The 101,246-nt window shown below is 47.8% G+C and overlaps 2 pseudogenes; both read right to left on the reverse strand.

The window, feature by feature from the left end:
* Positions 1 to 24,304: 24,304 nt before the first annotated feature.
* Positions 24,305 to 63,609, reverse strand: LOC148162925 (acrosin-like; annotated as a pseudogene).
* An 11,005-nt stretch (positions 63,610 to 74,614) lies between these two features.
* Positions 74,615 to 75,912, reverse strand: LOC148162926 (histo-blood group ABO system transferase pseudogene; annotated as a pseudogene).
* Between the last annotated feature and the right edge of the window lie 25,334 nt (positions 75,913 to 101,246).

Consider the following 101,246-nt stretch of genomic DNA (forward strand, 5'->3'; position numbering starts at 1 on the left):
TTCTGGCCTGCCAGGTCTCTGTGGATAGGTCTGTTGCCAATCTAATATTTTTACCATTGTAGGTTACATATCTCTTCTCCCGAGCTGCTTTCAAGATTTTCTCTTTGTCCCTGAGACTCGTAAGTTTTACTATTAGATGTCGGGGTGTTGACCTATTATTATTGATTTTGAGAGGGGTTCTCTGTGCCTCCTGGATTTTGATGCCTGTTTCTCTCCTCACATTAGGGAAGTTCTCTGCTAGTATTTGCTCCAATATACCTTCTGCCCCTCTCTCTCTTTCTTCTTCTTCTGGGATCCCAATTATTCTAATGTTGTTTCGTCTTATCGTATCGCTTATCTCTCGAATTCTGTCCTCGTGATCCTGTAGTTGTTTCTCCCTCTTTTTCTCAGCCTCTTTATTATCCATCATTTGGTCTTTTATATCACTGATTCGCTCTTCTGCCTCATTTATCCTAGCAGTTAGTGCCCCATTTTTGATTGCACCTCATCAATAGCCTTTTTGATTTCGACTTGGTTAGATTTTAGTTCTTTTATTTCTCCCGAAAGGGTTTCTCTAATAACTTCCACGCTTTTTTCGAGCCCAGCTAGTATCTTTAAAGTCATGATTCTGAACTCTAGGTCTGACATCGTACTAATGTCTGTATTGAGTAGGTCCCTGGCTGACAGTACTACCTCTTGTTCTTTTTGCTGAGGTGATTTTTTTTTGTCTTGTCATTTTGTCCAGAGGAGAATAGATGAATGAGAGAACAAAATGCTAACAGGTTTACAACGTCCCCAGCAAATATACTGTATACAAATCAGAAAAGACCTGAAACCAGGGGAAAAGAAAGGGAAAGAAAGAAAAAAGAAAGAGAAACAAAAAGGAAAAAAAAGATAAAAACAAAAACAGAACAATACAAAAAAAGCAGAATGTGATGAAATATGATGATCAGGCTAGTGCATAGATCAGTGCCACACACTAGATTTTGGGCGTATTTTGGTCTGTTAGAAAAAAGTGCCGCCTAAAATTTTAAAGGAAGAAAGACATATATGTACAAAGTAAGGGTTGATACAATGAAGGGATAGAAGATGAATGTAAAGATGAAAATTATAAAAGATTTTATAAAAGGACTTGATAAGATAAGTTGTTTCAAAAAAGAAAGAAGATTTAAGAAAAAAAGAAAAAGGGTGAGAATGTGATCAGGCAGGAGACTAGAACAGAGCCATACACTAGTGATTTAGGATATATTTTGATCTGTTAGAAGAAACTGTATCTCAAAATTTTAAAGAGAGAACAACTTATATATATATGCCAAAAATAAGGGTAACTGCTATGAAGGGATAAAATATGACTCAAAATGAAAAATAAAAAATGTTTTTTTTTCTTAAAAAGATTGATAAGATAGTGGTTGAAAAACGGAAAAAGAAAAAAAAAACAGTTAACAAAAATTAACTTTGATGAACTAATGAATCATGGTAAAAAAAAGCCATGAAGTCTATGTGCCGTATTCCCCTAGCGCTAGAGTTCTCCCGTTCTCCTTGATTGGTAAACTTGGTCTTGGCTTGCTGCCTGTTCGTGCTGATCTTCTGGGGGAGGGGCCTGTTGCCGTGGTTTCCATATGTCTTTGCCGGAGGCTGAATTGCCCCGCCCTTGTTTGTCTGGGCTAAGCAAGCGGCTCGGGTTTGCTCTCAGGAGCTTTTGTTCCCTGCAAGCTCTCGGTACAGCTTTGGAGGACCAGGGCAAAAATGGCGGCCTCCCAATCTCCACCCGGAGGAGCTGAGAACTCGGGGCCCCGCTCCTCAGTGCGCCCCCAGAGAAAAGCAGTCACTCCCTTGTCCCCGGTCTCTGGCCGCTCTCCGTGCTCACCTGGCCTGTGACCGAGCGTTGCTATCTCTGGCACCCGACCCCGTGTGGAGTCTCCAAACCCAGCAGATCCCTGCGGTGCGTTCCCGCACCGCTCCTCCCAGGGTAGGATGGGGAGTCTCCCCAGCTCTGCCGCTTGTTGGGTCCCTGCTGCAGGAGCAGTGGCCCGACTGGCCCGCGGATCACAGTTTATGGCCACCCCGAGCTGAGAGCCCGTGCCTCAGCTCCGTCTCTGCAGCCGGCTTCCCCGCTCCAATACCTGGGAGCTCTGCCGCACTCAGGCACCCCCCCCGTCTTTCTGTGACCCCGAGGGTCCTGAGTCCCCACTGTCCCGCGAGGGTTCCACCCCCCGCTTAGCCACTGCAGCGACGTCCCTCGGCGGAGTCAACTTCTAACAGTTCTGATTTTGTGCTCCGCGGCTCTAGCACTTGCCAGCAGCGGCTGGCGGAGGCCCCTCCCCCGCCGTCTATCCTCCCGAATATCGCCTCGGATTCACTTCTCCGCACGTCCTACCTTCCAGTAAGTGGTCGCCTCTCTGTTCAGATAGTTGTTGCTACTCTCCTCTTTGATCTCCTGTTGAGTTCGTAGGTGTTCAGAATAGTTTGGTCCCTATTCAGCTGAATTCCTGAGACCAGACGAAATCTAGGTCTCCTACTCCTCCGCCATCTTGCTCCGCCCCCCTACCCTTCCATTTTTGTGATATTTTTAATTTCTAAGATTTATTTTTTAATCTCCAAATGTTTCTTTTGAATAGCAGCCACCTGTTGTTACTTTGTGGGTTACTGTCCTCTTATCTCTCAGGATTTTCTGGAAAGCCTCTTGCAGGAAGGGCCTGGGGTGTGCCTCCTGCTTGGGGGAGGCCTCTGCTCCCATTTCCTGCTCGCAGCTCACCACGCCCCCTGCAGTGGTGACCAGACGGAGGTGGGGCCTAGCAGCACCAGGTGGGTTCTCGTTAAATGAACTTCCAGTCTGTTGGGGTTTGAGGCCCAACTTCACGCCTGTTTTCAGAGGTCCCTGGAATTCTGTCTTTTTCCACACAGAGGGTTCTGAGGCAGGGATAACTAGATTCTGGGGTGGCTGGGCCAGGCAGTGGCCCTTGGCCACTGAAGACAAGTGGGGATGGTCACCATAATGGACAGCAGAGCCAAAGCCGTGATCAGAATAGTCTGACTCCGAGAGACCTCTGCTCCTGGAGGAGAAGTAGATGGGCAGTTGACCCAGTTCTTTTTTTCTTTTTAAAGATTTTATTTATTTATTTGACAGAGAAAGACATAGCAAGAGAGGGAACACGAGCAAGGAGAGGGACATGGAGCCCCATGCGGGGCTCAATCCCAGGACCCCAGGATCACCCAGGTGCCCCAGTTGACCCCGTTCATACTTTGGCCGGGTCAAGTGAGCAAGCCTCTAACTTGAATTAAAAAGGAGTCACGGCCCCTGAATCAGCTCCCAGACTTGAAGACTGAGTTTGCAGGTTCGAAACCCCTTGAATGATGGGGAAGCTGGAAGGACCCCAGTTTGCTCCTAAAAGTTTACACTTTGGGAGCCCCTGGGTGGCTCAGTTGGCTAAGCATCTGCCTTTGGCTTCGGTCATGATCCCAGGGTCCTGCGATCAAGCCCCACATCAGGCTCCTTGCTCTGTGGGGAGCCCGCTTCTCCCTCTCCTCCCCACTTGTACTCTCTCACTGTCTGTCCTTCTCACTCTCTCAAATAAATAAATGAAAGCTTTATTAATTAATTAATTAATTAAAGTTTACACCTTTGTTCTTTCTCCCAGCCTTCCCCCACGGGACTTGTGGCATTTAACCAGGGTGGCCGTGCACTGGGGAGCCAGAAGCCACCAGACATTTTGGGACCCCTGGATGCTGGAACTGACCCGATGGCAGCAGGCCAGAGTAGGGGCTTCTGGGGGTCAAGGGATCAGTGGAGCTCTAACTGAGATCTGCCTCGTAGTGTCACAGTGGGCCCAGTAGGCCCCGAACCCATCCCAGTCCTGGAGCACATCATCCAGCAGCAGGCAGAATCGCACACCGGTTCCCTGACCTGTGTAGTGAGGGCTGTTCTGGTGGCCAAGCCAAGTGGCAGCCTCTGGACTGCCTAGAATAGTAACCTCTTCTTGGAGGGATTTCTGAGATCAGTGCCCCCATCAAGGACTGGAAGGGTGCATGGATAGTGAGCCTGCATCATCTGCACTCAGCTCACTCACTCGACGGTGCAGAACAAAGATGGATTGTCTTAAACTTACCAGGTGGTACTCTTCATTGCAGTTGCTGTTCCCGATGCTTGAGCAAATGAACACATCCTCTGGAACGTGCTCTGCAGTGGTCTGTCTGGCAAATGCTCTTAGGGAGGACCACCAGATCAGCTTGCTTTCAGCCGCCAGCAGTGCATTGTATCGTCCCACCTCAGGGGTATACCAGCTCTCCAGCCCTGTGTCATGCTTTATGTCACAGGGCCCTTGACTGTCTCTCCCTTCACAGGATAGCATGCTGGCCCATTACATGGGGGATACCGTGCGGACTGGCTCAAGGAAGAAGTAGCAGCTACTCTAGATGCACTGGAAAGATGTTTGCTTGTCAGAGGTGGGAAAGAAATCTGACAGAAATTAGATACTTTCATCCTCATTGAAATTTCTAGGGATCCAGTGGAGTGGGGCTTATTGAGGTATCTTTTTATGGTGAAGGATAGATTTTGCATCTGGCTCTTCCTACAACCAAAAGGAAGACACACTTGGGGTGTCTGGGTGGCTCAGTTGGTTAAGCGTCCAACTCTTGGTTTCAGCTCAGGTCATGATCTCAGGGTCATGAGATTGAGCCCCACATCATGCTCTATACCCAGTTGGAAGTCTGCTTGAGGTTCTTTCCCTCTCCCTCCCCCCTCTCCTCTTCCCCCCCACTCACACACATGCTTGTGCATGTTCTCTCTCTCTGTCTCAAATAAATAAAATTTACAAAAGAAAAAACAAAACTAAAAGGAGACATGGCGCCTAGTGAGCCCCTTAGCATTTTGGAAGCGACATACTCTTCATTTGGGTGTGCTACTCTGGCCAGTTACCAAGTGACTTGAAAAGTTGCTAGTTTTGAGTGGGGTCTGGAATAAGAAGGCTCTGTAGCAGGTCCAGGTACCACCTGGGCCACATGATCCAGCAGATCCAGTGGCGCTCCAAGTATCTGCGGTAGACAAAGGTGTTCTTTGGAGCCTTTGCGGACCTTTATAGGGAGTCACAGTGTACGATTTCAGAACAGAGCCCTGCTACAGAAGATCAGGCCCTAGCAGGCCCTGAAAGCATAGGCTATGTCACATGGCCCCGACTCTTGCCATACCGCCTTTTCTCTCCCAGCCTGCACCGAGGGCACATTCCCTACCTGGGGAACACCCTACAGTCAGTTGACTGAGGAGGAAAATTGTGGAGCCTGGTTTACAGATGGTTTTGTGCAATATGCAGGCATGACTCAGAAATTCCCCGAGTGGGCTGAACTTCAAGCCATGCACCTGAAAATTCATTGTGTTGGAAAGGCAGTCTTGTGCATAAAGTCTTTTGACGCACTCTCAGCCTCATAAGAATGGGTTTTAGGCCTGGAACACATAGCCTGTGCCAGACTTATCCCCTAGTAGGGAAATGGCTTTCCCTGTTACAAGCTCTACCAGTGCTCTTTTGTTCTACAGAAGCATGCATGCGGGTGGCTCTCAGGCACACCCCCAGTCTTCTGTATTTCAGACTCCATAGTTGGGGGGTGGGGGGTTGGTCCTTGAGCTGAAGCGTTAGAGGGATATACATAAGCCGTTTGTCCTGCATCGGCTGCCAGGGGAACCTGATGTCTCTGAGGTACCAGTGCCTACATTGGACCTGATTTTGTTCCGTCTCTTCTCCATGTGAGTAAAGCTGGGTAAGGCATTGCTCCATCCAGTGCTTGACCATGTTGTGTTCTGTGGTAACTCCAAGATGGCTGTGGGCAGACGTGTTTGGAGGCCCCTGAGATTGGTGACCGTTGTGTGCTACTCTGCTCAACAGTTTCCTTGGAAGGAGGAACGGCTAGAGGCTCAACGGCTTACTGATTGGCTGTGGCCGGTGGTTTGGCTGGATGTTTGGGGAATGGAAGAAACATGATTGGAAACTTCATGACAGGGAGGTCTGGGGTAGAAGTATATGGATAGACTTCTCTGAGTGGGACAAAAGGCAAAGATGTGTCCCATGTGAACGCTCACCAGAGCCTCTTCAGCAGAGGAGGATTGTGATAATCAAGTGGCTAGGATGACCTTTTCTCTGGATCCCAGCCAGCCTGTTTCCCCAGCATCTCCTGCAGTTGCCCAGTAGGCCCATGAGCAAAGTGACCACGGTGACAGAGATGGAAGTCATGATGGGTCTCAGCAACATGGACTTCAACTCACCAAGGCCAGCCTGGCCACGGCCGCTGCTGCACACCCAAACTGGAGACCAACACTGAGTCTCCAGTATGGCTGTGTTGTCTAGGCTCCTCAGCCAGCTACTTGGTTGTTGGTGATTGATTACATTGGACTGCTTCTTACTGTGAATCTCTTGAATGTGGCAGGTCGCTTGTCTCTTCTTGCTTTCAAAACTCTGTTTTTGTCTTTGGGTTTCAACACTTTAACTATGATGTATCTCCGTGTGGATCTTTATAAGTTTATCCTTCTGGGGGAGTTGTTGAGCTTTGAGTCTTTTCCAAACTATTTTTGTGAACCATGTCTTTCTTGTTGTGTGTGTTCATTGAAATTTCTCTTCCCTTGTGTCTCCATTCTTAGATATCTGGCTCCCATGAAGGGAAAAGGAAATAGGGCTTGTCTCTTTGAATTCTCTAGCTGGAAAGCTGCTTCAGTTCATGGTGGTTGAAACCCCTATGCTAGCCTCTCTGCGATCAAAAGCAGCAAAAGGGCCCCATAGAACTCGAAGAAAACAAATGTGTGTGTGTGTGTGTGTGTGTGTGTGTGTGTATACTAAAAATCTGGATTATACGCTTCCTACTTCCTGGAATTCCGTATCTCTCTTTAAATGAAATGAAGACAAATTGGCAACCTGGTTTTGATACCAGGAGTTTGCTGGAATCTAGTTGTAAGTAGTTTGGTTGTATTTCCATTGGCATCTGTGAGTAAATAGTGTGGCCTTGGTGTTGACGTGTTGGAAAATGGCACTCTTGAATGACAGTTTGGCTCTTCACAGTTGAGCCCTATGTAGCTCAGGACTTTGAGGATGTTTTCCATTGTCTTCCTAGTGTATGTTATTGCTAAGTTGTGTAGGATTGTGGCTACTGTTTTCCCCCTATCCTAGATATTCTGATGTTTTATTCTGAGGTGTCTTTGTAGATTTTTTTAAAACAGTCTTCTCATTTACATACCATAAAATTTACTCATTGTATGTAACAATTCAATGATTTTTGGTAGATTTACAGAGTTGTGCAGACATCACTATAGTCCAATTTTAGGTCAGTTCCGTCACTCCCAGAAGTTGCCTCAAGCCCTTTGGCAGTCACTGTGTTCTTGCCCTGCCCAGGTCACCACTGATCTACTCTTTCTGTGTAGATTTGTCTCTTCTAGAGAGGTCACATATGCATCATGTTTTTGAGGTTCATCCTGGTTGTAGGATAGATCAGTACTTTTTTACTACTTATTTGTTCTTTTTTTTTTTTTTTAAAGTAGGCTCCATGCCCAACATGGGGCTTGAACTCACAACCCTCAGAGCAAGAGTCCCATGCTCTACTGACTGAGCCAGCCAGGCGCCCTGTTGCTTTATATTTCTGGCTAATATTCTGTTGTATGATCTATCATATTTTGTTTATCCCTCGACCAGTTTTGACGGGCATTTTCTTGTTTCTGCTTTGTTACTATTATGAATAGTGCTGCTTTGGACGTTTGTTTTCCTTTCTCTTGGAAGGGAAGTTGCTGGGTCTCTTTAACATTTTGAGAAACTGACCAATTGTTTTCCAAAGTGGCTGCACCATTTTACATCCCCACCAGTAATGTATGAGGGGCTCCAGTTTCTCCAAAACCTCACAACACTTGTTATCTATCTTTTTCATTATAACTCTCCTAGTGGGTGTGAGGTGGTGTCTCACTGGGTGGTTGACTTTCATTTTCCTAGTGATAATGAGCATCTTTTCATATGCTTTTTTTCCATATGTCTATTTTGTTTTCAGATTCTTTGAGCATTTTTTATGTGGTTGTGTTTTTATTATGGAGTTTATAAGAGTTCTTTATAGAAGTTGATAAGAATTCTTACAGAGTTCTGGATAGAAGTCCCTTTATCAGGTACATGATGTTAAAATATTTGCTCCTTTTCTGTGGATTGTCATTTTCTTTTCTTTTTTATAAGATTTATTTATTTATTTTAGATATTGAGTGGGGAGGGAGAGAGAGAATCTCAAGCAAACTCCGCACTGAGCACAAAGGCATGAGCCCAGGGGGCTCAATCCCACAATCCTGAGATCATGAACAAGAGCCAAAATCAAGAATTAGACGCTTAACCAACTGTGCCACCCAGGTGCCCCCATTTTACTTCTTTGAAGATATTTTTTAAAGCAGATAATTTTTTTTTCTCCAAGGAATCAAACACAATTTATTTTCGAATTAAATAAGACAGATTGAGGGGCACCTGGGTGGCTCAGTTGGCTAAGCGCTTGCCTTCGGTTCAGGTCATGGTCCCAGGGTCCTGGGATCGAGCCTGCATTGGGCTCCCTGCTTGGCGGGAAGCCTGCTTCTCCCTCTCCCACTCCCCCTGCTTGTGTTCCTGCTCTCGCTGTGTCTCTCTCTGTCAAATAAATAAATAAAATATTTTTAAAAAAAGATTGAGTAAAAGAAAGTTTTACCTCAACTTTCCCAATAGACATTTTCTCCTCAGACTGCACGTTATCAATTTTAAGTCCCATCAGTGGCCTTCATAATATTCACAAAGGATGTCCAAATTGTGTCATTTGGTTGAAGATTCAAGTTTGAAAATAACAATCTTTCCACTTTTTGTGCTTTAGAATTTTTTTTACACTAATCTCTGTGCGAAATGTAGGGTTTGAACTCATGACACCAGGATCAAGAGCCACATGCTCTATGGACTGAACCATCCAGGTGCCCCACTTTTGTGCTTTAGAACAATTCTCAAAACACATTATGATGCTCCCAGCTCATAACTGTTCAGTTATTTTTTTCTTCTCAAAATAGCTTAGAGCAAGAGATTCATTTACTTATCTAATATATATATACATATATATATATGTATATATATATTCAAAAACAGAACTTATCCAGTTTCTCCCATGTTCATGGTGGGAAAAACTAGTGCAACCCAACAGATGTAGCAAAACATCTGTGTCCTGTTTTGGCTTCTTTGTTTTAAGGGACCAGAGAAAATCCTTTGTTGTTTTCCTTGTGGTTTCAACATAACAGTACCAAATGTCCTTTTCTTCCCCCCGATCTTGATCCAGCATCCAACATTGATCTTTTATATTCAAAAAAATGAGCTTTCCAGAGCTTTGCAGTTTCCCTTCTTCAGACACTGCCAAGCAGACTTCCCTCTCTGGAGCATGTAGTCTGACCGTGGGAGACGACTATGGCACACGTGCACCCGGGCCCACTTCGTGGCCACACCCTCGACTCCTCCTCCAGATACCAGCATCCCAGGGCCTGACTGCATCTCTCATGCCTGTGGCCCAGACCTGGCTCGATGCAGGCCTAAAAGATTTAAAGTGTATCTGTTTTTCTTTCATCATTTGCCTTTGGTGTCATATCTGATTCATTGTCAAATCCAAAGTCACAGAGGTTAACTCTTTTTTAGTCTGTTTAGGTCTGTGATCCACTTGCAGTTCATGGTATGAGAAATGGGCCCAACTTCTTTTCTTTTTATGTGGGTATCCAGTGGTCTCAGCAATATTTCAATTCAGTGTTTTCCCATTGAATTGTCTTGTTGTCCTTGCTGGAGACCAGCTGACCCTGCACGTAAAGGCTTGTTTCTAGACTGAGTTCTATCATTGATCCACGTGTGGACCCTATGACAGTACCACACCATCCTCATTTCCATAGCTTTGTAGTAAGCTTTGCACTCAGGTAGTGGGAGTCAACCAAATTTATTCTTGTTTTTCAAGATTGTTGGCTAACCTGGGTCCCTTGCATTTCTATATGAATTTCAGGATTAACTGGCCGGTTTCTGCACAAGAGCCAGCTGGGATTTTGATAGAAATTGGACTGAACCTGGAGCAGTTTTGCCATCCTAGCAATGTAATTATTAGTGTGGTGTAAAAACACTTAAATCTGCTGTTTTATTTTTGTGCTACTTGTTACCTCTGTTGCTCATTTCTTTTTTCCCCCCTGCCTCCTGTAGGTTACCTGAATATTAATTCATAATTCCATTGTGACTTACCTACACTGTTGTGAATGTATGTCCTTACATATATTCTTCACCGGACACTCTAGGTATTACGTTGTATATGCATAATTGGTCACAGTGTGCTGGTGTTGACATTTTTTTAAAAGATTTTATTTGTTTATTTGACAGAGAGACACAGCGAGAGAGGGAACACAAGCAGGGGAGTGGGGGAGGGAAAAGCAGGCTTCTCACAGAGCAGGGAGCCCGATACGGGGCTTGATCCCAGGACCCTGGGATCATGACCTGAGCCAAAGGCAGCCGCTTAATGACTGAGCCACCCAGGCACCCCTGGTGTTGACATTTTACCCAATTGACCGGTGTGTAGAAACCTAACCACTGTCTTTATGTCTGTTTACCCTACCAGATTCATATAAATCCTCTGTAAGTTAATTATCTTAACTTCATTTTCCTATTTGAGAACCACAGCAATTTTGTAATTTTTACTTCAAGTGCCATACATATTTTAGCCAGCTCAAAAGAAAAAAGCAAGTGCATTTTATTTCCCTATATTTGTACTCTTTCTGTTTCTCTACCCTCCTTCCTCATGTTCTAGGATTCCTGCCCTTATCAGTTCCTTTCTGATCCATCGACTTCTTCAAGACATTCTTTTAGGGCAGCAATTTCTTTGTGGGTTTACTTCTTCTGAGAATAACTCAATTTCTTCTTTATTCCTGAAGAAAAGTTTCACTCATTGTGGAATTTTGAACCGACAGTCCTTTTCTTTGAGCACTGAAAACCATTGCGCCACTTCTTTCTGGCTCCATGCTTTCTGACGAGAAGTGCGCTGCCATTCAAATTGATTTTCTCCTGTAGGTGAGGTCTCTCGTGCCACTGCCAAGATCTTTTCTTTGTTTAACATAACTTCACGGTAATTTCTTTGGTTTTATGCTGTGCGGGTCTGATTAGTTTGTTTGTTTGTTTTTTTTTTTAACTCTATGGGCTTATTTATGTCTTTTTGCCTAAATTGGGAAATGTTCGGCCATTATTTGTTTGCGTCCTTTTCCAGCCCCACGCTCTTTCTCTTCTCCTGCTGGAGTGGTGGTGATGAGTGTTCAGTCTTTTGTTTTGGACCCTTGGGTTTGTTGTCATTGTTGTTTTTAGTATTTTCTCTCTGTTGTTCAGATTGGGTAATTTCTGTTATTTGATCTTTAATTTCACAGATTCTTTTATCTGTCATCTCAGGCTGCAGTCTACATCTACCCATTTTTTTTTATCGTATATTGTATTTCTAAGTTCAAAAATTTCCGGATACTTTATTGTGTCTTCTGTTTCTCTGCTAAGACTTTGTGGTTTTTAATTTATTTCCAGCATGTCCATAATTGCTTGTGGAAATACTTTTATGATGGTGCTTTAGAATTCTTGTCCAGTAATTCCATCAGTTTCATCCTGGTTTTGGCATTTGCTTCTATTTTTTATTTAAGAAGAGATTTTCCTGCTTCTTGGCATGGTGATTCATTGTATCCTGGACATTTTGGGTATTAAGACTCTGAATCTTGTTTTTCTGTTTCAGCAGAGCTTTCCCCGACATGGTGCCCCAGGAGTAAGAAGCTGTTTCCTATTGGGGCGCCTGGGTGGCTCAGTGGGTTAACCATCTGACTCTTAATTCGGCTCAGGCCATGATCTCAGGGTGGTGCGATGAAGCCCCACGTTGCGCTCCATGCTGGGCGATGAGACTGCTTGAGATTCTCTCTCTCCCTCCCCCACTCTCTCTCTCTCTCTCTTAAAGGAAAGAGGGAAAGAAGGGAAGGAGAAGGGAAGCTGATTCCTCTTACTGCCGTGTGAGGATGAGAGCCCCAATTCCCCACGTGGCCCTTGTTTGTGCCTTGGGATAGGAACAGACACCTGTTGCTGCTGGCTGGGAGTGGGATTTCAAGCTTCCTCATAACTGTGCCCTAGCTGGGAGAATTGGGGGGGTCTTGTTACCATCCCCCTCCACTGAGCCAGTAAGGTTTCCCTTGTTACTGATGGCTCTTCATGTGGCCTTCGCTACCACCATCCCACTTAGGGGAAGGAGTGCTCCTGCAGCCAGGAAAGGGTGGATGTCGAGGCTCCTCACGTACTTTTTCTGACACTGCTCCAGTTGGGGAAAGCACACCACAGTATAGCCGACTGAGGGTGGACATCCATGCCACCCTTTTTTTAGTTGAAGTATAGTTTATACACAATGCTCTGTTAATTTCAGATGTACAACATAGTGATTTGACAAATTAATGATATACTCAACACAAGTGTAGCTTCCATCTGTGTTGGTATTAAAATACCGTTGACCATGTTCCCTATGCTGTACCTTTTCTCTCCATGATTTATTTGTTCCATACTGGAAGCCTGTATCACCCACTCCCCTTCATCCATTTTGCCCCTCCCCCAACCCTCTCCCCTCTGGCAGCCATCAGTTCTCTGTATTTATGGGTCTGTTTCTGCTTTTTGTTTGTTCGTTTGCTTAGTTTTTTAGGTTCTACATATAAGTGAAGTCATGTAGTGTTTGTCTTTCTCTGTCTTATTTCACTTACCATTAATACCCTCTAGCTCCATCCACATGCTTGCAAAAGGCAAGACTTCATTCTTTTTTGTGGCTGAGTAATATTCCACTGTGAGTGTGTGTGTGTGTGTGTGTGTGTGTGTGTGTGTGTGTGTGTGTCACATCTTCATTATCCATCTAGGGAGACCCTTGGGTTACCTCCGTATTTTGGATATTGTAAATAATGCTGCAGTAGAGATAGGGGTGTAGATATATTTATCACTAGTGTTTTTATTTTCTTTGGGTAAATACCCAGTAGTGGAATTACTGGATCATATGGTAATTCTGTTTTTAATTTTTGAGGAACCTCCTTACTGTTTTCCAGAGTGACTGTACCAGTTTGCATTCCCATCAGCAGTGCAAGAGGGTTCACCTTTCTCTGCATCCTCACCAACACCTGTTGTCTCCTGTGTTGTTAATTTTAGCCATTCAGACCGGTGTGAGGTGATATCTCAATGTGGTTTTCATTTGTATTTCCCTGATGATGAGTGATGTTGAGATCTTTTCATGTGTCTTTTGGCCACATGGATGTGTTCTATGGGAAAAGGCCTATTCAGATCCTCTGCCCATTTTTTAATTGGATTGTCCATTTGTTTTGGTGATGAATTGTATAAGTTCTTTATATATTTTGGATATTAACCTCTTATCAGATATATCGTTTGCCAATAACGTTTCCCATTCAGTAGATTGCCTTTTTGTTTTGTCAATGATTTCCTTTGCCGTGCAGAAGCTTTTTATTTTGATGTAGTCCCAACAGTTTGTTTTCACTTTTCTTTCCATTGCCTAAAGAGACATATCCATAAATATGTTACCAAGGCGGATGTCAAGGCGATTTTACTGTATATGTTTTCTTTTAGGAGTTTTATGGATTCAAGTCGCACATTTAATCCTTTAATCCATTTTGAGCTAATTTTTGTGTATGGTGTAAGAAAGAGTCCTATTTCATTCTTTTGCATGTGGCTGTCTAGTTTTCACACCACCATTTGTTGAAGAGACTGTCCTTTCCCTGTTGTATATTCTTGCCTCCTTCGTCATAGATTAATTGACAGTGTAAGTGTGGGTGTATTTCTGGGCTCTCTGTTGTATTCCTTTGATCGGTGTGTCTGCTTTTGTGTCAGTACTGCGTACTGTTATGATTACTACAACTTGGTAGTATATCCTGAAATCTGGGATTCTGATACCTCTACCTCCAGCTTTGTTCTTCTTTCTCAAGATCACTTTGGCTAGTTGAGGTCTTTCGTGGTTCCATACAAATTTTAGTATTATTCTAGTTCTGTGGAAAATGCTCTTGGTATTTTGATAGGGATTGCGTTAAATCGGTTGATTGCTCTGGGAATTATGGACATTTTCACAGTATAAATTATTCTGGTCCATGAGCATAGTATGTATTTCAATTTGCTTGTGTCATCTTTGTTTGTTTGTTTGTTTTTAATCAAGGTCTGATAGTTTTCAGAGTAGAAGTCTTTCATTTCCTTGGTTAAATTTATCCCTAAGGTATTTTATTATTTTTGGTACATTCGTAAATGGGATTTTCTTTTCTAAATTTCTCTTGTTGCCACTTTGTTATGGGTGTTCATATTCTTAAACTACTTCTTGCTTCAGTTTTGGAATGTTGGGTGTTTTGAGTATTTTGTCTATTTCATATAAGTTGTCCCATTTATTGGTGTAAAGTTGGGTATGATATCCCCTAGAAGGCTTTCCAGGGCTAAAAGAATCTATGGTGATGCCTCCCTTTTTATTCCTGATCTTGGTAATGTGCATTTTCTTTGCTTTATTCTTTTTTTTAAGATTTTATTTATTTATTTGACAGAGAGCGAGAGAGCACAAGCAGGGGGAGCAGCAGAGGGAGAGGGAGAAGCAGCCTCCCCACAGAGCAGGGAGCCTGATGCGGGGGATCCCAGGACCGTGGGATCATGACCTGAGCCAAAGGCAGATGCTTAACCGACTGAACCACCTAGGCAGCCCTCTTTGTTTTATTCTTGTTCATGTCTTGTAAGGGTTTAATTTTTAAAAATTACTTCAAAGAACCAACTTTTGGCTTTGTTAATATTTTCTTTTCTTCTGTTTTCAGTTTCATTGATTTCTGCTTTTCCGTTCTTCTACTCTGGGTTTAATTTATAACTTTTCACAACAGAAGCTTAAATCACTGATTATAAACCTTTCTGAGAAGTTTTCAAATACACACATTGAGAACTATAAATTTTCCTCGTGACTGCTCTATTTGCATCCTGCCATTTCCTGCATATTGTTTTGTTTCATTCACTTCCGATATTGTCCAATTCCCTTTATTTAGAATTGTACTTAATCTCCAAATATTTGAGAACTTTCTATTAGTCTTTTGTCATTAATTTCAGATTTCATTTCTTTGGGGACAGATGGTATACTTGAAATTTATTGAGACGTGTTATACTCTTTTCTTAAAGTTCTGAATATACTTTAAAAGAGTGTGTATTCAGCGGTTGGATGATGTTTCCATAAATACCAGTCAGCCAGAGTGGATTAAATAGTGTTTATATTCTTACTCATCATTTTTGTCTTCTTGCTGTGTTAATTATGGAGTGAAATTTGTTGAAATCTACAACTGTGGTTGTCTATTTCTCCTTTTAGTTTTGTTAATTTTTGCTTAATGAATTTTGAAATTGTGTTAGATATACATGTTTAGTATTAAGTCTTTTTGTCAAATTGACTCTCTTATTATTATGTATTCTCTGTCTTTATCCCTGGTAACACTCCCTGACTTAGAGTTTATTTTCGGCACAATATGTCTTTTTTCCAGTCCCTTTGCTTTTGATGTTTCTGTGTCCTTATATTTCAGTGTTTCTTATAAACAAGACATAGCTGTGTCTTGGTGGTTTTTTCTTTAATCCAGGCTGACAGTCTGCCTTTAAATTAGAGGATTTAGTCTATTTACATTTAGTATAATTACTAATATGGTTGAGTCTAACTCCACCATCTTGATATTTATTTTCTGTTGATACCATTTGATCTTTGTTCCTTTGCTTTTCTTTCCTGCTTCCTTTTTTACTTTTGCTACAAGGTCAATCTGTTTGTATTTGTGGGTATTTTACAGTGGTGCCATCCACTGTGGTAGCCACTAGCCACATGTACTTAAGTTGAAAATTCAGTCCCTCGTGATATCAGCCACACTCTGGATGCCCAGTAGCCACACATGCTTGTTACCACATTGGAAAGGAGAGATTACTGCAGAAAGTTCCAGATTGAGGTCAGGATTTATTTTGAGTCAGAATTACCCAGGGTCCAATGTGAAAAGGGCATCGTTCTAGTCAGAAGACATGTGTTCATGTTTTGTGTTTACTACTGATGGGCTTTGTGTCCGTAGGCCTACGAGATCCTGCTCTTAGCCTCAGTTTTCTTTTCTAAAACACACGGATAGTAATTCCTGCTCTTCCGCTTCACGCAGTGCTTGTGGAAAAGAACACTACAAAATGGTTAACAGTTTTCAGGAAAACATTAAAACTCAGTTGACTGTGTTTCTGTGTTTTGTTTGGTCTTTTAGGTTGCTGACAGAGCTGGAGTCCCCTTGGTGGCCCTTTAGCTCCAAGCTTTGGAAGATGCCAGCAGAAACAACGCCCAAGGGGGGCACCTCAACGGCTAGTCCCAAAGCTCTTGAAAAAGAAGGGGTAGTGGTCCAAATTCCTGCTGTTATCTCCCAGGGAACAGCATCTCATGTTAAAGCAGGAAGTCTTACCATCCTTGTGTCCGGGTTGGAAATCCATGACTCGAGTTCTTTGCTCATGCACAGATTTGAAAGAGAAGATATAGACGACATTAAGGTTCACACACCTTATGAAATTAGCATCCTCCAATGGTTCATCGGGAAGCCAGACATAGCTTATCACCTGATATCCGCCAAGATGCCCGAGGCTGTCCCCATTTTGGAGGTGCAGTTCAGCAAGAAGATGGAGTTGTTAGAAGGTGGCTTGACACCCGGAAGTGCCAGCACATCTTCCCCAGCAGAGAAGGGCTGCTATGTCTGGCAGGTGGGTGAGTGCGCGTCGGTCTTCAGGGGCACGGCCTGTGGTACACCGTTAACGTGCTGTGTCACTGAGAGCATCTGCTGGTTCTGTGCACCACTGCAGACTGTCCATTTGTTTGTAAATGAGAACACTTCAGACCGTTTTCCTCAATACCTGCAACCTCAGACTGTGTGAGTCCCGGAGCGCGGGTGTATCACACACTGGACGGCTGTGTGGGTTTCCCCTGAGCTCAGCAAGGCTCAGTGGCACTTTCAGAACAGAGGAAGGCTCCAAGGTAGGCGATTCCCCCTTTCCTCTGTGTGACTCAGGGCACCTAGCTGCCCACCCTGGTGGGTGTCCAGTCCCTCCACCCCTGACCTTGGCATCAGTCTGGGACATCCCAGCCCACCTTCCAGGGACATGTTTAGGAATCAGAATCTCTGAAAACTGCAGCATAGTTTTTGTGGGTTTGCAGGCCTCCACCGTCGGTGAGGTGTGCTGTCCTCCGAGTGTCTCTGGGGAGCACGGAGCTGGGCATGGCCAGGGGTCGCAAGGGTCCCAGGTCGCAGGCCCAGCCCCAGCCTCGCCCACAGCAGCCTGGGGTCATCTGACTTCTCAGATTTGCCGTCCTGATGGTATCCGGTGGCATCTTGCTGGTGTCTTTATTTTCATGTCTGACGTGGAGCATCTGACGCTCCTTATTGCTTTTGGGCTTCACATGTTTCTCTGTGGATTGCCTATTCTGTGGTTTTTGTTTTTTTATTCTGCTGTGCTGTTTGTTTAGTCCATGTTGTAGGTATGCATCCCTGTTGGCTTTAGAAGCTACCACCTCTGCCAGACTATCATTGTCCGTTACAGAAATCCTTAATTGGGTAAATTCCCCTTGAGTTTGTTTCTGCACCCATCTTAAGAAATCCCAAAGTCATAAAATACCTTATTTTCCCATAGGTGATCTTATGTCTGTGTTACTGTGATTTTTCTAACAGGCTAGTAGGCTTTCCTTATTGACTTTGATTGCTGGATGTCTGTTACAATAAGAGATATGTTTGCTTCTTTTTGTTCTGAAGTGATTGATTTCAGTGCTAATATGTAACCTGGTTCCCTAACACAAGAATATTTTGATGTTATTCTACATGGCTTCACGTTTCAAAAGAAATTTACCTGAAAATAGATCTGTCCCATAAGCACCAAAATTTTGGAAGTGTTAATGTAAACAGGTAATTTTTTGGCATTTCCAGATTTTTCTTTGGCCCTTCTCAAGGCAGGACTGGGAAGCCCGTAAAGGGGCCGAGAAGGGTGGGCAGTAGAAGGGAGCCCAAGACCCTGATGAGGGAGGCGTCAGGCCAGGCCGTCGGTGCCCCCACCCTGCGGTTTGCCCCTGGGGGGCTGGGGCTGGTCAGTGAGGGGACCTGGGGCTGTTAGGCCTGACACAGAACGCCTTCAGCCATTGATTCTGCTGATGGAGAACTCCCCGTGCCAGGCACAGTGCCGGGCCCCCACAGTCCCTCTTGTCATGGAGCTCCACGACATTCGTGGGTTTTCTGTGTACCTGGTGGTTTTGGAGAGAGTGTTGCGTGCCAGTTGCGGGATGCCAGCACACTCTATGCAGGGGATAAGAGGCTTGCTGGGCCTGCTCTGACCCCGAATGTCCAGGTGCAGACAGGGCTGGAGAGGAGCAGGAAGTGCGTGCCAGGGCCTCTGTGGCCGTGGTCCAGCAGCAGGAGCCTAGGTGAGTGTGGATTCCACAGGGCCCGCCATCAGGAAGGGCACAGGCCAAGGCTGTTGACCACAGGCTGCACGTCTTCCTCCTCAGGGAAGCCTCACATAAAGTCAGCTGGTGCTGGGCCTTCGCCACATCCAGAGACACGTTCTCAGCAGCACCTAGATTCAGGATGTGTGGCCTCGCCTGTCAGTCACAGACGGTGTGTGTGTGGAAGGAGTGGGACCACCTCCACGATGACAGATGGGTTTTCATCCTGGTGCTCACTTTAGCCTCTGGGGTGGAGGGGTTCCCACAGCATGTCTGCATCTGCATGGAGCAAGAGGTGCCATGCTCCCTCGGTGAGGCCACCCTGCCCCGGGAGTGGATGAGGGCGCAGGTGATGAGGAGGGGAGGCAGGGGAGAGGCCAGCACGTGGGCTTGGGAGCAGAATAGCAGGACTGCGTCTGGCTTGCTGGGGACTTCACGGGAGGCCTGGGCGGGCCCTCTCTGTCACCTCTGATGTTGTTTCCAGCACCTGTGTTTTCACTGTCCCACAGTGGAAAATGCAGAAGCGGTGGGGGTGGAAATCATGACTTGACATCTCAGAAATTTACCCCGTCCTCCCGAAGCCGTGTTGGTAGCTGTGTGGCCAGCGGGGGGCAGTGTCACCACAGGACCGGGTTTGCCTTGCGTCAGTGTGGGGAAGAACTTTCCAGAGACCTCTGCAGTCCTGTGCAGTGTAGGTGGCCCGGGCAGCGACTGGCCCCAGGGGTCTCCTGGGCTTCAGGGGCTGGGAATGACACAGGTGGCCTGCGTTCACCCTGGGGAAGAGCAGTGGAAAATGGCTGTTTTCTTGCACAGCATCTTTAGGATACCCTTTACCTCTTAGCGTGGATTCAGACTTGAGGAAGAGCTGGGAGGAGAGTCCCCCGTGGCTGCCATCCTCACTGTCACAGCTGACGAGCCTGTCTGAGCTCTGTCTAGATCCCCTCGTGCTTGCCGTTGCAGGACACCGTCTGGAGTCCCCCACGACGGGTGGTGTCTCCCTGGGCTCTCCTTACTCTGAAGGTCTCGACGGCGCGTAGGAGGCGTGCTGAGGTTTTGTACACCGTGTCGTGATTGCACTCTTGTCTCATGTTGTCTCATGGTCCTGGGTTGATGGTTTTAGGAAGAAGACTCCAGAGCATGGCCCATGCTTAGCAATTGATGGTATTTTGGGTAATTTTTGTCTTTGTTGTTTGCCAGTGGCCACGTTTGAGAGAAGCTTTCTCTGACCACCTCATTTAAGAGACAACACTCGCCCTCGGGTGCTGTTGCCCTCTGATTGGCTGCCGTGCTCTCACACTGGGACAAGTACTGCATCTGGACAGGACGCAACTTGTCTCTTGATGACCACATCTCCAGCACCCAGAACAGGCCCAGGCATCCAGGAGCACACTCATCTGCATGAAATAGTACACATCTGGGACCCAGACTTCACCGTGCCCAGGCCGCAGTCCTTGAACCTGACACTCCCCCCTGACCCACGGCCTCAACTCAGACCACTGAGGCCATTCACAGCACCAGCACATCAGGCCTGTCATGCCCCTAAGCTCTAAGCCTAACCCCAGGTTGGCTATTGAGCATCTCTTCCCAGAGCCTTGCTCCAAAGCACCAGGTATCCGGGACACCCGAGCAGTATCAAGGGATTCGGGCTGCCACCTGGAAGGAAACCGCACCAATGTGAACTCTGGAAAGCACTCAGAGCAGAACTCCGAACGCCCATCCCTGCGAAACTGCACTTTCTGTGCCGCCTGGCGGCAAACCCTGAGCCTGACTCCCAACCTGATCCCACCCTCAAGACACACTGCCCATCCCAGCTCGCCACAGTTCCCACAGACCAGGAGTGCCGTGCACCTGGGCCCTAACCCTAACCATCACGTGGCTTCTGAGAGGTCTCTCCCTAGGTCCCTGGCTCCATGCCCCAGGGATTTGGGCCACCTGAGCATTACAGGAGGACACAGACTGACACCATAAAGCAAAATGCACCATTTGACACTTCTGAAAGCATTGAGAGCAGGAGAGCTCTACCTGCCATGCCCCTAGGCCCTAACCCCAACCCTAGGTGGGCTCCTGACTGCTTTATTCCCACAAGTCTCGGTCCAGAGACTAACCCGTACCCTAACCCTAACCCATACTGTAACCCTAACCCATACCCTAACCCTAACTCGTACCCTAACGCTAACCCATACCCTAACGCTAACCCGTACCCGTCACCTAAACCCTAACCCCTAACCCGTACCCCAACCCGTACCCTAACCCGTACCTTAACCCTAACCCATACCCTAATCCTAACCCGTACACTAGCCTGTAGCCTAACCCTAACCCGTACCCTAAACCATACCCTAACCCGTACCCTAACATTAAATCCTACCCCCAAACCATAAATCCTATCCCTGATGCTATCCAAAACTGTAACCAAAACCCTGAACTTTAACCCCTTTCTTCTTTTTCCCTGGCCTGGAGTTTCCTTGTTCCCAACCATGTGCATAGTCTCCGTTCCATGGAAAGTTCATCCCCCTAAAATATTTCTGAGTCTCAGTTTTAAATCTGCACAGCTCAGTCCCATTCAGAATGGTTGCCTTAGGTTCTAGGGCTTACCTGTAATTAAAGCTCCCAGGTGTACCCATGAGGATTACTCCTGCAGCCCAAGTTGTCTCGGTCCTGGAAAGGCAGTCCACTCTCCTTCAGTCTCAAAGCACATTTTTGTTGGATAGGGTAAGTTCTTGTGGGCCCAAGAGCCCCCTCCCAAGACCCAGCCTTTCAAGATTCTTGCCCTGTTCCAGGTTCCTGCCTATCTGGACCTCCATATTTTGTGCATAAGCAGTAGGTACCTCCCCAGCCTGCCAATGTCAGCTGGGGTCTCTCAGGCCTGTGGAGGACAACCTGGTCCCAACCCATCTGCTGGTCACCTGGCTGTTGGGATCAAAGCCCCACAACTATTTCTTTGGCAGCAGTTTTAATGTGACTATCAGCCCCAGGACCGTCTGCCTGTTCGATCCCCAGCTTCGTCAGTCCTCACAGGTGTCTACTATACGGAGATAACATGTTATCTAACATTTAATCCGCTGCACCGGCCAAGGAAGCCCACTCTCCTCCAGCTCAGCCTTCAAAGGAAATAGGTACATTTGAGTTAGTACAGGCTTGGAAATGGATAGATTCCACGTACCCCCAACAGCCCGCTCCTGAAACCAGGCTTCTTCTGAACTTCTCGCTGTACAGATCCCTGGGTACATCCCTGTGTCGGACGTGTGTGTGCAGTATGCAGTGATCAACCAGTTTTGTGTGTCCAGGACCCTACAAGCCAGTGGAGTTCCGACCTCCACAACAAATTGACCTTCTGAAAGGAAGGGGCACACCCCTGAAAATCGTTGTGTGGTGGTAGATTTCCACGTTTGGACTGATTGCACACTGGGGATGCTGAGTTGCACAGCAATCAGTGCTCCCAGCTGTTTCATTGAAGGGTACCCCAGCGAGTCTGTGGAGCCCCATAATGGCAAGGATGTGCAGCTTCCTCCAGCTGGGCCTTTAGGGGGAATATGTACATTTGGACTCATCAAAATGGTGCTGCTGTAATTTCTTATCCTACTTTAGTGCTTCATATAGAGATTTTCAGACATAGACACAGTGACCCAGCCCGACAGCACGTGGTAAGAGTTACAAGGGCCTCGGCTATTTAACAAAACCGAAAGTGACAACCAAATAATGCAGCACAGGACTTGCGCGTCCTTGATGAGGACATAATCAGGAGCAAGTTATTCAACCAAACCAAATGCAAATTTGTTTTTACAATTTTCATGTGTACTTTTAGTCTTTGCTTCATACAGCCACTGATAACTGAGGAAACTTTCAAGTGCAGGATGTCTAAATATTTTTTAAAGATTTTTATGTATTTGGAATAGAGAGTGAGCAGGGGGAGGGGCGGGGGAGAGGGAGAAGCAGGCTCTCCACTGACCTGGGAGCCCGGCGGGGCTCCGGCCCTGGACCCGGAGATCCTGACCTGAGCTGAAGTCCGAGGCTTAACAGACTGAGCCACCCAGGCGCCCTGGGATTTCTAAGTATTTTACTAAAGAAGACACGAAAAGGCCACAAACTACAAATGCCTACACCAAAGAGGGAAACACGGCCCAGCTGCATTTACCCGTGTCCCCGCCCCTCAGCACCGCAGGAGGCCCGCCCGCCGCCCGCCGACCCAGCGGCCAAGCAGCCCTACCCAGGCCCGGCCATCCCGGGCACCTCCCGCCCGCCCTCCCGGCACCGCGCTAGCCAGCCCGTACCGCGGAGGGGTCCTTCAGGCCTCGGGCCGGGCAGCCCTCCTGCGGGTCCTTGTGCGGTTGCCTAGCAGCTGCGAGGACGCGAACGGAGCCGGAAGCGGAGTGCGGCGCCCAGAGAACCCGGCTGGGCGGAGGGCTCCGGGGCGGGACCGGGGCGGAGCGGGACCGGGGACCGGGGCGGGGCGGGGCGGGGGACGGGCGCCGACGGGGACATGGCTGGCCGCCGGCGGGCCCACCGGGGGAGTCCGGGGTCGTACCTCGTTTCCCTCAGGTGGCAGGCCCAGCCTTGGGATGCACCGTCCTTGGGCCCCGGGCGGGAGAAGCACGGATCGCTGGGTTCATTCCGCGGTGTGGGGGCGAGGGCAGTGCAGCCTGACGGGGAAGGTTGGTTCCCAGATGTGTCGGGTGCCCAAAAGATGTTGGTCGAATGAGAGAGGCCTTGCGAGGTGGATGGCGGAGCGCCAGCTGTTGACGGTCTTCGAGCCTGGAGTTTAGGTCTGGGTTTGGCTTTGGAGCAGGTCCCTCTGCTCCAGGGGGAGATGGAAGGGGCAGCCCCTCGCTGTGCTCACCAACCACCTACCGCTTGCCATACACGGGTCATGAGATGAGGGTACCTGGGTCAACAAGGCTCAGCCCTACCTGAGCAGCGGTACCGTCAGGGAACTCTGGGTCCTGTGGCCACATAGCTGATGAGGGTAAAGCAGGGGGTTGTTTGAACCCAGACAGACTGACGAATCCTGAAAATACTCATGCCTGCTTCATCAGCCCCTGTTGCAGCCCCAGCAGGAAAAGACAGCGTCCTTGGTCTTCCTCACCCAAAGTTCCTCCCTCATGCTCCTGTACCCTCTGCCATCTGTCTTTGCAACCAGAACACAGGACCATCTTGCACTTGAAACGTGCACACAGTGAACAGGTGAACAGGTATGAGACTGTTGCTTGTTGCAGCAACTGCCCAGCCAGGAGCCCGGGGGTTTCTTTCTGGAGCCTGCCATCTTTAATTCTCAAGTGGCTAATCCAGCATTTATGCTAGATCTGGGCCCTGACCAGAGTGGGCAGTTGACCTGAGGTCATCGAGATCTCTTTCTCAGGACATCACAGATGGACATAAGCAATTCTGGTTGAGGGCAGACTCCTGCCTGGGGTTGGCCATGTGGACTGAGCATCAGATGGCCAGGCTACAAAACTTCAGACTGGGGTCATTCTTCCAATGCACTCAGACCCATACCCCTCCTTCTGAGTCAGCTCACCTCACAGAAGTGCTCCAGGGCCCACCTGCACTGATTTAATAAGCAGAGACTCTGAGTGTGAGATCCAGACCATACCTGGCTTGTCACCCCAGATCGCCTTGTTCCAACTTCAAAAATCAAGATTTAGGAAACCACAATAGCCACTGACATACAAGCAATTCCACCTTGTTGGAGGGTGACAGAGGGAGGACAGATTTGCTGGGGGAGGGTTTGGATTGAGTTGGGGAGGGCAGGTAGGAAGAAGTCCAGAAAGAATTATATACCTATATTTATATGTATTTATTTCATCTTTGTTTTCTTGGGAGTAAAGGGCTCACTGGGTCTGTTGGGAGTGGGGTTGGATCAGGAGGCGGCAGTCAGTTCTGGGAGATCTGTGGTCTCCATTTCCTAATACCCCTTTGCATTAGAAAAGGTCTTCCCCTTCAAGATCTCTGTGAGTTGCTGTAGTCCCTTGGCAAAAGAAAGTACTTGGGGAGCTTTAGTGATAGGTGCGGGAGGGGTGGGGTTGGGGCCAGGGGTTTGGGTCGAGGTCGAGATGCAGGGGGGCTGGGAGGAGGTCAAGGAGGGCATTGGAAGTACCAAGGAGGGCGAGCAGAAGGGCGGGCAGAGGGTTGTCTAGCCGGGATTGCTTGAGAAGTTGGATGGGGAGGGGTGGGTGATTGAGCCATGTGCAAGGCATTAGAACCGATCTTGGAAGCAGTCCAGTTCAGATAGGGCCAGGTGGCCATGTAGACTCCGGGGCGCTTAGTTCGGGCACAGCCTACCCCCCAGCTTGTGACTCCCACGACTACATAGGTGTTGGCCGCGTTGTCTCTGCACATGAGAGGCCCGCCGCTGTCCCCCTGCCCAGAAGGACACAGAAGTCACTCTCTGGGCCACTTTTCCCCTGCTCAGGAGGGCCATAGGCTCTGGAAGGACAGTTTGTTCAGTCACATGTCTTCTTGCTGCCATGAACACAAGTGGTGGTGGTAAACTTTGAGTTGGTATCAACAGCTTCAGGTGGATGTGAGAAGGGGATGGATTGTCACGGGTCTCCTTGCAGTGAGGAGGGAAGATAAGTGACCCATGTGTCCATGTATGAGGCTGTATGCATGCATGGGCATGTGTGCACAAGTGGATTGAAAGGTTTTGTATTCTGGTGAGGAGAGGTAAGCATTCTCTTCAAGGGTTGTGTTCGGGTGATATGATCTCTGTGTCACGGTGGGATAAAGCTCTCTGTGTGGTGACTGGTTCTTTGTAGGGGCCCCAGGTATCACCTCCCATCCTCACTGCTACAAGATGGGACCAGGGTGGGCACCTGGGTGGCTCAGTTGGTTAAGCGACTGCCTTCGCCTCAGGTCATGATCCTGGAGTCCCGGGATCGAGTCCCACATTGGGCTCCCTGCTCAGCGGGGAGTCTGCTCACTCTGACCCTCTCCCCTCTCATGCTCTCTATCTCATTCTCTCTCTCAAATAAATAAAATCTTTAAGAAAAAAAAAAAGATGGGACCAGGGAAAGGATCACTGAAGCAAGGCCCTGGAGGGAGAGGAGTTCAGGGATTCACAAAAGAGGTGTTGGCAGGGAAAGGGGCGCCCAAGGGAAGTTACCTGGCAGGTGTCGATCTTGCCTTCAGGGTACCCTGCACACACACATTGAACGAATGCACCCGTTGTACCACTGGGTGGAGTTACATAATTTGAGGTCGATGAGGTTCACATGGGCCTCCTGCAGTGTAGGTGCGATCCTGTAGGCTACAGCCAGGCGGCTCGGTGGTCATCGATCACAGAAGACACGTTTCGGGAAAGCCCTGCCTCCTCCCTCCACGGAACCCCCATCATCCTGAAATGCTCTACTTCAACCTAAAATCCATGAAAGTCAATGCCCCTGGCCTCTCCTCAGACACATGTGAAGGATGTGGGGTGTTGGAGGCATATGCAGGTGAAGAGGAGGGGCAGTGCATGGAGGATGAACAGATGTGGCTACAGGAATGTGTGTTGATGCCAGATGATTATTCACAGCTACAGCCAGTATGTGTCACCTCATTTACACCCCACAGTGACCCCCTGTGTTAAGCGCTGTGACTCACCTTGCCTCCAATCAAGAGCCTGGAGCACCACTTGCCCAAACATGATGGTAGGGATATGGTGTGTCCTGGATTTGGACCAAGGTTTTCCTCTCTACACTCAAATCCAGGACACACATTTCATTTCCCCACAGTACGGCTCTAAGTCCCCCTCATTGTCCCCCGTTAAACCCCTCAGCTCAGTTCTGGACAGGATCTGCTGGAGTTGGGCAGATGAGTCCCTCCCCACGTGCCTCCCATCTGTTTTGAAGTTATAAAGAAGGAGGAGTCTTAACTTCATTCTTGAAGGATCATTTCCTGGATGTAGAAATCCTGGTTGACAGCTTTTTAAATGTCATCCCACTGCCTTCTGACGTTAGGGGTGTCTGATGAGAAAGTGGCTGTTTGTCTTATCAAAGATTTTATCTTTAAGTTTCACCAGTTTGCCTATAATCTGTCTCAGTGTTGACCTCTGGGTTTATCCTGCTTGGAGTTTATTAAGCTTGCTAGGTGTGTGTACTCATGCCTTGCATCAAGTTTGGGAAGTGTTTTGGGGTTTTTTTTATTTTTTTGTTTTTAAAGATTTATTTGAGAGAGCCTATGCAGACGTGTGTGTGTGTGTGCACCGGGAGAGGCACAGCAGACTCCGTGCTGAGCACAGAGTCTGATGTGGGGCTGGATCTCATAACACTGAGATCATGACCTGAGCTGAAATCAAGAGTTGGATTCCCAATCGACTGAGCCATCCAGATACCGCAGGTTTGGGAAGTTTTTAGGCATTATTTTTTCAAATCTCTCTCTTCTCTTTACGATGCATATATCGGTATGCTTTATGTTGTCCCACACGTTCCTTAGGCCCTGTTCATTTTCTTTTTTTCTTTTTTAAGTTTTTCTTTTTTTTTTAAGATTTTATTTATTTGGTTGACAGAGACACAGCCAAGGAGGGAACACAAGCAGGGGGATTGGGAGAGGGAGAAACAGGCTTCCCACGGAGGAGGGAGCCCGATGCGGGGCTCAATCCCAGGACCCTGGGATCATGACCTGAGCCGAAGGCAGATGCTTAATGACTGAACGACCCAGGTGCCCCGGCCCTGTTCATTTTCATTCTCTTTTTTTTTCCCCTCTCCAACTGGGTAATTTCAATTGCCTTATCTCAAGTTTGTTGATCCTGTCTTCCGCCTGCTTAAGTATGTTGTTGGAAACCTCTAGTGAGGTTTTTTTTTTTTTTTAACTTGCTTTTCAGCTCCAGAAGTTTTGTGGGTTCCTTTTCATAATTTCCGTCTTTTTATTAATCTCATTTTGTTCATATATCATTTCCTGATTTCCTTTAATTATTTGTCCATAAATTCCTTTAGCTCTTTGAACACATTTAAGATAATTCCAATGTCTGTATTTCTTCTGGGATTGTTTCTGTCCAATTCTTTGTTTCATGAGAATGGGCCATATCTTCTCATTTCTTTGTTTGCTTTGGCTTTTTTTTTTTTAATGAGAATTAGGCATTCTGAGTATCTTAATGTGGTAACTTTAGAAATCAGGTTCTCCCACTCCTCAGGGATTGCTGGTTTGTGCTTGTTTGGGGCTACAGTCATCTGTCTGTAACTTTTCCGAACTGTTTTTGCAAAGTGTATAACCCTTGTTGTGTGTGGTCGCTGATGTTTCTGTTCTGTTATATGTGGTCAGACCACAGTGAACTGACAGAGATTTCCTTAAGTTTCTGGCTCCAAAAATGGAAGGAAAAGCAAAGGTGTTCCTAGCTCTTGAAATCACTGACAGATGCCAGCAAGGCAACCCTGAAGCCTGAGAGAGCTGAGACCTAAATGTGCAAAATATGCAACCCAGACTTTTTGAGGGCAGTCTTTCTACCGCCACCCCTGGCCCTAGCCTGGTTCTGGAGCCCAGGTCACGAGGTCAGCACAGCGGGCCCGAGGGATGGGTGGTGGCAGCTGCTTGCCTGTGTCACTCTTCCACCTGGGACCAGCTCTCCGCTTTCACTTAGTGCTCTTCTGCTTGCTGTGTGTCCAGTCAGGTTCCAGAGTGTGGAAACAGTTGATTCTGATCAATTTTTTCTGGTTTACTGGCTATATCAGTTGGGGGTTGACCTCCAGAACTTCCTACTCCACCATTTGGTTAACGGCCTCACGGTTCATTTTTTTCCCAAGCATATTCAGTTTCTTGGACACCATTAATTGATGAAACAGTTCTCGACCCCATTGAATCATAGTGATGCCTTTGTTCTAAATGCCATGACCACACGTTGGCTGCATATATTTTAAGGGCTTATTTAGTGTCTGTCTTCATCTGCTACAATGTAAGCTCCGTGAAGATAGGGATCTTCATCTATTTAGTTCAGTGTTATGTCATGGCACCTAGCATAGTGTCTGGCACGTGGTAAGCGCTCAGTAAATTTAACTAGTTTATACTAAAATGACTTGTCTATTCTTCTGAAGAACATTTATGATGTTATTTTTATGATATTAAAAACAATGCCACAGTGAATATTTTTGTGCTTACCATGTTGGGTACACACCTAGGCCTGCGGGGAAATTGCCTAGTTTTAGGGTTAGCTCAAACTTTAAGATACCCGTATTGCTCACCAAAATAGTTATGTTACGTGTGCACTCCTGCCAGGATGGTATAAGAGTTTCTGTTGCTCCATAAAATCCCCAACGTTTGATGTCATGTGACTTTCTGAATTTTGCCAGTCTATATAGGGCTGTGAGTGCTACTTCATTCTGTTTTAATTTGTAATAAAATGATTAAATTGTTACATTAAAACATTGAGCATCTTTTTTTTTTAGATTTTTATTTATTCATGAGAGAAAGAGAGAGAGAGAGAGAGGCAGAAGTAGGCTCCCAAGGAGCAGGGAACCCAATGCGGGACTTGATCCCAGGACCCCAGGACCATGACCTGAGCCAAAGGCAGATGGCTCAACCATCTGAGCCACCCAGGCGCCCCATTGAGCATCTTTTTATATATTTGTTATCCATTCATCTGTTCATATTCTAAGTACACAGGTTGTTTGTGTGTTCTCTTCTCAGAGCCATTTATATTTTCTGTATATTAATTCTTGTCAGTTGTCCGCATTGCATATATCTTCTCCCTGTCTGTGTGGTTTTTGTTTGCTTTTTTTTTCTTAACTTTTCATTTTGAAATAATAGAGATTCACAGGATGTTGCAAATAGAGTACAGAGGGCTTGTGCACCCCTCACGAGCTGCCCCAGTGATAATATCTTAGGTAACTGTAGAACATCAAAATCAGGACATTGGCATTGGCTTAGTGCATGTATAATTCTGTCATTTTATCACATGTGCAGTTTTCTGTAACCATCGTTGGAATCAAGATACAAAACTTTGGTCATGCTACCTGCTTCTAGTCACACCCACCCCACCTCACTTCCCACCACCACTGACCCCTGTAACCACCAATCTGTTCGGCATCTCTATAATCATGTCATCTTGGCAACATTGTATAAATGGAATTATACAAAACTCCACAGAGTAATACCCTTAAGACCCATCCAGGTTGTTGCGCTATCAATACTTTGTTCCTTTTTGTTGCTGAGTAGTAGTCCATGGTGTAGACGGCCACAGTATGGTTTTCTAGACTGTTCCAGTCACCTGTTAAGTGACAGTTCGGTTGATTCTGGGTCTTGGCTATTACAAAGAAACTGCTGCGAACAGGTGTGTAGATTTTTGTATGGACATGAGTTTTCATTTCATGGCTTAGTCATACAGTGAGTTTATGTTTCATTTGTTAAGAAACTCAGATTTTTTTCCAGAATGTCTGTTTTCCCACCAGCAATGTATGAAAGGCATGGTTTTCCTACACCCCTGCCAACGTTTAGTGTTGTTGCTATTTTTTATCCTAGCCGTTGTGACAGGCGTGTAATCATAGCTCATTGTGGTCTCAGTTTCTATTTCCCTGGTGCTTGGTGGCGTGGAACACCTTCTCCTAGGCTTATTTGCCACGTGTACATTCCTCTTTGGTTAAATGTCTCTTCGTGTCTGCACATTTTCTAAATGAGCTTTTTTTTTAACTGTAGAGTATTGGTAATTGTTTACTTTCCCAGGAACTGGTCTTTGTTCGATGTGCTATTTGCAGACATGTTCTTCCCATCTAGAGTTGTCTTCCCACTGTTATAACAGGGTTTCTCATAAAGCAGAAGGTTTTACTTTCCATGAAGTCCAGTTTGCCACTTGTTTCTTTTACGGATCATGCTTTTGGTGTTAACAAAATCATGGACTCTGGTCTTCGCCAAGCCCTGGCTCCAAAGCTTCTTTTTCCTGTTTTCTTCTAAAAGTTTTACATTTTTACATTTTATACTTAAGTCTGTGATTAGTTTTGAACTAACTTTTGTTTAAGTTGTGAGGGTGTAGAGTAAAGGGTTATTTTCTTCCTTAAAGATATTCCATTGGCACCATTTGTTGAAAAGGCTGTCATTCCTCCATTGAATTGCTTTTGCACCTTTGTTAAAAATCAGTTGGCCCTACTTCTGTGAGGCTGTTTCTGGATTCTAAATTCATAAGGTGTGTGAACCGTAATGTCGTCTATATCTTCTCTTTCAAATCTGTGCATGAGTAAAGAACTCGAGTCATGGATTTCCAACCTGGACACAAGGATGGTAAGACTTCCTGCTTTAACATGAGATGCTGTTCCCTGGGAGATAACAGCAGGAATTCGGACCACTACCCCTTCTTTTCCAAGAGCTTTGGGACTAGCCGTTGAGGTGCCCCCCTTGGGCGTTGTTTCTGCTGGCATCTTCCAAAGCTTGGAGCTAAAGGGCCACCAAGAAGGGGACTCCAGCTCCGTCAGTAACCTAAAAGACCAAACAAAACACAGAAACACAGTCAACTGAGTTTTAATGTTTTCCTGAAAACTGTTAACCATTTTGTAGTGTTCTTTTCCACAAGCACTCCGTGAAGTGGAAGAGCAGGAATTACTATCCGTGTGTTTTAGAAAAGAAAACTGAGGCTAAGAGCAGCGTCTCGTAGGCCTACGGACACAAAGCCCATCAGTAGTAAACACAAAACATGAACACATGTCTCCTGACTAGAACGATGCCCTTTTCACATTGGACCCTGGGTAATTCTGACTCAAAATAAATCCTGACCTCAATCTGGAACTTTCTGCCGTAATCTCTCCTTTCCAACGTGGTAACAAGCATGTGTGGCTACTGGGCATCCAGAGTGTGGCTGATATAACGAGGGACTGAATTTTCAACTTAACTACATGTGACTAGTGGCTACCACAGTGGATGGCACCACTGTAACGTACCCATGAATACAAAGAGATCTACCTTGTAGCAAAAAAAAAAAAAAAAGGAAGCAGGAAAAGAAAAGCAAAGGAACAAAGATCAAATGCTATCAACAGAAAATAAATATCAAGGGCACCTGTGTGGCTCAGTTGGTTAAGCAACTGCCTTTGGCTCAGGTCATGATCCTGGAGTCCCGGGATTGAGTGCCATATCAGGCTTCCTGCTCAGCAGGGAGTCTGCTTCTCCCTCTGATCCTCTTCCCTCTCGTGCTTTCTATCTCTCATTCTCTCTCTCTAATAAATAAATAAAATCTCTAAAAAAAAAATATCAAGATGGTGGAGTTAGACTCAACCATATTAGTAATTATACTAAATGTAAATAGACTAAATCCTCTAATTTAAAGGCAGACTGTCAGCCTGGATTAAAGAAAAAACCACCAAGACACAGCTATGTCTTGTTTATAAGAGACCCTGAAATATAAGGACACAAACATCAAAAGCAAAGGGACTGGAAAAAAGACATATTGTGCCGAAAATAAACTCTAAGACAGGGAGTGTTACCAGGGATAAAGACAGACAATACATAATAATAAGAGAGTCAATTTGACAAAAAGACTTAATACTAAACATGTATATCTAACACAATTTCAAAATTCATTAAGCAAAATTTAACAAAACTAAAAGGAGAAATAGACAGTCACAGTTGTAGATTTCAACAAATTTCTCTCCATAATTAACACAGCAAGAAGACAAAAATGATGAGTAAGAATATAAACACTATTTAATCCACTCAACCTGACTGATATTTATGGAAACATCATCCAACCGCTGAATGCACACTCTTTTAAAGTATATTCAGGACTTTAAGAAAAGAGTATAACACGTCTCAATAAATTTCAAGTATACCATCTGTCCCCAAAGAAATGAAATCTGAAATTAATGACAAAAGACTAATAGAAAGTTCTCAAATATTTGGAGATTAAGTACAATTCTAAATAAAGGGAATTGGACAATATCGGAAGTGAATGAAACAAGACAATATGCAGGAAATGGCAGGATGCAAATAGAGCAGTCACGAGGAAAATTTATACTTCTCAAAGCATGTATTTGAAAACTTCTCAGAAAGGTTTATAATCAGTGATTTAAGCTTCTGTTGTGAAAAGTTATAAATTAAAACCAGAGTAGAAGAACGGAAAAGCAGAAATCAATGAAACTGAAAACAGAAGAAAAGAAAATATTAACAAAGCCAAACGTTGGTTCTTTGAAGTCATTTTTAAATATTAAACCCTTACAAGACATGAACGAGAATAAAAGAAAGAAGGGTGCCTGGGTGGTTCAGTCGGTTAAGCGTCTGCCTTTGGCTCAGGTCATGATCCCACGGATCCCCCGCATCAGGCTCCCTGCTCTGTGGGGAGGCTGCTTCTCCCTCTCCCTCTCCTGCTCCCCCTGCTTGTGCCCTCTCGCTCTCTGTCAAATAAATAAATAAAATCTTAAAAAAAAAAGAATAAAGCAAAGAAAATGCACATTATCAATATCAGGAATAAAAAGGGAGGCATCACCATAGATCCCCTGGAAAGCCTTTTAGGGGATATCATACCCAACTTTACACTAATAAATGGGACAACTTATATGAAATAGACAAAATACTCAAAACACCCAACCTTCCAAAACTGAAGCAAGAAGTAGTTTAAGAATATGAACACCCATAACAAAGTGGCAGCAAGAGAAATTTAGAAAAAAAATCCCATTTACGGATGTACCAAAAATAATAAAATACTTTAGGGATCAATTTAACCAAGGAAATGAAAGACTTGTACTCTGAAAACTATCAGACCTTGATTAAAACAAACAAACAAACAAACTAAAGATGACACAAGCAAATGGAAATACATACTATGCTCATGGACTGGAATAATTAATACTGTGAAAGTGTCCATAATTCCCAAAGCAGTCAACAGATCTGTACCTCTGAAACAAATAATGCAATATATGTTAAGGAAAAAAAAAAGAAGAAGATAGCAGGAGGGGAAGAATAAAGGGGAGTAAATCGGAGGGGGAGATGAACCATGAGATATGATGGACTCTCAAAAACAAACTGAGGGTTCTAGAGGGGAGGGGATATCCTGTTGATGGGTATTAAAGAGGGCACGTTCTGCGTGGAGCAGTGGGTGTTATGCACAAACAATGAATCATGGAACACTACATCCAACTAATGATGTATGGTGATTAACATAACAAAAAATTTAAATTAAAAATAATGATGTGTGGTGACTAACATAAGAATAAAAAAATTTAAAGAAGAAGAACAAAGTTGGAGGACTCACACTTCCTGATTTCAAAACCCACTACAAAACTACAGTAATTAAAACCGTGTGATTCTAGCATAAAGACAGACATACAGACCAACAAAAGGATTGAAGATCTGGAAATAAACCTCTACAACTACAGCCAATTGGCTTTCAACCTGGGTTCCAAGACTATTCAATAAGGAAAAAATGATTTTTTTCAACAAATGGTGCTGGTAAAAGTGGATATCCCCATACAAAGAAGAAAGTTGGCTCCCTATCTCATATCATACACAAAAATTAACTACAGTGGATCAATGATATGAATATAAGTACTAAAATAAAACTCTTAGAAGAAAACATAAAGGTAAACCTTCACGATCTTGCAGATGGAACAATTTCTTAGATATGATACCAAAAGCATGAACAACAAAAAATATATAAATTTAAGTTCATTAAAAATAAAAATTTTGTGCATCAAAGGACACTATCAAGAAAGCAAAAGGAACAAAATATTTGCAAATCATATATCTGAGGAGTCTAATATCCAGAATATATAAAGAACTCTTAGGACACAACAACAAAAATATAAACAGCCCAATTTAAAGATGGGCAAAGAACTTGAATAGACTTTTTTTTCCAACAAATATGCAAAAAGATACCCAGCATCAGTAGTCATTAGGGAAATGCACACCAAAACTACAATGAAATATCACTTCATACTCATTAGAATGACTACAATAATTTAAAAAAAGAAAATAACAACTGTTGGTAAGGGTGTGGAAAAATTGGAACCCTCGTACATTACCGGTGGGAATGTAAAATGGTTCAGCTACTGTGGAAAACAGTTTGGTGGCTGATTAAACAGTTAAACATAGAATTACCATATGAACCTGAAATTCTACTCTTAGGTATATACTCAAAGAAATGAAAATATTGCACACACAAAAACGTGTAAACACATGCTCATAGCAGCACTATTTGCAAAAGCCAAAAGATGGAAACAGTACAAATGTCCATCAACAGAAAAATGGATACACAAATAGTGGTATATCCATGCAATGGAATAATATTTGGCCTTAAAAAGGAAGAAATTTTTGACACATACTACAACATGGATAAAATCTTGAGGACTTTACGGTAAGTTAAATAAACCAATCCCAAAAAGACAAATACTGTGTGATTCTAACTATATGAGGCCCTTGGTGTAGTCACACCCATGAGGACAGGACGTAAAGTTGGCAGTCAGGGGCTAGGGGGAGAGTCGGAGTCACTGTGTAATAGCGACAGAGTTTCAGAGTCACAGGATGGAAGGGGCTGTAAGGATGAATGGTTTGAACGAATAAAATGTATGTTGTATGTATTTCAGCACAATAAAACAGTCACACACCGTGTGGTTCCACTTACGTGGAATATTCAGAGCACACAAATCCATAAAGACAGCAGACTGGTGGTTCCAGGGGCTGGGAGAGGGTGGAATTGGGAGAAGCTGTTACATGGGTGTGGGATTTTACTGTGGGGCACAGAGAGGTTCTGGAACTACGCAGAGCTGGTGGTTGCACAACACTGGGAATTATACTAAATGCCACTGAATTGTTTGCTCTGAAACGGTTTATTGTATGTGAATTTCACCTCAAAATATTATTTTAAAACAATTAGTTCCAGGGGCTCCTGGGTGCCTCAGTTGGCTGAGCGTCCAACTCTTGGTTTCGGCTTAGATCACGTTCTTGGGGTTGTGGGATAGAGCCAAGCCCCGTGTGGAGCTCCGTGCCCCAGGGAGGGTCTGCTGGAGATTCTCTCCCTCTGTCCCTCCCTCTGCTTGAGCTCTTACATTCTCTCTCTCTCTCAAAAGAATAACTCTTAAAAAAAATTCCAGAGCTTTTGAGAAACTCTGCTAGTATCTGTTTCCCTTGTTCGTTGCCGTAGCCCCACCCCACCAGTGCTTACTTAAACATTGTGCTTTGGGGAGAGGTTGTATTCTGCCCACATCGCTGGCCACCAAGACCCTCTGGGCCGGGGTCTCAGGAGATCGCAGTCTCTGGACGCACAAATACCAGTTTGAGAACTAAATGCTCACTCTATTACCCAGCGTGTTGCCCTAGGGGACTGAACCCCAATGACGTTTTCTGTAGTTTTTCTGAGGAACCCATAATGAAAGCTAGGGTACCCTTGAACTCAAGTTGAGTTCATGGCTTATTGACTTGGCACTTCCACAAAACATTTTTTCAAAAAAAATACACAATTATACTGTTAAAATAGTACAGAATTATAATTGTAATTTTTCTTCCTGGTGATATCTTTTGAGTGCCAAAGTACCCTGAAGATAACTTCATTGGATATTTTTCCTTAAATGATTGCAAAAAAATTAAAACTCGATCCTTTCTATCTCTTACTTGTAGGAAAATCCCTCTCTCTCTGTCATAGAATCACAGAAGAATAGCTAACATTTATTGAGCACTTACTATATACCAGATGCTGTTTTTTTTTTTAAAGACTTCATTTACTTGAGAGAGAGAGTGCAAAAATGCATGAGCGCGGGTGGGGGGAGTGGCAGAGGCAGAGGGAGAAGCAGACTCCCTGCTGAGCAGGGAGCCCGATGTGGGACTCGATCCCAGAATCCTGGGATTATGACCTGGGCCAAAGGCAGACGCTTAACCAATGGAGCCACCCATGTGTCCCTACCAGACACTGTTTAAGCACATTATAATGCTTTGATCACCCCCATTCTAAAGATGGTAAGCTTGACGGGCTTGTCTGCCCACTCACTCAGTGGGGAAACCAGGGTTAGAACTCTGGGTGCACAGCATGCATCCCCAACCACACGGTGCCTCCCTACCCTGCGTCTCATCCTAGTAAGGGACAGAGCCGAAGAGACTCTTCACTCTGCAGGCGAACGCACCTTATGGCCTGCAGCCGTGCATGGCCTGGGTCAAAGCTGTCTACCAAACCACGATTCCTCTACTTGACAGTACAGGGACGGGTCACCCTTCTTCTGACTGACCTTCCCATTCATTTAGAATTCAGGCATTTCTTCTCTTCTGCTCTGCGCACCATTGTCCCCACCCCAAAACACATACACAGAGCACATTCATTACTTCACACAGGGTCTTATCAAGTCTTTTTCTAGAGCTCTCTTGGACCTGCTTGGACTATTTCACACTGAGACAAACAAGGTTTCCCAGACTCAGCTGTAGTCCAGCTGCTGCATTCTGAGGATGTTGTTTTTATTCTTGAAAGTCACAGGCAGTGCTCTTAGCTTGGGTCAGGTGGGAAGCCATTGACAGGCATCCCACAAGGCAGATACTGCATCTGTGTGGCCCACAGAAGGCTAGGCTGGGAAGGGGAATAAAAATGTCCTTTATGAGAGGGAAGAGTGACCACCATGTGACAAATATTTGTTGAGCGCCTACTTTATGCCCTGCATTATGATGCATGGGAAAACAGGGAAATAACGCAAAGCCAGCGCTGCCTGTGGAGACAGGCAGTCAAAAAATCAGGCACAAGATGATGTTAGCTCAGACTCTCCCATGGAGGGCCTCCTAGATACCTTTTATTTCTTTTTGTTGTCTACTTGTGGGAGAGACATAGGGCAGTCAAGTCCCCAGAAAACCAGACTTGCCAGGACCAAACCCCCTCCGACCAAGCTTGGCACAAGGCAATCAAGTCATCTGCACAGAAGGGTGACCAGGAGCCTTAGGACCATGGGCCCTCCATCTCAGCTTTGTACAAGGCAAAGGAATCATCAAGACCCTGGGCCAAGTGCATGCCCACCAATGCAACAAAGAACAGTGCAATTGAATCCTCAGAAAATCAGGCCTCCTGGGAGTCTCAAGAATATGAAACCTCCAACCGAGCTCTGCACTGCCCAAATGAGGACCAGTGACACCAGGCTGAGGGAGAGTCCTCTGAAGAGGAGCCCTCCAACATATCCAAGCACTGGCCACAAGAATCGCTTGGACACCAGGCTGAACACAAGCACCCTGAGATCATGAGGACACCATCCCTGCCAAGCACAGGGTATTCAGGTCCCCAGAACACCAGGAGCACTTAGGCTAGGAGCTCTCCAACACAGTCTGGCACGGGCAAATGAATCACCTGGACTCTAGACTGCAAAGGAGCCCTCAGAAGAAAAGCTCTCCAACCCAGAAAAGCATAAGGCAATCAGGTTCTCAAACACAGGATTTTGCGGAGCCCTCTGACCAAAACCCCTCCAACCAGACCTGGAGGTGGACAAATATATTATCTGGACAGTGGACCCAGCAGGAGCCTTAAGTCCAAAAGCCCCCCTACCCAACTCAGCACCAGAGAAAGGAGCTACCTGGAACTTAGGACAAAGAAGAGGAATCTTCTACTGCTGTTGAGAAAACGGCAACGAATTCCCCAGAACACCAGGCCCAATAGATGCCCTGAGACTATGACACCACCAAGCTAGTTGTACACTGGGCAAAGGAGTGCCCTGGACACTGGGCTGAGTGGGAGTCCTCTCTCTGGCAGCTCTTCAGCCCAAGAAAGCAGAGGGCAATTGAGTCCTCACAACACTGGGCCAAACAGGAACCTTCAGACACTCCAACTCAGGTTGGCAGTGGGCAAAGGACTCACTTGAACAACAGGATGACTGGATTCCCTCCAAGTGGGGCCCTTCAACTGAGGAGACAGCTGGCAACTGAGTCGCAAGAACACCAGGCCAACTGGGAGATCTGGGTCGCCAAGCCTTCTGATTCAGCTTGACACTGTGCCGAGTCTCTCGGACATCAGCCTGAGCAGGAGACCTCTGACCCAAAACCCTCCACCCCATAGAGCACAGGACAATTGGGTCCCCAGGACAGAGGTTGGCTGGGAGCCCTGTGGTCATGACTCCTCCATCTCAGCTCTGCACTGCGCCAAGAAGTCCCTAGAACACTAAACTGACTGGAAGCCCTTTAACTAAGGCGACCCCAGGACAAGTGAGTCACCAGTTCCCTGGGATAGACTTCAGCTTAAGGTCATTGTGGCTTGTCACCTGGGTAGCCCTCATCTTTTTGGGAATATCCCTCAAGAGGAAAGGATACCAAGCCAAAAAGTGGAGTCAAACCAAAAGTTTGGAGAGTTTGAAATAGAACTCATAGCAGGAGATGAGGTGGGGGGTTGAAACAGAACTCATATCAGGAGACGAGATGGGGACTGGAGGGAATTCTAGAAGAGACCCCAGGCCCTGAATACAGAGGACACATTGGCAAAGGTCCTCCAGATGAAGGAGAGGTGCTCCATCCTGGAAGGAGTGGTGGAGACCATAGAAAAACAAATCAAGTCGTGGGGTGAGAAGCAGGCTCAGGTCTATGAGGTAGAGACATTGTTTGGGTACATCAAGGACTTGCTGGAAGCTTTTGCCTCCCAGGCAACGGCATCCAAGTGGTGATGTCCCTGCACACTCCCATCCAAGATGCCATAAATGCGGAGCTTGGAAAAGTTTGGTCATCTCCAGGAGTGAGAGTTTTAATATTTTTCAGAGGCCTAAATAACTTAAAAACATTATTTCAGGGCGCCTGGGTGGCTCAGTTGGTTAAGCGACTGCCTTCGGCTCAGGTCATGATCCTGGAGTCCCGGGATCGAGTCCCACATCGGGCTCCCTGCTCAGCAGGGAGTCTACTTCTCCCTCTGACCCTCTTCCCTCTCGTGCTCTCTATCTCTCAGTCTCTCTCAAATAAATAAATAAAATCTTTAAAAAATAATAAAAATAAAAACATTATTTCAGAATAAGTACAGGAAACAGCCCGTGTGACTGTGATGTATAGCCTGGATTATTCTCACTACTGTGCCTTTTAAGTCATCACATTCTCCAGTTGGTGAGCAGTGGCCTCCACAGCTCTGAGAAAGTGTAAGTGAATTATGCACAGCTGACCCTGAACACATCCTTCCTATCCCCATCAACACTTTTAGACATCCTGGTTTCTGGAAATCAAGGTGGAGCTCAAGGCACTCTGCTCATAGCACCAGGGCGTAAGCTGATTAGAGCCATGAAAAAGCTGTCTTTTAGGGAAGGTCAAAATGAGGGGGACTTGGGATGAGAGAGGTTAGTATCTCTAAGATGGATGGTGTCTGAACTTATAGGAGGGCTGCTGCTTTCAGGAGCCAGTGGGGAGGCTGCTGCAGTCCGGGTCACTTGGATTTGATGGGGAAGTGGATCACAGTGTGATCCCAGAGCTGCTAACCTCTAGTGGCTACCTGCTCAGACCCCACTTACCAGACACATGTTTCTGGACACAGCAGGATCTTGGAGGTGCTAGGACCCCACTTTGGGGGTTTGTAGCAGAGCAATTGACTCCTTGATCCACCATTTCTTCACCTGTAAAATGCCGGCAACGTTGGGGGGGGTGGCTGTGTGAGCAGGATGCAGGAGACGGCAGGGTTGGGGAGGGGATCTCTAGCCCCAAGGTAACATCCTACATCACTGCAGCACACTATTCGCACCAGGAAACTGACAGTGTGGTATGATGGACATGTCTAGGTCTGTCACTTTGTCATGGACATTTATATATTCAACAGCATAATCCAGATATGGAACTACTCTGTCAGCCCAAAGATCTCCTTCATGCTACCCATCCCTGCCCATGGCATTCACTCCTGTGTTTTACATTTTGGATATATTGGCATTTGGTTACATGAGGGAATTCCTACAGCTGTGACCGGTGATGTTGTTTGGTTTCATTTGGGATAATACGCCTGGAATCCATTCACGTTTGGTGTTATCCTAACTTTATGACTTTTTATCACTGCTTTGGGCTCCCTAGTTTGGAAATGCCACAGTTTGTTCATCTGCTCCCCTTTTGAGGGATATTTTTGTTTCCGGGATTTAGAGAAAGGCTTGTATTGCTATATACTTTCCTCTCAGGACTGCCTGTGCTGTATCCCAAAGATTTTGAACAGTTGTGTTTTCATTTTCATTGGTTTCCATGAATTTTTTTAATTCTTCTTTAATTTCCTGGTTGACCCATTCATTCTTTAGTAGGATGCTCTTTATCCTCCATGTATTTGAGTTCTTTCCGACTTTCCTCTTGTGATTGAATTCTAGTTTCAAAGCATTGTGGTCTGAAAATATGCAGGGAATGATCCCAGTCTTTTGGTACCGGTTGAGACCTGATTTGTGACCTAGGATGTGATCAATTCTGGAGAACATTCCATGGGCACTAGAGAAGAATGTGTATTCCGTTGCTTTGGGATGGAATGTTCTGAATATGTCTGTGAAGTCCATTTGGTCCAGTGTGTCATTTAAAGTCTTTATTTCCTTGTTGATCTTTTGCTTAGATGAGCTGTCCATTTCAGTCAGGGGGGTGTTAAAGTCCCCCACTATTATTGTATTGTTGTCAATGTGTTTCTTTGCTTTTGTTATTAATTGCCTTATATAATTGGCTGCTCCCATGTTCGGGGCATAGATATTTACAATTGTTAGATCTTTTTGTTGGATAGACTCTTTAAGTAGGATATAGTGTCCTTCCTCATCTCTTATTACAGTCTTTGTTTTAGTTTCTAAATTCCTTTAGTTTTTGTTTGTTCTGGAAGCTTTTAATCTCTCCTTCTATTTTCGATGACAGCCTAGCTGGATATAGTATTCTTGGCTGCATATTTTTCTCGTTTAGTGCTCTGAAGATATCTTGCCAGTCCTTTCCTGCCTGCCAGGTCTCTGTGGATAGGTCTGTTGCCAATGTAATGTTTCTACCATTGTAGGTTACATATCTCTTCTCCCGAGATGCTTTCAGGGTTTTCTCTTTGTCCTGAGACTCATAAGTTTTACTATTAGATGTCGGGGTGTTGACCTATTATTACTGATTTTGAGAGGGGTTCTCTGTGCCTCCTGGATTTTGATGCCTGTTTCCTTCCTCACATTAGGGAAGTTCTCTGCTATTATTTGCTCCAATATACCTTCTGCCCCCCTCTCTCTCTCTTCTTCTTCTGGGATCCCAATTATTCTAATGTTGTTTCGTCTTATCATATCACTTATCTCTCAAATTCTGCCCTCGTGATCCTGTAGTTGTTTCTCTCTCTTTTTCTCAGCCTCTTTATTGTCCATCATTTGGTCTTCTATATCACTGATTCTCTCTTCTGCCTCATTTATCATAGCATTTAGTGCCCCCATTTTTGATTGCACCTCATCAATAGCCTTTTTGATTTCGACTTGGTTAGATTTTAGTTCTTTTATTTCTCCCGAAAGGGTTTCTCTCATAACTTCCACGCTTTTTTCAAGCCCAGGTAGTATCTTTAAAGTCATGATTCTGAATTCTAGGTCTGACATCGTACTAATGTCCGTATTGAGTAGGTCCCTGGCTGACGGTACTACCTCTTGTTCATTTTGCTGAGGTGATTTTTTTCGTCTTGTCATTTTGTCCAGAGGAGACTAGATGAATGAGAGAACAAAATGCTAACAGGTTTACAACGTCCCCAGCAAATATACTGTATACAAATCAGAAAATAGCTGAAACCAGGGGAAAAGAAAGGGAAAGAAAGAAAAAAGAAAGAGAAAAAAAAAGATAAAAACAAAAAACAGAACAATACGAAAAAAGCAGAATATGATCAAATATGATCAGGCTAGTGCATAGATCAGTGCCACACACTAGATTTTGGGAGTATTTTGGTCTGTTAAAAAAAAGTGCCTCCTAAAATTTTAAAGGAAGAAAGACATATGTACAAAATAATGGTTGACACAATGAAGGGATGGAAGATGACTGTAAAGATCAAAATTATAAAAGATTTTATAAAAGGACTTGAATAGATAAGAAGTTGTTTGAAAAAAGAAAGAAGATTTAAGAAAAAAAAAAGAAAAAGGGAGAGAACGTGATCAGGCAGGAGACTAGAACAAAGCCATACACTAGTGTTTTAGGGTATATTTTGATCTGTTAGAAGAAACTGTATCTCAAAATTTTAAAGAGAGAACAACTTACATATATATGCCAAAAATAAGTGTAACTACTATGAAAGGACAAAATATGACTCTAAAAATGAAAAATAAAAAATGTTTTTTTTTTAAAAAGGGATTGATAAGATGTTGGTTGAAAAAGGGAAAAAGAAAAATAAAAAAAAAACAGTTAACAAAATTTAACTTTGATGAAATAATGAATCATGGTAAAAAATAGCTATGAATTCTACGTGCAGTATTCCCCTAGCGCTGGAGTTCTCCCGTGCTCCTTGATCGGTAAACTTGGTCTTGGCTTGCTGGCTGTTTGTGCTGGTCTTCTGGGGGAGGGGCCTGTTACTGTGGTTTCCAAATGTCTTTGCCGGAGGCTAAGTTGCCCCACCCTTTTCGGTCCGGGCTAAGGAAGCTGCTCAGGTTCGCTCTCAGGAGCTTTTGTTCCCTGCAAGCTCTCCGTACAGCCTTGGAGGACCAGGGCAAAAATGGTGGCCTCCCAATCTCCACCCGGAGGAGCTGAGAACTCGGGGCCCCGCTCCTCAGTGTGCCCTCAGAGAAAAGCAGTCACTCCCAACTCCCTGGTCTCCGGCCGCACTCCGTGCTCATCCAGCCTGTGACCGAGCGTTGCTATCTCTGGCACCCGACCCCGTGTGGAGTTTCCAAACCCAGCAGATCCCTGCGGTGCGCTCCCGCGCCGCTCCTGCCCGGGAAGGAAGGGGAGTCTCCCCAGCTCTGCCGCTTCTTGGGTCCCTGCTGGAGGAGCAGTGGCCTGACTGGGCCGCGGATCACAGTTTATGGCAACCCCGAGCTGAGAGCCCGCGCCTCAGCTCCGTCTCTGCAGCCAGCTTCTCCGCTCCGATACCTGGGAGCTCTGGCGCACTCAGGCACCCCCGGTCTTTCTCTGACCCCAAGGGTCCTGAGACCACACTGTCCCGCGAGGGTTCCACCCCCTGCTTAGCCCCTGCAGCGACGTCCCTCCGCCGAGCCAACTTCTAAAAGTTCCGATTTTGTGCTCCGCAGCTCTATCACTTGCCAGAAGCGGCCAGTGGAGGCCCCTCCCTCGCCGTCTATCCTCCTGAATATCACCTTGGATTCACTTCTCCGCAGGTCCTACCTTCCAGTAAGTAGTTGCTTCTTTGTTCAGAGAGTTGTTGCTACTCTCCTCTTCGATCTCCTGTTGAGTTCGTAGGTGTTCAGAATGGTTTGATCGTTGTTCAGCTGAATTCCTGAGACCAGACAAAATCTAGATCTCCTACTCCTCCGCCATCTTGCTCCGCCCCCCAATACCACACCACCTGGATTATCATAGCTTTATCTTAAAATCAAGTAGTGTGATTCTTCTGACTTTATTCTACTTTTTCATAGTTGTTTTAGCTATACTATTTCCTTTGCCTTTCCATAAACTTGTTGAATCAGCTAGTTTATATCCAAAAACATCCTGGTAGAATTTTGATTGGATTGTTTTGAATGTATAGATCAATTTAGTGAGAATTGACATCTTCACTATGTGAGTCTACCAGTCCATGAACACAGTATATCTCTGAACTTACTATTTAAGTCTTGATTACTTTTATCAGCATTCTGTGTTTTCAGCATACAGATCCTGTGCATATCTTATTAGATTTATACCTAAGTATTGCAATTTTGGAGCTATTGAAATTAATTATGGGAATGCAAACTGGTATAGCACTTGTGGAATAAAATTTCAGACGCATTTATGAAATGTTAAACAATTCACATCCTCTCCACTCTAACCCAATGTCTGTGTTAGTATGTGTATCTTATTAGAAAACATTCATATCTACCCAAGGATTCAGGTCAAAGATGTTGTTTTCATTTTATTAGTCATACGATAAAGGGAAAACAACTTGTTTCCACCAGGAAAAAATTGTGTATGTGATTAATTATGGTATATACAAACTTTAACATTCCAGGGAATACTTTCAAAAGTGAGGTAGGTGTATATGTGCTGTTATTGGAAGATCCTGCATCCATTTTATTAAGTGACAAAAGGTAGTGGCAGATCAATATGCACAGTATTACGGGTTAGGTTGAATAAAAACAATATATTTGTAGAGCATATCTATGAAAAAGCCATAGTCACCTTTAGAATAACACACACTAGGGGCGCCTGGGTGGCTCAGCTGGTTAAGCGTCCGACTCTTGATTTCGGTTCAAGTCATGAACTCAGTCCTGAGACCGAGCTCCGAATCGGGCTCTGCATGGGGCCGGCTTGAGGGTCTCTCTCTCTCTCTCTCTCTATTTGCCCCTCCCTCCATCACACACTCTTTCTCTCTCTCAAAGAAAAGAAAATATTTTAAATTAAAAAAATAAAAATACACACTAGATTGTTAGTCATGGTGACTTCTGAGGAGGAGGCTGAATTGTGGAGGAACTTTGAAAAGGGGATATTGTGACTCATCTGTATTTCTAGAAGTTTTTTTGCAATAGGAAGATATGCACTAGTACCTTCTTAAGTAAAATTGCTAGAGAAGCCTAACAAAACAAGCAGCTGCATGAAAGTAACTGCTAACTGATGCAACAAACTGTGACATTTGAAGGGCTAACACAACAGAAGTGCATCTTTGTGCACACAAATTCTGATACAGTTTGGCAGGGGCCCTCTGCTTTTCCTAGACCCTGGGTCCAGGTTGCTTTCATCTTGTGGCTCCCCTATCTCAACATGGGGTCACCATGTTTGCTGGTGAATCAAGGGAGACAGCATGGAGTGGACATACTGGCTCGCAAACGCCTGGACGTGAGAAACAATGCTTCTGCTCACATCTCCATGGCAAAGGGTCATCACACAACCCTCCCTAACTACAAGGGGACTGGCAAGGTTGTGTCCCCTGTATTCTGGAAGGAAAGCAAGACACACTATGGATGAACATTAAAGTTTCTCCCATGTATTGTTACACAGTAGGGGCTTAACAAAATGCAACTTTATAATTTGTTATGACTGACTTTATTGCTGGGAGGAGTTTTTTTTTTAGATCTTATTTATTTGTCAGTGAGAGAGAGGGAGAAAGAGATTGCACAAGCAGGGGGAGCAGCGGGCAGAGGGAAGCAGGCTCCCCATTGAGCAGGGAGCCTGATGTGGGACTCGAGCCCAGGACCCTGGGATCATGACCTGAGCCAAAGGCAGATGCTTAACTGACTGAGCCACCCAGGCATCCCAGGGGAGGAGTTTTTGAGGTCAGTTTGCCTTGGAATTCTTTGAAATTTTCAAGCACCTCCTGTGTGACAGATACTTTCAAGTACAGGATGACATCTAATTTTCAAACGATTCTGTGATCCCAGCAGGGAGGATTCACTTCTTCATTTAGTGACCAGAGGATTACTACAGAGAGTAAGGTTCTATGTTGGGGGAGAGAAGGTGATTCCTAGCTGTTCCATGGGGACCAGTGATGAGCTCCTTAGCAGGCCAGGTTCAAGAGTGAGACAGAAGAGCACACGGGGGAATACCAGGGAAAGGCTGCTGTAATTCGGGAAAGTGCTAGGTCTGCTAAAAATGCCAGCGCCTGGGCAGTCAGTTCTCAAAGAACTCTGAGGCTCAGGCAGAAGAACTCTAGGTTAATAAAGCCCACAGACAGTACCCAAAACCTGTTTGATTCTCATTCTCACCTTCCTTCCTTAGCAACAGGTTTTTTAGTACCTTAGCCACAGCATCCTTCTTTTTGTCACCTGGAAGACACCATGCTGTCCTCAGGAATGATGTAGGACTCGGAAGGTTGGCCACAGGCTGCAGTGGGTGGGAACAGCGTGGACTCTACATGAATTCAGACTCGGGTTCTAGTCGCTGCCCTGTCACTCACTAGCCATGTGATCCTGGGAAAATGACTAAGTCCCAGGAGCCTCAGGTTCTTTCTGAAGTGAGTGAGTTAAGTGAGTGGGTTTGATAAGCCCCGTCTTGCAGGACTGCAGGAATGCATGTGATATATGGAAAGCACCTTGCACAGTGCCTGGCACATATTGGAACTTTGATGAATGGCAGTGATTTCAAGTGTTGTTTTGATCCCAGGGCCTTCCACTCTCTCCTCTGGGGTATTATTTTATTTATTTATTTATTTTTTGTTACCGAGGTCATGTTAGAGAATGTGCAGCTCAATAGGACATGGAATAGCTAATCAGCCAAAGAGGGTGCTTCATAAGTAAAACTCAATCCATTTTCTAAATCAGAGGATATATATGAGATATATGGGAATATGTGTGGCATTCAGGTGTGAGGGAATTGTCCCAGCTGGACACAATACAAAGCTCCTGGAATGTGAGTCAAAGACCAGCTCCTTCCCTCCCTCCCAGCTGCTCTTCCACCAAACCACTCCTTTCACTCATTTCTCCCCCCACCAAAACCTAGACCTTGCTTACTTATAGCTGTCCAAATTACACTCCAGATAATCAAACTAAAATGACTTTTTAAGCAGTGGGTTCTGGCTTTGCATGGTCAGGACAAGAGTGCCAGTCTAGAGTCTTCTGGGCTCCACTTCAAAGGAATATCACTGTATTTCTTCAGAAATACTTGGAGATGACGGATATAAAACACCTAGTCTGTGCACTGTGTTCAAGGCCTTGGGATGAGAGTGCAGGATATCTTCTTTTCCTGCCCCAGGAGGAGATTTCTCCCTGGTTTGTCCATGATCCAGAAGGAACATGTCAGAGCAATTATCCATTTCAGACTTTGCTCCCACCTCTAAGGTACCCTGTCTCCAAGTAGGGCCACTGTCACCCCCCGGGTTCACGGTGATCAGCTGCACAGAAGGGAGCACGGTGACCCGACACCCTGAGCCACCCAGGCCAGGGGCACTTCCACTGCAGTGCTTGCCCCGGGAGACGCACCACCTCACCTTTCTTCCACTTCTTCTGCAGGTCTCAGGACACCTCTCCCCACTTTCCTGCCATGAGTGCAGCTGCTAGACTGTCCCCTAAGGGTGGAACGTGTGCTGCTTTTCCTAATGTCCTCACTGCTCACACACAGGGCCTTCCAGAGAGCAGAGCTCAGCCCATGTCTGGGAATCAAGGAGCCAGTGAGCAGGGCTCCCTCTGTGCTGAGATGTCATTTCTCCTCCTTTCTTGAAGAACTAAGTGAGTGAAGGCGCATGCATCTATGTTAATTTGCAGAATGACAGACGAGAAGGAGTAAGAAGCAAAAATGAATAATCTTTTATTTCCGTATTTCCTGACCCCGTCACTTGACTGCTCAATTTTTCCACCTTTCCAACAAATTCCTATGCCAATGCCCCGTGATTTCATTCCAGAACCCAAACAAGGAGGGAAGATCTCCCACCTTATTTCCAGAACATGACAAAACTCTTAAAACTCTTGAACTGGGTAAGTCCAAATGCTGTGGGGTGGATGTCACGCACACATTTACCTGCCGAAGCTGGTTAAAACTTGTACTCCAAGGAACAACTTTTGAGAGCTTCCTCAAGAAACCCAAGCTCTGGATGTCAGAGTCATCGCAGAGAACAGGCCCCCAGAGAGGCTGGCTCTTCACCCTGCTTTCTTCCCCCAACCCTCCCTGGCCCTGCGTTACTTAGAACTCCCGGGGCTCTCTCTTTTCACACACACACAGGGAAGAACCAAAATGTGGCCTCACTTCATGCCCAGCACCCCGCAGGAGAAGCTGCCGACCCCACCAAAGCCTGGAAAGGGCCTGGCCGCCACTGGGACTCAGGCCTCCTCTCCCTCATCTCTCACAGCTCCTTCAGACAGGGCCAGGGAGGAAGCCAGCTGCCCACGCCTGACCCGGAGCACATACTCCAGCACTTGAACCTTGCTGGTTCAGCATGGGCCCTGGGACCCCACGGGAACTCGTAGCGGTCAGGGTCGCTGCCAGGCACCTGCCGGTACTCCAGGTACCCTTCCTGCACCGAGACTTTGGTGAGAGCTCCCTGGGCTCCCCATAGACGATGTGCTCCTGACCGGCATACACCCCCATGACCCCCAGCGTTTCCCACACCTCCTCCTCGGGGGCACGGTCGCCATGCAGGGGGCTCACCCCCAGGACCAAAACCAGGAGGCCGGTCTTGGGCATGCCATGCTCACCGCTCAGCATCCCATCACAGATGAGACCCAGGACATTGACCAGGTTGTAGGAGTGGTCACTACGGTCCATTTTCTTCACGGCCATGAGAAAGACCAGCCGCATGCACTCGGAGGCTTGGCCCAAGATCACTGGGAAGTCATCCTGGTAATCTTTGCTGACGATCTCGAGCATCTCTGCCTGGCGGGTCGGCTGCTTGTTGCGGTATTTGAGGAGCAGGAACTCCACCAGGGCAGCCACTTTCACGTGGAGTTTGTCCTGGAGAGAGGGTTGCGTGACTTCCGGCTCCTCCCAGGTGCTCGAACCCTCCTCATCTAAGCTGCTGGGACCTCCTCTTCCCCAGCCCCCGACAGCTGTGCTTCCACCAGGCCCTGTGCCAGGCCTGGGTCTTCCTCCATTAGGTCCTGACCCCCGGTTTTTTAAAGCAGGCCCCCAGCCTCTGTCAGACCAGGATGCGGACGTGCTGACACACCGCCTGTGGACTTGGCACAAACAGGCCTCCCAGGGCGGACAGCAGGGGCAGGCTTCAGTGCGTTGTCCCTGTTCTGGAGTCCAGGTCCCTCCCTGAGCCCTCCCTCAGGGATCTCAGCATGAGCCGCAGCACCACTGGTGATGCTGTCTCTGCTGTCTCCAGGCCTCTTCCCTCGGACCAAAGCCCTCACTGCCATGAGAGCCACGGGCAAAGACTGTGGACGTCGCATCAGGCTACACAGTCCAGGGATTCCCCAAGATGGGTCCTTCAGGTCCCTTAGCCCTACCCTCTGTTCCCCATCTGGACTCCCTGGATGGCCGGTGCCCTCAACCCTGCTCCTGAGGGCCACTCCTCACAACAAGCGCTCAGTGTGTCTGGGACACAGAGCAGAATTCAGGAGACACCTCATGTCACCGTTGTCTCACCCAGAGGCCTCCCAGGACATTCCCTACTGGGTCCAGGGTCCTTCATTCCTCCCTCTGGTCGTCACCTTGACTCCTGACAGAACCTGGGCCCTCCTGCCCCCTGTCCCCACGCTTGTGTGCGCGTGCTTGCCTTTGGCATTTGCACAACGATGGTCGGGAAGGCATCAGAAGCAAGAACCAGGAAACTTCTATCTCTTCAGCTTCTGACCCCCATCCCTTGCTTCTTCCGTTCTTGCACCTTTCCAACCCATCCCTAGGCCAATGGCCTGTGATTTCGGTCGAGAGCCCAAGCAAGTAGGCAAGGTGTCCAGGCTGGTGTCCAGGGCATGAAGAAAAACTTTTTCTTAAAGCTATTTATTTATTTGAGAAAGAGAAAGCACACACAGGGGAGAGAGAGAAGCAGAGTCTCCACTGAGCGGGGAGCCCCATGTGGGGTGTGATCCCAGGATCCTGAGATCCTGACCTGAGCCGATGGCAGACGCTTAACCAACAGAGGACCCAGGCACCCCAAGAACATGATAAAACTCTTAACTCTTGGACTGGGTAAGAACAAATGCTGCAGAGTGGATGGTACTCACACAATCAGCCCCTGAAGCAGCTGAAACCTTCTATGGCAAGGAACCCCACAGGAGAGCTTCCTCAAGGACACCAAGCTCTGGATGTGGGAGTCATCCCAGGAAACAACCCCCCCACCCGCAGGAGGCTCCTTGCCCTGCTTTCTTCTCCCAACCCTCCGTGGCCCTGCACTCCTTAAAACGCCCAGGGCTCTGTCTTCACGGGCACACACACACACACACACAGGGAAGAACCAGCAAGTGGCCTCACTTCATGCCCAGCACCCTGCAGGAGAGGCTGCCGAACCCAGCAAAGTCTGGAAAGGGCCTGGCGGACCCCAGGGCTCAGGCCCCCTCTTCCTCATCTCTCACAGTCCCTTCAGACAGGGCCAGGGAGGAAGCCAGCTGCCCGCACCTGACTTGTAGCAAATACTCCAGCATTTGCAACTTGCTGGTTTCGGCGTGGGCCCTGGAACCCCACGGGACCTCATAGCAGGAAGGTCACTGCCGGGCACCTGCCAGTACTCCACGTACCCTTCTTGCACCCAGACCTTGGTGAGGAGCTCCCTCGGCTCCCTGTAGATGATGTGCTCCTGGCCGGCATACACCCCCATGACCCCTAGCATTTCCCACACCTCCTTCTCGGGGGCACAGTCGCCATGCAGGAGACTCACCCCCAGGAGCACCACCAGGATGCCAGTCTTGGGCACTCCATGCTCACCGCTCAGCATCCCATCATAGGTGAGGCCCAGGATGGGGACCAGAATGTAGGAGTGGTTGCTGGGGTCCACTTCCTTCACATCCATACCAAAGACCAGCTGCAAGCACTCAGAGGCCTGGCCCAAGATCACAAGGAAGGCATCCAGAGCATCCTGGCCGACGATCTCCAGCATCTCTGCCTGGCTGGTCGGCTCCTTGATGTGATACTTGAGGAGCAAGAACTCCACCAGCTCGGCCAGCTTCCCCTGGAGTAGGTTTTGGACCTCCGGCTGGGCTTCTTCGGGCTCCTCGCGGGGGCTGGCGCCCTCCTCACCAGAGCTGCTGGAGCCCTGGTCAGGAGCTGCTGGATCCCTGGTCAGGCTGGCTGCAGGCAGTGGCTGCCTGGGCAGTGGGGGAGGGGCAGGCACTCAGAGAGCTCTGGGGACGACTCTGGAACCCAGCAGCAGACCCCTCCTCCGAGGGGACCAGAAAGAGGGCAGAGCAGGAGCCAGATGGGGCGGCGGACTGGGAGGAGGCCAAGGTGGAGAAGGAGGGGGGGGTGCGGGGGACCTTCTCCTCCCCAGCCCCCAACAGCTGTGCCTCCACCAGGCCCTGGGCCGGGCCCGGGTCTTCCTCCAGCTTCCAGAGCTCACTCCTCTGACCCAGGGGCATGGTGTTTGTGTCGAGCTGAACCTGAAGAAAGAGGTGGGATGGCTCCTCAGGGTGCAGCCCAGGCAGCAGAGGCCTGAAGTCCCGGAGCTGACAGTGCGCTGCGTCGGACTTGGGTGCTGAGGGGTCCCCTCTGGGGTGGGATGGGCGAGCCCCTAGCTCCATGCTCAGAGCAAGTACCTCACCTTGACCACTGGCCCTCACCTGCACCTCCCCTGCTCTGGGACCTTAGAGGTTCCTGCCTCAGACCTAGGCCTCGACTCTGAATTCTGGAAGCCCCTGGAGGAGAAAAGGAGTCATTTCAGGGTGCAGACACAGAGCACGGCCCACGGCCCCCAGTGGGGCAGGAGGGCTGGTTCGGATTCTGTGAGGTCCCCATCCGTCCAAGCTGGGCGGTCCCCTCCTTGGCCCCTCAGGGGACTGCTATTTCCCCTGGCAGGGCCTGGAGCCCTGCAGCCTGAGGCCACAGGGTCACAGCAAGACCGCCCAGCCCTAAGACCCCACAGAAGGTAAGCCAGGGGGCCCACCTCTGCCCACGCCTGCCAGAGGTCTAAGGGCTCGTCTCGGGATCCCAGGGATGGCCAAGCTCGGGTGCCATCTGTGCTGGGATGGGCGCACCTCTCCGTCTATACCTTGACCCCACGGAAGGCCTGGGAATACTCCCTGTGTTGACCGGAGGCCACCCTCCTGGTGCCAAGGCCTCATCTCTGGGAGACGCCAGAAGGAAAAGTCAGTTGAAATAACTTGGCCCACCGATCGCCCGTCTCCCCATGGCTGGCAGCAGCCACAGGGTATGCCTGGGCCCTAAGGATCCTGCTGTGGGAGTCATCCCCTCATTTCTCATCTGCCCCCCACCATCAGGGCCAGACCCAGAGCCAGGGCACCTGCCTCCTCTGCTACCGGAGTCCAGACCCTCAGGCCCGGGCCCTCCCCATCCTGAGAGGAAGGATCTGGAGAGGAGGAGGGACTCAGCCTGACAGGCCCCACCCAGGGTTCCCAGGACCTCCAGGTAGGGGCTGCACAGACTTCTGGGCCATCCCTTCCTGGTCCCGAGGGGTGGGTGGGGAGTCACTCACTCCTCCCTCGGGTGTCCCCACACTGATTCTTGGCAGAAGCAGAGACTCCTGTGTGTCTCCCAGGTGCGCTTCCCCAGATGACCTGACCCCGACCTCTCCCAGCATGGTCCTCACCTCCCTGAGAGCTCCGAGAAGAGGGTGAGGAGCCAGCACGTCCTCGTCCACGGCCACGTCTCCATCCACCCCCTCAGCCCCCAGCAAGATCCCAAAGGGCTGGTCGTAGGGACGGGCCACTCTGTCCTGGGGTGGGGATGCCCTCAGGCCCCCAGGACGCTAATCTTCTTTCTTCCTGCCAGGGCCTGCGCTTCTTCCAGGTCCCCAACGTGAGATAGAAGGCATGTGCCCCTCAGACCAAGACCTCAGCTCCCCGAGGACTCCCGCCTTCTGGCCCATGAGACAAGTGAGCATGCGTGCCAGGTTGGGCCCCCGCTGACCGATCCTCCCTGGTTCGGGCACAGCCAGACTCCGGTGCCCTGGCTTCTTTGCTGAGATGGGGTGGAGGGGGTATGGCCAGTCCTCCCCCAGGGTCCTCACCCTGACTCCCAACCGGACCTGTGCCCCACCCCCCCGACCCCGCACTCCACCCTCACACACACACAGGCCCGCCCCACCCCAGGCCCGCTCCTTCTCACCACAGGCCCTCAGGCTCTAACAGCCAGATGTGGACCCCCGGACAGGAGGCGTGGGCTCCTCCTCCACAAGGGTCCTCCTCCATGGCCTGTCCGTACTGCGGCCCAGTCAGTCCTCCCTCTGGTCCTCCCCTTCCATCCTCGCAGGACCGGGCTCAGCCTGGGCGGCCCTGAAGCCTGCTCCTTCCACCCAGACCCCAGGCTCTAGGAGACATGGCTGGGAAGTCAGGGCACGCCCTAGGTGCCCATCTGGCCCCGGGGCCTCCCGGGACCGAATCTGTTCTCTGTCCCCAATCCTGCAGTCCTCCTTCCGGTCCTTGCCTTGCCACCCAGCAACACGTGGGCCACCGCCCCCCACCCGCATACTCGAGGCAGTGCTCCATCCAAACGGCCAGGGGTTCTCGGAGGCCCTGAGGCCAAAGTGGCCACGCACTGTGTGGTCTCTTCCATCCCAGGAGTCTCCCGTAGCTGAAGCAGGGCCGCGGTCCCACGGGCTCCCTGGGGAGTCCCCTGGGGGTCCTCGCTTCGAGCCCTGGCAGGTCCTAGGCCACTCTGGCTGCTGTCCCCAAGCTGGTCTGCCATCACCAAGGCCCTCCCTGCCCTGAGCCCACCGGGGTAAGTCTGTGGCTAACACGTGTGGCCACGAAGCCCAGGGCTTCCCAAGGCTGAGTTGGGGCGTCTAGGTCTCTCGGGCCTTCTTCTGATCTCCACCAGGACTCCCTGGGTGCCTATGCCTCTGCCTGTCCCTACTGCCTGCGGATCGGCTCCTGGGCACCGGAGCATCCCGTGTCTGGGACACCCGGATGGGCCAGTGGGGGACACACAAGCACACGCACGAACACAATCGGGGTGTCCCCGTCCTCCACTCAGGCCTCTAGGGACTGACTCTGGGATGGGGTCCAGGGTCTCTCAGTCCTCCCTCTGCAACTTCAGCGTAAACCCCAACAGGACCTGGGCCTGCCCCTCTGCCCCCTGAGCGAGGCCCTGCTCCTTCGATCCACCAAGGACCCCAGGTTCTCGGGAGACCCAGATGCAGAAGTCGCCGCACTGGCCACGTGTCCCCATCCCGCCCAGGGGGGGCTCCCTAGACTGACATCATGGGTGGGCTTCTGCGGGGCTCCCCTCTGTTCTCCTGCCGGGTTTATCCCTGGCCTCCCCAAGCCACCCCCCCAGCAATGGTTGACCAGGGCCCTCCCCTCTGCCCACATGAGCATCTGCTCCTTTCATCAGGGCCTCACCTCAGTCTCTCTGAGACACGGACTCAGAAGTCCAGACTCACCGTGTTTCAATCAGCCCCCCTCCCCCCAATGGACCTTCCCTGACTGACGCTGTGCTGGGGTCCAGGGTCCTTCACTCCTCCCTCTGCATCCTCACCATAAAGTCCAGCAGGACATGAGGGCTCCCCTCTGCCCAACGAGGGAGGCCCTTCTCCTTCTGCCAAGGCATCCAGGGTCTTTGAGACCCGGATGCGGAAGTCAGGACTCACCACGTGTTCCCAACACCCCCCCCCTCTGCCACCCCGGACCTTTCCAGACTGAGGCTGGGCGGGGGTCCAGGGTCCCTCAGTCCTCTCTCTGCATCCTCAGCGTGAAGCCCAGCAGGACCAGGGCCCGCCCCTCTGCCCACCCAAGGGAGATCCAGCAATTGCACTACTGGGTATTTACCACAAAGATAGAAATGTAGGGATCCAAAGGGGTGTGCACCCCAATGTTTATAGCAGCAATGTCCACAACAGCCAAACGGTGGAAAGAGCCAAGACGACCATCGACAGATGAATGGATAAAGAAGACGTGGTATATATACACAATGGAATATTATGCAGCCTTCAAAAGGAATGCGATCTTGCCTTTTGCAACGACGTGGATGGAACTGGAGGGTGTTACGCTGAGTGAAATAAGTCAATCAGGGAAAGACATATATCATATGACCTCACTGATATGAGGAATTCTTAATCGCACGAAACAAACTGAGGGTTGCTGGAGTGGGGGTGGTGGGGGGGATGGGGTGGCTGGGTGATAGACATTCCATAGGGTATGTGCTATGGTGAGTGCCGTGAATTGTGCAAGACTGTTGAATCACAGATCTGTACTTCTAAAACAAATAATGCAATATAAGTTAAGAAAAAATAAAAAGAAGAAGATAGCAGGAGGGGAAGAATGAAAGGGGGGAAATCGGAGGGGGAGACCAAGCATGAGAGAGGGTGTACTCCGAAAAACAAACTGAGGGTTCTGGAGGGGAGGGGGGTGGGGGGATGGGTAGCCTGGTGATGGCTATTAAAGAGGGCACGTTCTGCGTGGAGCACTGGGTGTTATGCACAAACAGTGAATCATGGAACACTGCATTAAAAACTAATGATATAATGTATGGTGATTAACATAACAATAAAAAATTTTAAAAAACAAAACAAAAACAGCTCCTGGATTCATTAATTTGGTCTTCTTGGGTTTTGGTTGGTTTATAGTTTAAATTTCATTTGTTTTTGATTAATCTTTATTTTTTTTCTTTCTACTGGCTTGGTTTTTATTTTGTTTTCCTAGTTCCTTTAAGTGTAATATTATGTTTTTTATTTGATATTTGTCTTGCTCTGTGATGTATTCCTGTACAGTTATAATGTCTCCTCTTAGAATAGTTTTGCTGCATTCCAAAGATTTTGGATCATTGTAGTTTATTTTCATTTTTCTCCATATATTTTTTGATTTCCTTTTTTACTTCTTGTTTCATCTATTCAATATTTGGTAGAATGTTATTTAGCCTCCATGTATTTGTGCTCTTTCCATCTTTTTTTCTTGCAATTGCTTCCTAGTTTCATACCATTGTGGTGAGAAAAATGCATGATACAATTTCAATCTTTTTGCATTTGAGACTTTTTTGTGGCCTAACATAGGATCCATTTTGGAGAATGCCTCATGTACTGGAAAAGATTGTGTATTCCAATATTTTTTAAATGAAATGTTCTGAATATATCCGGTAGGTCCATCTGGTACATCGTGTTATTCAAAGTCATTGTTTCCTTGTTGATTTTCTGGCTAGATAATCTATCCATTGATGTGAGTGAGGTCTTGAAGTCCTCTATTGTATTACTGTGATTACCTTCCTTTATGGCTCTTAAGAGTTGCTTTGTGTATTTCAGTACTCCTATATTGTGTGCAAAAATATATTGTTTTACGTCTTCTTGTATCTTTCAGCACTTTTAATGTAACATGCCACACCTCTCTGGCCTGCAAAGTTTCTAAGAAATTTATTGATAGTTTTATGTCATTTCCCTTATATGCAAGTTTTCTTTTCTAGTGCTTTTTAAGATAATTCTCACTTTATCAATACTATTTTGCCATGAGGTGTCTTTGTTTGCACCTCCTTGCTTTGATTTTTTGGGGGGAGGGTTTCTTTGTGCCTCCTGGATCTGGATACCTCTTTCCTTCCCCAAATTAATGAAATTCTCAGCTATTATTTTTTCAAATAAATTTTCTGCCCCTCTTTCTCTCTCTCCTTCAGGATTCTTTATAAAGTGAATGTTATCAATCTTGATGATACGCTGAGTTCCCTTCACCTTGTCACATACTTTATTATTCTTATTTTCTTTCTTTTTTGCTGTTCATCTTTGTTGTTTTCCATTAATCCTCCTTTAGCTCCCTGATCCATTCCTCTGCCTCATCTTATATGCTATTGCTTCCCTCTACTGTATTTTATTTCAGTTACTGAGTTCTTTATCTAAGTCTGGGTCTCTTTTCAATATGTTCTGTCTTTGTATGACTGAGAGCCTACAGTCTTTTCTCAAATCCCATGAATATCTTACAGCCATTACTTTGAATTTATAACAGTCATATCGATTATTTCTCTTCATTTAGCAATTTGATGCCGTTTTGCCCTTGTTCTTTTGGGATATATTCCTCCATCTCATTATTATGTGTAACCCTCTGTGCTTGTTTCCTATGTATTTGGAAAATAAGCTACATTTCTTGACCTTAACAGTCATGGCTTTTTGAAGAAGAGGTCCTGTGTTGTCCAGCAGCACAATGCCCCGGTTCACCAGAACCAGGTACTCTAAGGAGGTCTCTATGTGGATTGTGTGCACTTTACTATCATGACTGACTAGAGTTTCCTTCAGTCCATTTGGCTGCAATTGACAACTGTGCTTGTTACACCAAGAAGGTTTTTGACCCTGTGCTGTGAAGGGACCAGCCTGCTCCAACATGTGCTAGAAGTTGGAAGGTGACAGCAGTCAGGAAAATGCCTGCCTTAAGCTCATGTGCAGGGGCTACTTGAAGGATGATATCCTTGCCGTGTGCCTTGAGGCTCCCAAAGTGGGCAGTAATAGCAGTCATACCTGCTATGGCTGCCCTTGCCCCAATTTTTAATTCTATCTCATTATGATAAGGAAAGCTAGTTTGTATGACTTTACCCTTCTTAAAATGTTGTTAATAAATGTTTATTGTTCTTATATAAGGTCTATCTTGGAAAACGTTCCATGTTCCCCTAGAAATCATGCCAAAATTTCTATATATATTTAATATCTCTGGGTTTGGTATACATATATTTATAATTGTGAAATGTCATTATTATTGTTATGTGTCCTTTTGCTTTCTTACAGTTTCATGTTTGTGTGAATTTAGTGTAAATGCCACTGATCTCAATCGGTTTCTACTTCAGCACAGTCTATTTTTTTTTATTGTTTCATTAACAATCTATCAACGTCTGTCCTTAGAACTAAGGAGAGTATCCTGTAGGCAGCATAGTTATTTTCTCTTTTTAAATCCATTCCATTCTGTCAATCTGTATCTTTTGAATGGGACATTTAATAGGATTACTGGTGGGAAAATAACTCAATGCCTTTTTGTTAAGTGTTTTCTTGTTATAGCTATTGCTGTCCCTCATTACCTTTTTTAATGCCTTCATTTTGTTGATTTTTTTAATAATGGGATGCTTTTATTTACCTCCTATTTCCTTTTGTCTGTAGTTTATTGATACTTTATTTGTCATTACCATAGTGTATTTGTTTGCTGGGGCTGCCATATCAAAGTATCGCAACCTGGGTTGTAATTAATAATAGTTAATTTTCTCACTTTTCTGGAGGCTACAAGATGGACGTCAAGGGGTTGGCAGAGTTGAATTTTGTTGGGAACCCTTTCCTTGGCTTGTAGACATCCATCTTCTCTGTCTGTCTTTACACGGCTGTAACTCTAAAAGTGTCTGTATCTTAAACTCCACTTACATGAAATCACGTATATTGGATGAAGGTGACCCATATGATCCATGTTGACTTAATTGCCTATTGGAAGTACTATTTCCAAATACAGACACTATAAAATAATGGAGGTTAGGATTTCAACATATGAATTAAGAGGGGACCCAATTCAGTCCACAACACATGTGGATTACAAAAAAATGACTTCTACAATACATTACGTTACTGATATCATAGATGAGATTTTTGTATGTGTGGGCCCATTAATATGTATTTATAATAATTTTCAGGTTTGGTTTTTCAAATCTTATAAAAGAAGTAAAGGTGGACTTCTGTGTGTTTTGGTCAAGTTCTCCACACACAAGTCACTTTTAAATTTCCTTAGACTCTCATCCCTGCATTTTTTTTTCTAGAATTCTTGGATTTGTATTAAATGTCTCTTTGTTAATGTCTTGCTTCCCCCACAAATTGTAGCTCACTGTTGCTTTAATGATCCACTGCAACTGTCCCTGCCATCAGAGGCCTTCCAACTATGCCACTTTACCCATCACTGTTCTGAGCCAGGGACAGACAGAAATCATATGGAGATCCCTCCACAAGTCAGTACTTTATAAGCAAGTATGTTCTTCTTTTGTCTAAATGATGGAACTGAGAATTAAGAAGTGTCCTCCTGACTAAACCACACTGCTCCAGCTGGGGGTATGGCAAGGGGAGGCACAATTCCACAAACTTTCCCAACATTTTGAGTAAGGACTTTTTCTTGGTTAAGGATTCACGTGGCTTTTGCACCTTTTTAGCTGGTTTCTGGAGTTCTGACAAAACTATGTTTGTCCATATGTTGTGCTTTATGGAGTGTCTGTGGGAAATGAGGGCTGGCACATTCTAGCCCACCGTCTTGATGTTTTGTCCAAGATTCAAGGGACAGATGTGTCAGCAAGGTTTTAGTGTGCCTGAAAGAATGTCATCAGATATACTGATTTATCTAATCTGTTCTCCTCATGACACATCTGCTCTTACTCCCTTCCTAGGACGTGATCAAAGGAAACCAGATACTGTTCCATGTCTATATTGTCATTATTTGTGTGAATTTAAAGGGGCATCTGTATCTAAAGTGATCTCCTGACTTTCCCTTGGTATGGTTTTTGGGCTCAGACACCCAAATGTGTGGATGCAAACTGTGTCTCGTGTGGTAGAAAAACAGGCATTTGTTAAGTAAGGTTGGGAGTCTACCCTCCAGCTGGGAGGAAGTCAGCCATGAACAGTGATGTGATTGCATTGGGCTGGATATGTGGTTGGAGAAATTTGCTGTATATAGTAGGAAATACCTTCTTTAGTTTCAGAGTCTTGTCTTGGTGGAGGGAAAAGAATCTTCACAGTAACAATCACTCAGCTATCTGATAGGTGTTTAATCGGCTGAGTCCTCTGAGGTAAGTGAAAAGAAATTTGCAAATGACACTATAGATAAAGGGCTGGTATCCAAGATATATAAAGAACTTCTCAAACTCAACACCCATAAAAAATAATCAAGTCAAAAAGTGGGCAGAAGATATGAACAGACACTTCTCCAAAGAAGACATACAAATGGCTAACAGACACATGAAAAAATGTTCATCATCATTAGCCATCAGGGAAATTCAAATCAAAACCACATTGAGATACCACGTTACACAAGTTAGAATGGCAAAAATGGACAAGGCAAGAAACAACAAATGTCAGAGAGGTTGTGGAGAAAGGGGAACCCTCTTACACTGTTGGTGGAAATGCAAGTTGGCACAGCCACTTTGGAAAACAGTGTGGAGGGTCTCAAAAAATTAAAAATAGAGCGACCCTATGACCCAGCAATTGCATCCTGGGTATTTACCGCAAAGACTCAGATGTAGTGAAAAAAAGGGCCATGTGCACCCCAATGTTCAAAGCAGCAATGTCCGTAATAGCCAAGCTGTGGAAAGAGCCGAGATGCCCTTTAACAGATGAATGGATAAAGAAGGTGTGGTCCATATATACAATGGAATATTACTCAGCCATCAGAAAGGATGAATACCCAACTTTTATATCAGCATGGATGGGACTGGAGGAGACTCTGCTAAGTGAAATAAGTCAAACAGAGAAAGTCAATTATCATATGGTTTCACTTATTTGTGGAACAAAAGGAATAGTAGGGAGGACATTAGTAGAAGGAAGGGAAAGATGAGGGGAGTAGAATCGGAGGGAGAGTTGAACCATGAGAGACTATGGACTCTGAGAAACAAACAGGGTTTTAGAGGGGAGCGGGGAGGGGGGATGGGTTAGCCCGGTGGAGGGTATTAAGGAGGGCACATACTGCATGGAGCACTGGGTGTTATACAAAAACAATGAATCATGGATCACCATATCAAAAACTAATGATGTAATAATGTATGGCGACTAACATAATAAAATTAAATTAATAAAAAAAAGAAATTAGAGTGCTTTGATGAGTTTCCTACAACATATATTGAAAAGGAAAATATGCAATTATATTTAAAGAGATACATTTCAGTTTGATGATTATGTAGTGTGAATTCCATTATGCATCTGACATGCATTTACTCAAGTGGGAGTATTTCATAGGTGGCTATGTTATCATCATATTGCTTAAGTGATTTATGTGAAAAGAATATAGAGTTAAGTATTTGAGATTTATTTGGTCTTATATCACATATGAGTCATCCCAGGTTTAAAGACAAAGGGGATGAAGACCACCTTGTCACAGTGAGATAGGGCCAGAGTCTGGTACCAGTGTGTACTTCTAATGTAAGAAAGCATGACCCTGGAACATCCTTGTATTCTTGATGGGGCTAGTGAACATTTTTTTTTCTAGTAAACATTTTTGATTCTTTCTTCTCTAAACCATAACATTTTGCATTATATTAAGCACAAATTCATATCCAACAATATTTTTGAAATAATGAAAATATTTAAAACAGGTAAAGTATTTCAGGAATTAGGAGCCCTCAGTTTTCCATTATCAACGGACAGAATAGCTTTCAGTCTCTCTTCTCATCCCCAGTGTGACTGGGTAAAAAGTCCATGTGGTCACCTGTGGAAAGCTGAAAGGCCTAACCTACTCGTCAAACCCTTGCTGCCCACTGCTGGCCTGCCAAGAACCCTGTCCCCTCTCTCCAGAGAAAACGAAGTCACTCGGATTGAGGGGGGTGGATTCTCGCATTGTGACCAGCGAGGGTGGGGAGCAGAGGTTCACTGAGGTCTGGAGGGCTGGGTTCTGGGGTCTCAGAGCTCAGAGAGCACATGACATGTCCCTTCAACTCACAGATGGGGAAATGGATGTCCAGAGAGGGGAGGAGTTGGCCCGCAACCACAAAACCCCAACTCGAGCTCTTCTCCAAGTGCCGTTTCAGGGGACAATCCCCCATTTCCAGAAGGTAGCAACTGGGGTTCCAGGCCCCAGATAGAGCCACAGCCCATACCCCATTCGAAAAATGCCCAGGTTCTCCTGGGGCTGCATGCACCCTTCCACCCAGCGACCGCACGAGCCATCAGTGGTGAGGTTGTGGACAGGGGACTCGGCTGCCAGTTTCTCCTGCTCTAAAAGGGGACAGTGTCCCGCATTCTGGTGGACATTACCACTAGGCACCACATATGTCCCCTGCACTTCAGAGACCACTGAGGAAATGACCTGCCGTGTCCCTACCCCTGTGAGAGCCCCTCCCATACTCACCTTTCTCTTTCAGGAATCCCCAGCCAGACACCCAGCAGGCCTAGGGAACTCGAGGTGGGCCTGTGCTAAATTGGGGCAGGCAGCCCCTTCCAATGAATTGCCCACAGGGAACGGGAGGGGTGATCTTCATGAGAGCGATGTCATCGTGCTCTAAACTGGGGATGTATTTCTCATGAATGATGATTTTCTCGACATATCTCTCCTGTTGAGGCAGCTTCACTGGCTTTTCATTCCCATACACAATTTCCCTTGTTCCAAAAATCAGTCTCCAGTCATATACTTTTCTGTGGGCACAGAGGCAAGCCAGGTCATCCTCAGAAAGGACGGACTTGACAGAAACCTCTGGTGATCATGATCCTCAGAGCCCTCCTCAGCAAGGGCCTGGGACCACCCACTCATGGTCTGGTTGCCACAAAGCCCAGAGCCCCGGGGAGACTGTGCACATGGAGCCCTGGAGAATGTCCCTTTCTGGGAAGAGCCTTTCTGAAGACCCCCCTCCACGTGCTCCCACACGTACTTTTTGGAGACGAAGCAGTGGGCAGCCGTAAGCAGCCAATGGGAGTTCAGCAAGGTGCCTCTGCACGCATGGTACATTCGGTTATTATGGGACATGAATACCTGGAGGCTGACCATCCAGGGCCAGGGCCCGAGGGTTCCACTTCCCGGTGGGTTCTGCCTGAACCATAACCCACAGGGGGCACTGGGGAGAGACCAGGGGCACAGTTCAAACCAAGAAGAGGCACAGCCTGTACTCGCAGCTGCACGATGGGGGAATCAGGGCTAGGGGGCTGGGCAAAATGGGGCAACCGGGAGTGTGGAGGGTCCGAGGGGGAGCTGCTGAGGAGAGGTGCTGTCAGGGTGGTAGGGAAGCCAGAAGCTGCAGACTTCAGAACTGGTTTTGAGGAGTATGAGTTCTGGGGTCTTGTGGGTGAAGCCCCAAGTCGAGGAAAGAAGGCGCGCTAGGAAGCAAGACGGATGATAAGGGCCTTAGAAATATGGGAGATCCCAAGGCAGGGGGGAGGCTAGAGGAGGTGAGAGAGAGGTGTAATGGCTTGAGGTCTTTAGAGCCAATTCTGGGCGGGAGACTTAGGAAACAGCCACAGGGTTGTTGGGGCTGCGATGTGGGGTTGGATGGTGGCAGGAGGAGGGAGAGTAGCCACGGCAGTTCCAGTGATCCCAGGTGTGGGGAGCAGCGGGTTCCGGGGTGGAAGTTCTGGGAACTGGGGAGAGGCCACAAGAGTTTGGGGGTAACTTGGGGTCTGTCAGAGTCTAAGGTGGAGGCCCGACCCTAGAAGAATGCCATGAAAATACCCTGGGGTCTTTGGGGTCAGCCACAGGAGGAGCACCTCACTATCCGTGGGAAGAAAGGGGTTTGTAAAAATTGGGACTTGATGTGCAAGAGGCAGTGAGGTCAGTCTCTAGGTGAGGGAAGGACCCCAGCGTCTGTGCTACGGGAGGCATAGGAGCCCGGGGTCAGCCCTGGGGTCTCTTGGCTGATGAAGCTGGGAGGAAGGATGCTCTGAGTTGGGGATGTTGGTCACACCCGTGAGACCCAGGGGACTACTAAGGCCCAAGCTTGGCCTCCTTCCTAGCCCTGGACAGAGGGTGTCTGGGTGGGGTTTGGTATTCAGAAAACACCCTTTCCACCCCCCGGACATGTCCCTGACACATACTCACACGTGGCGTTATCTTTGGCAACCACAGACACTGCCAAGGCCAGCAGAAGGGCAGTTGGCAGCATCTCTACCATACTCCTGCCCCAGCCCGGCCTGGAAGCCCAGTGACCTCACAAACCTCTGTGGCCTCCTGACCAGTCAGCATGGCTACCACCCTCCCCCACCCCAATAGTCAGGCCAGGCAGGAGCCGTTTAGCTTAACCGGTCCAGGCTGAAACAAGATGCCAGCTTTCTGTACAGGCTCCTCTGCACCCCTCGGGTGATGGGGGCTCATGTGCAACCCCCTCCCTCTGTCCCAAGGCCAGGATCTTCATTCCCAGTTACCCTTTGAAGGCTCTGTATCATCTGAGGATCCAGTTTTGTGCAGTGTCAGGGTCTGCCCCTCATGCAAGCTGCAACCACAGTTCCTGTTACAAATCATGGGTTGAGGGGCAGCTCTGTCCCTCTGTGTCAAGATGATGCAGCATGTCATGGTCACAGGGTGTCGGGATCTCCAGATTAATCGATCCTTAACCCTGTGTAGGGCAAATTGTCTTTCCCTCTTCCAAGTACATACTATCAGCACACTTTTCAAAGAGCCACTTTGAATTTCTCTAATTTAGGACTACAAAGCCCACCTTTCTATTCACTGCTGAGTATCACAGGGTCTGGGGTTTCCTACCTGAGTGTCTCCAGGTCTCCTCTCTGGGACCTACATGCAGGAAGATGTGTCTCCTATACCTGAGGGTCAGGAATTCTCACCACAATCACCTGAATATCCTGAGGTTTCAATTTTCTGATTGTCAGGAGACGACATCTCACCGACGGGAGCATGACAAATTCTCACCTCACATACATGCATGTTAAGAAGCTTCACCTTCCCGTAGGAGTGTGAGGAGGTCACACCTCCACCTGCATGAAGGGCAGTGTGCCCTCCTCTCCCTGAGTGTAAGTTCTCCACCAGACCATCTGAGCATCAACAGGTTGTCCCTCGCCTACCTGTGTGTCAGGACACCTCATAGCTTCTTCCTGAGTGTTATGAGTTTTCAGATTGTCAAATGAGCTTTATTCTCCTACTAACTTCGCTAACTGAATGTCACACTTTCTCAGCTCACATAACTTTCAGGAGGTCACATGCCCTTCAACTGAATATCCAGTAGGTCTTATATATCTTTACCTGAGTATCAGGAGCCATCATCTCCTAACGCTAAACCTAACCCCTACCCCTAACCCTAGCCCTAACCCTAACCCTCACCCCTCACCCTCACCCTCACCATAAACCCTAACCCTAAACCTAAAACTCACCCTCACCCTCAACCTAACCCTAACCCTCACCCTAACCCAGGGCTAGTCAGCAGAGAATCTGGAAGGCCAGCCCTCCAGAGCCCCTGCTAGACCAGCCAGAGACTCCTTGAGCCCAGAGCGAGCCCTCCCCTGCCTGCCCAGCCACGCACCTGCCCCTGACCTTCATGATGGCCTGTTCTTGACCCTGAAGGTGAGCTGGCCGACTAGGAGGGGAGTCCAGCTGGTGGGACAGGCTGTAGCTACAGGACAGAGTGACACGTCTGAGCTAGCAGGAGCCACGCTCTGGTCTCCCTCCCGGAGCCTGACTGGGAGCTGGAATCTGGGTGCCCTAGGGGCCGGCACACAACAGGGTCGGCACTGACCAGGGAGCCATGGTCCCCAGGGAGAGTCCACTCTGCCCTCTCCCCGCTCCTGCCTGGCCTCACCTCTCTTCACTTTGGGGCTGCAGGACCCGGAACCAGGCCCCATAGGGATGGCTCGGTTCCAGCTTGAAATGATTTTGCAGCCCCTGGAGCAGCTGGATTTCCTGGGGCCGGAGGGAGGACTGGCTGTGGACCAGGACTGGGCTGGGGAGGATGCAGGGCCTTCTGGAGAGTGAAGGATGGGGCAGGGGCCGAGTCCTGGGGCCACGGCTCATGTCTACAAAGGGCTGAAATCCCTGAATGCCCATGGGGTCCCTCATTACACTAACGACCCCCTTCACACTCGGGCATCCTGCTGGTGGGCCCCTCCTCCCCGGCCTCCTTCCCGACCCTCTGACTCCAGCCAGGGCTGCAGCCAGGGACAGGCTGGACCTCTGCCCTGGGTCCTGCCAGGAAGACAAGGCAAAAGGAGGAGAGGAGAAGGGGAAGGGGCAGACTGATCTTCTCCCTGTCCTGAGTCGGCCTCCACTGATGCCTCCAGGTTCACTGGCCCAGCCCTGCACTTAGCTGGACCCTGAGAGGGAGTCTGCATTCCAGGGCAGCTGGGTGGGGGATATTCAATGACCTGTGTGTCCCCAGATGTCCTACCCACCTGGCCTTGCACCCTAAGGCCTGCCGCCCAGGGTGGGTGTGATTGCGGGGCCCAGTGGACTTTGGGGCCATAGAGCAGTTGGCTGTGGTGAGGGAATGTGGGGGACCGGTCAGGTGCAGAGCCATGGGGCTCATGTACATCTGCTGCAGGGCTGGTTCACCGTAGAGGTGCTGTGTGCAGGTCTCCTTTGCATACCTGGCATGACACACCTGGCTGGCCCTCTCGCTGGGGAGGCCTGGGTGCCTGGTGCACCTGTCCCCCACCTACCCATGGAGGAGCGGCCACATTCAAGCGTTTCCATGTCCAACCCTCAGCGACAGTTGGGAACCTGGGTCAAGAGAGGCAGGGACTGGCCCAGGACAACTGAGGGGTGCAGAGCCCAAGGAGCAGGGCTGCTCTCCAGTCCTAGGCCAGACCCAACCCTCCCATGAGGGTCGCTTTGGGGGTGAGAGCCCCTCAGATCCTCGGGGATAGCTACCCACCATGTCCCATGTGGGGACATGACCTTGGCATCCGATGGACGTAGAGGCATGTGCACCTGCAAACCCACCAACACACCCACATCACTCTGACTGCCCAGCTGGGGTCAGAAGGGGAGGACACCCTGGGAACGAGGTGGGGACAAGGGGGAAAGAAGAAAGAGGTTGGAGACAGCTGGGCCATGGGGCAGGGCATCAGGACTCCTGGCAAGGACCCAGATCCAGAGCATGGGGAGGGGAGACAGGCCAGGCTGATGGTCAGGGGTCCCCAAGAAGCCCGGGGGGTTGCCAGGGCACTGGGAAAAGACAGGGTCTGGGTTCCGGTGTCCACCACCACCCTGGGCACTTGGGAGTAGGAAGAGATACCCACCCCCAAGTCCGGAGGGCTATGGCACAAAAGGCCTCAGCTTACTCTTCTGTCACTTGGGCTGCAGAGATGCAGTGTCCCAAGGGTCCCACAGGCTTGTAGAAGAGCCTGTTGGCCTTGGATCTCCATCCCCGACCCCCTGTGATCCCAGTCTTGGGAAAATGTTTTCTAACCCCTCGAGGTCCTTCTCAGCAGAGGACAGACTCGGGGCTTGGGGGCCTTAGGACCTGGCTACGCAGAAGGTGGAAGAGCACAGGGCCACCAGTCTGAAGACCAAGGTCAGGGCCCTACTTGTTTCAGCCTCAGGGTCCCCATGTGGAAGAGAATCCAGAATCACTGCTCCGGTCAGGTTGAGGAGGCCTTAGGAAGGAATGGGGCACCAGGACCGGAGAGGGAAACGGGGACAAGGGAGGCTTCTGCGGTTTCTCACATCGCCCATGGAACCCACGGGTCTGCTCCTGTGAGAGACACAGACACAGAGACAGAGAAGGGGACAGAGAATGAACACAGGACAGAGGGAACCAGGAGAAGTCATAGACTTTCCTCCACCAGCTTGGAAATGACATCCCGGCATTTTGTGCCATTCCATTCCTGAGAGCGCCGTCACACAGGCCATCCACCCTGGATGGGATGGGATTCCACAGGGCTGTGTGACCAGGATTCAGGGGTGCCAGGGGCCACTGTGGGGACTGCCCAGCACACGGGCACAGACGAGGCCCTGGGACCTGAGCCTAACCATAATGGGAGCCCCTGGAAGTCTGCTTCACCAGGGGACAAGGTCAGAATCAGTACATTACTACCTTCACACGGGGGCTGGGACATAGGCAGGAGGGGGGTGGCTTTGCCTGGACCCCAGAGCAGAGCCAAGCCCCTCTGAGCTGTGTTCCATGCCAAGCCCAGCTCCTGGATCATCCTTGCATTGCCACATGTGCACCAGCCTCCTGTGGTAGTAGGTATGGAACATGTATAGAGGTCCTACCCCTAATGGCGAACCTAGAAGTAGAAGCCAGAATACCCCGATGTGCAGATGGGGAGCCTGGGGAGGCCCTGAGAGGCACAGGGTCTGTCCAGGGTCATAACCGTGGGCACACGCAGGAGCCAGGTCTGAATTCAGGTCTGTGCCCTCACAGCTGGGACACTGGCTGCACCCAGACTTCCCGGTGGGTGGGTGGGCTGTGTGGGTGTCACTGTATGGATGGGGCATGGGGGGAGGGTGAGCATTGAGCAGCGGGGGAGGGGGTTCCTCGGGGGGGCTCCTGTGTGAGGAAGAATTTGGGTAAGGGGAACCCAGGCAGTGGTGACCTCACTTCCCTGACAACAGAGCCCAACAGAATTTTGAACCCCAGTAACCAGGCACCCACATTCCACAGACAGCCCCCTGCCCAGCTCATTTCGTTGGAGATCCTCAAACCAAGATGTTCACATGCTGCTTTCTGAGGTCCGGAGGCTGTAGGCAGAAGAAATTGCGCCCTGCATACGCTGTCCTCCGCTGGGGATTTCATGTCAGGGCTCCCCACCACCTCTGGCCATTTGGCCGGAAGGACAGAGGTGACACCAGGAGGCCCAAGGCCAGCCACCCAGCCCCACTCGCTCTGATGACCTGTGTAGACCCAGGTGCCCTCCCTGTGTGTGTGTGTGTGTGTGTGTGTCTGTGTGTGTGCGTACGTGTGTCTGTGTGTGTGTGTGTGTGTGTGCACGTATGTGGATGGGGGTGTGTGCCTGTGCGTGTTTGTGTGTCTGTGTGTGAGTGTGTGCGCCTGTGTGTGAGTTTGTGTGTAAAGGGGGGTCATGGGTGTGGGGCTACCCCGAGCAGGAGCAGGCTGATGAGGGGTCAGATACCCAGTGGGCAGGTCATGTTCAAGGTCAAGGCTGGCTGTGTGGGATGGGGTGTGCAGGCGCTGACCCTTCTGCCCGAGGTTTATCCCGATAGCCCTGCAGGGATGGGTCACTGCATCCCGGGTGCAGGGCTGTGCACGCACAGGTGTGTGTTTGATCTGGGAGCAGCAGGGGACTGGGCAGGAGGACATTGCGGATGGCCGGGCAGGGCTGTGATGCCTCGGGGCCGGCTACCGGTCCCTGTCTTTGCAGAAGGCCACGGAGGCCATGGAGAGGCAGCTGGCAGACATGCCCTCCTCCCTGACAGAGGGGTGACCCCACGGGCATCCCGAGAATGGTGCTGGGGAATTGCCAGGCAAGACCTCCGACACCACATGGACCTCTGTCCCAAGGGGTTGTTCACCGGACAGTGGTCCAGGAGCAGGAGCCCACAGAGGCCGAGGCCGAGGGTGAGAAGCCTGGGGCTGGGTGTTTGTGGTGTGTGGGGACGGGTTGGTGCTGGCCCCACAGGGAGGAGCCCCCAGAGGCTGGTGTGGGGCCAGGAGCAACGACTGGGCACAGAGCACACAACGGGTGGACTGCAGTTGGGGAGACGTCCCCGTGAAGGTTCCTTCCCGGCTGTGGCTTCTCTGGGAGGCCCTGGGCTGGGCTCTGTCTCTGCAAAGGCCCATGGAGAGCAGGCATATGGGTGAGCTTTTCTCCTCTCACAGCTGCTCCACCACCTGAGGAGCTAGAGCCGGATCTGGAGGGAGGGCTAGTGCCTGCAGTGACTTCAGGAGGAGACCAGGAGCCGGCAGGTGACCCGGCACCTGCCCACGGAGAGCCTGGAGCTGTCCAGGAAGAACTGGCACCTGCTCCTGCACCAGCCCCTGCCCCGCCCCTGCTACAGTTCCTGCCACTCCCCCTTCCCCCACCCTAGCCACTGCTCCTGCCTCGGACCCAGATCCTGCCCCCGCTCCTGTCCCTATCCTAACCCCTGCCCCTACTCCTGCTCCTGCAGGGCTCACACGGCCACATCCAGAGCCCACAGCCCTGCAGGGGGAGCTCCTTGTACAATTACCCTTATTTCCATCGCTGGAACCCGAGACCCCGCCCGATTGTCTCATCCCCTCTCCCTATGTTCTTTCTCTCTGGTACATATTAACTGTTATTTTATCCTTCCATGTCCTATGTGCTGTGTATTATTTGTTTTAAATAAAATTACTTGTTTTCAATTGAACACGTCATGAGCATTAAGTACATGCCCAACACTGTGCCACCACACCCCCGAACATTGCCGCAGAATATCTCATTCCCCAAAGGAGTCCCCGAACCAGAAGCCCTCCTTGCCCTTTTCTCCTGCAGCCCAGACCCCGGTGACCCCTAAGCTGCTTTCTCTCTCTGTTCCTTTACCTATTCCTGATGTTTCTGTAAGTGGAATCACACAATAGGGGCCTTTGTGTCTGCCCCCCTATTTTCAAAGGGGACTCGTTTTCTTCTGTGTTTATTTGTCATAAAATTTCCCCCATTTGATATTGACATCCCCAATGGATTACACATCAGATGTAATCATAGATTACATAGATTACAATTCCTAAAGGGAATGGTGGGCACAATCTCAGGGCCGAGACCCCTGGTCCTGCTGGGACCCCACAGCCTGACCCCAGACAGGACAGGGCTGGTTCCTCCTGTGGCCCACACAGAAACCAGGGAAACGCAGAAAGCTGGACGGCACACCACAAAGGGCAAAAGCATTGCTCACAACCCAAGGCCAGAGAAAGGGTTCACCTGACTTTGGTCCAACCACGCTCCCAGTCACTGGGTTCCACAGGGACGGAGACCAAACACATGCAAGTCCAAGGCGGAAGGATAGGCACGCAGGGAATATGTGTCAGAGATGCGGGAGCTCCTGGGGAAGGACTCCGGCAAAGGAAACCCTATGGAGGCAGCGCTGGTCACCCTCAGACTGGCAGGTGTCTGGTCTGGGGACCAGCAGCCCTGGGGAGAATGGGAGGAAGTAGAGGTCCCCCAGAGAGAACGGTGACAGGCACCCCTGTCTGGGAGAACAGTGAGCAGCACCCATCCCAGGCCACAGGGGCACCCATCCTCAGCCTCGGACTCAGCCCCGGAAACTCTGGCTCGGTTTTTCACACACCTATTGTCAGGAGTGTTCATCACAGCGGTGCTGGAGAGAGCAGGGAATGGAACAGCACTAATGCCCAAGGAGATGGATGGGATCCACGGTCCCAGTTCTCATGATAGAATGCCCTGCAGCTAGAGTCCCGGTGTCATCCGGGGCACAGGATCTGGGAAGCCCCTCCTGAGACCCACCCCTCCTGCCACCCTGCTCCTGGGAACATTGAGAATTGTTTAAGGAGGAGGGGGAGAGGATCCAGGATGACAGCGGGTCCAAGGAGAAGGAAGGTCAGCACTGGGAGGACAGATGGACGTGCCCTGAGCCACCATCCAGGGCCCAGGCTGTGATGCCCTCGGACCTCACCCCAAATAAGGACTCCTGATTTATGGACCTGGTTTTACTCCCTCCCTCATTCCTTCTCTCCCTCATTCATTCCCCACCTGCAGCCCCCCCTCCTCCCTCCCTTCCTCCCTCCCTCCCCCTCCCTCCATCCCTCCTTCCCTCCCTCCTTCCTCCCTCATTCAGCAGAGGATCTGGGGTCCCTGCTGTGTACTGAGCACTGGGGCTTCATCAGTGAGCACCCCCCAAACCACATGGCCACGTCCCCTGTGGGAGGTGACGGGGGCAGTCCTCAGGGCTAGCAGTGGTGATGAGCACCAGGAATCGGCTCCTGAAAACACAGGCCAGTTGCACAAAGAAAAGAATGGAAGACCCAAACTTAGAACTTCCTCTAGAAAAGTCTAGTCCTGAAAAGTAATGAAAAGTAAGTATATCTTAGACTTCATGCAATGTGAGTTCCACTGGCAGGTACCTACTGATTCCTAGAACCAACAAAGACTAAATCATCCAGTGTCGACTGCGGTGTTGTGACCCAACATTTCGGACCAAATGCCAGCATTTCAGCCAACATCTCCAGGGTCTGAGTTTTCCCAAGGGTCTCTGCAATTCTCTGATCCTTCCAACAAACTCCTTGGGAAGCTCTGTCCTGTCGTCTTCCTTGTCTCCTGCTTCTTCTGGGACCCTTCCATGGCCTCCCCGACAGGGTCACCCCCTCCAGGATTCCCTGTGCCCTCTGGCCTGACACCCACATCCTATGTTGGGTCCTGTGAGCCTGGTGCTTTTTGCAAGGACTGTGTGCTCCCTCTTGGGTCACTTGCCATCTCCCTTGTAGTGGCCTGCCTCTTCCTGCGCTGGGTCTCCTCTGCGCAGTCTGTGAGGATGGACTGTGCCCATGTCATGGGCATGGAAGCAAGATTCCAGAAGGTCCAGAAACCTGCTCCCAGTCCCAGCGTGTAGAGCCTGGGTCAAGGATGGTCCGCGAGCAGAAGAAGACTTGGGCCCAGGGAGACTGAGGGAGGATGTGGCACAGTGAGCCTGCAGGAGGAGAGTGAGCACTGTGGCGACATGGCATAAAGGCCTGCTGGGAAACAATGTCACACTGGCTCTGGCCACCGGGCTGGGGGTTGTCAGGGTATCCACCCACCAAGGCTGTAGGCTGACAGTGACTGGCAGGAGAGGAGGTGCATCTGATGCAGGAGAGAACCCTCAGGCAGAGAGGAGGGGGCAGGTGCCCCCCCAGCAGCTGGAGGAACTCAGGGTATCCACCCTCCCGGGGTGCAGGATGGCAGTGGCCGGCAGGGAAAGAGGCACCTGGTACAGGAGAGAGCCCTCAGGCAGAGAGGAGGGGCAGGCTCTCCCCCAGCAGCAGGTGCACTGGGGCAGGCTGAGGGCTCATCCGTGGACAGCCGTGCCTGCAACTGGGGTCTCCAAACAGACCCCCTCCTCAGGCTCAGCACAAGCTTGTCTGGATGGTCTTTGTCTCCCAAATACAAAGTCTGGCCCAGGACCCTCCTCAAGCCCCAACTCCCAATCCTTTGTGCTCAGCTCAAGTGACAAGAAATGCCCAATAGTTTAGGTGGTGTTGGGTGCACAGGGACATTTGCTTCTCTGGCCCATGCTGTAACATTGCTGGCATTTTAAAGATCTCAGGGCTTTGAATGGAAAACAGTAGGATGCCGGGGACCCCAGTCGGCTTTCGGGAAACCTGCCTCTGGGCCTTGCAGCCCTCCCATCCCACCAGCTCTGCTCAGAATCCCTCCAGGTCACAGACCCACAGTCTTGGCTCCTCAGATGCCCGGACGAAGCACCTTCAAAACGCGATCCCGGTGGGGCAGCAGGACACCCTGCGGATTCCAGCAAATTCACCTCCCAGAAACTGAGGATACTGCTGGACGAGCTGTCTGAAAACAGCCATGTCAGGTTTCCAGGAAGATACCAGAGGCACAGGAGTAACTGAGGAGCATCTGAAGGTCAGGTAGGGGCCGTCAGAGCTTCCAGACCCTTCTTCCCTAAAGCTCCTCATTCCTCAGCCTTTCTTCCTCTGATTCTGCCTGGTTTCTATTTGCCCCAACTGTTATCCATTGCCTTAGGCAGCAGAGACTCACGTATGCCTTTAAATCTTTTGGACATTGAATGTCCTCCAGTAGCCACTTCACTACTGGGAGAGTTGGTAGCAAGCAAGAAGTCCCAGAGGACTCCAAGGGTCTGGACTTGGTGTTTCCCTCTCCTGAGATGGGGACACCTGTGGGAGTTGCAGCTGGTCAGTTGGGGGAGGGCAGCAGGAACCTGACATAGACAGATGGGGTATAGGTGAGGACCGGGGCCCCCGGGTTATGTGCCTGGCATCTGGACTGAACAGGTCTTCAGAGCTGCAGACTGGCTGGGATCATCTTCAGGCTGAGGAGGAAAGTGAGGGGAGCAGAGGGGACTGAGGAAGTTCGGCTCAGACAGGAGAGGGCTGAGCCACACTTTTTGGGGGAAAGTGGGTCAGGTTCAGGCTCAGAGAGACAGACCTTGAGGCCATTATGCTACGTGAAATAAGCCAGTCCCTAATGGACCGACACCGGAGGACCCCACTTGGGAGGGATGGAGAGCACTCCCATTCACAGAGGTGGAAGGAGCTGCTGGGTGCTGGGGCTGGGGAAGGAGAATGGGGTTTAGGCTTTCGTGGGTAGAGGTTCAGTTTGGGATGATGAAAACATTGTGGCGATGGACAGAGGTAGCCAGTGCAGAACAGGGAATATACTTATTGCCACTGAAACATGCTTCATGGTATCAGCTGTATGTCCATTATACCACAATACAAAATGAGTCATGAAGTCCGGGCCATCGCGAGTCCCTGGAGGGCCCAGGAGCAGGGAGCCTGTATCTTAGTTCTCGCTCTCATGCTCTGCCCCTTGTTGGGTGACTGAGCTCAGTAAATGCTTGCTAAGACACAGTGCAGGCAGCTGGTCCAGAGAAAGTGCACAAGTGCAAACCCACTGGTGGGCACTGAGGAATCCCAAGGGGACGCACATCCAGACGGAGCGAGTGCCCACATTTCACAAACACCAGCACAGAAATAGCCATTTAAACCAAGGCGGGAACCTTATATTGCCCAGGGGACTCCACGCTCTTGGAAGCCGTGCTAGTGGCCACGGCCAAGGACTCTGGTGGCGAGGGCACTGGGGGGTCTGAGAGGTGGCTCGGCGCACCCTGACCCTGAAGCCCCATGGCCGCGGTGAGGTGTAAGGACTGGGAGGGAAGACCCGGCCAGCACCTGTTCTGGTCCATGGCTGCTACAGGACTGCTCCCAGCCCCAACAGGAGATTTCTGTTTAGAACCACGGAGAAAACCTTTTCCCTCAATTGTTCTTTTTAAGATGGTTGCTCAGCATTGACACAGAAAAACATCTGATATAAAACTGGAGCCGTTCACAGCTGTAAAGGACACAGAAATGATCAAAATGTAGTGACCACAAAGAGAGGAACTTATGCCCCCAAGCAGGCCTCCTGTGCGCAGGAGTGGTTGGGGCGCTGGCGTGCCCGTGCAAGCAGTGCTGGGTTCCACTGTTTCCCTCAAGGGGACAGAAGTAGGAATCTGCTCTGATGGCTCCGCTCAAGGCAGCACCTCCTGATGGAGACGGGGGCAGCCCCTCATGAGTTCTGGGTGTCCTGGTGATTCTTGGGCACAGCCATGGATCTCAGCTTCTTCATGACCCGGGGAATGATGGGGCGGCCAGCCCAACAGCCGTGGGTCTCACAGGTCCTCCAGGGACAGCACCTTGGTGGGCCTGTGGCCTGGCAGGTACCTCTTGAGGTGGCACTTATCGGACCACACGGCCTCAATGCCATTGGGCCAGTTGACCCCCATCACCTGGTGACAGGCTGAGGTCAGTCGGGGAACCTCCACCACCAAATCCCAAAAAAGGCCCCCATGTAGTAAAAGTTGCCCTGGTCCCTGGGGATGTGGCTCTGGGACTGTGTCCAGCGCTCGTAGCTCAAGTCCTCATGGGCTGCCCAGTAGAAAACGGGGTGTGGGGTGCCAAAGAGGGGGGATAGGATCTCCATGCCCACATGGTCCCAGAACTTCATTCCCGCATCCACGTCCACGCACACCTGGTCTTCCACGTCACAGAAGAAGCGCTGCTCGTGGAAGCGGCTGATCATTGCTCTGTGCTGCATGGACACATCCTGCCAGAGCAGGATGCCGTGTACCTCGAGGACCACTACTCTCCGGCCCTCCCAGAGTGGCCCACGGGGCACAGCAACCAGCTGGTCGGTGAAGACGTAGTAAGTGACCCTGTGTCCACCATGAGGAACACCACCCTTCGGCCTACCTGGAGGGGCACACGGGGCCCGGCAGCCGGCTGATTGGTGAAAACCTAGTAGTTGACCCCGTGCCCTACCATGAGGTCCTTCTCTGGTGTCTGCAGGAACAGCTCCAGGAAGACCACGTATCCACAGGGGCAGTGGACAGGGCAGGAAGAGGGTCACTGCAAGAGGCTGGCAGCAGGACACCAGAGTTGGGGCCCATGGACATGTGCACCTTCTTCAAGGGGGTGGGCCCTGGGCTGCTTTAAGCAACAGCCAACTCCTGACCTTCCTGATGGAATCTGCCAGCAGTACCTCCCTAATATCTGTTCCCCGAGATGGGGGTCATCAGCAGCCTGTCTTCCAAAGGGGAGCCTGAGGCTTTGGAGGCTGGAAACCCATGCAACCCCACAGTCAGCATGCTGGAGCCAGGAACACTCCGCCTGTGCTGAGCTCCTGGGCAAACCCTGCAGGTGCCCTCCACTGGCCACCCCCCTGCAGATCCCATCCCCACCTTCCAGGAAGGAAACACCTTTGGGCACAGCCCTCATTTCTATGTCTTACAGAGCGGCTAGGATCAGCAGGGCCGGACACCAGTCCCACTTTGCTTTGAGTGGGCTGCCGCTGGCCCCCGCAGACATGTCTCCACTTCCTGTAGGGTCCTCCCTGGAAGGCTACTGGGCATCCTGCTGACAAGGTGCTCAGTAAGCCACTGGTATTCCTAGGAGGGGTCACCCTCAAACTCTGCCACATCAGGAATCAGGTCCAGCCCGTGGACAGGGAAGGCAAAAGACGACACCAGGAAGAAGAGGGGGCTTGCTTTGGTCCCAGGCTTGAATCCAAGGGTGTAAGTTTCCAGGTCCAGTCTACATCTCCCCGGCCCCAAATGGTTGGAAGTCTTGTCCAACCACGTTCCATGGCTGGTCGCCCTTTAAGGGTACTACCTGCTCCCCCCTGTGAGGACAGCAGGTCCCCCATTATAGGCAAGCGTTGTGAGCCCCTCTGAGACTGATGTTTTTGCATAGGCGCTAAGGCTACTTCCCTGTGCATGCCCCACACCCAGCAGGTTAGTAAATCACTCACACAGGGAAGGCGGGCACTACATTTAAATAGGGGATAAGCACACTCAACCAGCAGACATGAGTCAGGTCACCAGAGGGCAAGCCCAGACCCAGCCAATGGGGGAACAAGCCAGATATGAAGCAGGGGGATAGAAGAGGGATCCCGGCAGAGGGCAGAGCAAAAGCAAAGGCTTGTAGTCAGGCCCAGGGCACATGTGGGACGACCACACACTTGGGTGGCCCACAGAAGGGTGGCTGTGGTGGAAGAGGTGAGGCTGGAGAGGATGGGCAGGAGGGGAGCAGACCACAGAAAGGCCCAAAGGTTATGTTCCGAAAATATCACTCTAGTTACAGAGGAGAATGGGTTCTGTGCAGCAGAGGAGAGGGAGAACCTAACCCTAAACCTAATCCCTAACTCCTAACCCTAACCACTATTACCAACCCCACAAAATCAGCAAAATACATTCCTGTACCTTTCTTAAAAGAGATGTAAGAAGCCAGATCAGAAGAATTGCAAAACCAAGAGTTCATAGACCATGCACCCTAAGCAAGTGACTCTGCACAAACACCTCAAAGGTTATTCAATAGAGTGAAACAAGCAATGTTATACAGCACAATGAATTTTTAATAAATCATGTGGTCATATTAATTGATGCAGAAAATGTTCTAACCAAAGTCCAAAGTCTGTTGCTGATATAAATACTCACGAAAGCAGGAGTAAGGAGTAATTTTCTCATTAAATCTCTAGCAAACACCATGCTTAAGTCTGAAGATGGACAGCTCTACTCTGAAATCAGGAACAAGGACAGGTTGTTGGTTTTCACCTGTTGCTCAATGTTGTACTGAAAATTCTACCCAGAAGGATAAGCCAAGAAAGAAGGCATCCACATGTGAAAGGAAACACTAGAACTCTGTCTAATCAGAGACCAGGGATAACATCATCTTGCATAGAGCTTCCTAAATAATCAACAAAAATGATTACAGCCAGTTACCTAATTCAGCACAGTTACAGGACAAAATATCAATACACAAAAATCTCTCTTATTTTATACACTAGCAATGAATCATCCAAAAAGGAATTTAAGAAAACAATTCCATTTTAGGGAACATCAACATTAACAAATTTTTAGGTATAGAAGTAATCAAGGTGCACATCTTGTACACTGAATGTTACAAAAATTGCTGAAAGAAAGTAAGGGAAACCTAAATAATTCTGAAGACACCCCATGGTGAGGAAAAAACATGCTATTGATAAGATGGCAGTAGAACACAAGGCGATGTGGAAATTCAATGTGTTCCCAACAAAATTCACAAAGGCCTTTGGGAAGAAATGCACAAGCTAATCCTAACAGTCATATGGAATTTCAAGGGACCACAAGTTAGCCAGAACAATCTTGAAAAAGATAATCAAAGGTGAAAGGTCATACTTCCAAAGTTCAAATCTAATAAAAAAGCAATAGTCAAGAAAACGTTGTGATACTGTTGTAAAGGTATGCATTCACCCTGAAGCAAATAATACATTATATGTTAATTAATTGAATTAAATGTTTTAAATAAATAAATAAAATAACAATTTTTATTGTTCTGCATACCTTTTAAAAAGGTATGCATACAGATCAGTGGGATTTAAGTGAGACCAGAAATAAACCCCTTCTTCTATGGTCCACTGAATTTTGACAAGGGTGGACAACATTACATTGGGGGACAATTGGTTATCCATGTGCAGAGGAATGAAACTGGACCCTTACGTCATTCCACATAGAAACGTTAGCTCAAAATAAGTAAAGGCTTAAATGTAAGAGGTAAAATTATAAACTCTAGAAGAAATAAATGGGGATAAATCTTCATAACCTTGGATTTAGCAATGCTTTTAGCTCTGACACCAAAGCATAAGAAAAGAAAGAAAAAATAGATAAAATAATATCCTCAAAATTAAAAATCTCTTCAGCACGCCCGGCTGGCTCAGTCAGTTAACCATCTAACTTAATTTTGGCTCAGATCATGATCTCAAGGTCATGATATCAAGCCCCATGTCAGAGTAGGGCCTGCTTGAAAGTCTCTCTCCCTCTCCCTCTGCCCCCGACCGCTCGCACACTCTCTCTCCCTCACTATTAAAACAAACGTTGGAAAAAATTAAAAATCTTGGTACATCAGAAGTGACTATCCTGAAAGTGAAAAGACAGCCCCCAGAAGGAAATATTTGTACATGATGTATCTAGTAAGCGTCTGTTGTCCAGAAGATGTAAAGAGCTTTTACAACTCCTCAACAAAAAGACCACCTAATTTTAAAATAGACAAAGGACTTGGATGACCCTTCTCCAGAGAAATCACGGGGAGTTGGGTGTTTAATGCACACAGGGTCTCCCTCGGGGAGAATGAACATGTTCTGGAGAATGAGGTACAACCGTGGGAACTCAGCTAAGGCCAGAGCACTGTGTACCTGAAATGTTTAGGTGGTAAAGGTTATTTATGTTTAGTCACGGTGGAAAAGTGGACGAAGGACTGATGCATGTCACCACGTGGATGGACACTGAAAACAGCCCAAGTGACAGAAGCCAGAGAGAAAATACCACTCAGATTAGCGCCGTCTGTAAATGGCTCAAAATCCATCCTTAAATCCTTAAACCCATCAGGGTTGTGAAAATAAGGGAAAGTCTCGGAGCAGTTCCAGAAAAAGAAAACTGGATCTGAATGGAAAAGGCCATTTCGGATGTGGGGCAGGTGGTGGCAGTGGAAGTGGGCCTGTGGTCTGGGTTATAATGTGGAGAGTGTAATGGTTTCCTCATTTACGGGTATGTGGTGGTTCCGCGGGACAGTGTCCCTGTGTGGGGTAACACGCCCTGAAGCACCCCGTGTGGTAAATGTGGTAAGGAGACGACAGCCGGGGTCTGAGTGTGGAGATAAAGCGTATTTGCGCTGCGGTGACCGGTTGACCGCACTCTGAAATCACCGCAGAGTCCACGACTCTTCAAACCACCACGGCGGCACCAGGTCACGGAAGCAGAGACGACACCAGACTGTGACGGAGGCCGCGCCCTCCCAGACCCGGTTCCCCCACCGCGGAGAGCCCACCGGCCCTTGAAGGAGGCCACGTGGTAGCGAGAGACTCTCGGGAGGATTCAGTCAGCAGCCCCCGTGTCTCGGGTGCAGCAGAAGCAGTGGGATCTGGAATTCCCATTTTCCACAACCCTCCCCCAAAACCTGGTTAGAACTGTGAAAATGCAAGACGGGCACCTCAGGAACGTGGACTGGGGACGCCAGCGGGGAGGCCGGAGCGGGGAGCCCGCCACTCAGGGTCAGTGACGGGAACGGCCGTCAGTCACAGGCCCGGGGTCGGAAGCCTCCACGGGAGACACCCGTCAGTCGCAGGCCCCGGAGCGGAGGACGCAGGTGTCCGCTCCTCCAGGAACCCCACGCTCCCCGCAGCTCAGGGGGGCGAGCCGCCGTCACCGCAAGCCGGCTTCTCTCCGGCGGACTTCCCGTCGGAACAGCGCCCCCCGCTGCCTCCTCCTTCCCCACGACATGCTGTTCCTCTCCGTCCTTTCTCGTCCGCGATGTGGCCGGAGCTGGCTTGTCCCGGACGGCAAGTCTCTGCTCTTCCCAAAGAAGCCCATTTTGCTGGTAAAACGACCGGCACTTTCAGTTTAAGGTCAACAGGACGGATAAACTCGGTAAGTTGGCCAGGAGCAAACCCGAGAGACAAAAATCCGGTGCATTTCCAGGCGCTCCTCACACACCGTCGGGACGAGACCCGCGGAGCGCAGGCTCCTTCACAGCCGCATCGAGAAGAACCACACACCGAGGAGCACACGTCCCCAGGAGCCGACACACCTGCTCTCCGACCCCGTGAGACACGGACCGCGGACGTCGAGGGAGACTCGCCGGGAAGACGCCCCGCGCTCAGGGCAGAGCGCACGCTGCGGACATGTCTACTCTCCCCCCGCCGTCCGCCGAGTCCGCGCCGCCGCTACGGGCCTCCAGCGGGGTCTTCGCAGACACGGAACCCACAGCCCTGACGCGGGTGTGGACGCGGGGAGGAGCCGCGGGGCCGAGGCGGGGGAGCCGGAGCACAGCGGCGGGCGGCCGGCCCGGACCGCAGACCGCGGGAGCAGCCCCAGGAACCGACTCCGGGTGCGCGTGGACACGGCCGCGGGGGCCGCCGAGCGGATCCGAGGCCGGAGAGCGGAGCCCCGACAGCCCCGCGCACGGCACCGCGGGGACCCCACGTCACCGCACACAGAGCCACGGACACCCCGCGGTCTGCGCACCCGCCCTTCCTCCGCTGCGTCCTGTGAGCTCGGGCCCCCTCCGCGGTCCCCGCTCAGACGGCTTCTCCTCACCTTGTCCTCCCGCGGCGGGGCCTGAGGAGGCCGGGCTCCTGTCAGCGTGGACGCGCCCCACGGCCCCCAGAAGCCTCCACCTCAGGTTCTGAGGAGGCCGGGCTCCTGTCAGCGTGGACGGGACCCCACGGCCCCCAGAAGCCTCCAGAGCGGGGCCTGAGGAGGACGGGCTCCTGTCAGCGTGGATACGGCCCCACATCCTCCGCAGCGGGTCCTGTCGGTGTGGACGCGGACCCACGTCCTCCTCAGCGGGTCCTGTCGGTGTGGACGCGGACCCACGTCCTCCTCAGCGGGTCCTGTCGGTGTGGACCCGGACCCACGTCCTCCACAGCGGGTGCTGTCGGTGTGGACGCGGACCCACGTCCTCCTCAGCGGGTCCTGTCGGTGTGGACGCGGACCCACGTCCTCCAGAGCGGGGCCTGAGGAGGCCGGGCTCCTGTCCTTGCGGACGCCGCCCCGTGTTCTCTAGAAGCCTCCACAGCGAGTCCTGAGGAGGCCGGGCTCCTGTCAGCGTGGACGCGACCCCACGTCCTCCAGAGCGGGGCCTGAGGAGGCCGGGCTCCTGTCCGTGTGGACGCGACCCCACGTCCTCCACAGCGGGGCCTGAGGAGGCCGGGCTCCTGTCCTTGCGGACGCCGCCCCGTGTTCTCTAGAAGCCTCCACAGCGAGTCCTGAGGAGGCCGGGCTCCTGTCAGCGTGGACGCGACCCCACGTCCTCCAGAGCGGGGCCTGAGGAGGCCGGGCTCCTGTCCGTGTGGACGCGACCCCACGTCCTCCACAGCGGGGCCTGAGGAGGCCGGGCTCCTGTCCTTGCGGACGCCGCCCCGTGTTCTCTAGAAGCCTCCACAGCGAGTCCTGAGGAGGCCGGGCTCCTGTCAGCGTGGACGCGACCCCACGTCCTCCAGAGCGGGGCCTGAGGAGGCCGGGCTCCTGTCCGTGTGGACGCGACCCCACGTCCTCCACAGCGGGGCCTGAGGAGGCCGGGCTCCTGTCCTTGCGGACGCCGCCCCGTGTTCTCTAGAAGCCTCCACAGCGAGTCCTGAGGAGGCCGGGCTCCTGTCAGCGTGGACGCGACCCCACGTCCTCCAGAGCGGGGCCTGAGGAGGCCGGGCTCCTGTCCGTGTGGACGCGACCCCACGTCCTCCACAGCGGGGCCTGAGGAGGCCGGGCTCCTGTCCTTGCGGACGCCGCCCCGTGTTCTCTAGAAGCCTCCACAGCGAGTCCTGAGGAGGCCGGGCTCCTGTCAGCGTGGACGCGACCCCACGTCCTCCAGAGCGGGGCCTGAGGAGGCCGGGCTCCTGTCCGTGTGGACGCGACCCCACGTCCTCCACAGCGGGGCCTGAGGAGGCCGGGCTCCTGTCCTTGCGGACGCCGCCCCGTGTCCTCTAGAAGCCTCCACAGCGAGTCCTGAGGAGGCCGGGCTCCTGTCAGCGTGGACGCGCCCCACGGCCCCCAGAAACCTCCACCTCAGGTTCTGAGGAGGTCCGCCCCTGTCCCGGCGGCTGCGCAGGCCAAGCTCTGGGCTCCGGGCGGGAGCTGGGGTCGGGCGCCCTCTGCAGGCGGGGGAGGCAGTGCAGGACAAGGTGAGCTCCCTGCTCAATGGAAGCACCTGCTCGCTCCCTGGGTCCAGCTGAAGCCATTAAATTCTGAAAATTCAAGCTGAATGGAGCCCAATATCCCCCCAACTTCTCCAAAAATAGCTAAGAAACAATTAATTGGAAACAATACGGAATGACAACAGTCCCTGACCCAAACAGTGCCACTGAACATGACCCTGGCCCTGACTGAACATGATTCTGACCCAAACTTGATCTCAAGCCTGGTCCTGACCCCAGCCCAAGACCCTAACCCTAGCCCCCAACCCGAACAATGTTCACGATAATCACAAGGCAGAAACCATGCAAATGTCCATCCATGGTGAATGCATAAACAAAGTGTGGTCAAGGGTTTGGGTCTGGGTTCAAGTTCAGGTTTGGGTCAGAGTTCTAGATCAGGGTTTGGGTTTAGGATCAGGGTGAGAGTGAAGGTTTTGGGTGAGCGTGAGGGTAATGGTTGGAGTTACAGTTTAGGGCTTTAGGCTTATGATTTAGGGTTTAAGACTTAGGGCTTAGGGGATAAAGTTTAAGGTCATATTTGGGTTTGGGTTCTTGCTGGGGTTTGGGTTCAGGGCTCATGACTCAGAGTTCTGGTTCAGGGTTTGGGTTCATGGTTCAGGGCTTGGATTCAGGGCTTGGGTTCAGAGTTTGGGTGTGGGGTTCAATTTCAGGTTTGAGATTCAGGGTTCCAGTTTGGGGCTTAGGGTCATGTTAGCTTTTAGGGTTAAAGTCAAGGGTTAGAGTTCGGTTTAAGGATCACACGTGTTCTTTAGTTGTCGTCATGGACACAAAATTTCTATCTGAAGTTTCTAAATCTGAACTCTATTTAGTCTGGGTGTCAGGAGCTTGTTCAGAATTTAGGGTCACAGTAACTGCCTACCAACAGCATTCTGATCCTAGAGTCTCCCAGTCACCCAGAAGCTGCTTTTTTTCTTGGTTCAAACATACCCTTTGCACAGAAGGGTGAGCTGCTGCCAAATCTGGGATGATTTCACAATGGCAGAGGTGTGAAACCAAATATTGTGGAAATGTTCATGGAAAATGAAACAGGAGACAAATAATCTGTCGACTCCTGATTCTTCCACAATAACAAAGACCAAGTTCCCAATAGAGTCTGATAATGTTCCCTAGGAAGGACTACGGTACTCATTACCAATACCACAAAAAGGCCCCTCCCCTGGTTTAAACTAAGAATCACAGGAGGATACTTCCTATTTTGTTGTCAAAAATACAATTTTATTCTTTGGATGTTCCAGTGTACAATTTGTAGAGGCATTGCCAACATTTTCCGTTCTCAAACACTCATCCGCACGCGGGTAAAATGCGGCAACATTGTAATGCACTGCTCACTGGGGGACCAAGAAGAAGGAGGGCTATTGAAAATAATAAAATATATCTACTATTAAACTCAGAAAAAGCGCTCTTTACGGGCCCTTAATGAGGATCCCTATCCATAAGACCTCACATCTCATCATATGGAACCCACCCATAAAAATCATCAATAACAATAGCCTGCCGACCACTGTAGCCCCCCTGCCATTTCCCTATGGGATTGTAATACACACTCCAACCGCTAGAGACAACTTCAACAGCGGAACAGGACTTGCCCACCCCCAGGGGACCAACAGTTACAGTGACCTAAAAAAATCCCACTCCCTCGGCATCACAATTCCGGACTTCCAGCTCCATTACAAAGCTGTCATCATCAATGGTACTGGCACAAAAACAGACACATAGATCAATGGAACAGAATAGAGAGCCGAGAAATGGACCCTCAACTCTATGGTCGACTAATCTTTGACAAAGCAGGAAAGAATGTCCAATGGAAAAAAGACAGTCTCTTCAACAAACGGTGTTGGGAAAATTGGACAGCCACATGCAGAAGAATGAAACTGGACCATTTCCTTACACCACACACAAAAATAGACTCCAAATGGTTGGAAGACCTAAACGTGAGACAGGAGTCCATCAAAATCCTAAAGAGGAACACAGGCAGCAACTTCTTCGACCTCAGCTGCCGCCAGTTCTTCCTAGAAATATCGCCAAAGGCAAGGGAAGCAAGGGCAAAAATGAACTATTGGGATTTCATCAAGATAAAAAGCTTTTGCACAGCCAAAGAAACAGTCCACAAAACCAAAAGACAACCGACAGGATGGGAGAAAATATTTGCAAATGACATATCAGATAAAGGGCTAGTATCCAAAATCTATAAAGAACCTATCAAACTCAACACCCAAAGAACAAATAATCCAATCAAGAAATGGGCAGAAGACAGGAACAGACATTTATCCAAAGAAGACATCCAAATGGCCAACAGACACATGAAAAAGTGCTCAACATCGCTCAGCATCAGGGAAATCCAAATCAAAACCTCAATGAGCTACCACCTCACACCAGTCAGAATGGCTAAAATTAAGAAGTCAGGAAACGACAGATGTTGGCAGGGATGCGGAGAAAGGGGAACCCTCCTACACTGTCGGTGGGAATGCAAGCTGGTGCAACCACTCTGGGAAACAGTATGCAGGTTCCTCAAACAGTTGAAAATAGAGCTACCATATGACCCAGCAATTGCACTACTGAATATTTACCACAAAAATACAAATGTAGGGGATCCGAAGGGGTATGTGCACCCCAATGTTTATAGCAGCAATGTCCACCATAGCCAAACCATGGAAAGAGCCAAGATGTCCATCGACAGATGAACGGATAAAGAAGATGTGATATATATACACAATGGAATATTATGCAGCCATCAAAAGGAATGCAATCTTGCCTTTTGCAACGATGTGGATGGAACTGGAGGGTGTTATGCTGAGTGAAATAAGTCAATCAGAGAAAGACATGTATCATATGACCTCACTGATATGAGGGATTCTTAATCTCAGGAAAGAAACTGAGTGTTGCTGGAGTGGTCGGGGTGTGGGAGGGAGGGGGTAGCTGGGTGATAGACATTGGGGAGGGTATGTGCTATGGTGAGTGCTGTGAATTGTGCAAGACTGTTGAATCACAGACCTGTACCTCTGAAACAAATAATGCAATGTATGTTAAGAAGAAAAGAAGGAGATAGCAGGAGGGGAAGAATGAAGGGGAGTAAATCGGAGGGGGAGATGAACCAGGAGAGACGATGGACTCTGAAAAACAAACTGAGAGTTCTAGAGGGGAGGGGGGTGGGGGGATGGGTTAGCCTGGGGTTGGGTATTAAAGAGGGCACGTTCTGCCTGGAGCACTGGGTTTTATGCACAAACAATGAATCATGGAACACTACATCAAAAACTAATGATGTAATGTATGGTGATTAAAATAACTATAAAAAATAATAATAATAAAAATCCCACCTCTTGGAAATCCAAGCTGTTAGGACAAAGGCATAGAAACCACACCCACAAATTAATAAAGGACAGGCATCCGGTTAGCCGGATGTTGCAGATCACCACCACTCTCACGAAGTCACTCCACAGTCAACTCAGGATCTGTGCTCTCCCCAGAATTACGAGGTGCGCCACATTCTTCCAATACTCCATCCTTAGAACAAAACCTTTAACTGTCCTCGTCTGTCCTGTGTGCAGGCTCACATTGAGCCCTGCAAAAGCCAGACACCTTCTTGAGAGCACTCAGCCTCTCACGCCTATCCTAGCAGATCGGGGTGCTGTTCTCCCTGACTTCTGTACCAACTAGAAAATACTTTGAACAAGTCTTGTCATACTCCATGCAAAAGGCATATTCTTCATCTACAACATTATTGACTATGAAACACCATAGATTCCTCGCTCCTTCTTGAACCTGGTTAAATTGTAGATACAGGGTGTCCAGAGCTATTATCCCCATCCCCATACCCCCACACACACACCCCTACCTTGTGCATTCCAGACCAGTTTCCATCAACTTTGCTCATTCTCAGCCATTGTCTCTGCAGAAGAGTAGAGTAGTACTGAGGTGCCGGGACTGAGGTGCTAGGTACTAAGCCAGCACCTTGGACCCACTCGCTACCAGAAATCAATACTCATTTTATCAACAGATGCATCACAGAAGACATTTCCACCACAGCAATTAGAAAAGTCATTACAACAGAGGACCTAACAACCTGTACCAGTCTCCACAGCCCCACTCCCTGGCTCATCCATAGGCATGTGACCTGGTCCCAGCCAGTGAGGTGACAGAAACCTTGGGTCTCAGCCTGCAGTGCAAAGCATGGGGTGGACCGCCCAGTATAGGGGCTTTTCCATCACGACTGCAGAAGTGGCCTAGGCCAGGCCAGTGCCAGCACCACAGAGGGCCCAGGAAGCCAGGGGCTCAAAAACATTGCTGAGGGCTGAATCAAACTCATCCTGAAGCCCACACGTGCCAGGTCCTCCACTGACTCATGGAAACCGTAAACATGTTCATGATCTTGGCCTGAACAAGATGACCGTCTGCGTGTTATATACCCCACAAGATACACCCACTAGGCAATGGGGACATATTCAGCCAAACAATACCTACGTGTACTTCAACCACAGACAAACATCTTGTGGGAAGCTAGAGGCATACAGAGAAATGCGGGGGAATTCCTGAGGCCTTAATGGTTAGTCAGTCTTGCTATCATCTTTCCTTTCAGGTTTAAGGGCCGGGGTCAGGCAGGATAGATCCCAGTGTATGCCCACGCTGCCATTTGAAAATAAGAGCCCTCTCCGCCATCGTAAATCAGGTTGCAAAACTGGGGTGTGGGAAACTGCCACCCATGGGCTAAATGTGGCCTCCCCCTGTATTCTTAAATAAAGTGCGGCTGGAACATTAGTTATGGACAGTCTGTGGCTGCTTTTAAGCCACAGTGCAAGAGTGGAGTCATTGTCAGGGAGACCACGTGGATTGCAACACCTAACAGAAAATCCTTACAGAAGATTTTACAGAAAAGTCTGTGCTGATCCCCGTTCTAAAACGTAATATTATCATGTCACTCCTTTGAGCAGAATGTAGTGTTTTCTGGGGAAAAACTAATTTCTTTACCCGCGTAGGCAAGGAGTTCCATCATTTTAGCCAGAACTCCATATCCACCCTCCTCTATTTCTACCTTTAATGGCACATCTACATACCTGCAGCCCAATGGGAATTCACTGTAGTTTACATGGGAGTGATGCTCAGAAACGGAGGTGCAAGTGTGAACGTGTGAGTGTGAGCGTGTGTTGACTCTTTGTTAGCCACGGTATGCAAGTAGAACACAATACAGTAGCATGCTTTCTGTCTCACAGGGACGGCCACGTTCTGTGGTTACATAATGATATCAGAAAGAATCCACCTTCATAGAACAAACTTCATCTAGGAAGACTCTCAAATCCCTTGTCCTGGGCACTATGCTCCACCGAGGCTGGGGGGACACAGAGGGACAGAGACTCACCCTGCCCATCAGGGTTTTGTTGGGTACCTGCTATCCCAGGGGAAAAGATCCCGAAACCATTCATCTACCTGTCATCCAGCCAGGCAGCTGTGAGAGAGACCTACTCCGACAGGAAGGGCAGACTGAGAAACAACACATGACAGCATGCTGCGACAAGTGCCACTGCAGGGACGGTCAGGAGGACTGGGGTGTGCAGTGTTGGCCAGAGCAGGGGCAGGGGGACCAGGAATGCTCCAGGAGGATGATCAGGGCTGTGTCACTATAAGGGACGGTCAGGAGGACTGGGGTGTGCAGGGTTGGCCAGAGCAGGGGCAGGGGGACCGGGAATGCTCCAGGAGTCTGATCACAGCTTGTCATTACTTGGGAATCTCAGGAGGACTGGGGGTGTGCAGGGTTGGCCAGAGCAGGAGCAGTGGGACGAGGAATGCTCCAGGAGGATGTCACAGTTGTGTCCTTGTGTGGCTACACGTGTTAGTGTGACTGGGCTTTGGCCACACAGGAAATGATGGGGGGGGGAGGTGTCGCTGAACTCTCTTCTGTAAGGTAAAAGATTAGTAATGAGATTTCTTTTAGTATGATTTCATTTTACATGCTTTTATGAGCCCCTAAAGCTAGTTGTGTATGACATGAGGTAGGTAGTTTGCCATTTCTTTCAAGTCTGCGGTACCAGGCACACAGCACACTTGATATTTATTTTTGTTGCTTTTATAATATGATGACGTTTCCTGCTTTTATCTCCGACCCAATGACAGGGAACAAAGAAAACACAGATCTGCACACTTGGAAATATCAACAGAAACCTGCAAACCCAGGGTCTCATAGGAGCTAAAGTTTAAGGACCAGGGTGACAAAAAGGGGAGGCAGATAGCAAGTAACCAAAGGAAGATGCCATGTGTCTGTGAGTTGGCCACCTTCTCCACCTGTCGGAAGGAAGCCATGCCTGAGAGGAGGGAGCCACACCTGGGCCTGGTCCCTCTGGGCTGCCCTTGAGCCTAGAAGAGGATGTGCTGAGCTGGGGGTGGGTGCAGTGGGGAGATGGGCAGCTGGCCACAGATGCTACCTGCCAAGTACCTGTAGGAGCACCTCCCGGTCCTCAGCTAAGGTGAAGCAATAATTACGTTTAGTTACATAATTATCATGACAGGAAAGGTGATCAGTGCTTTGAGTGACTATCTTCTCTCCCGTTTTATTTTTTAAAATCACTTTATGGAGTTACGACTGACATACAAAAAGCTGTGCATAATTAATGTATTCAAATTGACCCTGACCCTAACCCTAATATCTAGTTAAGATATACTCGATTTAGAATATAACTTAATTGTGCTGCTGGGAAATAAGTATTTTGCTTTTGTCTGCCGGCCTGGGCTCAGTTTTTATGTTTATTTTAGAAGACAACTGTTGCACCAATATATTGTTTCTTGGCATTGTTCAGCATAGGTAATGTGTGCACTCTTTGTGTACACATAATCATATTTAAGTTTTTTTGCAAAACATAAAGCTTTCAGATGTAAAAAAAAGAATATGGCTTCTAAATTATATGATGGATCTTAGGAGCTAGGGAATCCAGGGACCAACCTACTCTATCTTATTCTCCCTTGAATTTGATGGGTTAAAACATTCTGCCACGTGCTATCTAGAAAACGGCCACACGGGGGAAGCAGTGAGTAAACATTAGGGCAAACCCAGCCACAAAGCCAATTCTTCCTTCATCCTGTAAAACCTTGTTCATTCACTGTTTACAGATCATTCTATACATAATTAATAGTGTGACTTGGTTGAATTTTAAAAAAAACTAATTCTTTGAAACTGTTAATATAATATGTTTTTAAAAATCTTGGAGTGGTGAGCAGATGAAGATCCAGGGGCCTGGGAAAAGGCTGCTACTATTGAATACGGTCAGATCTAATTAGGAAATAAGCATGATTTATAGTCCACTTATTTTCACAAAGCTTTGTGTCAACTAACAGTATTGAACCCACACAAAATAGTGCAGGCCAGAAGAAAACAAAATAAGAATCAACAGCCTCAAGAGGCAGAGAAAGAGCCATACCCAGGAGCAAAGAAGACAGACCACGGAGGCTAGGCTCAGGCTGACAACTCTGTAGTAGAAGGGTGTGTTAACCCCTTCATTAGAGTTTGGAGGTTAACGGAAAAGAGCATGAAAAATAACCAAAGTCACTATCCCTTCTCAGTGAATTTGCAGCATAAAAAGAGGTACATTTTAACATCAAAATTAAGGGGAAGAGTAAAACTGTGGAAACGTCACAGGGAATGAAAATAAGGTGCTATCAGCATAAAAAGAACTATCTTATATAACAGATGTTGTTTGTAATCCACATGGTAACAACAAAACAAAACTCTAGAGTCCCAAAACAAGAAAAGGGGGAGACCAAACGCACTATGGAAACCCAGCACTTCACAAAGGTAGACAGAAACGGGGGGGGGGGGATAAGAAAGGGGCTACAAAACAATCAAAGGTAAGACATAAAGGGGCAGTACTGCGTTCTTCCATATCAATAATCACTCTAAATATTAAAAATTGAATTCACCAATCAATAGGCAGAGTGGTTCCATGAATTAAAACACGAGAACCAACAGCAGCAGAACAGGCATTCTCCTCAAGTGCACGTGGGACTTTCTCCAGAAAAGACTGCACCATAGGACACGCAACAACTCTTAGCTCATTTAACAAGACTGAAAGCATACCCACTGTCTTTTCTGACCACAATGGTATGGAAAGAGAAATCAGCAAAAGGAAAGCTGGAAAATCCACTAATATGTGGAAACTAAACAACACACTTCCGAACGATCAACGGGTCAGTGAAGAAATCAAAAGGAAAATAAAAAATTATCTCAAAATAAATGAAAATGGAAAGACAGCATTTCAAAACATACAGAAGGCAGCAACTGCAGCTCTGATAGTTTAAAGTGATAAGTGTGTCTATTAAGATATTGGAAAGACCTCAAATAAGCAACCTATCTTTAAATCTCAAGGAACTAGAAAAACAACAACAAAAAATTAAGCCCAAAGTTAGCAGAAGGAAGGAAACAATACAGCCCAGAGCAGAAATAAATGAAATGGGAATGATAAAAAAAAATAACAGAAACCATTGATGAACCTGAGAACTGGTTCTATGAATAAGACAAACAAAATCAACAAACCTTTAGTTAGACTAAGAAAAAAAAAAAAACTCAAATAAGGGCGCCTGTGTGGCTCCGTCGTTAAGTGTCTGCCTTCGGCTCAGGTCATGATCCCAGGGTCCTGGGATCGAGTCCCACATCGGGCTCCCTGCTCAGCGTGAAGCCTGCTTCTCCCTCTCCCACTCCCCCTGCTTGTGTTCCTGCTCTCGCTATGTCTCTCTCCGTCAAATAAATAAATAAAACCTTTAAGAAAGACTCAAATAAAATTAAGAGTGAAAAAGGAGACATTAGGGGCGTTTGGGTGGCTCAGTCAGTTAAGTGTCTGCCTTCAGCCCAGGTCATGACCCCGTGGTCCTGGGATCGAGTCCCATGTCAGGTTCCTTGCTCAGCACGGAGTCTGCTTGTCTCTCTCCCTCTCCTCCTGTTCCTCCCCCTGCTTGTGCTCTCTCTCTCTAATAAATAAATAATTTTTTTTAAAAAAAGAAAACAAAAGACATTACAACTGAGACTGCAGAAAAGGGGGATTGTGAAACTAAACAATTACAAGCCAAAAACTCAGATAACTTAGAATAAACAGATCCATTCCTAGAAACAAGCAACCTACCAAACTGAATCAGGAAGAAATAAAAAATCTGAACAGACCAATAGAGACTAACGTGATTGAATCAGGAATCAAAAACCTCCCAACACAGAAACCTCCCCCAGGACCAGACAGCTTCACTGGAGATTCTGTCAGACAGTCAAAGAAGAATTAACACGAGTTCTTCTCAAACTCTTCCAAAAAATTGAGGAGGAGGGAATACTTCCAAAATAACCTTGTGAGGCTGTCATTGCCCTGATACCAAAGCCAGAGAAGGACTCCACAAGAAAAGAAACCTACAGACCAATATCTCTGATGAATCCAGATGCAAAAACTCTCAACGACATATTAGCAAACTGAATTCAAGAACACATAAAAAGGATTATACATCATGAGCAAGTAGGATTTATCCCTGAAATGCAAGGATCATTAAACATACACAAATCAATAAATGTGATACATCACATTAATAAAATGAAAGGAAAAAATCACATGATCATCTGAGTAGATGCAAAAAAGCACTTGACAAAATACATCATTTAAAAAAAACCCTTAGCAGATCCGGTATAGAAGGAACGTACCTCAATGTATTAGAGGCTATACGTTATAAGCCCATGGTTAACAGTATACTCGCTGGTGAAAAATTTAAAGCTTTTCCTCAAGGAGCAGGAACAAGATGTGGATGCCCACACACACCACTCTTATTCAGTTTGGTATTAGAAGTCCTTGCCAAAGCAATCAGGCAAGACAAAGAAATAACAGGCATCCAAATCAGGAAGGAAGAAGTGAATCTGTCACTGTTAGCATATAATACGATTTGGTATATAGAAAATCTAAAAGGCTGTTAGAGTTCAGTCACGTTGCAGGATACAGAATAAACTTATGCAAATCATTGACATTCTTATACACTAGGGATGAAACGTCTGAAGAAGAAATAAAGAAAACTACCCCATTCACAATAGCATCAAAAACAATAAAATATTAGGAATAAATTTAACCAAGGATGTGAAAGTCCTGTACACTGAACTAGAAGACTTTGCTGAAAGAAATCAAAGAAATGCAAAGACAAACAAATGGAAAGACATCCTCTGTTCATGAATCAGAAGAATTTATATTGTTAAAATGTCCTTCCTGAGGAAAAAAGAACAAAGCCATAGTTACCACACTTCCTGACTTCAAACTATACTACAAAGCTTCAGGAATAAAAACAGTATGTTACTGAGAGGAGAAGCAAGATGGCAGAGCAGTAGGAGACCTAAATTTCATCTAGTTACAGGCATTCAGCTAGATAGGGATCAAACCATTCTGAACACCTACAAACTCAACAGGAGATGAAAGAGAAGAATAGCAACAGCTCTCTGAACAGAAAAGCGACCACTTTCTGGAAGGTAGGACATGCAGAGAAGTGAATCCGAGGTGATATTTGGGACGATAGATGGCAGGGGTGGATGTCTCCGTCAGGCACTACTAGCAAGTGATAGAGCAGTGGAGCACAAAATCGGAACTTTTAGAAGTCAGCTCTACTTAGGGATGTTGCTCCAGTGGCTAAGAGGAGGGTGGAGCCCTCGCTGGGACAGTGTGGTCTCAGGACCCTCGGGGTCACAGAAAGACCAGGGGTGCCTGAGGGCAGTAGAGCTCCCAGGTATCGGAGCGGTGAAGCTGGCTGCAGAGACAGAGCCAAGGAGTGGGCTCTCAGCTAGGGGTTGCCATAAAATGTGATCCACAGCACAGTCGGGCCACTTCTTCTCCAGCAGGGACCTAACAAGTGGCAGATGCGGGGAGACTCCCCTTCCTCGCCCAGGAGGAGCAGTGCCGGAGCGCAATGCAGGAATCTCCTGGGTTTGGAGACACCACATGGAGTTGTGTGCCAGAGATAGAAACGCTACGCACGGTCACAGGCCGGGTGAGCACAGAGTGAGGCCAGAGCCTGGGGAGAGAGGAGTGATTGACTGCTTTTCTCTGGGGGCTCGCTGAGGAGTGGGGCCCCAATTTCTCAGGTCCTCTGGGGTGGAGATTGGGAGGCCGCCATTTTCACTCTCATCCTCCAAAGCTGTACTGAGAGCTTGCAGGGAACAAAAGCTCCCGAGAGCAAACCCGAGTGGATTACTTAGCCCAAACCGGCAAGGGCAGGGCAGTTCTGCCTCCAGCAAAGACACTTGGGAACCACGGCAACAGGCCCCTCCCCCAGAAGATCAGCAAGAACAGCCAGCCAAGACCAAGTTTACCGATCAATGTGAATGGCAGAACTCCAGCACTAGGGGAATACAGCACCTAGAATTCATGGCTTTTTTCCCATGATTCTTTAGTCTTTCAAAGTTAATTTTTTTGACTTTCTTTTTTTCTTTTTCTTTTTGAAATTTTCTTTTCCCCTTTTTCAATCAACATCTTATCAATTCCTTTTTAAAAAAATCTTTTTCATTTTTTGAGTCATATTCTATCCCTTCATAGTAGTTACCCTTATTTTTGTACATATATAAGCTTTACTTTCTTTAAAATTTTGGGAGGCACTTTCTTCTGATCATATTTGCTCATATTCTGTTTTTTCTTGTTCGTTTGTTTTTTATCTTTTCTTTTTCCTTTTTTTTTCTTTTTCCTTTCTTTTCCGTTCTTTTCCCCCACCTTCAGGTCTCTTCTGATTTGTTTAATGTATATTTTTCTGGGGTCATTGTTACTCTGTTAACATTTTGTTCTCTCATTCATCTATTCTTCTCTGGACAAAATGACAAGACGGAAAATATCACCTGAGAAAAAAGAACAAGAGGCATTACCGACTACCAGAGACATAATCAGTATGGACATTAGTAAGATGTTGGAACTAGAGTTCAGAATGACGATTTTAAAAATACTAGCTGGGCTTGAAAAAAGCATGGAAGTTATTAGAGAAACCCTTTCTGGAGAAATAAAAGAACTAAAATCCAACCAGGTGGAAATCAAAAAGGCTATTAATGAGGTGCAAAAAAAAATGGAGTGTCTAACTGCTAGGATAAATGAGGCAGAAGAGAGAATTAGTGAGGTAAAAGACCAAATGATGGAAAATAAACAAGCCGAGAAAAGGAGAGATAAACAACTACTGGATCACGGGGGCAGAATTTGAGAGATAAGTGATACCATTAGATGAAACAATATTAGAATAACTGGGATCCCAGAAGAAGAAAGAGAGAGAGAGGGGCAGAAGGTATATTGCAGCAAATTATAGCAGAGAACTTCCTTAATTTGGAGAAAGAAAATGCATCAAAATCCAGGAGGCACAGAGAAAGCCCTCAAAATCAATAAAAAAGGGTCAACACCCCGACCCATTTTTTTTAAAGATTTTATTTATTTATTCGACAGAGACAGAGACAATGAGAGCAGGGACACAAGCAGGGGTAGTGGGAGAAGGAGAAGCAGGCTTCACGCTGAGCAGGGAGTCCGATGTGAAACTCAGTCCCAGGACTGTGGGATCATGACCTCAGCCGAAGGCAGCCGCTTAATGACTGACTCACCCAGGCGCCCCCGACCCATTTTTAATAGTAAAACTTACGAGTCTCAGAGACAAAGAGAAAATCCTGAAAGCAGCTCGGGAGAAGAGATCTGTAACTTACAATGATAGAAACATTAGATTGGCAACAGACCTATCCACAGAGACCTGGCAGGCCAGAAAGGACTGGCAAGATATTTTCAGAGCACTAAATAAGAAAAATATGCAGCCAAGAATACTGTATCCATCTAGGTTGTCACTGAAACTAGGAGAGATAAAAAGCTTCCAGGACAAACAAAACTAAAAGAAATTACAAACAACAAATGAGCCCTACAAAAAATATTGAAAGAGGTCCTCTAAGCAAAGAGAGAGCCTAAAAGTAACACAGAACAGGAAGGAACAGAGACAATATACAGTAAGAGTCATATTACAGGCAATACAGTGGCACTAAATTCATATCTTTCAATAGTTACCCTGAAGGTAAAAGGGCTAAATCCCCCAATCAAAGGACACAAGCTAACAGATTGGATAAAAAAACAAGACCCATCGATATGCTGTCTGCAAGAGACTTATTTTAGACCCAAAGACACCCCCAGATTGAAAGTGAGGGGGTGGAAAACAGTTTACCATGCTAATGGACACCAAAAGAAAGCTGGGGTGGCAATCCTTGTATCAGACAAATTAGATTTTAAAACAAAGACTGTAATAAGAAATGAGGAAGGACACTATATCCTACTTAAAGGGTCTATCCAACAAGAAGATCTAACAATTGTAAATATCTATGCCCCGAACATGGGAGCAGCCAATTATATAAGGCAATTAATAACAAAAGCAAAGAAAAACATTGACAACAATACAAAAATAATGGGGGACTATAACACCTCCTTCACTGAAATGGGCAGATCATCTAAGCAAAAGATCAACAAGGAAATAAAGACTTTAAATGACACACTGGACCAAATGGACTTCACAGATGTATTCAGAACATTCCATCCCAAAGCAACGGAATACACATTCTTCTCTAGTGCCCATGGCACATGCTGCAGAATAGATCACATCCTAGGTCACAAATCAGGTCTCAACGAGTATGAAAAGACTGGGATTATTCCCTGCATATTTTCCGACCACAATGCTTTGAAACCAGAACTCAATCACAAGAGGATAGTCGGAAGGAACTCAAATACATGGAGGCTAAAGAGTATCCTACTAAAGAATGAAAGGGTCAACGGAAATTAAAGAAGAATTAATGGAAATAAATGAAAATGAAAACAGAACTATTCAATATCTTTGGGATGCAGCAAAGGCAGTCCTAAGAGGAAAGTATATGGAAATACAAGCCTTTCTCAGGAAACAAAAAAGGTCTCAAATACACAACCTAACTCTACACCTAAAGCAGCTGGAGAAAGAACAGCAAATAAAGCCTAAACACAACAGGAAAAGAAAAATGATAAAGAGCAGAGCAGAAATCAATGAAATAGAAACCAAAAGAACAGTAGAACAGATCAATGAAACTAGGAGCTGGTTCTTTGAAAGAATTAACAATATTGATAAACCCCTGGCCAGATTTAGCAAAAAGAAAAGAGAAATAACCCAAATAAATAAAATCATGAATGAAAGAGGAGAGATCACAACCAACACCAAAGAAATACAAACAATTATAAGAACATTTTATGAGCAACTATATGCTAGCAAATTAGATAATCTGGAAGAAATGGATCTATTCCTAAAGATGTATAGACTAGCAAAACTGAAACAGGAAGAAATAGAAAACCTGAACAGACCTATAACCACTAAGGAAATTGAAGCAGTCATCAAAAATCTCCCAACAAACAAAAGCCCAGGTCCAGATGGCTTCCGAGGGGAATTCTACCAAACATTTGAAGAAGAATTAATATCTATTCTCCTGAAACTGTTCCAAAAAATAGAAATGGAAGGAAAATTTCCAAACTCATTTTATGAGGCCACCATTACCTTGATCCCAAAACCAGACAAAAACCCCATCGAAAAGGAGAATTACAGACCAATATTCCTGGTGAACATGGATACAAAAATTCTCACCTAAGTACTATCCAATAGAATCCAACAGTACATTAAAAGGATTATTCACCACGACCAAGTGGGATTTATCCTTGGGCTGCAAGGTTGCTTCAACATCCACAAATCAATCAATGTGATACAATACATTAATAAAAGAAAGAACAAGAATCATATGATCCTCTCAATAGATATAGAAAAAGCATTTGACAATGTACAGCATCCTTCTTGATCAAAATTCTTCACAGTATAGGGATAGAGCGTACATACTTCAATATCATAAAAGCCATCTATGAAAAACCCACAGCGAATATCATTCTCAATGAGGAAAAACTGAGAGCTTTCCCTCTAAGTTCAGGAACATGGCAGGGATGACCACTCTCACCACTGCTATTCAACATAGTATTAGAAGTCCTAGCCACAGCAATCAGACAACAAAAAGAAATCAAAGGCATCTGAATCAGCAAAGAAGAAGCCAAATTCTCACTCTTTGCAGATGATATGATACTTTATGTGGAAAACCCAAAAGACTCCACCCCAAAACTGCTAGAACTAATACAGGAATTCAGGCAAGTGGCAGGATATAAAATCCATGCACAGAAATCAGTGACATTCCTGTACACCAACAACAACACAGAAGGAAGAAATTAAGGTGTCGAACCCATTTACAATAGCCCCCAAATTCATAAGATACCTAGGAATAAATCTAACCAAAGAGGCAAAGAATCTGTACTCAGAAAACTATAAAATACTCATGAAAGAAATTGAAGAAGACACAAAGAAATGGAAAAACATTCCATGCTCATGGATTGGAAGAAAAAATATTGTGAAGATGTCTATGCTACCTAGAACAATCTACACATAAGGCAATCCCTATCAAAACACCATCCACTTTTTTCAAAGAAATGGAACAAATAATCCTAAAATTTGTTTGGAACCAGAAAAGACCCTGAATAGCCAGAGGAATATTGAAAATAAAAGCAAAGCTGGTGGCATCACAATTCCGGACTTCCAGCTCTATTACAAAGCTGTCATCATTGAGATAGTATGGTACTGGCACAAAAACAGACACATAGATCAATGGAACAGAATCGAGAGCCCAGAAATGGACCCTCAACTCTATGGTCAACTCATCTTTGACAAAGCAGGAAAGAATGTCCAATGGCAAAAAGACAGTCTCTTCAACAAATGGTGTTGGGAAAATTGGACAACAACATACAGAAGAACGAAAGTGGACCATTTCCTTACACCACACACAAAAAGAGACTGAAAATGTTTGGAAGACCTAAATGTGAGACAGGAGTCCATCAAAGTCCTAAAGGAGAACACAGGTAGCCACCTCTTCACCCTCAGCCACAGCAACTTCTTCTTAGAAACATCTCCAAAGGCAAGTGAAGCAAGGGTAAAAATGAACTATTGGGACTGCATCAAGATAAAAAGTTTTTGCATAGCAAAAGAAACAGTCAACAAAACCAAAAGACAACCACCAGAATGGGAGAAGATATTTGCAAATGACGTATCAGATGAAGGGCTAGTATCCAAAATCTATAAAGAACTTATCAAACTCAACACCCAAAGAACAAATGATCCAATCAGGAAATGGGCAGAAGACATGAACCACATTTTTCCAAAGAAGACATGCAAATGGCCAACAGACACATGAAAAGTGCTCAACGTCGCTCAGCATCAGGGAAATGCAAATCAAAACCTCAATAAGTTACCACCTCACACCAGTCAGAATGGCTAGAATTAACAAGTCAGGAAACAACAGATGTTGGCGAGGATGCGGAGAAAGGGGAACGCTCCCACACTGTTGGTGGGAATGCAAGCTGGTGCATCCACTCTGGAAAACACTATGGGGGTTCCTCAAACAGTAGAAAATAGAGCTACCATACGACCCAGCAATTGCACTACTGGGTATTTACACCAAAGATACTAATGTAAGGATCCGAACGGGTACGTGCACCCCGATATTTATAGCAGCAATGTCCACAATAGCCAAACTATGGAAAGAGTCAAGATGTCATTGACAGATGAGTGGAGAAAGAAGAGGTGGTATATATACACAATGGAATAGTATACAGCCATCAAAAGGAATGAAATCTTACCATTTGCAATGACATGGTTGGAACTGGAGGGTATTATGCTGAGCGAAATAAGTCAATCATAGAAAGACATGTGTCATATGATCTCACTGATATGAGGAATTCTTAATCTCAGGAAACAAACTGAGGGTTGCTGGAGCAGTGGGGGGTGGGAGGGATGGGGTGGCTGGGTGGTAGACATTGGGGAGGGTATGTGCTATGGTGAGCGCTGTGAAGTGTGCAAAACTGTTGAATCACAGACCTGTACCTTTGAAACAAATAATACATTATATGTTAAAAAAAAAAAAGAAGAAGAAAAGAAGATAGCAGGAACGGAAAAATGAAGGGGGGGAAATCAGAGGGGGAGACGAACCAGACAGACGATGGACTGTGAGAAACCAGTGGAGGGTTCTAGAGGGGAGGGGGTGGGGGAATGGGTTAGCCTGCTGATAGGTATTAAAGAGGGCACGTACTGAATGGAGCACTGGGTGTTACACGCAAACAATGAATCATGGAACACTACCTCAAAAACTAATGATGTAATGTATGGTGATTAACATAACAAAAGAAAAAAAGGGAAGGGAATAAAAACAGTATGTTACTGCTTAGCTAGACAAAAATAGACACATTGACCAATGGAACAGAATAGAAGGCACAGAAGTGAACCCGTGCTTCTACAATCAAAAAAATATTCAACAAGGAAGCCAGGAACACACTATGGGGAAAGGACAGTCTTGTCCACAAGTGAGATGGGGAAAACTGGATAAGTACATGCAATGAAATTAGAACCCTATCTTACACCAGTCACAAAAAATCACTCAAACAAAGACTGAAGCAGAAGGACCTGGTACTGTAAAACTCCTAGAAGTAAATGTAGGGAAGAAGCTCCTTAACATTGGTTTTGGCAATGATTCCTTGAATATGACACCAGCAGTACCAAAGACAAAAGTGAAAATGAACAAATAGGGCTCCAGGAAACTGAAAACCTTCTGCACAGCAAAAGGAACCATTAACAAGATGAAAAAGCACTCTACAGAATGGAAGAAAGTTTTTGATTTAATACTGAAAATATATAAAGAACCCATACAACTCAAAATCAAAGACCAATCTGACTGAAAAATGGATAGAATGAGACCTTTCTCCAAAGAACATATCCCAACAGCCAACAAACACATGAAAAGATGCTCCACATCACTCGTCATCAGGGAAATGCAAATCAAACCCACAATGAAATATCACGTCACACCTGTCAGAAGGCCTATTATCAGGAAGAAAAGAGATAAAAATGGCTGGCAAGTGTCTGGAGCAAAGGGAACTCTTTCACACTGCTGGTGTGCATGTACATTGATTCAACCAATGTACGATTGGAAATCGTACATTGACAATGTACGATTGTACGAATGACAATACGAACGCCTTCTCAAACACAAAAATTCTCAATTCTCAAACACAAAAAAAACACAAACACAAAAAACAATACGAAGCCTTCTCAAAAATTAAAAATAGACCCAACAATGATCCAGTGTGATTCCATTTCTGGGTATACACACAAAGGAAATAAAAACAGAATTTTGAAGAGAGATATGCACTCCTATGTTATTGCAGCATTGTTCACAATAGCCAATAATTGCCCATCAACAAATGAATGGATAAAAACAAATATAATGGAATATTATACAGCCATGAAAAAAGAGGACATCCTGCCATTTGCAACAACGTGGTGGACCTTGTGGAAATGATGTTCAGTGGAATAAGTCAGACAGAGAAAGACAAATACTATAGGACATCACTTACACGTGTAATCTAATAAAGCCAAACTTGCAAAAACAGAGAGCAAAATGGTGGTTACCAGGGGTTGAGAAGTGGAGGGGACAGGGCAGGTGTTGCCTAAGGGTACAAATTTATAATGAATAGTGAGCACAGACAACAATATTGTATTATAATCAACAAACTTGCTAGGAACCTAGAACTTAATTATTCTAATGACTAAAAAGACAGAATAATTTTGTAATATGATAGAGGTGCTAATTGTTGCAATCATATTATGACATATAATGTATTAAGATACATAAATGTATCAACATGGACTCCTTAAATTTACACAATGTTATATGTCAAATAGATTTCAATTAAAAAATGGATCAGGGTCAAGAACTGGGTAAGTCTATACGGTGAATACCAAAGCAAGGCTGTGTGAAATCAGGTCACAGTCGAGGACAGACTAAGGGCCTGTGTCAGTTAAGGATTTGAATAAGGTTCAGGGTCGAGATCAGGGTTAAGGGAGGTTTCACAATCAGTATGTGGCTGGATCA

This window comes from Eumetopias jubatus, unplaced genomic scaffold (genome assembly GCF_037043125.1).
Source record: "Eumetopias jubatus isolate StellerSeaLion01/CBP00866 unplaced genomic scaffold, mEumJub1_p1.0 scaffold_12, whole genome shotgun sequence".
NCBI classification, from domain to species: Eukaryota; Metazoa; Chordata; class Mammalia; order Carnivora; family Otariidae; genus Eumetopias; species Eumetopias jubatus.